This window comes from Pipistrellus hanaki (assembly GCF_964339955.1).
Source record: "Pipistrellus hanaki genome assembly, chromosome: 7".
Taxonomy (NCBI): domain Eukaryota; kingdom Metazoa; phylum Chordata; class Mammalia; order Chiroptera; family Vespertilionidae; genus Pipistrellus; species Pipistrellus hanaki.
Window position 1 is genome coordinate 70,297,592 of NC_140509.1, and position 128,619 is coordinate 70,426,210.

Below are 128,619 nucleotides of genomic sequence, written 5' to 3' on the forward strand. Positions count from 1 at the left end.
ACCTTTTTGGATTTTAATTGAGAGATAAGGAAGCCCTCCAGCTGAAACTCATTCCTGAGGAGGGACTAGGAATGATTTTCCTTCTCTTCAACAAGTGGCCCATTAGAAACTGGATGTAGGGAAATCCCTGAGGGAACCCCCCCTGTTTCTGAAGCCATCCTTTTAAACAGCTCTCACAGCACTTCCTAAAACTTGTTTACACATTGGCACACGTTACCAATAATAATAGTCTTGCCCTGGCTGGGAAGCTCAGTGGGTTAGGGCGACATCCCGATGCACCAATGTTGTGGGTTCCGTCCCCACTCAGGGCACAGGTAAGTGTCAACCAATGAATGTATATATAAGCGGAACAACAAATCAGTGTGTCTCCCTCTCTCCCTTCCTTTCCCTTTCTCAAATCGATTTTTAAAAAGTAGTCTTTGCACAGCACACGGGAATAAATAGATGGTGTACTTTTTTAAGGGTAACTAAGTAAAAAGAAAAACAGACTCTGATTATCATGGTAGCTGGGTTGATCATTAGCTGAAAGCAGCAAAGAATGAAGCAAATATGCACTTGCCAGAGGTTAGGACTCCAGCCTGTTTCCCATCGACTTCTTCACAGGCATCTACACCCACGACCACCCATTAGTTAAGCTCCCCTGAATTACCAGCTGAATGTGCACCAGGGCTGAGGCTGGGCCAAGGTGGGCTGGGGCTGGGCCCCCCACAGAGATGAGACCCGATGAGCTGGATGTAATCAAGAGTGCCTAGGTGTGGCCATGCAGTGATTCTGAACTGAAAGTGATTTTGTCCCCAACTCCCCTAGTCAGGGGACATTTGCTGATGTCTGGGGAGATCCTAGCTGCTGCCAGTAGGCGTTTAGTGAATAAAGCTCAGAGTTGCTTCAAATGTCCTACCATGTACAGCCTCCCACCAGGAAGAATCATTCAGTCCAAATGGCCGTCGTAAAAGGTTGAGCAACGCTGCCTTCCTTGAGCATGTAGTGAGACCAAAGAGTAGACCCTAAAGGGGAATTTTTTTATTTCTTCGAATAAGAGTATCTAGCCAAAGAGACTGTTCTGGAAACAAATACTGATTTAACATGTTATCTGTGATCCCACGTTTACGTAGTATATCAAGTTAATGGTGCTGCTAATCAAACCTTTGAATCGATGACTCTGACAGTCCAATGCTGATCCCACAAGGCCCTGGGCACGCCAGCCCTTAGAGCACAATGCAGAGCCGTAGGAGCATGCAATGGTATTGTAACGACTTTCACAGGAAATAAGCACTAAAGCTGGTCGTAAAAAGCATATATTCTCCCCCCTCCCCAGTTTTATTGAGATACACTTGACATATAACATTGTATTAGTTTATGGTATAGAACATTGCATTAGTTTATGGTGTAGTTCATGATTCCTATGTCCTGGTTGCTCCCTGAATTTGTCTCATCCTCACACATGAATTGTAAGCTCTTTATGTGAAGAAATAACACTTTGAACTTATCTCAGAGAAAAGAGGGTTGAGGAACTCAGAAACCTACATAATCATTTGATATATATGTCTATATATCAAAATGATCATCACAATATATTTAGCTAGCGCTAATCACCACACATAGTTACACATTTTTTTCTTGTGATGAGAATTGTTAAGATCTATTCTCTAACAACCTCTCAAATATACAATACGGTATTGTCAGTCACCATGCTGTATATTACATTCCCAGGGCTGGCTTATCTTATTATTGGAAGTTCGTACCTTTTAAAACTTTTACCTATTTCTCCCACTCCTCCCCACCTCTGGAAACTACCATTCTGTTCTATGTGATTTGATTTTTTATATTCCACATATAAGTGCAATCATAAAGTATATATCTTAAGAATGTACATTCTTTATCCTGGCTTACAACTTAGTATTTGTTCCACGCTAGTTAATACTTCTGAAGGACATTTATGGAATTCCTCACTGTCAGAGTAAAAGGAGTGGTTACAAAATGAATTTGTCAAAGAAAAATATAAAATATATTTTTTTAAAAAAATCTTGGTACACTTGTGATCTAGGCAGAGGGAGATACCCAATTTAGCAACAGTGAATGCGTTGAGGAAGGGAGAGGGAGAGAGAGATAGACACATCAATGATGAGAGAGAATCATCGATTGGCTGCTTCCTGCATGCTCCCTACTGGGGATTGAGCCTGAAATCTAGGCATGTGCCCTTGACTGGATTTGAACCCAAGACCCTTCAGTTACTGGCTAGCACTCTATCCACTGAGCCAACCCAGCCAGGGCTATCAAGCTTTTTTGATAGAACTGCTCAAGACTGGGCTGGCCAGCCTCTGGGGATAAGGAGGAAGGTTCTTTCAGTCTGAACACAAATTGAAGCAGAAGGCCTTCTACTATTGGGTTGACCTAGATTCCTTCCCTTGAATTGATGCCTGAGAAAGTGGAAGGAAAAAACTAAAACGTTGCTTCTTCTGCCCTTTTCCTCCACTTCCACTTCCTGTTTTTACCCCTCAAGCCTGAAGGGGGGCCAGGCTTTTACTCCCCTCTCCTATCAGTAGATTCTTCCTCTCCTAAGCTCACACCAGAAAAACAGGATGTGGCCCTTTCTGCTTCCCCACTCCACCCTCAAGACAAAGTTTAACAGCATGGAATTCAGGAGAGAGAATCCATAAGGAGACCCAAAATGAGAGACATTTTTAGTGTTACACACATTACATGAGGTATATGATTATCTCTTTTTGATATCTGAGAAAAGGAGGATCAAAAGGCATAGTTACATAGTTCGTAGGTGGTGAAGACAGAATTCAAACTCAGTTCTTTCTCACCAAAAATGTATTCTTCCTGTTACATATTTGGAAAACCATCAATGGGAGAATTCGAGTCAACTCTTGAATCCTTACATTAGCTGTGTGGCCTCTCTGTGCCTCAGTATTCTTATCTATAAAATGTAGATTACAATAATGTGTTTCCTGGGAATGTTATAAAGATTAACTGAGTTAATATATGACCGGGTAAAGCATGATACAAATGTCAGGAGGAATTACTGTTGTGATAAATCTGCACTCTACCACATTGGTGATAAGAGAAGTCACTCTTACACGCAAATGATGCTGGGGTTCTTTTTCTCCACTGTTTTCAGAAATTATGCTGCTTAATTCAAATCTCCATAACAGTATGGGTGATTAGTCTCTGAAGTCATCATCTAAAGAGATATTTCTGGGACAACTCTGCCTTTTAGACTCCAGTCTAAGTGCTTGCTCAAAAAAAAGATTATCTCATTCCGAATAGCTGCAAGTTGGACTGGTCTAGTCACTGCAATTATCCCTGAAAGCACATGTCATAAAAATTGTTTATCACTGTGAGTATAGTGTGAATTTTCTTATAAAGAGATTTACTTTCCAATTAGGCTTTATTTTCTGTTATTAACAGAATTTTATATAACCCTAGAGTGTATCATCACCTATCTTCTCTGAGAAAACTGTGCTAGGAGTCTTATTATTTATTATTCCTTTCTCTGCTTTTGTATGTATCTCTGTAGTATACCATTAATGCTAATACTTAGGTCACTGATACTACTTCTCATAGTGGAGACATGATGAGCATCCCTTCCCCTTCTGCCAGCTCTTCTTCAGTTAATAGGACAGCTCTTCACCAAGAAAACTTTACAGGTGGGCTGAACCTCTTAAGATTCAGTGATTGGCACATGGTAGAATCTGGGGAATAAGGGTCTTCCCAGGGACTTTTCTGCTAGAGCTTTCTAGAGGAACATCTCCAGGGGGGTTCGTAAACAGCAGGGTGTAAGCCTTGACTTCTGGCAGCCATATTGCCAAGTACCTGGTAAACACCAGTCCGAAGAATGAAGCCTAGCAGAGACACGGTGAAATAGAAGGATGGAGCCAAAGTACCGACAACAACCAGACTTTAAGACTGGCAGGTTCTAGGAGCCCTGGCTCTTGCCAGGGTCTGGCTCCATCTTTCTATTTCACCGTGACTCTGCTCTGCTGAATGAATGAGTGTGGGGACAGGACCTCAGGCCCCCAGTGTTCACTGTTGTAGTATAGGGATCCAGCGGAAGCTCCCAAAGCGCTGCAACGATAAACATGTTTGGAGAAGAGTGGTGATGTACAAATACAAACATCCGAGTTCTGTTTGTGTGTTCCTGCCCTGCACCAAACGTTTTAGTGTGTGAAGCAAATCTACATTTTGATAAAATTATTTCTTAAAGAAGTAAAGAAAAAGGCTAAAAATATTGAAGAATAATTTCAGATGGAATGTGGTAGAAAGAGTCCTGGGCTGAAAGCCATGGTGGTTGGTTTTTGAATTTGTTTGGCAATCATTGAATTAACTGGCAAATTAACGTCTAGCAGTTAATGAATTAACTGGCAAACACAGCATCTTTCTAGGCTTGGCTTCATTATCTAAGGACAAAGGCTCTGGAGTAGGTGACTCTAACCCCTTCCAACTTTATTAATTAACTATGAAAACACTCAGTTATGTTATATTATTTTTTATTTGGTTTTCTTATAATATTTTATCACTATAAATTTTCACTAAAATTACCCAATTCATATTTATTAAATTCTCCCCCCCCCCCATATCTGAGAGGGAAAAATAAAGTATTGTTTCTCAGTGTCTCCTTCTGAATTGTCTAAAGCATTTCCTTCTGCCAAGACCAGGAGTCTAAGGCTCTGTCTGTCCAGGCTAGCAGCCTAAGGTTTTCAGCTTAGATGTGTGTGAATTGGCTCAGTATGGCTCAGGTAAAGAGGTGCTTCTCCTAAGGCAAACGACAAATAAACCCTTAAGCAGCAGTTACCTTTCCCTGTGTTTTAGGCAGGTTTGCAAAAACGGTGCATTGAACCAAGAGAACCAGTTACAGGCCAAGGTAGCCTGGGGAGCTTCCCAGGATGCTAATCCATAAATGACATCACTAAATAAATTGAAATATGCAGCTTATCTGAAGAACTGAAATTGAACTCCATTGGAACGGAAGTAGACAAAGCATTTATGTGAGAAAAAAGATAATCTGCCAGCAAGTGTTTTTGCAATGCATCCAAGAGGCTGCACTGTAGACCTCACCATCTTCAGGATTCACCACATACTAAGTCAGCCAGTAGACCTGACCTGAGGTCAGCAGAGTCAGACAACTGACATTTCTAAAGATATTACACTGTTTACAGAAATGAATCCCTTATATTAACACGAGAGGCCCAAAGTATGAAAGTAGGCCTTCCTTCCCCCAGCTGCCAGCACCAGCTTCTCTCTGGCATCTGGGACACGAGCTTCCCTCAAAGCCCAGGCTTTATCCAGAAGGACTTCCAGTTTAATAAGCATATTAAGTTTTTATTATTATAGATTCTAATTTTGGACTATTTATTATGTCCCCTCAAATAGTTGCCTAGTTTGAAAGAACTGCAGGAAATAAATTTGCCTTGAACATACAAAAAAAGACATATAACTTTAATAAGTGTAAAATTAGTTTCTATATATGTGATAGTTACTTTTTTGTGTCATTTGGCTCAAGTGCCCAGTTGTTTGGCCTGTGAAGGCATCTTTCAGATGTGATTAACATTTAAATTGGTAGACTCTGAGTAAATCAGATTACTCTCCATAATTTGGGTGGGCCTCATCCAGTTAGTTGAAGGACTTTAGAGCTACGACTAATATTTCATAAAAGAAGGAATTTAGCCTCCATACTGCAACAGAGAGTAACATTTACTGAGTACCTGCTATAATTACATGGTTACTGCTCTACATTGGGTTCCAGTGACACCACAGGGAAAGGGTGGCCTTGTTACCACTGGGCAGTGGTAAAAGGCCTGCCTCTCCACTAAGTCTCCTCTGTTATTACTCTACCCAGGAGGGGATAGAGCATCTCTTCAGTCCTGGGTTGAGTAGAAGTCTAGACTCTCCACACAGTCTACACTGATACTATGGGGGTTGGCAGAGTTTGTTACTAAGAAGAGCTGAAAGTCCTGCTTCCCTAACCAGCATTCTCTGACATCTTGTCAGGGGCATCTGCACATCATGCACAAGCAGGGATGAGTCTGGACTCCCCATTTAACCTGCTTGTTGGGTGGAGCTGAAGCTACAGTAGTGATTATGGTCTAAAAGTTTCCTGTTTTGCTACGCTACTTCTTTCCTGGTCCTTCAGCAGGCTTTTGTCATGGCTGTTTTTATTTTGGGTCTACACTGATGGGTGTTTCTGGGAAGATGGCTTCTTCAGCTCCTAATTTGGGATGTTAAAAAATATATATATACCCAAAAAAACCTCAAAGGACTAACCAATGTACCCATCATTCCTTGTGTCTTAAGGTGCCTAGGCAGTCTGCCTTCTTTTCACCACTTTTCGGAGTCTGCTTGGTTTTATATACCAATGTCCAAGGCTTTTAGTTGTACTTACCAGGAGAAATTGAGAAGATATGTTTGCTCCATCTTCCTGGAAGCAAAAAGCTTGATCTATTTTTGAGCTCCCAAAAAGCCAATTAGTCAAATCATTTTATAAATAACTTTAAGTGGAAGAGTAGTCATCACAAGCCTTAAAAATGTTTTCAACCCACCCTGGCTTATGTGGCTCAGTTGGTTGGGCATTGCCCCATGCACCAAAAGGTTGTTGGTTTGATACCTGGTCAGGGCACATGCTGGGTTGTTTTGCTCTCTCATAGATGTTTCCTCTCTCTCTCTCTCTCTCTCTCTCTCTCTCTCTCTCTCTCTCTCTCTCTCTCTCTCTCTCTCCCTTTTTCTCTCTCCAAAAATCAGGAAAAAAAATCTTTTTTTGAAGTTTTTCAACCCTATGGTAGGTATTTTCACCTAATCTACTACCATCTTTTTGAATGTCTCTTCCTTCCCTGTTTTCCCCTCACCAGTCTTTCCCAATTAGAGCAAACCCAACAAATTGTCCTGCCCACCCTTCTCTAGAATCCTAGAGGAGTTTGTTGAGCATGTGCCATGTGTCGAGCTCTGCAGAATGTGTCCAGCTAAAAATCTCCCTTCACCAGGAGCAGAGAGAAATCTGCTGAAACATTTTTTATCCCGCTGTTTATTAAGTGACCCTGACTAATTTCCAAACTGTCACAGTTACTTCACATTCATTTCACATTATCTTCTAAAATATTTCCATTTCAGAAGCCCCTGAGTGTTCTAAAAGATCAGCCAGTAAAAGTCATCTTTAGAGAAATAGCAACAGAATGAGATAAAGGGCTTCAGATTTGTGCTCAGTGCCTTCTTTGCTTAAGTGACATAATTGAACTAATGGGGTAAAATGAAAATAATGGCCATTAGTACTTTTTTATTTCTTTGGAACACATTTAATATAAGTAGAAAACCTAGCATATAAGGGAGTACATCTATCACCTAGTCATCTAAACACTATATAAATTATATAATTCTTAATTACATAATAATTCTGAGTCATTTCCTATGTACCATGAAGGTTATATTATTTTTAATAGTAGCAAGTCTAGAAAAATGTGCTTGCTGAAATTAAAAAAAAATCTATACTCAAGTCTTCACATGTAGGGCATTTTAGTAAAGAAAACATTTCAGAATGATTCCAGGAAGAAATATATGAGGATTGTAAAAAAAAAAAAAAAAAAAAAAAAAAAAAAAAAAAAAAAAAGGTTATGAAATATTCTTTTAAACAAAAGAGGTCACCTGACTAGCATGGCTCAGTGGTTGAGCCTCCAACTATGAACCAGGAGGTCACAGTTCAATTTCCAGTCAAGAAACATGCCCAGGTTGCAGGCTCAATTCTCAGTGTGGGGCATGCAAGAGGCAGCTGATCAATGATTCTCTCTCTCATTGATGTTTCTCTCCCTCTCCCTTCTTCTCTAAAATCAGTAAAAATATATTTAAAAATAAATATATAATTAACAATAAAATAAAACCGTAGAGGTCAAAACATAAAAAATTTCAATGAAACTTTCCATAAAGTTAGGTCAGTTTTGAAAGAGAGGGACATGTAATAGTAATTGGAATATACTTTCAGAAATTGCGAATGCTATATAATATGTTTAAAAGTCACAAGCATTCCTGGAGAGTTGACTCAGTGCCAGCCCCACCTTGCTGCTGGGAGTGACTGATAACAAGACAGACAACTTCCGCTTTGTGTTATAGTGGGAAGACTGAAAATAATTATGTAAACAAATAGGCAAGGTCATTTCAGGGGGTGCTAAGTGCTAGAAAGAAAACAAATATTAGATGATGGTTTGGAGCATGACTACACGAAGGGTCTCCCTTCTGAGAGGATGGCCAAGAAAGTCTCTTGGAGGAGGTCGCTTCTAAGGTGAGGCTGGAAGGATGTGACAGCAATAAGTGCAGGGTTTTTGAAGGGAACAAGCATGACATCGTTAGGAATCTGAAAGATGCCCAGAGCCCTAAAGTCCAGGGGGCAAGGTGGGCATGAAAGGAGATGGTCCAGAGAGGCGAGCAAGTGAGATCACTGTGACTCTTCAAACCGCAGTGAGGACTTCAGATTTCCTACTCCACATCATGGGAATTCACTGGGAAGAACATGGAGAGAAACAGGGGAAAGGATTGCAAGTATTCTATTATCCCTTGATAAGTTGGAATTGTTTGTAAACATTTGAATGGAAATTAGATGTGTGAATTAGGAGCTCAGGGAGACATTGATTAGTGACCTGGAGGTAGAGTTGCTGTTTATCTTAGTGTAAGTTCTCCCAGAGACAAGCATTTGGACACAGGTTATTTGGGAAGTGCAGAAAGCACTAGAGGGAAAGTGGAAAGTGGTTCGGGAAAGGGAAGGTAGCCACTTAGAGGCACCATTAAGCCAATTACCAAAATGGGTGGTGACAAAGTACTTTTCCCCAGAGTTCCCTTGTCACCACTTGAAGGATATTGAAGGCTAACTTGCAAAAGTCATTGGTCAAGGATGTCTCCCAGGCCTGCTGCAGGCATGAGCAGGGCAGACTCCATGATATATGGCCCAGAGTTGCAGATACCTGCAGATGGAAGTTTCCAGCTTCACTGAAAGGAAAGGTCCAAGGTTTGGGAGATAGATTATGATTTCCTAGACCACTCATTTGACCAGTCAACATTTAAAACTATAACTGTAGCTCTAGCATCTGCACTTCTACCCATCATTCTACACTACCTCACCATACAACGTGCTTATTTCAAAATATTTAGAAAAATTTGAAAGCACATACAGAAAATAAAAATGCCAACAGTCTCCAAGTTTGTTTGTGTGTGATATACTGGGAAATGAACCTCCTACCTTTCACCATTTGAATCCTTGGCTAATCAGAGGTAACTATTCCTGACACCCTCTTGCCCTAATAAATATCAATGTGAAATTTTTTAACCAAAAAGAGGTTAATGTTATTGTTCCTGTAAGAATAGTCAATAGGAAAAAAAATTAATTGCTGGAATTTAATAATCCTTTCCACGTAACCCAGTTCCATTGTCATTTGTTCCTCAATATTAAAATCTTCATTCTTAATTTGAATATAATTAGCATTCCAATAATTTATTTGCATTAAGACCCTATTTTTACCCAGTCCTCAGTTTCCAATATTTGGCTGTCTTGGAGCTGAGGGTCAGGGTTTGAAAGCTGCTGTGGGCCCCCCACCAGCTTTATTTACAACCTCATAGGGTTCTCACATAGCTACAGATGGGTCCTGAGGCCTTGGTCTGTCACAGATTTCTTTCTGTAATGCATGAGGAGTGACCCAGATTTTTTTTAAATGCCTAGGATCTCCTCTGAAATAACAGGCTGCTTAAAAAGAAGTGTTTATACAGAGAAATCAAACAACTTCAGCTAGGAGCTCCCCAGAAATTTTATAATTTGCCATTAAATAGAATTCTTTGCATTGGCAACGAGAAGGCATTCTGCCACACTGATCCATTTCAATTGATCAGAGTCCACCATCACAAGGGTAAGAAGGCAAAAATAATCTAACTACCCATCTAGCTAAGAAGATCAGGCAGAATATTATAAATATAGTGCAAGAGAGCTAAGCAGACTGTGGTAAAAGATAAGACGTGTATCGAATTAAAACACTGTTAATTTTTCTGAGCCCTTAATCAAATACTTTTTCTAGGTACTTAGGCAAAAGCTCTACTTCTAAATTTCTTCTGGAAGTATGAAATAAAAAATACCCAACTTATTTACTGGAAATGTTGTTAGTCTCTTTCTAGGACACTATCTGGCTGCATAATATGCCCTTAAGACATATCAAATAAACAGACTATAACTTTTTTTTATTTTCATCTATACAACTGTCTTGGGAATGGTACCTAGAATTCATTATGGTTTCAAATTAGTTTAAATCCACGAATTTTTCATGTATGCTATTCAAAGGAATCTACTCTATAATATTTATTAAATCTTTGCACTGTTTGCTGGAAATCACAAAAGGCAAAACTATTGTTCTTGACTAGTACACATACATTTTTAAAGTGAAAAAATTAAGATTTAGAGATACCAAATGGGAAAAATAGGATTATTCCCCATTTGGAACTTAAACCCATTGTTTGTATAGAGACTATCTTAATTTACACTGAGTGGCCAGATTATTATGATCTCTGAAGGCATAATAATCTGGCCACCTGTGTGTGTGTGTGTGTGTGTGTGTGTGTGTGTGTTAAGGCCCAGTGCATGAATTCATGCATGGGTGGGGTCTGGCCAGCCTGGACAGGGGAAGAGGATATGGGCGGTTGGCTGGCCTCCTGGTTGAACTCCTGGTTCAGGGGACAATTTGTATATTAGCCTTTTATTATATAGGATATACACTGAATGGTCAGATTATTATGTGTTCAGAGATCATAATAATCTGACCACTCAGTGTATAAAAAGCCATGTGCCTGTCACAACCTAAATGATCAGATGGATGACCAAACAGCAGACTAGGGAGCTGAGGGAGCTGAGGGAGAAGGAGCTGTGGAACCCCTGCCACCTACAGCATGGCAGCGGGAGGAGGGAGCTGTGGGCCCAAACGACCAAAGGACCAGTCCGGCTCTCACAGCATGGTGGGACAGGGCCACAGAGGCTGAGGAGCCTCACGGGATGGGGCTATTAGCGTGGAGCTTTGCTGGGTGTTGAGGCAAAGGAGAGTCACAAGGCAGGGGCGACGAGCGTGAAGCGTCACAGGGCGGTGGAGGCGAGGCAGAGGAGTGGAGAGGGGGCTGTTAGCGTGGAGCTTTGCAGGGTGGCTGAGGCGGAGGAGCATCAAGGGGCGGGAGCCGCAAGTGTGGAGCATCATGGGACGGTGGAGGTGGGGTGGGGACTGTGAGTGTGGAGCTTCTTGGGGCTGCTGAGGTGGAAGAGTGTTGCAGGGCACGGGGAGCAGAGGCCGAGGAGCCTTGCATGGAGGCTGGGGGGCTGTTAGTGAGGAACTTTGTGGGGTGACTGAGGCAGAGGAGCCTCTCGGGTGGGGGCTGTGAGAGTGGAGGTTCACAGGGGGTGGGGGTGGGGGAACAGGGGCCACAGAGGTGGAGGTGCCACGTTGAGCTGTGGACATGGTCCTGATTGCAGCTAGGCCCAGAGACCCTAACCACATATGATTTAATCACGCACTAGGCCTCTAGTGTTAAGATAAAATTCGGAACCATATTTAACATAAGTACTTTCACATTGCATTTAGCATTTCATATAAATTTTAAGGCTTCTAACAGTTGTATTAGGAGGAAAACTTTCCCCCCATTCTCTCCCAGGGACAGATAAAAGTGTGTCAAGTTGCATTTGAGGTACCAGCCACCTGCCTACCTCAGAACTCCACTACATCAGCAGGAAACCACATCTTGCCATCTGACAGGGCCTGGCAGGTCCTGCTTCTCCTTCCTGGCTCTCTCCTGGGCTTGGCATTCCCCTCTGGCTGGTTTTAGGCTTAGCCTGGATCCCTCTCTAGCCCTCAGGTAGGGATGTCTAGACAACCACTCCCCCCTAACTTGACCTCAGTCCCTGTGAGAATCCCCTCCCTCCCTTTCCCACAGAGCTGGCCTCTGCTGCTCTCTCTTGCAATCACCTTCCTCATACGCTGACTTACCGCTGAGAACACAGACGTCTGGGAAGCAAACAGTGCTTTGGGTTAGAGAAACATGATCAGAAATTACTGTTGTACTCTTGGGACGTCATGTCACGGGCAGGTTGTTGAATTATTCTTTCTTGGTTCATAGCACATTATCATCAACCATCTTGTTGTGTGTGCGTGTTAACAAATTAATTAGAACATTTATTCATTTCTTTGTTTATTACAGGCCTTCTCCTACACTTGACGGTACCTTTTAATCTCCATATTCCCACTCTCTGCCTACAGTCCATCTTGCTGTACCCAGAACAAGAATAATAAACAGAGAGACCATTTATTATAATAAACACTTGGGTACTTTCCAAATTTAAAGTGCTTTCATCAACTAAAGAATAGCATGGTGTAGTGGATTTTAATCTTGACTGCTATTTCCTGGCTATTTCATCTTGGAAAACTTCCACATCCTAGATGCAAAATGAGTTTAGTGCCTTCAGCCGCTGTTAGAATGACGACCAATGTAATTGTAGTACCTAGTGGTGCATAACACATGAGGGGCACTCCACAAATGTGCTGCTATTATCACATATTGTTGTAAGAAAGTAAGCAGTGTGAAATGATCAAAACACATTAAGTTGTAGAAACTGTTTTGTTTTTAACATGGACATCTTCCTCACTCAAAAAGAATCTTGTTATTCTCCATTTCTTTCCGTTCTCTTTACCCCCATCTCACCCCCAAAGTGCTTCCCATAATCACTTAAACATAGGTGTTCTGTGCACAGACTGTTGACATTAACCAAGAGTAAGGGGTAGCATGTAATTGCTGTGCTAACCTGAAGTATACATGGATCTTTTCTCACGCCAAGCAGGAGAACTGTCAGTAAACACATGGATTGTTATGAGATGGGTTAAAAAGAAAAATGGATATTGATTCTATTATTACTTAACTTGAGGCTCTGTGCACGAAATTCGTGCATGGGAGGGGTGTGTGTCCCTCAGCCCAGTCTGCACCCTCTCCAATCTGGAACCCCTTGGGGGATGTCCAACTGCCAATGGAATCAGGCCTAAACTGGCAGTCAGACATCCCTCTCACAATACAGGACTGCTGGCACCTGCCTGCCAGACTGATTGCCCCCTAACCGTTCCCCTACTGGCCTGATTAATGCCTAACTGTTCCCCTGCCAGCCTGATTGCCCCCAACCTGCCCTAGGCTAGTACTTACCTATGTTGTTAACTCAAGTGGCTAAAATAATGAAGTGAGAGCTGACTGGACACCTGCCACCCTATTGATAACCAAGGTTGATCTGGCTGGTCTGGCTGGCTAGACCAGTGTCCGTCCCCAGGCTCAGCACTCGTTCCAAGAGGATGACCTTCCCCAATAGAGAAGAGGACCGTTCTTCGGTCAAGGGTATACAAGTATCTGCACTCCCCTGCTAGGACCCCCTAACAAGCTCTCATCACTCAGAGAACAGACTCCTGTGCACATTCAGATCACCACTGTGTCTTGAAGGCTGACCCCTTTTTTCTACAGTGCATTTGTCTGACTTTCACTATTTCCGTAGCCTCTTATTACTCTGCAGCGTACCCTTTTCTGCCTATTTTAACGTTTACTTTCATTGATTTTCTTAGTTTGGTGGAGAAGCTGAACTTGGGGTATTATTTTTAACCTGCATGAAAAAAAGTCCCCCTGTTCCCCTTTCCATATTTAGAGCAGTCTGATCTGACATCTCCAAGGAGGAAATCTCTGCCAGGTGTGGAAAACGCTTACGGCAGCCGAAGAGTGACAGGCCTCCCGGGCCAGAGAAGCTGCTTATTGACAACACCTGCGTCTCAGCTCATTTCTACACACAGACCAGAAAAATTTGCCTGAAATTTCAATGGCTTAGTCTCCAATAAATATGCAAATTCTTTAGCTGAGGGGTTAAAGTTTCCTTAAAGCAGTGTTCTCCAAATTGTGGGCCATCCTGAAGTTTTTACACTAAAGACCAGTATCTGGGTCCTGATGCAGACCTACCAATGAGTCAGGATCCATAATTAACTTTCAAAACTTTGCTTTAGAGGACATATCAATGTCCTCATCCTCAATTGTCCGTTAGTATGGTCTAGCAGCTAGACTCTAGCTGACACCAGTGACTTCACCACTTTCCAACCTTCTCTGGCTGTGAATGGCCGAGGGAGCCACGTAATGACCACATCTGAGAGGATCAAGGGTCAGTGCTGAGGGCCATCCTGGATGAGGCCAGCATCCTGTCACACCACCATGTGCATAACTCTGTGGTTTTTCTCTCCTGGAGTCTGTACCTGCTGGATCCTCGCAACTGAGACGTCCTCCATTCGATCTACACCTGAAGAGGGAGACACGAATGCATCATTCCACACACAAAAATGAGAATTACAAAGTAACTGGAGCATGAATACATTTGCTAATATAGTGAAACTACAAATTAAATATCCCGTGGTTTTTCTATTAACTTCCAATCCCTCCTCACTAGGGATGAGCCAAGTCATTAGTCAGATATGGGTAATTATCTTTTACCTCATCAGGCCTGTTTTGGTTTTTCCCCTGGTCTGGCACCTGTATTGGGCCCTGCTCCTCTTCTATTTTAGGCAGGTCTCCTTGGAATGGTCACTTCCTCATTACAGGACACTGAATGCCAGGATCCCAGCACTTCCAGGCTTCCTGTAATTGTTCAAAGTCTGGGTCTTCTACACAAAAACTGCATCAGTTGCATCTCTGCGGTCACGCTCACTCCCTGATGACCCAGAATTGAAGTAGTTCCCTCTGAGTCCCAATGTCTCCAAAAAATGTGTCCCCAGAGAAAAGCGTGACTTTGCTGTCTGTCCCTCCCTCGGCTCTGAACCTGCTTGTCACTGTCACGGGAGGGCTGCATGTGTTCTTGTCCTGACAGGTGACAAGACTTTCTAAATTGCACCCCCACCCCCTGGGAAATTTTCCTATCTACACAACAGCCTCTCATGTTATCATATTTCCTGTTGCCGAACACCCTCAAAGCCATCTGACATGTTCCTGCTCCTACAGTGCAGGCATCACTCGCCTGCAGCGGGGAGAATAGACTGAATGCTCCCCTGTTGAAGGGGCCTGGCTTCCTGCATCGCAGGCAGACCAGGCCAGGTGCACAGCAGTTGGGAAGGCACAAGTTCAGGGGGTGTTTCTTGCTCTCATGAAGCAGGGAAGTGAGGCCCAGGTTTACTTGTTGTCTGCAGAGATCCTGCTCCTATTTTGTTTTTGTTAATCTTCACCCAAGGATATTTTTCCCATTGATTTTTTTTTTTTTGAAAGAATGGAAGAAAGGAGCAGAGACAGGATGGGGGGGGTGAGAGGAGGAGGAGAAGGAGAGAGAGAGGAGGAAGAGGAAGAGGAAGAGGAGGAGGAGGAGGAGGAGGGGGGGGAGGGGAGGGAAGGGAAGGGGGGGAGGAGGGGAGGGAAGGGAAGGGGGGGAGGGGGGGAGGGGAGGGGAGGGGAGGGGAGGGGAGGGGAGGGGAGGAGAGGGGAGGGGAGGGGAGGGGAGGGGAGGGGAGGGGAGGGGAGGAGAAAGACACATTGATTGGTTGCTGACCAGGGGAGAGGATGGAGTCTGAAACCAAGGTACGTGCCCTTGACCAGAATTTAACCGGGACTCTTCAGGCCTCGGGCCAATGCTCTATCCACTGAGCCAAATAAACCAGGGCTATCCTGCTCCTGCTTGCTGTGTGAGTGATAATCGGGACATATTAGTGATAAGGAGCTTTGGACACAGAGGGGAGATACAGAGAGGCTATAGTGTTGAAGAGGACACTGCCCTCCTTCTCATTGAGATATATGTACTCAATGACCACCCAGTTTCAAATAGAGATAATCTTGTCAATTTTACTTCATCAAAAATTAGGCTATTGTTGTACCAAATAATAAAAATAATATAGAATCTTACTCAGTGCATTGTAGATATTGGTGGACCTATAATTTTAAGCAGGAAATTAAATCTTAAAATGCTTGGATTTTGTTCAAATTCAATCTTCAAAAGGATGAGATGCTGTAATGATTTTAATCACTCCAGAAAATTAGTCTTTCTTACAAAGTTCTATTCCTTAAGGAAAACATTCTATAATGAAAAGCAATAAAGATCTCTAATTGTATGAAATGAGAATTTTCTAGTTAATTTGAGCAGAGAATTGAATAAGTGAGAAAATCTGTGCTGCAAATCTTTGATGCTCTCAGTAAAGATAGTTATATTTGTTGGTTTTCCTTTACTAGAATTATTTTGATGATACTATGCAGGCCTGAATTATCAAAATATAAACTTGATTTGCTGGAATAACCTTTCTTGTGGTAAGAATGGAAAGTACTATCCCTGTGATTAAAAATAAAAAAAAAGGGGGATTTAAATGTAGAAATTCTAGGACCCCTCTAGGCAGAAAACAGACATGCAGAAGTGTGAGGAGAGATCCAAGACATTTGTTTATTCATTCAACAGATATTTATTTATACCAGGAGCTCGGCTAGACAATACCTCTAATGGCCTTTCCTTTTTCTTTAGTTTTTTTTAATCAAACAGCAAAACATGCTTGCAAATACATTTCCAAAGATAAAGATATTTACAAAGTAAAATTGTTTTGCTTCCCATCATGCTTCAAATGGGCATTAATGACCCTTTGTTAATTTTACTAATTTTAAATTAGTCCCACTGTACTTCCTTTATTTAAAAATTATATGTGCATATATTTATCATTTTCTTTATACTTTATATTATCAGCTACTAATAAGCACATTAACATATTATATATATACATATATATACATATTATTCTTTATTATGTGTTAGTATATGTCAAAGACCATCTATAGAATTTCATCTCATTATTTTACTTGACTACATAGTATTCTATATACTAAAATTCTATAACTTAAAAAATTCAATCACTACCTTAGACCTTTTTCCCTCTAGTTTTGGCATATAAAAAATTGCCATAATAAATATTCTTTAATATGTACATTTATATGCAAATATATACATTTAATATTTATTCATATGCAAACTTACTCTGTTGAATATATATTCAAAGGTGTGCATTGTTGTGTTAAAGATATATGCATTTTCAATTTTAATAAAAATGCCAGATTACTTTTGTATAAATTATGGCCATTTACAGTCACATCAACAATGCATGTGAGTTCCTCATATCCTAGCCAGCACTTGACATTATCATTAGTTTTAATTTTGGGATCTAATGGTTAAAAATGGTATCTCTCTTTTGTTTTCATTTCTATTTCCCAGATGATGAAGGTTCATATTTCTTGAACAATTTCCTTTCTTTTCTGTAGACTTCCCGTTGATATCCTTGGGCCATTTTCTACTGGGCTATTTAAAAATTCAACAGCACAGTGCTAGAAGCCCTTTGAAATACAATCCTTTGTTATGTGTATTGCAAACATTTTTCCCCCAGCTTATTTGGTCATTTGTCTTTTGTTTGTTTAAAACTTTAAAAAATGTTTTCTTTTGTCAGACTGAAGCTTTTAAGTTCTGTGTAAAAACATTTGTCATATCTATATATCTATATCATATAGATATACATATATACTCTATCTATATCATACCTATATATGACATATAGATATGATATAGATATGTGCATATATATATATATATATATATATATATATAGAGAGAGAGAGAGAGAGAGAGAGAGAGAGAGAGAGAGAGAGATGCCCTATCTGTCCCCTGCTTCTCCAGACTCCACTGCCCCAATCGCTGCGTGACTATTCCACATGAGAGACCCTGAGCCTGAATCACCAAGCAGAGTCTTTCCTGAATTTCTGACTTACAGAAACCAAGAGTCATAGCAAAACGTTCAGTGTTGTTTTAAGCCCCTAAGTTCTGTGATGGTTTGATTGACAGCAGTACATCATTGGCACACTGGATAGTGACAACCAATAGAAAGGAGCTGTCCATGAAACCTATATATCGTCCCTTGCCTAACTCTAGGTGACATTTTAGCCATCTATAAGGAAGGTACTTAAACAGAGTGCTTTTACAGGTTCCTGAAATTGCTCACTTCTTTTTTTTACCCTTAGGTATAGTGCTGCCTCTGCTACCTTTCCAGAAAACTATTCCCCACTATACCCCTCCCCTCAAAAGCATAAGAAAACTGTGGGTGAAGTATCTAGAACTGAGTATTGGGGTCACATGAAACAGTGCTTAATGTCTTCTGGTTCATATCAGCCCCTCACTTGATGGATCCACACAAAACCCTTTCAGCAAGTGGCAAGGGATTGCTTGTGCCAAGTAAGACCCTTTCACATACTTGTTTTTCTTTTAAAATTAGATCCCATTTGCCTTCTGTCTCCTCCTTGCCTCATGTCCAAGGTAATCCATGTGAGCCACATACATGCACCCATGTTTTCCTGCATATTAGTATCTGTGCTGTACAGCCAGGAGCCTGCATACATGACCATAAAAACAAAACAAACAAACAAACAAAAACTAGTGCTTTTAAATATATTCTTTTGATTTCAAAAAGGAAGGGAGAAGGAGAGAGAGACACACACAAACATCAATGATGAGAGTGAATCATTGATTGGCTCCCTCCTGCATGCGATCTACTAGAGCCTACAACCAACCAGAATCAAACCCGGGACACTTCAGTCCACAGGCTGACGTTCTCTCCACTGAGCCAAACCGGCTAGGGCAAAAGCTAGTACTTTTAAACTTGTTTATCATACAGGCTGTGTTAACTACGCAGCTGATAGCAAGCCATACTTTCTTCTCTTTCCCCCCATCTACACCTTGATGCAATCCCCACTTCATTTCTCTCCCCCTCCTCACAGGGCTTACCTCAGTTCAGATCATTGGAAGCCATAACATTGCTACTCATGTTTCATCTCTCTCTCTTTTTTCTCTTTCATCATGTTATTCCTAGCAGTTTTTATTATTATTTGGATTTCTTCTCAAGGAATTCAGGCAGTGAAAACAAGTGAAAAGCCCGACCCTTGAGCAGGTACTAGACAGGGATGGTTGGCCCAGGCCAGACTCCTCTGGATTTGGCTAAGAGACAAAGCCTTGCCCGATGACTCGCTGACCTCTCCCTTCTGCAATCGCTTCCCATCTGCTCCCCATTCCAGAAGGCAAGTTAGGAAAACACTATTAGCTTTTCCAGCTATCATTGTCCTGTTGTCACCATAGCGACAGATGTTATGTGAAATCAGCTACTTTATTGTGAAAACAATATAAGTTGAAATCTGGCCTTGGGGAAGTTGCAAAGAACAGGAGATTCAATTCTGATATACTCCCCATGGGCTTTCTTTCCTATATTAGCTTTTCTTCAAAATATACTTATTGAAAGACAATAATATGAAACAAAAAGTCAAAGGTCATCTTTTGAATTTCTTCAATGGCTACTTAATTCAATATTATGAGACCAGGTCTTGCCGGGAGACTTGAAAACAAGCTCAGAACTTCAAAGCAGCCAGAGAAACCCTAATGGTGGCTGTGTTGTGCCCTGAACACTGGCTGAGCTAACTTTATTTTCTGGACATTAAATTCTATTTCTGGCCCAGAATTAGGAATAAAAACACGTACATTTGGAACAGGATGCCATCCCGTTAACTAATTAGAGTCCTGGTTCATCACAAATGAGACTATTCAGAACCCAAATGGCTTCTGAGAAACTAAATAATGGTGCAAATCAACCTTTTCACCACAAAGACATATGGATATCCAGGACGAAATAATAGAATGGGGTGAAAAAAGGAGTAAATTATCATCACCTGTTGTGCTGACAGTGAATTCACCAGACCTGTTACGGAGAGAGCATGTTCCTGCAAGTGTTTGGGATGTGGCATTCATGGAATAAGCTAAGCCAGAGGGACTTTGATTTTGATTTTATTTCAAAGACATATAAAAATTCCTGATCATTTGCATGAAATTATCCAGGAAGGATTCAGGCATAAGACAAAGATGTTTACACCATCTGGAACCCCTAGAAATTAAATGAAAAGAATTAGGTGCTCAGTAGATAGAAGTGTAGTTTCAGTTTCTAATTATGTTGGTACAGTCACAAATTAGAATTTAGGTACATTGCAAAGACAAGTTTATAAACTCCTTTAAAAAAGTTATGGGCATCATAGAAAAAAAAGTTAATAATATCAAGTTGAGTATTTGCACCATTTACCAGTCTACCTTCCTGATCATCATATATGATAAATCAAAATTTTAATTAGATATCATAAAATTTTTAAAGTCTAATAATGAAATCTAATGCATCTTAAACAAAGGTATGGCTACATTTGTATGTTTATTATTCCAAATCTGGCTAAAGAGACTTTCTGGGACTATAAGGCATTGGTTGATATCAGAAACCTAGTTTTAAACTTTGAATCTGTTCCTTACTAACTGTATAATTTAGATAAATCCTTTACCCTCTAAACTTCAGTTTCCTCATCTGTAATCTCTGACTCACAATGTGAGAATGAGAACATGCACGCAGAGTTTGTTTCAACTCCTGGGGCACAGGTTATTACTGCTATTGTTGGCGTTCAGCTGTGCAACCCACCTACCAATTTTAATAGCTTCAATCAGACCTTAGGAGTTTATAGCTAATAATGTACAATATATTTTAAAGCTATCTTTATTAGTGTTTGTTTTGAACTGGTATGAAATATATATCTGCTGTTCTTCACATTCACCTTGACATAAAGCTTGAAATCTATATATTTTATCATCTGGTATTTCTAACCAGGATTAGGAATTATCATTAAAAATATGTAAATCTAAACAGAGCTTCCTTAGAGAGTCTAAAATAACCTGAGAGCTATCCAAGCAAATATCTGAAGAAGAAGTAATGAGAACAAAGAAAGTTGGAAATAATCCCATGTGCTTAAAATACTTATTTTCTGTGATAGGTATCAGTCTTGGATCTGCAGGATCACATTTAAAGAATATAATGTCAATTTATTTGGAAGTGATTTGCCTAGGATTTAGATAAGTTAATGTCGTGGGTAAATGTGTTCCTTCAGCAATCTGAGGCATCAGAAGAGTAATTGGGAAATAGTGAAGAATTATACAATTATATTTGTTTCATCCAGTGCAGTTGACAGATAACTGTTTGTCTCTGAAATTGGTTTCTAAGAAATGAAAAAAACAACACAAGGAACATGTAGAAAAACCAAATTAGATTTGATGAAGGGCTTTCCAAAAGGCAGGGCACATCTATTCAGAAAGCCACTCGTAGGAGTTATTTTTTTGGAACCACAACTTGAAGCATCAAAGCAAACTGATTTGCAAGCAATGGGTCTCAGACCTTTTTAATATTATAGTTTTCTGAAGAGCCCCCTGAATGTCCTCTGGATCAAACTCTCCTCTCACAAGAAAACATCTTTGGCATTTTCTGCTGATTGTCACTTCAGATCTTAAAAGGTTGAAGAGAAAACATTTGGAGAAGGGCCTAGAAATGATGGTCTGCTTCCAGTCATTTACCCAAGATGTCTTGCTGCCTCTGCAGGTCTTCATCTCGGGACACTCCCTCCCCTGCTGTCACTGACCTGGAGCACTTCTCTGAGACTCCCAATGATTTAACTACACACTCTCAGTTAGAGTCCTTTTCTCCACCACTCCAATCTGAAAAGTACCATTAACTTCCATTGTGCATCCTTCCCATTTGTTTATTACCACAAAGGCAGTAGAGTGTAAGGCAATCATAAAATTAAGTAATTGTCCAACTCTCTAGGTGTCTAGTTGAATCTGATGTCTGACCTAGGAGAAAACATACTCAGAAACTTGTTTTGAGGCAGGCTGTCTCAATTTTTACCACCTCTCTCACAGAGGAAAATTTTGCTCTGACCTAATTCTAAGATGAATAACTACAATATATTTCTAATATCCCGTGGGTACACACATGTATAATCCCATTCAGAGGAAGCCTTCAGAAGTTTGCATGGACTCAGTGTCTCCTTTAAAGTCTCTCCTCTTGTGACTCTCCTACAATTCTGCTGGAGACCTCAAATTGTACAGCTCCACGACTTCTCTGGGTCTCCCAGGGCCTGTCCTTCCTGATATATTATACTATCATTACCCAAGTGCTGGAACACCAGGCTGGTCTTCAGGTGTAGAGAAGCGAGGTAGCCACATCAGGCAGATTCCTGAGTACATTGAATTTCAAGAAAAACTAATTTCCTGGGCTGAAATTAGACAGAGAAACTTGGGAAATCATTGTACTGTGCCCCCCTTTCTTCAATTAAAATGTTTTGCCATGGGATTTTAGGTATGCAGTGTACTTGTAATTTTAGTTGTTGGGAAAGTATAAATTCTAAATCTCAATACATATCTACTCACTTAATTTGTTAATTGCATTCAAGCTATGCTCACGTGTTCTAAAACTCTATAGTAGGTGAAATTCTCAACCCTTCAAACTCTTTGCCATTTAAGCCTTGTTCTGCACTCAATTACTTTGTTACTAGACTTGTCTTTTTGTCTTGAAAATGTCTCAATTAGAAATAAATATTTAATATCTTGGACCTGAAGTCTGGTCATTTGACCAAGAAGGATATTCTTTCCCTTCTCCCCCCCCCCCCACTTTTTTTTTTAAAGAAGGATATTCTTGAACTAATTTCCAAGAAAGCCTTTCTAATACCCATGACCTGTGCCAAAGCGGTGTGGCTCGTTAGGGAAAATTTCTGGTAAACATCCCCAACATCTGTATATTTGGGCACTGAGGTCAACGACTTTGTTGTTCACCTTAATGGCTATGAAAACACTTTTAAGGACTAGAAAGGGCTAAGTGCTTTAAACGGAAACTCAGTAAACACACAAAAGAAGAATAACATGCAGTTCCTGGAATAGCATAACAGTGTTTTGTTTTTTCCCCCCTCAAAACCAAGTCTGATTATCAGGTTGGAGACTTGGTGAGATGAAAAATTGTTCCCAGGATTCTGGGATTCTTTATTATTAGTAGTAATAATAATAATATACTTTTATTGATTTCAAAGAGGAAGGGAGAGGGAGAGAGAGATAGAAACCACATGATCAGAGAAAATCATTGATTGACTGCCTCCTGCACGCCCCTTACTGGGAGAGAGCAACCCCAGGCAAGTGCTCTTGACTGGAATCAAAGCCTGGACCCTTCAATCCACAGTCCAACGATCTATCTGCTGCACCAGACTGTAGCAGTTCTGGGATTCTTCAGCTCTGGATTACCTGCTTCTCTCTCTGCCTGCTTCTCACCTCTGTGGGGAATCCCGAGACTGGGCAAAAGCTAATTTACCAGCAGACTCTTGGGTTTGTCCATGTTTAAGATTAAGTATATTAATGAGTTTACTCTAGTTTATACACTGAGTGGCAAGATTATTATGATCTCTGAACACGTAATAATCTGGCCACTCAGTGTATATCCTATATAATAAAAGGCTAATATACAAATTGTCCCCTCGACCAGGAGTTCAATCAGCAGGCAGGCTGGCCAACCGCCCATATCCCTTCCCTTTGGCCAAGCTGGCCGGACTCCACCCATGCATGAATTCATGCACCTGGCCTCTAATACTCTAATACACACACACACACACACACACACACACACACACACACACACTGAGTAGCCAGATTATTATGCCTTTAGAGATCATAATAATCTGGCCACTCTGTATATACATAAATATTTTCCCCCTTTCTAGCTTGAGATCACCCCATACCTAAATGGCAAACTGTGATGTTTTCAGGACAAATTGTAAATGTTTTCACTTTATTAGAAATGCTTTGGTGGCAAGAAGAAAACACAGAACTGAGAAACCCATTAGTTCTTTAAGTCCTAAATAGATTTCCAGCAATCCATTCTTTGTCTGGACTTAGTAGCATCTCTTTAAATATTAAAATAAACATTTATATAGAACTGAAAGTTTGTAAAACTATTAGTAGTAACAGCAATGCCATGGACCTTATTTTCATAATTAACTTTAAGAAATCACAAGTTCTAAATAATTTACATTTTTGATGCCTTGAAAGGTTCTCTATGGACAAGATAAAGAAATTGCCATATATATACTTCAAAACATGAATGTATTAAAATATTTTGACATTTATTTCGCTTTGGCCCTGACCAGGTAGCTTAGTTGGTTAGAGTGTCATCCCAATAAACCAAAGGTGGAGTTCAATCCCTGGTCAGGGCACATACAAGAAGCAACCAATGAATGCATAAACAAGTGGAACAACAAATTGATCTCTCTCTCTCAAATCAATCAATAAATAAAATTCATTTAGCTTTTCAAATTTTTATTTAACTTCAGGAAATAAGTTTTAACTTTCATTATAAAAATAGATTATGGTTATATGAGAGAAACAACATTGCTTAAAATTAGGTGTTCTCTGGGTTTCTTATTTGGGCAAGGCCATGGTTAGGTGTTTGTAATAAATATTATAAATATTTTCCATACTGAAACTAGTATTGTTAAACTTTATGATATAGAAATGTTTGGCTTTAATCAGCCATTTATGTTTTATAGAGCATTCAGGTATGTTTTCTGGAAAAATAGGAAGAAAGGGAGGGAAAGAATTTTGGTTTTGTCTGCAAATAATCCATTGTCCTATATTTATAGAAAGCAGAATTAGGCAGCAACCCAGGCATGTTATTTAGTTAGGAAATCACTTACATATTGTCAACCCTACTCAACTGATCTCGAATCATATAATCTGCTCTTAATATGTAAATGCAGCAATTTATCTCCAACTCTAAGTTCTCTTTTCTCAAAAAGTTTTGTTCTACATTTTTATCAATTCCTGCCTTTTTGTTACATGTATGAGTAACTCCCACTTGGAATCATTTGGGGGGGAAATGGATTCGAGGAATGAAAGTATGTATTTTTATATTCTGTTGAAGTATAAACTAGATTAACTTCCTGAAGGGCAACTGAGCAATGTCCACCCAAATCTTTAAAATGTAAGTAGTTTTGGTTCAGAAATTTTATTTGTACTGTTATACCTGAACACAATGCAAATGTTTAACCACAAAATATTTAATATAGAATTTATTCCTAAAAGGAAAAATTTGGGGAGTAACCTCAGTATCCTACAACAGGAGAATCAGTTGAGTAAATTGATTTTAGTTACAAAATAGAATTATACACAACCATTAAAAGTTATAATGCAATACACCTAGTGTTAGAGTATGATTTTTAAAAAAGTTAAAAAAAATGTATGTATCAACGCTTTTGTTTAACTCATTAGTTAATGAGGAAACCTTAAGATGTTAAAACAGGTCCAAAGGGCATTTGAGAAGGTAGGGCTTTATGGTCACCTTAATAAATGAATGTTTAGATAAGATTGCTGGGTTAGAAATAAAATTGGCTAATGTCCAAGAAGACAATGAATGATAATCTTTGGGATTATCACTACCCCCAGCCCACCAGCCAAATAGAATTTATTTGTATCTCAACACAAATCTGCAAGTTAGCCTCAGTCGCTCTGGAGTTGTAGTCTGACAGGTAATAGAAAATCAATCAAAGTTGCAAGCCCAGGAATGCCCTTGAAAGACACCCACTGATTTCTTTGACCTATTTCTAAGTTTCAGATAATTTTTTTCGTACCACCTCCTAGGGTTGGTGTGCGAATTATGTGATAATACACATAAAGCACAGAGATAAGTGTGTGGCACAGAATAATCATTAGCAACCATCATCATTCTTATCATCATCATCACAACTGTACTTTCAGACTTTTCTTTATTAAGTTAAAATCATTTGCTTATGAAAAGAAAGGAGACAAAGTGGAAATAGAAGTTTTCTAATGAAACTATTATATGTGCAAAATTGCATATTTCAGGTTGAGAAAAAAATTATCTCAAGACTGAGTCTTTTCAAAGAGAGGGTATTAAAACATTCTTAAGAAGTGCTATTTCACTCCCTTTGTCTCCAGAATATTGTGGGCTTGGGAAGTGGGAATCAACAACTTCTAGTGACAAAATTTAAAAGGTCTCAAACATTTGGACAAAGAATACGACAAACAAATGAGGCAGTGGGAGGCAGAGAGGGGGAGAGCTTTTTAGAATACAGATTACCGTATTTTCCGGCGTATAAGACAACCCCCTAATTTTACAGTTAAAACATAGGTTTAGGCCTATATTCGCTGTATAAGGCTACCCCCCACTTCCGAGGCAACACCAGTTCTTTTTTTATTATAATAGACCGCCTCTCTGACTCTGGCCAATCTGAGCAGGCTTTTGACTAGAACACAATGTACATGTTCTGTACCCGAAGCTACACTGTGTTCTAGTCAAAAGCCTGCTCAGATTGGCCAGAGTCAGAGAGGCGGTCTATTAAAAAAAGAACTGGTGTTGCCTCGGAAGTGGGGGGTAGTCTTATACAGCGAACATAGGCCTAAACCTATGTTTTAACTGTAAAATTAGGGGTCGTCTTATACGCCGGAAAATACAATATCAGTAGCAAAATAAATGGATTTGAAAGCACCTCAATGGGGAATGATGACTAAGTTTTTCCAGTTAGAAATGGTAAATGGAAATAAATTTTATAATGCCATACTTGCTCTTTTAAGATTCATAAAGTGTCACTTTCGCTTGCTTTATTGAATGTTTTGCCCCTGTTAGGTTGTTTTCATCAGCGTACAGCATATTATGAGAGCTTTCAATGTTTAATTTGTATCTTCAATTTCCCCAACACTATTTTCCCATCATAAGACTTAGGTTCCTCAATCACAAATTCTTCTATCACAATGGTTTCAAGAGCCCTTGTGGTTTGGCAAGTCTCATTTGTACTTCAGGGTCTGTGCAACCGATCATAGTCTTAAAATCTCTATTTCCCAATTTCTATTATAAACATCAGTTGCAAGAAATAATTCTCATGAAAAGTTAGCCACACGTTAGGAAAGCTATTTACTCTAATTGCTCTGACATTAGTAAAATTGACTCCCAAGCATTGGATCAGAGTTTTGGATCTCCTCCACAGGGAAAAAACAAGCAAACATATGCTCATGTATATGGCACTCTGTACATAATTTCAGGAGGGCTATTGATCTCTATAGGTCAGTTGAGTCTATATATTAAGAACTGCTGTTTCAGGCTTGTTATTTTGTTTAATATTTTATCATAGAGAATTTCAAACACACCCAAGAATAGACAGAGTACTATAACCAACCTCCTTGGACACATCTCCCAATCCCAACAGCCATTCTTCCCAGGCTAATTCTGTGTTGCTTCTATCTTAGTCTGTCCTTATATCAAGCTAGAGTCTCTAGACCATCAGGTAAACATACATCTACGATATATTACTGGCTCCTGGACTGCTTTCCACAAATTACCCTTAGACATGATTATGACTTTGGAATGCCATGATCAATACTTGAAGTGACCCCTAGAAAAAAATTGCCTTCGTATTCCTTATAAATTCTTGTTGAGGAAGTTTTCCATGTCATACCATTCCACACCCTCCAGAGCTCATTACTGAGACCTCTGCACTTTTAAACTACTTCTTTGGGATTATTTTATGAATACTATAAATCCTGTAACTGATCATGTTTTCATTAAAGTGTTTTATTAGTAGTTTGAATATTGCCTGAAATTATGAGTTCCACTTTTTTATTATATTAAAACTAATTTCTGGCATAAACATTAATTTTTGGTGTGATTTTCATATATTTTGCCATTTTATTGAATTTTTAAATTAAATCCTAGAATTTTTCTGTGACATCTTGAGTTGTCTGTGTGTGATAATGTATGATATGTATGTAATGTCATCCAAATCTAGCATTGAGACTTCCTTTCTAAGATATCTATTAATCCAATTTCATATCTCATAGCTGACCTAAAATTTCAGTGTTATTAAATAATAATATTGATAAAGGATCATCTATATGTTTCTGATTTTAAAGGGAATGCTTTTGCGTTTCACCATTAAATAGGTTCTTAGTTTTTTTGTATTGTTTTTTAATACAGTATATCTTATTGATTTCAGAGAGGAAAAAAGAGGGAGAGAGAGATAGAAACATCAATGATGAGAATCATTGATCAGCCACCTCCTGCATGACTCCAACTGGGGATCAAGCCCACAATGTGGGCATGTGCCCAAACCAGGAATTGAAATCCTGAATCATAGGTTGACACTCAACCATGGAGCCACTCAGCCGGGAAACTCAGTTTTGATTTCAAATTGATATGTTTTGTCACATTAAGAAATGTTTCTTCCATTTTATCTCACAAAGAGATTTGTTTCATTTTATTTAAATAAAAAATGAGGGCATTCTCTCAAATACTTATGTGACCTACTTAGAGATGAATGTAGTCCACTCTTAAATTATTCATTAATGTTATGTTATTTCAGTAAGTTTCCTAATATTATATTTAACTACTGTTATATTCCTAGAATAAACCCCATTGCACATGGTAGATTATTGTTGTGCATACCACTAAATTCTATTTGAACTTTTATTTATAAGTTTTCACATATATATCAATAACTGAGATTGAGCCACAGCACCTTATGTGTATCTATTTGACATCGGGGCTTATTTTATAAAATGAAGTGAGCAATATTTAATCATTTTCTCTATTCCAAATTCTTTCTATAGCCTGGGAATTATCTGATCCTTAAAAGCAGAAAGCAATACATTAAAAAAATTAATACAAGTTTAGAGTTTTTGGGGGAACATGGATAGATTTCTCAATTTATTCCATATTTGTGTTTTGTACAATTTAAAAAAAAATCTTAATAAATGGTTTACTTTCTAACTTATTTTTATTTTTGTTTAAGTTGGAAGATCTTAACCATGTCCTTAAAATGGATGAATTTTATAGCATCTAAATGTACAAGGTGAAATGCAAAGAAGGAGGAGTCTAGAAGGAAAACTCCCAATTCTCGGATTTCCTAATGTTTAAAATAATCTTAAGCTTTTACATTTAGATGTAGGTTAATGTGTTCACAGATATTTTCATTTTCTCCTATGATTATAAAAAGAAACAACTGGGAAGGATGACTGTTATTTAAAGTAGTTATAATTAATTCTGAGATAAAAATCCAATACATGCCATGACCGGTTTGGCTCAGTGGATCATCGGCCCGTGGACTCATGGGTCCCAGGTTCGATTCCGGTCAGGGGCATGTGCCTTGGTTGCAGCACATCCCCAGTGTGGGGGTGTGCAGGAGGCAGATAATTGATGTTTCTCTCTCATCGATGTTTCTAGCTCTCCCTCCCTCTCCCTTCCTCTTGGTAAAAAAAATCAATAAAATTATATATATATATATTAAATCCAATGCTGTCTTGTGCTATGAGAATGGAAGCAGCATAGAAATTGGGATATATGGGTGGGCAAACCTTGTTAATTACTGTAGCATGGAAGAAATGCTCAATTTGGTGCTACATCCTAGTGCTAATGCTTTTGACTCTGTGCTAACATATATTACATCAAAATCTATGGTACATGGTATGTACTCAGTGATGGTGCATTCTATTCATTTATTCACATAATTTTGATGTCTCAAAATTATGAGAAACCTATTGTCAAAATAATTAGAAGTCAAAGAAAAATAAAAAAATTAGTTGCTCTCCTTGGTAAGCACATTATGAATGACTCAGAGAAGAGGGACATCCTAACTTATTCTTTCCAATGTCCATGCCAAACCTTGAAAAAGAAAACTGATAACCAGATTGGACAGGTAGCAGAATTCTAAATGAAAAAAATTATGTTAACCGTGTGCCTGGTGCAGGATTTTCTATCCAGTTCCTGCTTAATATCACAGAACCCAGGCCTCGAACATGATTTAAGGCAGTGTTTTTCAACCTTTTTTGGGCAAAGGCACACTTGTTTCATGAAAAAAATCACGAGGCACACCACCATTAGAAAATGTTAGAAAATTTAACTCTGTGCCTATATTGACTATATATAAAGTAATTCTCTTGAATAGGAATCAAATAAACACAAAGAAAGTATTTTATAATTACTTTATTATGAAATATTAAGTAAACAAAATAGTGAAAAATTATAAAATTCTTGTCTTGTCTGCACCTACGGCACACCAGGCAACATCTCAGTGTGCCGCGGAACAGCGGTTGAAAAACGCTGATTTAAGGAGCCAGGGGAGAGTCTTAAGAAAACATTTAGAAGAGCTTTGAAGCCATTTGAGAACTGGTCAGAGATCATTTTGAGCCTCACCCCGTCACTGAGGAAATCCTACAGCCAAGTCAGTCTTGGTAACCAAATCACATTAGAAAACATATACTTTATAACAGACGTAGAGGTTATCAAAGCCTCTTGATAACTTTTGAAAGGTTCTCTGTTAACAAAGAAAATTCGTCCTCCCTAAGACTTTATAACTAACAGTAATAGAAAACAATTCAGTTCAATGAAGGGTCCTTTTATGCCCAGCACAGACTTGGCTAGGTCTGAGAAAAAGATGAATTAAGATCAAACTTACTGGCCCAAGGATGTATGCGAGTAGAGCCCATCAGAGATTCGTATTTAAGGTAGCAGGAAAGAACAGCTCCAGAAAAGGAAAATTAGGGAGTGGGTAGAAAGGGAGCATCTGGTAGAAATGGGAAAAATTGTCCAGCTTCTTCAACTCATCACAAGTTACAAACTTGTAATCCTTGGGCTGCAGGTCTTTAAAATTACCTGAGTTTTGACAGGCCTATCAGCTTGAGACTATATCTGCATCTTATTATATAGAGCCTACTGCAAATTCTGCCAACAGTGTATTAGTCTCCAAACTAGTGAAGACTAGTAACCAAAAATTATATGTTCTTCAGAAGACAAACCATGTTAATAAAGATTCCAGTTTCTCAGAGTATCACATGGGTATTTCCCTACATTCTTTGCAGTACTACAGACTCAGAGGGTCTCACATAATCTCACAGTCCTCGGTTTTTTGTTGCGTCGTATAGTCCATCACTTAGGGAAACCATTTCTTCAGGGGTCCACAAGGGAAACCCCAGATTCCCACTCCCCATAGTCTGGCCAGGGTTTGCAATAGAAGAGCTTGCTCCCTCACCTAAGGCCAATTCTTCCACGTGTGCTTCATTCATATCCCACACCTCAACTATGCCTCAATCAGAGAGGACCCCATCCCTTCTGATGTCTTCCACTGCTCCCTCTCCATTCTGTCTTTTCTCATGAAAAACAAAAAGAAAATCAATTTCTTCACTATCTATTTCCCTCTTTCCTTCCTTTCATAACCAAATTTCTCAAAATGGTGCCTCGTTCACCACCTCTGTGGCCACATCCCCTGGATGACCCTCCACCCCACCACTCCTTCAAAAAGGCCTCGCTGAAGCTCAGCAACATTGCTGATCCCAAAGGACAGCTCCAGACTGAACCTTACTCGTCCGGGGGTGACCAGTCTCTTGGCCACATGCTACATGACTGCCTGCACATCCCAACACACTGGCTACTTTCAGTTTCTAGATATCTAGATCTCATACTTACTGTCCTTCTTTGAATTAAGCCCCTATAGAGGGTACTTATACTAATTTATGTTAAGTTTTTTCATGCATAAGTGTTGTTCATCCCAAAATCTTAGAGCCTACCACACAGAGGTATTCAACAATCTATCTTTTGAACAAAGATTTTAAGTTCTAGCACTTTTAATAGGAGTCATTATTCTAGCAGTATTTCTTTAAACACACCTTTTGTTCACAACTCTTCAATTTCTGCAAACCCACCACGTTAATTGCCCATCAATTCTGAAGAAAAAAATGGCCTCTGAGCAATTGAAGAAAAGAATGGTTATTATACATGGCGAAATAAGGTAAAAAAAAAATCTAGAGCTGAAAAATCTCTGGAGGTCATCTAATACCACCCACACTCCACACAAACATTGCTGGTCTGCTGTAGAGAACACTGAAGTCTGAAAATGATTGCTTAAGGCTTAATAGATATTGGGTGGCAGAGTTGAAGCTAGAATCCAGATGCTCATCCAGGGTTGGTTCCAATGTAATGATGATATTTTGATAACTGGCCACTGGGGCTGGATACTGGCACAAACACTGCACTTGCAGTCACTGTGCCTTTTCCCCTTCACTGCTTTGATTTAAAACTTGATCACATTTCAATTCTACATGGAAATGGAGTTCCAAAACTGGAATCAGCCCTCTTTCAAGCACTTTGTTTTTGCAGGACATTGTGTTGTTTCTTATGGAGGATACAATGATGTGTGAGATGCTGTCTAGTCCTCAACAAATTCGAAAAGCAAACAAGAGAGGAAAAGGCAATTGCATACTTCCATCATGCCTCTAGAGGACATATATTTGAATATTCCCCAAATTCCGGATGTAAATAAGCATGAAACCCAAAGATCTGCAGGGAAAGAGTGAGTCCTAGAAGAAAGAAAATCCTAAGGAAAAAGGAAAAACTACTCACTGAAATTTATTCATCCTGGATGACTACCTATTCCCAAGGTCTGGGTCATGTTGGTGCTGTGGCCTGAAAGTGGTCAATGGGGGTATTTTTAAGTGTGGTGTAACAGAAAGAGCAGGAAAAGACTAACACTGAGTCTCAGTAAAACCATAATTCTCAATAGGTAAACATTTATTCAGAAATACTTATTGGGTCCTGGCTGATGTGGCTCAGTTGGTTGGGCATTTTCCCAGTCACAGAATGTTGCTGGTTTGATTCCCAGTGAGGGCACATGCCCAGGTTGTGGGCTCAATGCCTGGTAGGGGGTGTGCAGGAGGCAGCCCATCGATGTTTTTTCCCCCCTTTCTCTCCCTGAAAATCAATAAGAAATATTTAACAACAAAACAAAATTTATTGGTATCCTATGTAGTAAAAGAAAAATTTTCTGTTATTGAAGGCCTCCAAGACACCTGAAGGAGAGACAACTGCATGAAGCCAATGATCCTAAGAGTGCCTCTCAAGATGTAATGACAGCACAAAGGGGAAGCATTCACTGCTGCTTGGATGACAGCCAATCCTACACAATTCTAAGCAGATCTGCCTTATAAAATTTGTGAATTCAAAAGAGGGTAGCCCAGCCAGAAGATAGACACTCAATTTGATTTGCCCAATGATTTTTAGTCTTTAGCCCAGTACTTGATCTTTCTCCAATGTGACAGACAAACAAGTGAAGGGTTTCCCAGTCTGCTCAGCACAATGATGGTGAGAGAAATGGGAATCATATTCTATGCTCTGCTTGGTTATTGAATTAGTCTGCTTCTTGAACACAAACTATTCATAATTGCAAACACGGAGTTTTTAATAAACAAAGAAAATGGTCAGCCTCAAAGGAAATGCAACAGAAAATTAAAACTGAAGCAAATTCATTTGTAATTGTAAGATTTTAAAGAAAACCTTAGGATGTACAGCATTGAGCCCATTGGCAAAGTTGATTCATTCAAATGGCCTGGCCTTAACAATTTGAATAAACCAAGCAAGTTATCATATAGCCCTTCTCTAGGATCTAATCCCTCTTACAACATATTCCACAGCAGATCTGCTTCTTTACGGGAGCATACCATTAGAAATGCAACAGCAAACCAGTTTGCAATGTAGACTGTTCCCTGAAAGCCACTTCTCCCCGCCTCCACAACTTACAATGTGAAGGTGTGTGTGTGTGTGTGTGTGTGTGTGTGTGTGTGTGTGTGTGTGTGAAGCATAGCTAGACCTAGAGTTTGCTGCTTTTATTTACTCAGCAGGTATTGAACTCTCTATCTGCTAAATATGTTCATCTCAGTGGGAACTCCGAAGCACAGTATTAATTCCCTCCCTGAATAATTGTTTCCATCTTCGGAAAGAGCAGAACTCAGCAGCAAAGAGGAACACTGCTTATAATGGAAACACTGATGGAAGCTGGAGAGTCCCCTCAGGCAGTAAAATACAAGCCATGGCTCATCTCACTTCTTACAGCTCCAACTCAATTTTGTGTTGCACATAATTGTGCCGTGTGCACAGCCTGTGCTGAATAAACCTGTGATTGTTTGAAAGGTCAGCAGTTTTCCAGGGAACAAGGAAATATGCTGCTAAGGCATTTGATGATCTCACCAGCACTAGAATACACTCAAGTGCCCAACTAACAAAAAAAATTTTAATTAAAAACAGAATCATTATGTTTCCCTCTGCAGAGACTAAGGGAAGTCAGGAGTGAGATGAGTTTTCTTCCATCATGCCTCTAGAGGACATATATTTGAATATTCCCAAAATAGAAATGGCAAACCAGAATCCAAAAGCTTTAAATAGACGCAGCTCTTGTTGTATAGAAAGGAAAACAGCGTTTCAGCCGTGTGGCGTTACTTCTCCACTTCTTTCAGCACCACAATATGCTATCAACGTTAAGTTCTGCGGTAGCTGAGTCTCTCTTGTCTTCTTTCTTCGTCTGGGATTTAACAAAGACAAACATTCTTTTAAAAATAAAAAAAAATTGTATATTACAAGTGAAAGAACTCAGCCTTGAATGGGTACACACTGTAAGATTCCTTTTTTGTGCATTTTGGAAAAGGTAAGAATATAGGAGCAGAGAACAGATAAGTGGTTGCCTGGGGCTCAGGGCGGAGGGAAGGTCTGAATAGAAAGGCAAGTACAGAGAGGATATTAAAATTATTCTGCATCTTGTCTATGGTGATTACGAGAATCCAAGCACAGTAAAAATTTATAAAACCATGCACGAGAAAAGTAAGTTTTGTTGTATAGAAATGTTTCAATCGGTTTAGAAATCGAATGCCTATTTTGTACCAATATGACAATGAGATTCTCCCTGCTGGATTGTCAGCCTCTCACCTATAGTCTTAATCAGCATCAGATAGCAGTATTACTCCAGCATTTTTAGCACTTGTGATGGCATTATTCTTTCCAGCATCATTACAACATTCATCGAAGTCTTCTACTTCATCCATGTTGAAGTCCATTACTTCAATGTTATCTTAGTCTCTTAAGTAACATGACACAAACTAAAGTAATTGATGGTTGGCGTGAACCATCCACTTTTCCCATTTTCCTGAGTTTCAATTTGTTTCCCTCGCTTTTGGGCAACTATTTTTAAAAATATAACTAGCAAGATACATAACTAGCAAAACACATAAGTAACAGAATTTTCTTATTATCGTATACCAAAAAGGTATATGATACCACAAGTTCTCTTCATTGTTCCTCTACTCTTCCTTCCTTAAAACAATAACCAGGAAGTTAGTATATTACCAAACTTCCTAAACCAATATTCTCTGATAGGTAAGAAAGAAAAAAAAGTATCTCATTATTGTTTTAACTTGTTTAACTATAAGTGAGGTTTATATCTGTGTATGATATATAATTTGGGCCAATCTGGGATGAAGATCTTTTCTCATGGAGCTCGGAGTGTTCAGAAAACTCCTCAGTGGGGTACGGGCTCTCTGCTCCCCTCAAGCCCAAACTAGGCCCCACCACCATCACCACCACCATGTCCACTCTTGCAGATGGCCTCCAGGACAGCAGTAAAGGGTCACTTCTAACCTAGGCTGGCCATCTCTTTGGCACTTCCTCCTCCAGAAACGGGGCAAAGAATTGCCTTACTCTCAGATTCCCCAAACTTAAAGGGGGGAGGATTCCTAGCATTACTCCAACCAGAGGGAGGCAGGGACGATATGGGGGACACGGTCTTGCCCACACCCCTCCTGGGTATCCAGTTCTCCTTTCCCTCCCCTCGCTCCAGTTTGGGGCTATCTGGCCTGGGCAGAGGTGATGGGAGCCTAATTCAGTGTCACCTTCCTGCAACCAGTTCGTTGGACAAACAGGACAAACGGGACTGGTGGCATTACCCAAATACAGCTTTGTTTCTGTTTCCCCATCTCTGTAAACACTATTCTGTGAGGGTGATCTTCTCCTCCACCCAGATAACTGTAGGGTCTCTCTAGGATTACAGACACTTTCCATAACCGGCTCTTAGTGTTTAATATTGACATCTCTGCCCTTGAGAAGAGAAAATATTTCTACCTCTCCCCGGTTTGACCTCCATCCCCTGCTGTGATTCCACTTATCCCCCACATCAGATTCTAAATTATTCTTGTGCAAATCCTCCACAACCTATAATTAATGTGATGTACTCATTTTCTCGTCGATTTATTACATTTCTCTGAATTTTCATGAGTCACTTAACTCAGGCAGCCTCCTTTCTCCAGGTTCCAGTTGAACCCGTAGGGAACAGCTCTTTGCCATTCTGTAGCTGAGATCTTTCTACCATGCCTCTTTAGGAAAATTAATATTGCTTGTATATTAACACATTTCTGTATTTCTAACATATCTCTAATATTTCTTATATTAAAATATAAAATCCCTACATCTGTTTATTATAAACTTTTTCTCTTAACATATGATGTAAAATATTTAACTTTTTATGAAATGAACAAAAAATAGCCCTGTTATTATATTACCTAATAATCATGTTACTATGTCATATTATTTTAGAATTTGGAGGACATTTTTTTTCCCCAATCTCTAAATCTGCCCCAAAAATCCTATAAACAAAGAAAAACTTTTCAACAATGACATCACTACCAACACAACTGACCCTTTCAGCCATTTTTAATGTGCACTAACTAGGTGTTTTGACCCAAATCACATAAATATGCAGGTGGCTCCATTTTCCTGATTCTATACACCCATCTGATAGAGTATGTCAAGAGCCTCGGTGAGCATGTCCTCTTTAAAAAATATTTTTTTATTGATATCAGAGAGGGAGAGAGAGAGAGAGATAGAGACATCAATGATGAGAAAGAGTCATTGATCAATTGCCTCATGCACACCCCCTTACTGGGCAGAGTGAGCCCGCAACCTGAGTATGTGTGCTGACTGGGAATAGAGCCGTGACTTCCTGGTTCATAGGTTGACATTCAACACTGAGCCACTCTGGCTGGGTAACATGTCCTCTTTAAGATCTCAATTATTTCTTGATACAATGGGCAGGAGAAGGAGCCTTTTTTTAACTCTTTTGTGTGCTATGAAAGCACTGTTTAATAGTGTGCTCCCCACCCTGGGTTTATGTTGCCCCCATCTGAAGGAGATTTGTAAATGGGGGTGGGGGACATATTTAGTTGCCACAGTAACTGGAATCTGCCACTGGAATTTAGTGCTTGGCAATCAGGGATGGTTATATCCCATGATGTGCAGAACTGTCCGACACTACAGAGAAGTGTCCTATTCAAAATGCCAATTGTTAAATAGTGCTTCAGAGAAGTGTAGCCTGTATTATTCAGGGTTTTTAGTTGCAAACAGAACCAACTTTGGCTAGTTTAAGTGAAAAGGGAACTTCAGAGTCAAAAATAGTCAGTAGCTCACAGAATCCTCAGAAGATCCTGAGAATCAGCCTGGGTGGCTAGGCAGCAAGATGAATGCCCCATTACCTTGCCAGCTGTTCCAGGAAACCTTGTTGGCACTACCTTCTGCCAGTGCGCATGACCTACAGAAGGTATGGGATCCCCAGAGAGCACCTTTGCCAGATTTATTCCATGCAGGGTCTCTTGTTTGGTAGAGCCCAGATCACATCACTAAACTTGTGACACAGAAGGTTGAAAAGGTGAATTCCTATCTCCACCTCGGGACCCTTCCCTGGGGAAGCTGGGCTCCCAACGTAGGAAGGGTGTTCAAAAGATGCTTGGCAGTCACTGAGTGCGACAAATGTTCAGGAAATCTGTAAAAGCCCTCATCCCATCTCCCTCCATAAAGACACTTGGAAAGTCGACCTGACAAAATTAGCTTCCTAATTTGTCTTCCAGAATCTTAAAAAAAATATATAGTCTCTCCCCACTTTGCATATCCAAGCTATTTTCTTTACCACAATTACCATAGCAGATATGTTTTGCATTGATGCATACATAGAACTTCTGTTTCTTTCCTCAGGATTGTAAAGCCTGTCCAGCTATGAGACTCATTTCTTCATTCTCTCACCTCCTACAACTTTTAATATCCTACATGAGCATTTACAAAAAAAAAAAAAAAAAAAAAAGCCTTAAAAATACGGGTAAGATATGTTATCTTATGGGTAACATATATCTTAACCATAATTTTTTATAAATATGCAAAGAAGCTACGGAGCACTTTAAAGACATAATCATGATGATATTGTGCCATGTGGTTTTGGGCAGGAAGTGTAATCTGAAGTGTAGTACCAATTTGCTCTGCCTTCACCTACTAAGAACAAGAGCTCCATATACCATATAGCTGCTTAAACTGACAGGACTACAAGCAACGTCACAGAAGTATACGGGGACGGTGGCAATAGGATAGTGGCTTTTCAAACATAATTTGAACCACTAATGGGAGAGGAACATTAGTGTACTGAAGACAGTGAATCGATTTTTCAGTGTTATTATTCCTGTCTTTGATGCTATAACAAATCCCATGACCTTCCAACAAGTGCCTAAGGATGGGATATGCAGGAGAATAAATGTTGCAGTTCACACCTTAAAATGACCCTAAGTTGCCTGAACTTATTAGTTACATTTAATGGGCCAGCACAGTCAAGGGTTTGGTGAGCCTGATGTGGAGAGGTGGAGGGGGAGCGGGGGCGGCTAAGGACTAAAGAAAAGACAGACAAAGAGAATAAGCTGGGTCTCGGTGGATCTCCTGTGCTTGGCTGAGGCCACAGAGAGATTCAGCCAGCAAGCTGAGTCTTTATTTTATAGTTGTTGGAGAAAAACAAGGTAGTCGTCAAAATAGTTACAATTTTTATTGTGAGTTTCACTTGTTTTGGCAGCACTTCCTGCACCTCCCACAGCCCATTAGCTACCCAGGAAGGATCTAAGGAGTGTCATAAGGTCAAGCTTAATTATGCTAAGCGGGCTGTGCCCTCTAAGCTGGGACTTGTTTGTGGCTTTGCCAACAGGTCACACCTAGGCTTAACCCTATAGCCGCTCCTTCCTACAAAGTAGTTTTGAGCATATTACACTAGAAATTATATTAGCACCTTCTTTCAGCTCTCAGAGTACCTTATTATCCCTGGGACAGTGATCCAGGAAGGAAGTGCTATAGGTAGTGTCAGAATTTTAAATCACTGACTTAGAGTGAACTGCTCTAATATTCATTTTTACTATGGGTGAAATAATTCAAGGGTTTCTCTTGTTAGCAATGTGCACTGCTATCAAATTCACATAGGGACTTAGAAACTTTTTAAGTACACTGGATTTATTTTTTATATGAATTCTCTCTACCTGCAAAAAAAGAAATTAGAATTCAGGAATGCATCTACAATTTGTTCAAGATAAAATTATTAGAGATGAGATCTGAAAGGGATGAAAACCATGGATGCTGATATCAACTTATCCATTCATCAACTTATGTTTGTAGATACTGTAAGTTGTCTTTAATTATAAAATGAAATAAGTTCTTCATTTGTTACATAATGCCATAGCTGGTTTATGCATCTGGGATAGAGTGCAGAGTAGCAAATATATCTTGTTGGTCATATGTCTGAAATGACATTTAGAATATGAAGTCAAACTGCTTTAATTACCTCCTTATGGGAACATCTTGCTGCTGGGATGACTGGCACATTTGTGTTTTGGAGTGAATAGTTTGAATCTTAAGAATGCTCTAGAAATAAATCTAATATATCTCAAAGGCCTATCATTGTTTAGACTGAGAAATAGATTCATACAATAACCTAAAACTAACAGAGTAGGACCAAGTTAAAAGCTGGCAAACTCTTATTCTGTTGAAAATATTTTTTGATGTCTCTTAAAATATTCATCTAAGAACTACTATTTTTCTAGTGAATAAAAATGTTGGGATCTGGTTATAAATGTGAATACATGCCACATGAAGGTGACAACCAACACAAGTGAAACAATGTGAAATCTTCTAGAATTTCTACCCTGTCACTGACAACAGATGCCTTGGAGTGGCCCAGACAAGAAGGTCTCACACTTGGGTAGCTAGCTGAGACGGTGGCATCAGCACAAGTAGCACCCTAGCATAGTCACAAAGAGTCCAGGATCCTTAGATATCACCTGGCCCTACTGTTTCAAATAATAGACTGGGGACTGAAGCTCACAAAAGTAAATTGGGCCCAATCAACCTGGATCAGTGGTTGAACATCAACCAGGAGGTCATGGTTCAATTCCCAGGATGTGGGCTCCATCCCCAGTGGGGGCATGCAGGAGGCAGTTGAACAATGTTTCTCTCTCATCATTGATGTTTCTATCTCTCTCTCCCTCACCCTCTCCCTTCCTCTCTGAAATCAATTTTAAAATATATATATATATATATATATATTTTAAATTAATTGGTTTGTTCAATATCACTTGTCAGAGCTAGACCTGGGCCTAGAAGTCAGTCTGCCTCCTGGACTATGCCAATGCTCTTTCCTCAACCATGAAGCCTCCCTGGCAGAAAACAAGGCTTTAGCGTGCAGTGCCAATTCAGGGCAATATATTCTGACTATGTGATTCTACAAGCAATTACTCTGATTAATGGAGAAAGGCCATTTTGACTATTTCAGATCCCAAACTTAGGATTTGGGGAAGTTAATGTCTTATTAGTTTTTTTAAATGGAACCACGAACAAAATTTGTTTTATTGTATATTTTCCATTATCTTTGTAAGCCTGCTTAAATGAGTATTTGATTGATAAGGATTAGAATATTTAATCCCTAAATTAGCTATCTGGGTTTTTGGTTTTTCACTTCTATCTTATCAACTGACTGCTCTCAAATATGTTCACAGAGCTGCAGGGTTACAGGGAGCTGGCTTAGTCCAAAGAAAGTGACTTTCCCCTTGTTACACATCCTCAAGTTGTGAGATGCATTGTACCTGGTAGAGAAAGGAAGTGCATTGTGGAAAGAGTATGACTTTGAAGTAGAACAGATCCAAGTTTAAATTTAGACCTACCTTTTATTAGCTTTATAAATAGCCATTTATCCTTATGGCCACTTAACTATTTAGAGTCTAAGTTTTTAGTCTATCTGGAAAGTAGTACGGTAACTTGCTAACATGGTCATTAAAGGGAAAGACGGTAGTAATATGCATAAATCACCTGGTACACCTGGAAGCTATGATTCCTAACTAAGGTAACAGTAAGACATGAAACCCTCGTTTGGAAAAAAACACTGCCTTGGCTTTTCAATGTGTTTGAAAGGTTGGAACAGCTCCTTGAAGATAAATATACTTATAGGCATATGCTGAGAAGTACTCTCTCTGAAATGCTGTTAAATTTGATTATGGGAGTGACATAGCTCTGGGAACTCTGGAGTCCTGGGTTGTATTCAAGTCTAGTTCCTCCATAGCAGGTGGCTTGGATAAGGCACTCAATCTCTTTGAGTTTGTTTCCTCATTTGAAAGTCAAGGCAACTCCCCAAATATCTCTGCTTACAAACAATAAAGCCCTCTTCCGCTGAAAGAGAGGCCATGATAAGCAGCACCCAGGTCCTTGTATCTGGATGGACCTGCTTTCATCTTTGCTACTGATGTCACTCCAGTGACATGTTATTAGCAGTTTATGAGATGCTATTTAGATTTTCTTTGCACTTAATGTCATGCTGTTAATTCTCTGTGAAGCTGACTGATTCGAAGTGATCAATAGTCTAAAGTTGAAGGAGCTCTGACAACTGTGTGGCCTTGGCATGAAGGATAGGAACATCCAGGTGAAGACACACTGAGACTCTCAGGGCTCCTGTCTATGACTTCATTACACCGACCCCGATCCAAAAGTGAGAGAAAATGAGGAAAGGCAACAAGGGAAAACAATACATTTATTAAGAAGCATGAAAATGCAAAAACTCATTTATAAATAAATGTAGTATAATTTACCCAGTGAAAAAATAGCTAAAATCCAGGAGTCAACTGGATTTTATATTTGAAATGATTACATATTTGATCTCCAATGATTTCCCCCTCCATAATGCTCTCTTAGTAGCAGCAGTTTTACAAGGACAATTGAAAAAGCTGTTACCAATGATTATCATACAAGGGGAAATTTTTTCAAAAATTTTCTTTAAAAATAAATCAGTGCAAACAAATTCAAATTCTAACCGATACATAAAACCTGGGCTTATCTTCAGAAAAGTAGAAAATAAAAATCCCAAACATTTATTCATTAAGAAATGAAAAGGCATACTACATTTTGATCATTGAAAAATAATGCATATGGATATTATAACACGTTCTTAACCAGTGATTGCAATAATTACATTTATAAATGTTCATTCAAGTACTAGTGGCAATATTCAATAAACATCCAAATTCCCACTAAAAATAACACTAGATATAGTCACATGTGGATAGTACTTCTTTTGATTTATGGCTACGACAAAATTCATGTCAACAGGAAGCAAGTGAACTTTCAAATACTGTCTTTTTTCGCTATAAACTGTTTTTCACAGTCCGCATATTTTATCTGTGAAGACCCCAAGAACATTTTACAACAGCTAATAAAGAAAGTCCTTTTAATAAAATAACTTATAGAAACAAACATTCCCAAACGCAAGTATAGCTTTAAAAATAAAAATAACAGGGCAGAGTCGTTTTTCTTTGGCAAGAAGTTGTTAATTCCTTACCAAATGTTGGTGTGCATAGTAGAAACACTACCAGAACACTTCTTTGGTATTTACCAAAGAGCCACTTAGTCAGCTGAAAGGGCTTCACAAACTATGGTACCATGACAGTAATGTAGTGCTCATGTCAAAGTTGCACTGAAATCAACATCGTTTTCTTGATTACTGTTGTTAATGGATCTTCCTTCAAAGAGCTCCCTTCTAATTTTGGCCTGAGTCTCAGGCTCGAGTAAAAGTTCTTTTATCTGTTTCACTTTGGACTTCAGAACCATCCTTTCTCGCTGCAAAGCTTCATTAATTAAGTATTGGATTCCAATAGGTCTCTGGCCTACAGAAAAAAAAAATTTACAATACATTTTACACACAAATGCCAGTGGAAAACATTCAATATGGCACACCGACTTATCAAAAGAGGGCTCAAAAGAAACGTTTAAAATGTGGCCCGTATCTTATAGAAAAGGTTGCATTTTGCCAAAAAATATATTATTTACCTGAAACAAATAGACTGTAAATCAAGTTCACTGCATAGCGACAGCATACATAGGACAAACATAAAACATTATGGACCATGTGGGTAATCATTTCAACAGTGATTATTTGAAACTTAGCACTTGTTAGCTGCGTGTATATGTTGGCCGCAGATAAAGTAGTCAGATGCCCTGCTAAGCGATATCAATGGCAGTATTCCAGTTATGGCAAGGCCTTCCATGGCCTTTGAGTCCATGAGGCATAGCCCAAAGTCCCCTCTCCCTTGGGCATGGCCCACGGGAAGTGAAACTTTGGCCATTCTTCGTTCATAAATTAATTTCCTCTGCTAGTTCCAGCACTCCATTTTTCTTCCGTTGTGTTTCAGAAATGCAAACACACTGATCATGAAAGTATTAGGCAACCTCCACAGACTGGACAAGAGACGCTTCAACAGCACATTGCAAATCAGTCCACTGACTCAGCAGAGGGGAGCAGGGATGCTTCTCACAGAGCAGTGGGGCCTGCCTGCGTCTGGGTCTCATTTCCTGTTGTCATTGTCAGTGCCATTCCTATCAGCCTCTTCCGTTTTCACAGTGCTCCCATCCCCTGGCTTGTTTTTGTTCTGTGTTTCTTCCAGATACTGCTGGACAGCCTTGAGCACTGCATTCTCCACCAGCCTCTTACTGAGCTTTACCAGTTCAGCATCATCAGGCTCACCTCCATTCTTATCACCTACATTCCACAACAGAGAAGAGAGGTCACTGAGATCACATTGCCATAGACACTCAGCATGCAGGGGCCGGCTCGTGCAGTTAGTTAAAAAGAGCAAGTGTCCTTCCATCTGGTAAACTAAAATCTATAAATCTAAGAATATTGACTGGGCTTTTCATTTGGTATTGGCAGAAACAGGAGATTGCCTATTCCTAAAGCCTTCAGGTCATAAAGTAGTTCATAAGCCCCAATAAAAAAAATACTCTACCTATAATGCCGGAATGTTCTCATTTCTGCATGGAATTTTTGTTTTTCTCTTATTCAAGGCCAGTTGTTATTACTGAAGTCCGTGTGCCCACCGGGAGCCTCAGACATGAATTCACCAACTAAACCTATGTCTCTTTCTCCTTCTCTACTGCTAAATGCCAAGTAATCAAAATTTGCCTAGTAGCTAACTACCGTACTTAAGAACACTAATTTTAAAATGTTTGTCCTACAGGTTGATTGTTAAATAGCGCTCCCAGGAAGACAAAGGTGGTTACTACTGCTAGAAACTGGTATAGAATAAGTTTGTAAGGCTAATATTCTTTTTAATTTCATTGCTATAACTGGAATTTAAAAAGTAGAAAACTCTTGCCCTAGCCAGTTTGGCTCAGTAGATAGAGTGTCAGCCTGTGGACCGAAGGGTCCCGAGTTCAATTTTGGTCAAGGGCACATACCTTGGTTGCAGGCTCCTCCCTGGCCCAGGGCCCTGGTAGGGCTCATGCAGGAGGCAACCAATCGATGTGTTTCTCTAACATTGATATTTCTCTCTGTCTTTCCCTCTCTCTTCTACTCTCTAAAAATCAATGGAAAATATTCTCGAGTGAAGATTAAAAAAAATAAAGGCGAAAACTCTTCAAGGAAGAGTTAGACTTATGATGGTGAACTACTAGATATTGATCTTTTATGGCCATTTTCCTTCCCTGCTCATGATGATCAAGGTTTAATTATTCTTTCTTTCATTTTATGGTAAAGCACAAGGGAGCTGTAACTCATGTCCCTTCAGTAAGTACCTCATCGCGTTCCATTGAGCTGTGGACTCAGGAAGGCAGATGACTGAAGGCAAAGATATCTGTGCTCCTAAATACATTAAGCAAATACTAACAGATCTTAGGGAAGTTATAGAAAGCAACCCAATAATAGCAGGGAACTTCGATACTCCACTTTCAACAATGGTTAGATCATCTAGACAGAAAACCAACACTGGACTTGAACAATACTTTAGACCAAATGGGCCTAACAGACATATATGAACATTCCATCCAGCTGAACCAGAATACAGATTCTTTTCAAGTGCAGATGGAATATTGGCAAAAGACATATGTGATAAAGAACTATTATTCAAAACATGCAGAGAACCCTTAAAATTCAATAATGAGAAGAAGAAAAAAACATGATTAAAAAATAGGCCAAGATCTTCAATGGACCAGAATAAAGAACGCAGAAATAAACCCATATCTATAGAGTCAATTAATTTATGACAAAAGAGGCAAGGACATATAATGGGATAAAGACAGTCTATTCAATAAATGATGTTGAGAAAATTGGACAGATAGATGCAAATAAATAAAACTAAACCATCTTCTTATACCACATATAAAAATGAACTAAAAATAGATTAGACTTAAATGTAAGACCTGAGATCATAAGCTCTTAGAAGAAAACATAGACAGTAGAATTTCAGACATTTCTCTTAGCAATGTTTTTTCTCAAATATCTCCTTGGGCAAGGGAAGCAACAACAAAAAATAAACAAATATGCTTACATCAAACTAAAAAGTTTTTGCACACCAAGGGAAACCATCAACAAAACAAAAAGCCTATTAAAGGGAGAAGAAGATATACATCTTGAAAGGGGTTAATATCCAATGTTTATTAAAAAACTCAAACAACTCAACACCAGAAAAATCAAACAACCCAATTAAAAGGTGGGCAGAAGACCTGAATAGATACTTCTCCAAAGAGGATATGCAGATGGCCAATAGACATATGAAAAGTGGTTCAACATCATTAATTACAAACAAAAAAAAGAAATCAAAACAACTATGAGATACTACCTCACACCTGTCATAATGACTATAATAAATAAATCAACAAACAAGAAGCATTGGTGAGGATGTGGAGGAAAAGGAATCCTAGTGGACTATTGGTAGAATTACAAATTGGTACAGCCATTATGGAAAACAGTATGAAGGTTCCTCAGTAAATTAAAAATAAAACTGCCTATGTCCCAGCAATTCCACTCTGGGTATGTATCTAAAGAAACAACAACAACAAAAAAAGACCAAACACTAATTTGAAAGAATATATGCACCCACATGTTCATTATTTACAATAGCCAAGACATGTAAGCAACCCAAGTGCTGAATGAGTAGATAAAAAAGCTGTGGTATATTTACACAGTGGAATACTGCTCAGCCGTAAAAAAAAAAAAAAAAAAAAAAAAAAAAAAGTGAAATATTAACTTTTGCATGGATAGACGTAGAGGGTGTCATGCCAAGTGAAAGAAACCAATCTGAAAAGGCTACATACTGTATGATTCCAACTGTATGACATTTTAGAAAGGCAAAATTATAGAGACAGTAAAAAGATAAGTTGTTGGCACGGGTTGAGGGGCAGTGGTAGAGAATGAATAAGCAGAGTACAGAGAATTTTTAAGACAGTGAAAAGATTCTGTATGGTCCCATAATGATAGATACATGGCATTATAGTTCATTTGTTCAAACCCACAGAAGCTACAATACCAAGAGTGAATAATAATGTATTATAAACTATGGACTTTGAGTCATTACAAAGTGTAGATGTAGGCTTATCAATTATCGTTAGGATTTTTTTTTCCCGTATGTAATATTTCTCTTAGTCCAATTAATAATCCACATTGTTCCCTATACAATTTCTACCATAATGCTATCATTTCTTATTGGAAACCTTGGTTATGTAATAGAATTACCAATGGTGATATGTCAGAACTAATATGTGTGTAAGGAAAGAAACGTATGATATACATATGAGCTTAAAATCCAATTCTGCTATTTTCTTTCTTTCTTTTTTTTTTTTTAATCCTCACCTGAGGATAATTTTCCATTGATTTTTAGAGAGAGTGGAAAAGGGAGGGAAAGACAGAACTATCAATGCGAGAGAAATACATCAATCGGTTGTCTCCTGCACGAGCCCTGACCAGAGCCCAAGCCTGGGAGAAGCCTGCAATCAGATACATTCTCTTGACTGGAATCGAACTCAGAACCCTTTGTTCCACAGGCCGACGCTCTATCCACTGAGCCAAACCGGCTAGGGCTATTTTCTATCTGTACAACCTTGTTCACAATCTCTCCACAACTAAATATTCCTTCAATGGCTACAAAAGATGATAATATACCCTGCACTAGTGTTGTAAGCATTAGAGATAAGTTATAAAAAGTGCCTCACATTGTGTCTGGAACATGGTAAGCTTTGGTAGTTATTTTATTAGATTTTATACGTGTTATGATTAAGAAGACTGCGCTCAACACCTACTAAATGCCAAACATTCATTTACTCACTTTATTAAGTGTCACTCTGTTGTTGTAATCTATTTCCTTGACTATTTGCTCAGGACCACTATAAGTCATTTTGTGCAAAATGGATTCCGAGGTGCAATTTGAACAGTGATAAAAGAAGCAACCATTCCAAACACAAGTCTGGTACAAAGGAGTATCAACAGAAGTACAGCTATCATTGGCCAAGTATTCTGATGACAAAGATGTCAAAAGTGTAAGTTTTTGAACTATTGTGTTCTTTGGCAGAAAAGCAAGACTGAAAAATGAGCATTGCTTTGACATTTAAAATTATTTGTTCATGTAATTTATTATAATATATTAAGATAATTTTACATAAAACTTTATTTTTAAAAGTATTACTAGCTTGAATTAGTATTCACTTGTTTGGCCAACACTCTTACTCATGATTACATATACTTTTCTTTCTAGGCTGATATTCCATGGTAGGAGCTGATTCGAGCAGAAATAAAGGTCACTTTCCTGTTCTGAAGGCAATGTTCACCAAGATAGAGCAGCAGCATGAATGCTGTCAGCAATCTAATCTGGTTAAATAAATCATAATTGTAGATATCACTCCACCTCTTCCATAGCATAAGGACACACACACACCCGGGTCAGAAGGTTCCTCAGGCTCAGGAAATCCCCATGGTTCTAGGCCACTAAAAGCAGTAACAAAAATACTTCCTTCCATTCATTTAAATAACACTTCACACTTTGCAAAGGGCTTTCAGAAACATTCTTTCAGATCCTCAAAGAAACCTTATGAGGCAAAATAAGTGTTATTCTTCCTATGTAACACGTTAGAACAATGAAACACAAGAGGTTACATAAATTGTCTAAGATCACATAGTAAAGTGATGGGAATTGGTAGTTCTCACTCAAAATCAGGGAATCAGTTCATCCAGGACACCCAGCCCCAAGATACTCCACCGCTCTCTGCTGCATCCTCACCCCGGGGAAATGAGGAGTACATGTGAGAAACACCGCATAATTTAATGATCGGCTAATTAGAAAATAGAAAAATTCAGAAGGTTTTGTTCTCAGGGTGAAATGTTTCTACTAGATGGATATTGATTAATGTAGTACAATCCTTTTCTTCCATCTTCCGCCCATCCCTCCTTCTATTTGTGGTATTCTTCCACATGAGTACTCTCTATTTGTGGTATTCTTCCAATGAATACAGAAATGAGCCCCATATGGGCCCAGTCTTCAGGAAACCTGCAATTTAGTAGCAGCTTGTCTGGGTAACTGAAGAATTCAGGGTAGTACAGTGACTGATGTGGTGAGAGGGAAGGAAAATGATGAGGCTGGAACTGTACGCAGGGGAGACAGTATGAAGGTTCCACTGAGGAACATACTGAGGAGTCTGTACATCATTTATTTATTTACTTGGCGCACCTACTATGATCAAAGTGCACTTCCAGATCCTGAGAGATACACAAATGATTAAGGCTTGTCTTCAAGGAACAACTTAGTTCAACCCATTTCATATAATGTTAAAGAAAACTGTATTTCCAGAACACAGCGAATGTTTTAAAATGTAAGCTTGGGCCTCAGAACACTGCTCTTATTTTTTAGGAAAACATCAGACAGGCCACTAACTAGTGACTTTGCTTCATTTTAGGTTCGATACAAATAAACAGTCATGTCTCTTAGTGAGAGACACTAAAATACAAGTATAACTACAGTGTAATCACGAGCGTCATAAATATTTTAAATATCACGATGGAAGAAAGTTTATTTTCAAAAATTATTCAAAATGTAGCTCGCTTTAACTCAGCTGCCTAATCCTAAACCAAACCTTTTTGGATAAGCATGTAGAGTGTATTCTATAACACATACATTTCACTCTAATTTATTCAACTAACCAATACATAAAATGGGTTAAACTGCCACAGTTCATTTTCTTTGATGGCTTCCAAAACCTAGTTTTTAAAGTCTGACCATGAAAATCCAGGTGCACAGAACTATTTGGTCAGTGTACTTTCCTTATGAATACTGAGCAATCTGTGCACCAATCTACAGGGTGTTATAAAAGCCATGCTAATGGCTCAAACAAAAAATGTGTAATGCTAAAGAAAACTTGAAGATAACTAATCATTAAAATGAAATCAAGAGAGAACTAAAAATGTAAAGTCATCCATGGCCATGAATTGAAAAATAAAATTTAAAAACTGCAATTGAAAAATAAAATTTAAAAAATAAAGCCATCCATGGTCATTCTTCCAAGCATCTAATAAAAGTGAATAAAGAAACCAAGCACACTTTTAAAAAACTGGAGCATGGTGAACTCATAAATGTATTGCTTTAACTTCAGGGGAAATAATAAAGAAAATAATTTAGCAAATACTTTTATTTTAATAAGTAAAGAAAATAAAATTGTAGTACTAAATTATTTTCTTTAGTTATTTCCCCCTGAAGTTAAAACAATACATTTATGAGTTCACCATGCTCCAGTTTTTTAACCAATGGACTTACATGCATGCATATAAGCCTAATAGATGGATACAAACAACAGAGGGGTGAGGGCATGAATGGGAGGTGGGGGGTTATGGGAGAATAAAGACACATACCTTAATCAATAAAGAAATTAAAAAAAGAAAAAGAGAAAATAATTTAGCAAATACTTTCGTTTCTCAATGATCTAATGTTACTGGTGACAACAAGTTCTTCTGTGTTGTCGAAAGAAAAGAATTTCAAATGACACATGGATTAAGTTTAAACACGATGGCGAGATTTTATTTGGGGTTAAGGGAATTAATACACCCTTTGGACATAGAGGGCAGGCAGGCTCTAGAAGCAACTGCCACGAGGCTCCTGTTTATCCTCCATATATTTTCTTGGTTCACAATAAAGAACAAGGTGCCATTCAAACCATCTAACCCAACTTTCTGACTTTTCCAGGGCACTTAGCACAGTGCTCTGCTTGCGGTAAATATTCAATAAAATCAGCTATTGCTGTTTTGATTTAAATGACAGGGATACTGTGACTCTTTTCAGTGTATAAGGTTACAAGGCTATTTGTTTATGATTTTCCTGCTGTAAGTCACGGTAAACAAATAAGATAGGGGCAACCTATTCACTTGAAAATATGTTCCTTGAAACAATGTTGGCGTAACGGCAAACAAGAATTTTATAATGTTCCTTCATAGGTAGAGAAAAGCTACCACTAATTAATCTTGCAAAAGGCTTTTCAGCAGACATATGAATAGACTGCAGCTGAAACAGTGAGATACAGATGGCTTTAAGTTTCTAGATGCACCAAACTAAAATGTGAGGCATTGAAAAATACTGATTTCCTGGATTCATCCACATTATGTCAATAATATCTCAATAAAACTGGGGGGGGGAAATAGAAATAATTACTAAAAAAATTCATAAAATTGTAGAACATAAGCTTAACAAACTTGAAAAGACACATACTTTTTAAAGAATTTTCATAAACTATGAATTCGTTTTAAAATAATTTGTTCTTTTATGTTTGTTAAACTGATCAGGGCAAGTTTGCTGTGCTGATCTTGAAGTGAGTAATTTAAAAGAGTCATTTAATAGCTATTATGGAATAAATAAATATATTTATTTATATATCTAAATCTATAGCTGTCAGTCTTATTTAGAATTCTGACAAGAGTGAGTGTCTTGAGGAGGGAGGTCAGGATGGCGAGGCTTTCAGGTGTCTCTAACAGTCAGATACAAGACATGAAATTGAAATTTGAGCCCTCGCTGGTTTGCCTCAGTGGATAGAGCGTCAGCCTGTGGACTGAAGGGTCCTGGGTTCCATTCCAGGCAAGGGCAAATGCCCAGGTTTCAGGCTCCTTAGTGAGGCTTTCAGGTGTCTAGATATTTTTATTTTTATTTTTATTGTTAACATTCAATGCAAAATTACTAGATGCATTCCTTAATATGTAACTATTTTTTTATCAAAAGAAATAAATAAACTATGATTTTGAAAGTGAAAAAAAAGTATATATTTTTTTTTTTATAAAAATTTTGGTCATCTAAAATTTAATTTCTTTCTTTCTTTCTTTTTTTTAAATACATTTCTTATTGATTTTGTACAGAGAGGAAGGGAGAGAGATAGAGAGCTAGAAACGTCGGTGAGAGAGAAACATCGACCAACTGCCTCTTGCACACCCCACACACACCACGGATGTGCCCGCAACCAATGTACATGCCCTTGACCGGAATCGAACCCGGACCTTTCAGTCTGCAGACTGACGCTCTACCGCTGAGCCAAACCAGTTTCGGCTAAAATTTAGTTTCTTAAAGAAAGCGTTTGGTAACTTAAAAACAACTTGAAAACTCTGTCTTAAAATATCTTTTTTTAGGCAATGCATTGAGAATTTTTAATACAAAATCTGACTATGAAAACTTCTCTGTTTCAGGGCTCCATTTCAGGATTTTTGTTATTTAAAACAAGAGTTATTGCACACATAATTAGAATACTACTGGTTTTAACTTATCTTTACCACTTGGCTTCTAAAATCCCCAAAAGAAAATGTGTTAAAATGAACACCACTGTCCTAATTCTGCACATTGGAGCCATACAGAGTCGCTCTTTTTTCCCTTCCACGTTAAAGAATCCTCCAAATTTTTTAAGACAAGTAACCCATCTGTCTCCTCTCCCAGCTAAGCAGCCAGAGTACTCCAGCCTTCCTCCTATCACATGGTTTCCAGGCTCCTCGCCATCCTGACCTCCCTCCTCAAGACACTCACTCTTGTCAGAATTCTAAATAAGACTGACAGCTATAGATTTAGATAGAAAGTCTTAAATTAACCGATCATCTGCTTGCCAGTTTATTAGCTATCAATACATCAATCCAAACTCTGAAAAAGCTGAGCTTCACAGCTAACTTTAGCTGAATATTTTTCATGCTTAGAAAGTGTGAATTTTATTTTTGCTCTAACAGTCAGATACAAGACATGAAATTGAAATTTGAGCCCTCGCTGGTTTGCCTCAGTGGATAGAGCGTCAGCCTGTGGACTGAAGGGTCCTGGGTTCCATTCCAGGCAAGGGCAAATGCCCAGGTTTCGGGCTCGTCCCCCAGTCGGGGGCATGCGGGAGGCAGCTGATCAATGATTCTCTCTCATCATTGATGTTTCTGTCTCTCTCTCTCCCTCTCCCTTCCTTTCTGAAATCAATAAAAAATATATATATTAGAAAAAAAACACACTACATACTTAGAAAAATAATTAATTTGATGTGATTTTCATGGCAAATACCAACACCAACTATCTAACCACAAACTTGGAGGAGAGGTGAGGGGGGAGGGGCTACTGAGACATGTAAAAAATAAAATAAAAATGAACCACCCTTTTCAATTAGATTCCTTCTTTCAAATGTCCTTGACTATGTAAGTTTTGGGAGCATTTTGTAGAAATAGAAAATTGTATTTTTGACTTAGCCTTCAGTAAAATCATCATTTATATCCTAGTTAGGATAGATGTTGAGTTAATACTTATTCTTGTCCTAGCCAGTGTGGCTAGCTGGTTGGAGCATCATCCTGTGCATTGAAAGTTTGTGGGTTTAACTCCTGGTCAGGGCATATCCAGGTTGCAGGGTTTGATTCCCAGTCAGGACATGTATGGAAGGCAACTGATCCATGTTTCTCTCTCTCTCTCCTTCCCTTTCTCTCTGAAAATCAATGGAAACATATCCTTGGGTGAGGATTTAAAAAAAATTAAAAAAGCTATACTTATTCTTTATATTTTCATCCCATTGCTCCATTCCTGTCTATGACTATTTGCTAAGGGTAAAGAACTGTACTATACAATGGAAAGGCTGGTTTTAATAGTTCCAAGGTCTGTTAACTTGCACTTTGACATTATACATGTTTGATATAGGAAACTTTATTTGCTAAGATGGTAGAAACTGTGTTTGCCCACATCAACTGTAACTGCTGCCTGTGCTGGGAGTTTGACGTAAGTTCTACTCTTGGTTGTAATAACTCCCTCTCACTGGACTTGGTTGACTCAGCTAAGTCACTTGCCTGGAATGGACGAGGTGTGGCTTCACTTCTTAGACTAAGAGCATCAAGATCCTTTTTATCATGGCTTTTCCATTTGGGGCAGAATAAACATGGGATCCAATTCATCTCGTTTTTAAAAGTCATATAAGTTGAAAAGGAATCTTCCAACAACAGGGACCATGTGTCATTGTTGTGTCTTCTATAGCACCTGGCTCAGACTTTTCAACATGTGACATGATCAACAATAACAGCACTCACTTAGGGCTAAATTTCATTGATACCAAAATGGCACAGAGAGTTTTCACTTCTTCACTAGGTTTGGAAATATTTGTTCCAGATGGATCTACTCTTAGGTACACTGAGTGTCCTTTGAAACGATATCTGGTCTTTTGGTTGCAGGTGACCAAAAAAATAAAATAAAATAAAATAACTCAAGCAAGTTTAAGCACAAAAAGTGCTTCAGGTAATGGAGAAGGTCTTAGTCATAGCTGAAATCAGAGGCTCAAAAATATCATCAGGACTGTCTCCCCCCACTCCCCAGCCTTTTTTTTCTGAGCTGGCTTCAGACTCGCTCCCTATCAACTAGCAATTGTATGCTTTCATCCATTCCACTCACAACCCAAAAGAAAGACAGACCCTTTATCAAATCTTAAAGAAGACTCTGGCTGACTCTGCTGGGCCACATGTCCCTTCCAGGGCAGGGAAGCAAGGCATCATGATGGACAGAAACCCAAGGAGAAGGGGAGGGAATCCCCCAAAGGAAAGGATGTTATACAAATAAATGTTGAAGTCTACTCAACAATTCAAGGTCTGAAATTCTAAGACCCCTTTTCCCATTCCTGTGCATGATGGAAAGCAAACTATAGTTTAGCTGACTTCCAAGGTGACTACAGCTATACAATACACCCTCATTTGTTACAGAGAAATTATATTTCCTGGACCTATCATATGACTACCACAGTGTCAGGCATTTCCTATTCATTAGCTTATTTCATTTTCACAGTAAATAGATATTTAAGATGAAGGCACAGAAGCTTCGAGAAGTTACAAAGTAAATATTAGAACCAAAGAAAACCCCAGAATCCCTTGCTTTTAGCACTGAGAATGTGGGACTCTTTTTAGTTTCTTTACTAAAAGTATCTGAAGTTTATGGATAAAAGCTCAAAAACCTACATATTAGACAGGACCAACCTAATTAAGCAGAAAGCAATTATCTACAGGAAGTGATTTATCAGATGCCCTGAAAGACTTTTACTCTTTGCCTGAAATTCCTCCCTCAGAGATTATTTTGGGCTAAGTCATTATCATTGATTAATTTATTTTGCTATTTTACTGCAAATACTTCCTAAGAGCACATGGGCTAATTCAGTCTTATTAAAAGCCAAATGCCTGAGAAAGGGGTAACATATGAATTTTTAAATATTAACCCAAACCTTTATAACATATTATTTCCCGCTCCTTTTTTTTACTTGGTCCCCAGAGATAAGACAAGGCCAGGTCACATCACTTTGCTTGGGAAGGTGTCAGGGTAGAGTTTACAGCAGCCAGTGACTACACTAAGGGCTGGGGAAAAGTCTATGACCTTCATGCTCTGGATGAGAATTACTCGGCATTGGATCACAGAATCCAGGCAAACTCTAAGAAGCTCTGAGAACAACAAAAGGAAAGGCAGTTACCATGAAGCCTATGAAGAAATAAAAGGAACCAGAGAGGTAAGATAGAATAGTAACATGAGCGCTTGCTCTAATGTCCCTACACTTAATTTTAGCATTATAAACCTCTTGGGTGTGCATTAGTTAATAAAGGAAAAGCCTAATTTTCAGTGGCAATGGTTAAAAGTTCCATCGCACAACATTACTGCTGCTGCCACAAGGTTACCCACAGAATTCGGATGCACATGCAGCCTCAAGTTAAACAGTGCCAAGGCTCTGAGCCTTCAGAGAGGGGCGGCACATAGTGAGTGGCCTGCTCCAGCCTCCTGCCAGCTCAGGGCCGCCCTGCACTCCTGGAGGACTGTAACTGACAACTGCCCCAAACTACTAGCTTTCAGCCACTTCCCCTCTTAAATGGACATTGGGAGCAACATTTTCCCCAAGGATCCTGGCATTGTACCTGGCTCACAGTAAGCATTCAGAACATTTAAAATAAGAGGAGGAGGTCTTCAGGCCATCCTAGAGGAGGAAGAAGAGAAGGAAGAGCAATAGAAAGAAGCCCGGTCACTGTGGGTCAGTGGTTGAGTGTCGATGTATGAACCAGGATGTCACAGTTCAATTCCCAGTCAGGGCACATGCCTGAGTTATGGGCTCAGTCCCCAGTGTGGGGCATCCAACAGGCAGCAGATCAGTGATTTCTCTCTCATCATTGATGTTTCTATCTTTCTCTCTTCCCTTCTTCTCTGAAATTAATAAAATATTTTTTAAAAGAGCAATAGAAAGAAGAAAAACTTGCATCATGTCTATATTTATGTGCTAGACTCTTAACTCTAAGGGCAAATGGGGGGAAATGAATAAACTTTTAAGATCATGGTGATTTGACCACCACTTCTTAAATATGAGGAACTGAGCTGAGAGGTGTTAGCCACATGCCCAGTGTCAGATAGGACATGAGAGCTGACTGGGTTTGTCATCCAGGTCTCGGAACTCCCAGTCCGTCTGCCCCCAGTAAAAACTGCATGCCGAGGGATGCGCCATATGGTTTTGACAGGCAGCTGCAGAGCGGGAGTCATGCTGCATCCCCTGTGTACAAACACATTTCTGCAGACAAGGAAGAAATGGTGTCCCTGATGGGAGGTTCCCTAGCACACGTTTTCCTGGGGCCTGAGCAGTAGTGTCTAAGTGAGAACATGTTAAAATGTTTCCCTGGTACATTCAGTACCAGAAGTTCTTTATAGGTTACCACAGTCACCAGAGCCATTCCAAAAATTCTGGCCTCTAATAGGCTGATTTATACTGAAAGTTCTCTCATACCATGACAGGAAATGGGTATCGTTCTCTTCATTAACGGACATATAGAACATGCCTCCTCTGGGTAAGACACTATGTTAGGATCTGAAAGAGATGTAGACAATATGGGGTATTGCCTATGTGGGACTTGGAATCCATGTCATGCGACAGAGCACACATGTGAAAGATAACCTCAAAATCAGTGTTTTTAATTTTTTGTTTATTGATTTTAGAGAGAGAGGAAAAGGGGGGGAGAGAGAGAGAAACAGAGAGAGAGAGAGAGAGAGAGAGAGAGAGAGAGAGAGAGAGAGAGACATCAATTTGTTGTCCCACTTAATTTTGCATTCATTGGTTGCTTCTTATATATGTCCTGACCAGAGATCGAACCTGCAGCCTTAGCACACTGGGAGGGTGCTCTAACCAACTGAGCTACCCAGCCAGGCTGCACAGTCAGTGTTCATAAGTGCAAATCAGAAGAGCAAAGTATAAGGCTATGGACCTACAGGAAGCCTTCTAGAGAACTGGAAAACCTAAACACAGAGTTCCTTCAGTGCAGCTGAACATGGTAATTAAGGTTCAAAAATTAAAGTATTCTCAGACACGAAATTAGCACTGCTTATCTCAGTTTAAATGTTTGTGTTATACCATCAGATTTCAAATCATCAGAAACAAACCGTCTTGAGATTCGATTCATTTATGAAATGGATGCTATTAACGGTCCTGGTAGCATGGCACGTAAAAAGACTGTATTTGAATGTATTTCATATGTAAAAGTAAAGTATGTATGTATTGTTAAAACACATACTTTATCCAATTAAAATGTGTCATTAAAATACATACTGTTTCCATTTTATTTTCAGCATCACAGAACAGCATTAACTGAGCTGTCACTGGTTGTTACCTTCTTCCTGACAACCCTAGGAGTGGCTTCTCTCCCTATGCTTGGATACGTCCAGTGGCCGGACACTGACTGCCTCACCTATCAGACATTCACCTATTTCACCTGACATAAAAGCAAGGTGCTTCAAAATGAGAACATTTGCAGCAGGTAAAGAGCAAGCAAAATGTTTGCTAATTCGTTATAGAGATGTCTCCTCAGTGATTAAGTTCTCTTGGGAGGTGTACTTAGTAAGATTGATAAGCTGCAGTGGTCAGGAAGCCTGCGCAACAACATTCCTGCTCAGGGTCAGTTCCTTCAGGAAGTACACTGTGGGAAATCAGGTAATTTAGAGAAACAAGGGCTATAAAAGAACTCAGCAAAAACTCACACTGCAGATCATCTATTGTAAAACATTTGTGAATCCTACAATATGTGCAGGATTAAAAAAAAAAATTTGATGCTAAGTATGTTCCTATATAGCAATGAAGAGCTTAATCTTCCAAGAAACATATATTTATTGTCAGGGTAGTCAGCACATTGTGGCCAAGAAGCGTACAGTTTGAGAAAAATATCCAATGGATTTACACAAAAGGGTCTAGCTGTTTTGTGCTGCATGAACTGAAAAGTAAGCCATGTTGACTTCTGCTGTATTTGACTACTCACCCCATTAGGAAGATTTCTGACTAGGCATACCGTTAACTTTCCACATGAATTTAGGCCCCTAGTTGATTAAAAATCATTTTGTATATTATCAATAGATTAAAACAGTAGCACCAATGAATCAAATGACTGATTTGACGGATGAACCAATCAAATGATTTCTATCTACCACCACCACCAAGGGCCATAGCAGAATAAAGCAGCAGCGGGGAGGGAGTGGGGTCACGTGATCCTTACCACTTGGCCAGCTGGACACATCCCTTTTGTAGCTCTGCAGGACTGTGGAGGACTCGCCTGTGTTTTGAGAATGACATCCACAAATTTAAACTTTTACCACAAACTCATTTTTTAATTCTCTATAATTTGAAGGCCCATGACTCTTTCCGGCAGAATCGGAAGGGTGTAGCCCTTGGCATTTTTGTGTTCTGTCCCTAGTAGGTCCTGACTGAGCATGTGGCTCAGAGCAGGCTAATGAGGCTACTGGGTGGGGACTCAAAGGTGAATGAGGCCCAAGAGGTTACTGTACATCCAGTAGCAAGATCAGAAACCTGCTGGGCCCTCCCAAATGTCTACGGACTCTTGAACATGTCATCAACACAACTGACAAACTGGATATCTGCCATTATGCTAATTTACATGTTTCTTGAGACATGCTGGCTAATGAATCCTCTACCACTTTTTTCAAGTCCCCTTCATGAGTACTTTGAGACCAGCATGACCAGCAACATGGCAGTGCCGGGCAGAGAAGCCTCTCTTGAGACCATCCCATAGCAGAGAAATGAAAGATGGCATCAGAAAACAGCTGACGGGGTGTGTGAATGGGGTGTGGAGCAGGTTAGGAGGAGGAAGATGGTGAAGCAATGACAGATGACGGGGAGAGAATAGAGAGGATCGGGGGCCAATGGGTGGGGGGTGACAGGAAAGGGGGTCAACATGCATTGATTTCTAACCATAATTTGCACTTCTGGGCTAGAACTTCACTTCAGACAGTGTCCTGTCTTCATTTTCTTTTTAAAATTTTGGACCTTGAGAAAGCAAACCCAAAGAGCAGTAGACACCACTTCCTGTCGACCAGGAATAAGAAGCACTGTGTGTAAAACTGAAGGCTGCACTCCTGTGATCCCAAAGAAGACAGAGGAGAGCACACGCCTCATTGAGGTGGAACCTGATTGCAGTGAGAGCCAAGAAGGCTGCTGACAGCGGAGAAGAGGAACAATAGGGGGAAAGCAGAAGTTCCCAGTGGAAGGCTGGAGCAGTGAACAGGAAGTGGAGAAGGGTGAGAAGGAACTCCCAGTCCTCCATCTGCCCATCCCCAGGCTTTCAGGTAGACATATTCCCTAGGGGAGGACTCTGTCAGCCTGAACCCTCAGGAACCGTAAGTCAATCATTCTGACAGATCTCCGAGAAGTTTCACTGTTAGGAAATGAGCCACCCTCTTGTAAAGTCATCTCGGGTTTTAAGATCAGGGTCATCACGTACTGAACAGTATCCTTTTCACAGGCAAGATTCAGAGCACAGCTATTAGCTCTTGCTAATAATCAGACGCTCCAAAGTCTGCAAAATATATTCTGAGCACTCCCAGAAGATTTCAGGCAAAAACTGGTTTGCCGGTATTTCCCAAGTGACTCGGTATAGCTCATGGATTAAGTGTTGTTAAAGCTATCCCTGGTTTGCTTCCTGAAGAACAAGCAGCAGGAAATCTAAGCCAGATGTGGACTCGGAGCACCTGAACCAGATGTCTCGAGTTTCTGTATGTAGACCTATTTAATGTATTCAAATAAAGCCGTGACAGAGATGTGGCTGCAGATTTAATAAGTACTGTAAACATTTTATGGAAAAAGAAGTAAGAATTCAATATTTTGGGGCAACTCGTGCAAGGCAAATTCTACACACCAATTAAAATGCCAGTACTGTATTTAACAAAGCTAACATGTAAGGGAGTAACATAAGCCAGTGAGGAGAAAAATGTCAGTGCAAATGTTACCACTTTAAGTTCTGCTTCTGGGCCATCAGCAAATGAGGAAATCCTCCTGGCATTCCTTTAAAAATACTCAGTGAGGTTTTTGCTGGAAGCAAATGGCATTGTTGTTTGGAGGGTCCCACAGTTACACGTGAAAAAGCAGGGGCTGCATGAAAACGTCTGCAAGTGGGTAATAGATGTCACTTTAGAGCCAGTTTACTTCTCTGCATGTTATCATTGATCATTGCTCTCAAAAAATCCCAATTTCAGGCAGCACAAGGAAGTCTGGTTGTACAATACATCCGATGGTAGACAGTGATGGAAAGAATCTGAAAACTAAACTCTGACTCCAGACAGTGTGATAAAAACGAGCTCTAAGATTACTAACACATAAATATCAAAAATGAGTTTTCAGTATTTTACATCTCACCGAGCCTAGCTATTGAGTCGGTGTACTTCTACAGTTAATTATTAACTCCACACCCTCCAATCCTTTTAAGAAAAGCACAGGAACGATCACAGCTGATTATTCTATCTTTCACACAAAAAACAACCAAAACTCCCCCTAGAAGACAGCCACGCAAAATAGCCAAGCACTTAGGATTCTGCACCGCACACACCACACTTACTGATTTTTTCCTCATCCCTGGAGAAAGGGAAGCAGCAGAGCTGGCCCATGGCACTGGTGCCGTCTCTCCTTCCTGGTGCTCTTCTCCCCGGGCACCCCAAATAGAAAATGCAGTTTGCACCGGGGCTGTGAGCACACCCTGCCTATTCCACTCGGAGGAGCAGTGCACGGAGCAGGCGTGCAGAGCCAATGCACAGCCGGGAGGGAGAGGGGAACTCGCTGCAGTGAGCAAAAAGGCTCCACCTCCCCGTCCTCAGCCCAACGCGCTGCTCTGCCGCTCCAGGACTGGCACTGGGGGAAGAAGTGACCTCCTGCTTGACTAAGCCTCACAGAGCTGTGAGCTCTGGCCTCAGGCAAGCACCACGCGTGCCCTGCGGACCTCCAGAGGGGTCTGTAAGCCAGGTAAGCAAGAACAGACCACCAGGAGTCCTGCTGCCACAGACAAATATAGTAACCACACAGGGAAAGTCAAAGAAAAATCGTTTTTTGTCTGCCGCTTAATTAAGAGGAAGAGCTTTCTTCCCCCCCCCCCCGAGATTTGAGTTAGTTTGTTTTATGAATAAGGAACTTGACATTGCAGAACACTAACAACACGGCTTGTATGAAGTACCATTAACTACTTAACAAACGGCACAAACAGTAGACAGGACAGGGAAAGTGGGAGGAAGGGGAGTGTGGACTGTTATCTGCGCTTTACAGCACACCTTTTAAAGTTAAATGCCTGCTTTCTGAATCACTGCTTTGTTCCCTGTTGCAGTATTAATCAATATTATGAATTCTGAAATGATATCACCAACTATGTCAATAGCCAGGAAAATTCCTCAAATGGAGACCTTGAGAAGAAGATCAGGAGTAAGAGCATATTTCTGTTTTATGTGGCAAGTTGGTTAAGCAAATTCAGGGGCAGCAAAACAACTTCAAGGCAGGACATATTTTGGGCTTCATGACATGAGATCATTATCTCATGCAATTGTTCAAAATTTGTTTATCAGTATAGAGAACAGCCTTACTCTGTGACTGTAAGAGTAAAGACTGCTCTGAGTGTGAGAGGTGCCATCCAAACTCTTCCTTTTCTCCTCTCCTTCCCAGCGAGGCAAATGCACACTATTTACCAGGAAAGAGTTGGAAGGAGGGGACATGGATGATAATGAAAACTTCCAAGTTCTGAATGCAGTATGTCTACTTTCATACCCACCTGAACAAAAAGAGTGCACAGCCTAAAAGAATAAAAAATGTCATTTTTAAAAATCCTAAACATGACTTTTCGTGTCAAAGGAAGAAAAATATCTGCAGGAAATACTCTTCATTGAAGAAAATGAGTCACGCCTGGCATTCCCCAGTCACCAATATTGGTGCAGTATACAGTCGTTAGAATTAGAAAGCCAGAGGTTTAATTCCCAAATCTGTCAGTTGGGAAACTGTGACCTCTTTGCCAAAGTTTTGATATCTTCATCTGTAAATCAGATAAATTCATTATAAGGTTTCAGTGTGTTGTTGCAAAGTAGGAAGTGCTTGGGAGGAGGGGGAGAGACTGGGACAGATGGTCTGAATACTGTGTCTCCATGCACCTCCGTGTTTTCAGTCCCCGCTAGCAATCACGTCTTCTCCTCTTCTAATTCCCTGCCCATTTCCAGCTAAGTTACTGCTTCTGCTGCATAAGTGGCCCACCTCCAAGCAAGAAGGGCTCTCACCCAAATGCAGTGCTCAGGAATTAATGATATTAATTAATGGTATTAAGGAGACACCATTCGGTGACAAACCCTACCAACTTTATTAATTAGCCCTGGTTAGCACTACTTCTGAAAATGTGCAATTAAGAACAAAATATATAAAATCAGTCATTAGGTAATGGTATCTCCCTCAGGATATTGTGCAATCTAAGGGGGATGAGGGCTATCTAATGTTAAAGAGTTTTTTCATAACTATTAAACATGAATTAACAATAACAAAAGATTAGAAAATAATTGAGAAATTTAAGACAGAATTTTTAAAACTGGCTTTTAGGATATATGTTCATAGCACCCCAATGTTCATAGCAGCACAATTTAACATAGCTAAGATTTGGAAACAGCCTAAGTTCCCATCAGCAGATAAAAAAAGAAAAGAAAAAAGAACTCTTACCATTTGCAACAGAATGGATGGATCTGGAGGGTATTATGCTAAGTGAAATAAGCCAGCCAGAGAAAGATATGTATCACATGATCTCACATATATGTGGAATCTTATGAATCAATAAACTAGACCCAGAGACACAGAAGCAAGGACAGATTGTTGAATCTCAGAGGGAAGGCAAGGGAGGATAGGTGGGAAGTTCATTGGTTGATCTCTTCCCACCTATATGTATGCATACCCATGGATACAGATAATGGGGTGGTAAAGGCCTGGGATGGGGGAATGGAGCAGGCTGGAAGAGATTAATGGGGAGGGGGGTGAAGACTTATGTAACACCATCAACAATAAAGATTTAAAAATAACACCTGGATTTTAATTGTGCAAATAATTAGCATCATTTAAATAAATAAATAAACTTTAAACTAAAAATAACTGTAGAATTACTAGTATGTGCCTGTATTTTTCAGTTTAGAAATAGTACATATTAGAAAGGGGGATGAAACAAGCAAATAACCCAAGCTCCAAAAGAAGTCCTTTACCCACCCACAGTGGCCACTTCTAAATCTGATGCATCCCTGCTTGACGCCAATTCGCAAATGCCTCCTCCATGCTTATGATTCAGTCAGTTCTTTCCTATGTGTGAATCAACCTTAACCAATGTTGGGGTTGAAGGCATTTTCAGAATTGGTGAGAGATAAATTAGGGAGAAGAATTTATGCCCCCGTTTGGAGAAACGAAAGCAGTCAGGCTCTGGAGAGAGAAGGCTGGAAGAAGAAGGACTGACAAGTTACACTGCGAGTTTGGACAGCTCGAATTTATGTTATGCCATGTTGTCATCCAATTTGACTCAAAGAACAATCTAGTAAACACTTATATGTGCCCATGTGATAATTAAATCAGCTCCTGGGGTGAAGTTAATTCTCCAGCAGAAATGTCCAGCCAGAGGAAGTGAGAAAGACAGGGCGGAAGGAGGGAGGAGGCAGGTACACGGAGGCACGCCCCTGGAGATGCAAGCGTACTCGCCCGGCATTCGCACTGTGGTAAATCCTACGGGACAGTTTTATGAAGGCAATGCAGGAACACGAGAACAAAGGCCGGTAACAGTCATCTTCCATGTGCTGCTCAGCCCTGCTTTTTACAATCTGTCCTTCTTTTAAGCACTAACAATAAAGTCACAGCAACTGACATGAGTTACTTACTGAAGGACAAATTAAACATTTGGATGTTAAAACCTATTTTTTAAAAACAGTGCACACACTACAAAGAATACACTAATCTGCTGGCAGGCCAGTGTTTGTATTACCTGACATGGCTGCTTTCTTATTCAAGTGTCTTAATCGCTTAATCCTTCGCAGAAAGAAAAAAATATACTTCAGAAAAGCCAAGGGGACCCAACGGTCAGATATTTTTAGTTTCACAATATAAACAACATAGAATTTGGGTCCGAAGTCCCTAAATTTATTAGGGGTTTTCACGTGTCCTAATTATTCTTTAGGTAAATAATATCCTCAATATATAAATTTAGCTCTGAAAGTGGTCCACTACTTGACCTTGGAGAAGAACAAGTTACATTTCCTGCTATGGAAAGGATCTGAAGACTTCAAATAAGAAGTACCTTAATAATTCAATGCATTATTATTAAAGCTCCCCCCCCCATCCCCCGCTATAATAATACTTAAAGGGATAATGAAGTGAAAGTAAATCCCCAAGGCAATAAAAAGAAAATTCACTATACTAAATGAAATGCAGTTACATCAAGATTGGCTTTGGCAGGTCTTAGATTGTGTCATGATCTGCCATGACCCAGGCTGACATTCTTCTGATACACTACGTCAGTATTCATTCTGTTGTGGATACTTCTAACATCAGCAGGTAACTGTCAGACTGTTGTTTAAATACCCATAAAACCAATGCACTGAGTCTATTTTCTGTTAACAGGTCTCTTATTTCACATCTGAAAAGCATTTCTGACATTAAAAAATAATGCCATCTCTGTAACCTGAGGGCAGAGTGGCTCCACGGTAGGTTAATTCAGGAGTTTAACAAGATCATCCAGATTCACCATTTTAGTTTCCCAGGCTCAGCACATGTGCTCACCTGGTGTCCCCCGTGGTGGTTGCTAAATCCAGGCACACATGTGTACTCAACGATTTCCAAGTAAAAAATGACATTCTCTTCTTTATAATTTTTATGCATCAGCCAGAACACTGTTCTCTGAGGCCCAAGCAGACTTCTCCTCACAGATCGGAATGGAGTCACATGCCACTGGCAAGAAGGATGGACCCACTACCCTGCTGGCTAAAGTGACAGCTCACATGCCCTGAAGCCCAGCATCTTACAGAGAAGACAGGGCAGGGGGCGAGGAAGGAAAGAGAGAACCTCTGCCAAAAGGGAAGAAAGGAAAGAAAATGGACTCAGAACAGGCAAAACTGGAGTCCACTGGAGTTCTGTATTTACCTTTCTTTCAATAAAAATGTGAATCCCCTGTTTGGTCAATTAAAATTAGGCAAATGATTTAAAGGGTCTATAAATAATTTTGTATGACAACAAAAGAAAAAGCCCTAAACAGCAAACCATTGAAAAAGAGTATCATGCTAATAAAAAAAATACAAAACTATTATATGTGATTAAATGTATGCCATACTTATAAACATCTTTCTTGCTAAATGCATAGCTGGAGAACAAGCAGCAAAACTGTGAACTTACACTCCATGTTTCCTTAACCCTCATTAACCCTGGTTTTATCAGAACAAGTTTCTCTGTAGAATAGATGAAGTAAATTTGAATAGTAAAAGGAATTTTTATGTCATTGCTGTCCAGATTGCATAGACCAACAAGAAACAATAAATGGATGTCATGTTGACTTAAATAAGTTCCACAACCTTTTATCTCTTCCTAGTCCCTTCGTTTAAGGTCTCCTTCCTTCCTCTACAATAGTTATCTCAGGTAACTAGCTGCAAAACTAGTCTGAAGTCCTAGGTTGCCCAGTACCCCTCAGCTACTTCATTCATAACCAAAGCTTTAACTACCAACCTAATGCCACTGAATCCCATATCCATCTCTCAGATATATCTCCTGTGTCCCAGACCTCTCTCTGGAACCTGTCCCTTAATTTGTCCACAGGTGCTTTATTATGTCTAAAGTCAAACTCATCATCTTCTTGTCACCAAAATCTGTTTTTTCTTTTATCCTCTACACTAGTATAGGACACTACCATGTACTAGCACATCCAGCAGCTATCCTAGAATTCTGCCATCTTTCACCATCCACCCTGTACTGAAAACACTGATTCTCCTGCCGACCTAGATCTGCAATGCATTGCTCCTTCTCACCTCTTCTGCAAATGCTACCAGCAGGCTATTATCAGACCTGCCTAGACTAGCATGCAGCCTTCTTACTCATCTTGCTGATTCAGTGTCCTGATCCCTCTCAATCACCATGGTTTATACTACTGGTGGAGTGACCTTTCTAAAGCATAAATCAGATCGTGACATTTTATTTATTTATTTATTTTAAAATATATTTTATTGAATTTTTACAGAGAGGAAGAGTGAAGGATAGAGAATTAGAAACATCGATCAGCTGCCTCTTGCACACCCCCTACTGGTGATGTGCCCACAACCAAGGTACATGTCCTTGACCAGATTTGAACCCAGGACCTTTCAGTCTGCTGACCTACGCTCTATCCATTGAGCCAAACCGGTTTCAGCCAGACTGTGATATTTTAAACTCCAAAATTTTGATGGCCCCCATCCCCTACAAAATAAGATGTGAATTAAGATAAGACCTAAATGACAAGTAATTCATATGCAGAATGAATTTCTTATACTCTTGTGAGTAGCTATTCAACTGGAAAGCACCTCCCTTTCCCCAGTCTCCCTTCCCACATTCTCATTTTCAGCTCAAACCCAGCCAAATTAAAAGTACCCATTAAGTTCACTACATCTTCGATCTTCGATATACAGACAGCATAATGCCTGGTACCTGGTGAGTTCAATAAATATCTGTTCAATAAATTATAACAACATAAAGAGACCAAAGAAGTTTAACAGTGAAGAGGAGTCTCTATGTGAGCAGCCAGCAGCTCTTCAAATGCCCCTAGGGAGCTAGGAATGAACTGATAGATCAGGCAGATCAATGAATCCCAAGCTCACTCTGCCAGGGTGCTATCTCCAAGAGCCATTTACTCACTACAGTCACACTGTCCCTTCCAATTCCTATTTTTAAGAGTAAATACATAACAAAAGGAGAATACAGTGGATTGGAATTTCAGCCAGGGCTGGACAGTGAGAGAGTATTACCTCTCTTCCAGTTAATCAGAAAGTCTAGCTTTGGCAAAAACTAAAACACAATTTAACACTTTTTAGAGAACTTATGAATTAAAATGTTGGAATAAATTTCATGAGGTCACTCAGGCCTCCAGGTTAGATGACCTCATAAATGGTACTATCTCTTCCCCCTTAAAAAAATAACAACAACAACAACAAAAATTTCACAAACCCCTTAACACATTGTTCCAGTGTTTAACAATCTTTCAGAGTCTAAAGTTTTTCCTAATTCCTAGAACAGTGTACTACTTATAAAGAAGAAAAAAATTTTTGACTTTTTAGAAATTCTAAGCCTTCCTTAAGTCAATCTTTGGCCTTTTCTGTACTGGTTTGAAGAATTCTACATACAAATTGAAAAAATAACAGCAATAATAATGGGCACTAGTATGTGAATACTGCATATGTGTTAGGCATGGTGCTAAATGCTGTTCAGGCATTATCTTATTCCTTTCTCCCGTTTTTATGAGGTAACTGCCATTATTACCTCTATCTTATGGGCTTGGGGTCATAAGGCTGCCTAGTTAAGAAGTGGCAGTGGCCATTAGACCAGGTCTGTCTCTCTCTAGGGACTTCTGGGTCACTGTTTTTCTCTCTCTATTACACTCTATTCTGCATCCTTTCCAACTCCTCCACTAAAATGAAGAAGAAAATCTATTTCATATGTTTGTCCCTTGTGATTTCACCACATTAGCAAATTAATTCTTTAGTTTAAACACTACGTTAAATAAATTTGCCAAATTTATTGTTTTCCTCCCAAAAGTCAAGTTTTTATCTTCAACACTGTATTTACATATTATACATAAATCATATACATGGTGGAGCAAAAGTAAGTTTACAGTTGTTTGTATGGAAAATAATACAATAACTAATAATACAAGAATAAAGTATATCATGTACTCATAATTATAAATCTCCTTTTGCCCATGTGTACTAGTGTATACACACAGAGAGATTTTTTTTATTTTGAAAATGCACCAATGTTAATCACATGCCAATTTAAGGAAAATATTAAGAATAATGTAAATCTATATAACCTGAAATGGGCATTTTGGTGTTAGAAAAGAATACTGCTGTGATAAGTATTCTGATACAACTTGTATTAATATTAATAACTAACATTTTATAACATTATTTGTCAGGCACTGTGCTTGGAACTTTAAAAAATAATAAGCATTTTCAGTGTGGTGAAAATGTATACAGAGACAATTAAGCAATAGGACTAGTCAGCCATAACTTGGGCAACTGGAAGGGTCTCCTAACACTAATTAGCTGTATCCTGGTGACTTTGTTTAACCACAGACTCTGCACTCCAATCATTTCATTCATGTAGTTCATTTTTTTAAGTCTGGAATTCAATATTCACTATATAGTCAATAATATTGTAATAACTTGATGGTGTTAGATGGGTACTAGACTTATTGGAATAATCACTTTGTAGGGTAGATAAATGTCTAATCACTATGCTGTTCACCTACAACTCATACAATATTATATGTCAGCTGCAATTGAAAAATAAATTTTAAAAAATAAGCATACACATGGGAAAATGTTTTCATGCTTTCCAAAATACACTTAAAATTGAAGGCTCGCCGAGACCGGTTTGGCTCAATGAATAGAGCATCGGCTTGGGGACTGAAGGGTCCCAGGTTCGATTCCGGTAAAGGGCATGTACCTTGGTTGCGGGCATATCCCCAGTAGGGGGTGTGCAAGATGCAGCTGATCGATGACTCTCTCTCATCGATGTTTCTAACTCTCAATCATTCTCCCTTCTCTGTACAAAATCAATACAATATTTTTTTTAAATTGAAAAAATAATAAAATAAAATTGAAGGCTCTACAAATAAATCATAAAATAACAAATTATTACTGCATCATTCTAATTTGCCTGACAGTTAAATTTATCACATAGCACTGCCCCTTTAATATGTAGGGTTCCTAAAGCAGCTAATATAAATCATAAGGTTTGAAACCAGGCCAACAGATGGTTGAATTTTCAAAATAGCTTGAGCCACAGCTGCCACTTTGTGTTAGCATCCAGATTAATAGCTGATACACCAGTTAAAACACAGTGAGCCATCACTAAGATTAATTTTCTCAGTTACTTCCTCTAACTCAGACAGATATAAGAAATAAGATGAGGGTTCTGATTATGAATTGCCTTCCATTTTTATAGGGGCATATAACAGTGAAACTCCAAACACTTTCTTCTTACAAGACATGTTTCATCAAAAGCAAACAGTTCAGAAGAGGATAAGTCGATTACAAAAAGGAGCCAGATTGGCATCTGAAATACTGCATTTGAACATGTGAAAAGCTCTGCTTTTTAAAGAACACTATGCTTTCCAGGAAGGATGACATCAGTCCCAGTTAAACAAGGGTAGTTTTAGTTTGCTTCTTTTACCCCAGCATAGCATACTTACACCAAGTGAATGATAAATTATATGGTCACTCAATTTCTGTGTCATAAAGTAAATAATAAAACACTGTCTATGGAGTTCTTCTTAAATTACTTGATAATTTTGAACAGAGAAAATTTTCAACTGCTAAAGTTTTCAAGTAAAAAGAAATGTCTACTTTCCTCAGATGATAAACTAGTTCCCTCTTCTAACATGCCTGAAATAGATTCATCTTAATTGGTCTAAGTCAGAGATTTTCAACCGGTGTGCCACAAGAATTTTTAAAACATGCAATACCGAACTATTTAGTCAGAAGAACTGACCTCTTTTCCCTTATATTGTCAAATAAAAATAAAAAATAATAACAGCCAACACAACAATAGCCATCTAGTATGAATGAATCAAAGTTACATCTATTTTGCGGGGATCAGATCAGCCCAAAACATATTTTTTGGTGTGCCCCCGAATTTTAGTAATTAGTTTACGTGTGCCATGAGAAGAAAAAGGTTGGAAATCATTGGTCTAAATAGAGATAAAATTTTATTAATCATCTCCCTGACAGCTTATGCAAAAAAAAAAAAAGACAAAATGTTGGTACTGCCCACCACAAAGAGCTATTTGTATAAAATATCAATTTCACGTAATAATGCTTTTTAAATAAGACATTTCATACATACAATATATGCACTGTCAGTTTGGGGTATTTTTGCACTTGTTACATTTTTACCACAGAATGAATATTTGAATGGAAATTATCAAACCAGTTTATATTTTATAGAGAGATAGCTGAGTAGCCATCAAAATTAATTTGTTGAAAGGAATGACTAGAAACATTGATAAAAATTAATTTTGGAGAGTTGTCTAAGGACTAAATTATCTCATGGTTTATTGAACCATGAACTAAAGCAGCAACTCTTCAATGTTTTGGTCTTAGGACTTCTTTATACTCTTAAAAATTACTGACCATTTGCCTCCCCATTAAGAACTGATATTTGTGCCCTAGCCCCTAAGGGTAAAGAACCACTGAAGGTTAGGACACCAAAGTCAGGGTTGAGGATCTCCCAGATGCAATCCCAAAAGTCCTTTTCTTTAGGCTGAACCACCACCTGGATGTCGCTACTGATAGTCACTGGATTGGTCTAAGCTGTTCAGGTCTCTTAACGGTGATTCTCAAAAAGCATGGACATCTGGATAGAATAAATTCATTGACTCAACTCAGAATTCTCCATAGAGTTTCAGCCCATAAGGTCTGATTATCTTGGTCTGATCTGTTTGGACTTTGATACAGAAGGAATGGACTATAGCTGTGATGATTCTAACTTATCTGAATATGGCTGACATTTTTCTTCTACTATCACCATACCTGTGCAGACCTGTTTGCTTCTATTTGAGCCTACAGTTGGCACAACCCCACCCCCTTCACTGCATCATGCTATAGTCTTGAAGCTCCAATCCTGGGTCATTACGGTGAGCAGTAAACTTCACCATCTTTTTATCCACATCTGTCTACTCAGTCTCCTTTATTGCATAGTCACTGCCTCTGTGGGTGTGACTGTGCCCATCTCCTTTCCTACCTCCCTCACCAACTCCTCAAACACACAAACCAAGCAACCTCCTCCTTTGTGGCTTCCTCCACTAACTAGACAGTAGACTCCATCACTACAGTCTTTGTAGTGTCCTCCCTACCACTAATACTGTCCCTACCCTGCATCCCAGTCCATTGTTCTCCACCCCTGTAAACCACACCTAATGCTCCTAGAATAAAACCCTTTCTCTACATTCCATCTGTTACTCCTCGATCTCCTAATTTATCCAAACTCTGGCATTCACCAACCTCACATTCTCCCAGAAGGTAAAATTATAAGCATCTTCCAGTGTGTCCTTTACTAAAGCCCATTATTGACAAGCCCTATCCATCTACTCTTCCTACTCCATTTCTCAAGTGTAATCTCAGCTGCCCATTGACTCATATCACTCTTAAGGAGAATGTCTTACAGTCCTCTGTATTTCGTGATATCCAAGAGAGGGGTATACACATTGTATATGTTCAATAATATTAAATTAATGATGAATTATTATTAAACAAAAAATGGTTGGCATTCCCAGAAAATCATTGTTCCACCTCTGCTTGCAGAAATTATCAAGAAACACACTAGCTTGCAAAAGAAATACCTTCTAGACCTTTCCAAATTCCCTACTGCTCTCTATATGTCTGATAGCTGAAAGTAAACTAGTCTTTGCAAGCACAATAAATTGCTCATCAGTCTTGCAAAGGATGTCATTTAGTCAATGACCTTCCCTAAGGAAATATAAGTGGAACATAGCTGCCTGAGAAAAATTAATTCACCCAGCTCCAGTAAGTAGCTCACAGAGAACAGCTTTCATCATCCTAGGAGATCTGAACTGTATTTCATTCTTGGTTTTCTTCCCTTTTAGGGAAGTGGGTGGATGGAGGATTTGAATTATAACTGGCTAGTGCAGTTGGGTTTGTAAAGAGTTCTAGCCCGATGCTAAGTAAGCCTAATGTCACCTAAAGTTTTGATTATGAGAGAACAAAAATGTAGTACTATTCCTTATATCTGAAAATATGAATATTACTTTCACATCCTAGCAATCTCCCCTAACACTCCACATACAGGTACAGAAGGCAGAAGATGGAGATAATGCCCAGCTTGGAAATGTAAAGTAGACACAGGGATCAGCAACAGCTGGCAGGGGGTCCAAACTCTAGTGCCTTCAGGAGCCAAGCAGATAGTGAACAGTTAAGCAAACTTTATAAGAAAATCAGTAGAGTTAGGGGGAATGATAAAAGGCAGCTACTTTCAAGGTCAATGCGTCCACTACTGCATCCAGGAAATCCCTGCCATGCAAGAATGTGGGACCAAATTATTCAGAACATGGCAGAGACCCAGATTTTTTACGTGAAGTCACCAATTATTGGCATGTTATTCAAATTAAAGAGAAGAAAACAAACAGGCCAACAAGAACAACAATCCTGTTCCAAAAAGTACAACATGAAAGGCTGCTAATTTGTCATCTTTGGAAGACAGACTAAGGTTGGAGTGGTATAAAAAAATTATAAAAATGTATTCCTAAAACTAAATCCCTATTTCACACCCACTTTTAATACTTGGTTTTCTGTGTTAATCATCTGTACTGAGCATGTGGAGTGCTAGGGGAGTTTGCTAGGCACTTACATTAATAATCATAATGTAGATTAAAAGCACAAATGAAAAAATAATAATCATCATTTTAGGTACAGATATTAATTTTATTTATTTTTTTAAAATATATTTTTATTGATTTCAGAGAGGAAGGGAGAGAGAGAGAGAGACATCAATGATGAGAATCACTGATCGGCTGCCTCCTGCACACCCCCTACTGGGGATCTAGGCCACAACCTGGGCATATGCCCTTGAATGGAATCAAACCGGGACCCTTCAGTTCACAGGTCAACGCTCTATCACCTGAGCCAAATCAGCTAGGGCGATGTAGATATTATTGTTAAATGTGACTGAAAAAAGAATCTTTGCAATGGGAAAAAACATTTAAAAAATAATCTTAAATAATCAGTATTGGGATGCAAAATTGGTAGAGTTTGAAGTAAGCTAAATTGCTTTGAATTAGAAAAGGGTGAGATATAAAGAAGCCTAAGGGAAAAATAATCTACAGAAATTGTCTATAATAGGGGGGGGATTTTAGAAACTGTGCTGGATAAGAGCAAGCAAAGGAAAATTCCGTGGCTAAACAAAGTGATTTGGGGTAAACTGAGCAGAGCTGTCTAATTGGCAACACAGGTGAAGCATGCAATAAACTGTGTAATGCAGTCCCACGATATCTTCTGTAAAATCCACATATTGCGTGGTTTTTTTATTTGTTTTTTAAATGAAAGTGGGAACAGAAGGGGCCATGAAGTGCATAGTTCTCTTTAAAGGCTGGCCTAAAGTAATTACAGAGAAGACGTGGAAAACTAGCCAAAATCTGTATTCCATAAGAAGGACTTGAATTTGCCTTTTACAGTGAACCTAAACAGAAAGGTTTGGTCCTAATCAGAACTTCAGGAAGACAACTCTGAAAACATGAAAGAGATTCTGGGGGAAAAAATCCTTACAGTCGATGTGAAATATTTTAGAGCATAAAATTCAAATGGCATGCTGGGTATCTAAAATCTTTAGAAGTAAAATGATGACTTCTTTGAAGATTTGTAGTGAGAATTCGGAAATACAATTGTGTCGCTTGAACATTTTTTTAAAGTGCTTTAATAAGCTGCAGTATTAAGATCCTTTCAGGGCATATCTTTCCATAGTTTTTGGGTTTTTTTTTGTGTGTGCGTGTGTGTGTGTGTGTGTGTTTCTCAAGCTGAAGTGTAGAGAAATTATCTTGGTTGAAGACCTTGAAATATTTAGAATCATGTATCTTCTTTAAGTATTCTCATGTGAGGTGTCTTGACATCCACGATTTTATAAGAATAGTGCCTGGTTTGAAGCAGTAAATTTGAATCACAACAGATCAGTCTCCTTTGAAATACACTCACGTTGCAGACAGTGGGGGAAGACTTATTCCAGTTCTCTCAGAATCTCGCTTTGTTGTGCACACTTTCCACTCGAAAACATGAGTATGTATGAGCCTATCTCATCACATGCCTTCTTCCTGAGAGATGCTAGAGCATTTATGTATGAGTATTTGTTTTCCCTCAAAACATGTTCCTTTAGGGAAGAAATCAAAGGATGAATTTTCAGTCTTTGCAGGCCACCTACAAAGGCTTTCCAGAGTGAACCTTTATGTGCTGGAACATTCTATTCCTAATTAAAAGCAGCAAACATGAAAATGCTTGGTGTAGAATGGTGTGGTCATGTAGGCCTTCACTGGAGAAAATGCTTTCTTCATATTCATGAAATAAGATTAAACTGAAGTGTATTTTAAATCAATATTTTAAGAATGCATTATAATTATATTTAAGCCACAAAAGGAGAAAAACTATATGTACTAAAATCTTGACTGATACATATGAATACCAAATTTGTTCTACACAATTTTCAATGTAGTATTCCCCAACCACATATTTAGAAAAATGTTTCCTTGAGAAAAACATATACAATAGTCCTAAATATTTGACAAAATAAGTCTAAAGAAATCAAAAGTAAAAATATTAAAGAAATGAAAATTAAATAAAAACTTTTCAAAAGGCACTCACCAATCACAATTGAAGACTCACAGTGATAATAACCATTACTTTGCTTTTTCTTCAGCATGGAGCAAAGATCAATGCGGTGTAGCATTTCATCTCCAAATCTGTGACTGATGAATTTTTCATAGAATTTAGGGTCTATTTTTTTCACTCCCTAGAAATGACAAAACAAAATCATGTCAATCAATCATTTCATTTAGGTAGCCAGTGCAAATATATTTATATCACCATTTTAGAATCTGACATTACATTTTGGTACACAGTACTAGCTTTAAGAATTTGAAAATGGATATCACAAAATTGTTGGAAAGCTGTTTTTAAAGTCTCCTTGCCTAGGATGAGCTGTATTAAAAAAACATTAAATAATATTATGTCTAAATCTGGCAACATTCAAAACTTCACATATTTTAAGTTTCAGAAATAATAAAGTATATCAGGTTGAAATTTGAGATATAAAGAAGAGTAATTATCCACAACAACAATGAAGAAATGAATTTTGAAAAGTGATATGGTTCATAACATTTCATAGTGTATAACAGTGTTAATAAGATGGATGCACTTTTTCAATTCCTTATATAAGAACTAGAGGCCCTGGTGCATGGATTTGTGCACTGGTGAGTGTGGCCTGTGGGGATCAGCCCACTGTGGGAGCAGTCACTCATCCAAGTCAGCCAATCGCCTGCTCCTACTACGGGAGCAGCCACTCATCCTGGTCAGCAAAGCAGTGCTACCTGCATTGAGCTCCTGCATTGAGCGTCTGCCCCTGGTGGTCAGTGCACGTCATAGTGACTGGTCGACTGGTTGATTGGAAGTTCTGGTTGTTCCACCATTCTGTCACTGGGCTTTTATATATATATATATAAATCATATCAAAGACGGTTTAAGGCACTTCCAAGTTCTTCTCTACTTGCCACTCCTTATTCTCAGTGGCTTTCATAGCAGAAAGAGAGCTGGTGAAAAATTACAGTGTGGTGCCCTTGATACCTCTGTAGTTTTCCCTTACTATACAAATGGTCCTGCACCCAATCTCAGTCCAAAACACCCAATCTCAGAAGGTACAACACTATACAGGGCACATTTACTGGCTGATAATGTATGAACTTTTCCTTTTCACTTATAATTTTAGAAATATTACCTTGGCAGTATTTGTGAAGGGTTAAAAAATAGAAAATATGAAGAAACTAGAAATAAAGAAAGAAAAATCATTCACAAGCATATTTATATAAAACTAGAGACCCGGTGCACAGATTCATGCACATTGAAAGGAAATTAATTAGAAGGTGGCTGGTAGGGCGGGACTGGGTGAGATGGGCTGGACACGCCCTGGAGTCAACCTCCCAAAGTCCCTCCCCAGCAGGCTGCACAGAAGGGTCTCTGCGGAGTGAACAGGGTCCCTCGGACAGGTGGGGTCCGATGGCCTGGCCTATGGGGATAGGGCCAAAATTGGCAGTCCGTCACCCCCTGAGGGGTCCTGAAGTGTGAGAGGGCACTCTGCAAAGTTTCTGTCACTCAACAGCTCCAGCATTGAGCTGGTGGTCATTGCGCGTCATAGCTATTGGCCAGTCGGCCTATCAGCTGGTTGCTTTAGGCTTTTATATATACAGTTATGTTATTAACACTGGTGTGTATATCCTTCAAGCCTTTCTATACATATAGATTGTTTTCAGAATATATTTATACAAATCTTACTACAAAACATACTTAGAATACATATTTACTCTTTTTAGTCACAAAAATTAATTTAAAAATTTTAAATAGATATAAAAAACACACAAAAATTTTATGATTAAATCACCCAAAATGGTTACTATAATTATATCATGTATTTTATTTTTCTCTGCAAAACAAAGTATTTATTATTTTAATAGGGTTGTGATTGTACCATGAGAAGTATTTAATAACCAGCTATTTTGATAATTCTCCAAAGAGTCCCTTGTTCTCTCAAAGAGTCAAATTCCCAGGACAGCCCACGAGGTTCTGCTGTGCCGACTCTGAACCTCTCAGGCCTGGTCTCCGGCTGCTCTCCTTGTGCCTCCCCAGCCTCCCTGGCCTCCTCACTCTTCCATGAACATGCCTATTCTTCCTGTTCGCTCTTCCTGGAATGTTCTTCTCCCAGATATCCTCGTGGCCCCTCTCCCACTCCTTTCATTCCTTGCTTAGAAGAGCCTCACCTGACCATCCATTTAATTCGTACTCCCGCCCCAAGAGGTACTTCCAAATCCTCTCTACCCGTCTCTCTTTCTATAGATTCATGTATATTTTCCCACAACATTTACCATCTGCGTTACCATTACATACCATACTATGCAATTGACTTTATTATGCTTACTTTTCCATTGTCTGTCATTATGTATCCCTCCCCATGAGAATGCAAGCTCCACAAAGAAAAAGGATTTTTGTCTGATTTTTTTGTCACTGAAATATTTCTAGTGCCTAGAACAGTGCTTAACCTGGAGAAGTGCTCCATAAATAACTGTCACAAATGCAAAGGAGGATTGTTGACAATATCAAATTCTATGCATTTAAGGTACAATAAGAATGAAGGTGAGTGGGTTCCTTTTGTTTTGGTGAACAGAATGCCACAGCAGACCATTATGCTGAGGAGCAGTGAGAATACATGAGTTGAACTCCAGGCTCTGCCATTTTTCAGCCATGTGGCTTCCCTTCATGTTCCTCAACTGTAAAATGAGGATAACAGTACCTACCTCCAAGTGTTATATGGACTAAATAAGTGACTTTGTGAAAGTGCTTATACAAGTGAAATATAGTAAATGGCAGTGTGGGGTGTGTGTGTGTGTGTGTGTGTGTGTGTGTGTGCGAGCGCGCTGCGGGATGGTAGGAAATGTGGGAGGCAGAGGGTTCAGAGCTTTAGGCCAGACAGAAGACAAGTGGTAACTTAGCAGAAAATGAAGAACCTTCAGATACCAATGCCAGCAGCACCGACTAGCCACTATAATCTCCATTTGAATTTTGTATCATTTTTTTTAAAGTAAGAAATAAGGGAAACATTCACCTCCTACCTAACCTATAGGCTGAATTAATTTAATTTTAGCAAAAAGGTACCAACTGTTTTGCAAGAATTGTTCACTGATACTCCCAACATGAACCTTAAGATGTTCATTTTTGCTAGAGAGTACAATGGAATTATTTAACTCAATTTACAGAGAGAGCTGTTCAACGAGGCATGAGTCCTAGGAGGCACTGAAATTATAAGCACTTATCAGAAAACATCTTCAATAATAAAGTATACAGAAACAGATAATCTGCTTTATCTCGTGTATAATATTAATATGCTCTTTATTCTCCAGAGAGTTTTTTGTTTGGCAATATATTACGTTTTATTTTCAGGCTCATTGTCCCATGTCAATATATTTCTTTTCTAGTAAAATCTATCTGAATTAGTCTTACCATTCAGCTGTAGCAGGTGGTATTTCTCTTTCATAATAAAAGAAAAGATTGGCATTCTAAGAATATAAATGCGTACATCAAAATTGGATGTAATTTAGAATAAGGGTAAGAAGTCTTCTATTTTCTGAATAGATCATTGGGTTGCAAAAATAGCCCCAAAGACATCACCCTGCAAGGTTATGTCAAAAGCTGAGTGATGGCAGGTTTTGAGCCCCAAAATTATTTCCTGCTTCTCTTCTTCATTGGCCAGACCCTTTTCAAGGTAACTTGTCATTTAAAGATTGATTGAGGTACATGTTAGAAGAACTCAGAGAAAATCACACAAAAAAATGGTTAATGTAGGTAAATTTGACTTATATGCAAAGGCTAAGAGAGTCAGGGTTATTTCAAATGTAGAAAAACAATATGTAGGGTATTTGCAATGAAACCATGCTAAGGGTGCTTCCATCCTGGAATTCCGAAGATGCTTGATTGAATGAATGACTGGTATTCGATTTGAAAATTATTTTGCCTTGGAGCTAACATGGACAAAATATGTTTTTCCCACTTATAATTGTACTCAGTATAACTGACATATCAATTATACAACATACCATTAAAAGAGAAAATTGGAAGTTAAATACAGGATATCAGACTTTGAAACAATAAACTAGTGGTAAGAAATGTTAAAAAAATGCTTTTCGAGACTTTCTTAATCATTAGAAATTACTGAAGTTTTATTTCTCTTTAGCCTAGTTTCAGTCACAGTTTAGGGAAAATCACCAGTGATATTCAAAGCATTTGATACAATGTACCATGATGCCCCAAGGAGCGTCACTGTTGATGATAACTTGGTACCCAAACAGCCAATACAGGAAAAACGCCACTGAGAGCATGATGAGTATTTTTAGAATCATCTAATGGCTGCTTCTGACAAGTAATGGAAATCATTCACTCAGAAAGCACTCACCATATCATTTACGCTTAGCTAAATGATGTGTATAATTTAATATGTACAAAAGAGGGCTCAGACTTATATTACTCTGCAACCAACTCTATTTTCAATGTAGGAAGTAAAGCACTACGAAATATGAAAATTCACATTAGTTAACAATCTGAATGTAAAAATAATTCATTTAAGGTTCTAAAGATAAACTACTTATTATTCATCCTTAATTTTGATGAAAAAGTTATTGTGATCAAAGGAATGATGAAATGTCAGTGTTATTAAGAAGGTTAAGACTTTTTATACAATAGGTAACTTCCTTATAGTGACTTTATAATAATCACAGCTTCCATGATGAACATACAAACAGGCTGCATAACAGACAAAGAAATTATGAGTCCTACTGATGGTAAGCTGGGCATGCCTAAAGCTCTACTGTGTTTTCCAGGAGGTTATCCTGGTCATGCAGAGACTATAAAAGAAATGTGTGCATTTCCTATGATGATATCTTGAAACCAAAATTCAGAAGAGCCAAACCAAACTGGCTTGTCATTTTGGGCATCAACTGGTTAAAGAGGTATGGTAATTTTTTTACACTTGTTTTTTCATGAGTGGAAAAAAGTTACATATATTGGTTAAAAACTAAAATCATTTTTAAAAAATATATTTTTATTAATTTCAGAGAGGGAGAGGGGGAGATAAAAACATCAATGATGAGAGAGAATCATGGATCAGCTGCCTCCTGCACGCCCCCAACTGAGGATCAAGCCTGCAACCCGGGCATGCACCCCTGATGGGAATCAAACCTGGGGCCCTTCAGTCTGCAGCCCGACGCTCTATCCACTAAGCAAAAGCAGCCAGGTCAAGGAGACATTAAAATAATTTTAAATGACCACTGCTCCTAATGAAAATGTATGTGTCAGTTATTCAGTTATGTCAAGATTATATTGTATATTGGCATGGTGCTTCTCTGAAGCAAATCTTACTTTCCAATTTTTTTTTTTTAAATAACTGAAATTTATTTTCTCACAGTTCTAGAGGCTGCATGTCCAAGACCAAGGTGCCAGCCGGTTTGCTTTATCCAGAGGCCTCTCTCTTTGCTGAGTGCTCACATGGCCTCTCCATGTGTCTCTTCCACTTTTCATTGATACCAGACATGTTGGATTAGGGCATTGCCCTTATGACTTCATTTAACTGTAATTACCACTGTAAAGACCCTGTCTCCAAAAAAGTAACATTGGAGATTTTAACCTATGAATTTGGTTGGGGGGCTGCAGCCCCAGCTTCTGGGACCCAGGACAGTGGGGCGAGTGGCTTGTCCCTCTCTCAGGCTGCAACCTGACTGGTCCCCATTCCTCTCTCACAAGCTCATTTGTGCCTGGCTGGTCCCCATGCCTCTCTCCCCAGTGTTGAGTGTCTGAGAGGTTGCAGCATGAGGGTTTGATGACCATTTGCATATTAGCTCTTCATTATATAGGATACTGTAATCAGCTGGATAGTAGGGGAGGTTAAAGCAGAATTTACAGGATGACCTGCTGCTCTCCCATACTGCCAGCATTATTGGAATAAACACTCATATATGATGTAGCCTTGTCTCTGCTTCATTTGGCTCAAGTGGTGACAGGTGGCCTGGACCTGTTTTATGTCCAGTTTCAGAAGTATGTTTTAAATCTACTGCTAACATCTCCTTCTACCTATACTCACAGGCTGAGAGGAGCCTGTGCGCCTTGGTGGCATCAAGTGGAAAGGAAAGCCGTCCCAAGATTTGCAACTTCTAAAAGCCAGACAGACCACTTCACAAAAGCCACCAACAAAAGGCATTATATTGCTTCCTGGACCTGGAGCTTTTTTCCACCAAACAGAACAGAGGAAGAACATGGCTTCGGTTCAAAAACATTTAGCTCATTTATACTGACTAACAACATGTGAGCCAGAGAGATAAGAGGTCAATGGCACCCAAGTGTCCTCAAGGCTGCAGGCACGCTGAACACTACGCCTTTATTTACAGCACAGTCTGTTCCCATATACGCTCATTGTCTACCTAGCAAAACTCTTCTCAGTCCCCCCTCAAGCCTTCTCAGGTGCAGCATGGCAGATCTCACGCTGTTTGGCCATGTAAGTTATTATGTTTGCACGTGGCTTTTCTCATCACGATGAGATGAAAGAGGAGTCTCCTAAAAAGGCATCCAAGAATGCTTTCATATAGCTCATCTCAGCTGGGCTCTCAACTCCCCTTGATCAAACTCCAGCTGGGTTCTTGGCTCACCACCGTCTTGAGGTCACTCACGCATAAACAAGCTACAGCCTACTCCTCCCTATCACATCTGTTTTCCTAATATTTTATTCTTTGGAACAAATAATGACATATTCTCCTAAACTCACCAACTTAACGTTTAATTGTGTAAACTAAAGAATATGTGTTCTATAAACAAAAAGTGTCCCCCACCTCAAAATTCCTCACCAAATATGATCTATATATATGAGAGGAAAAGAGAGATAGAAATGTCAATGATGAATGAGACACACACCTCCTGCATGAACCCCCACCAGGGCCAGGAATGGAGCCTGCAACCTAAGTATGTGCCCTTCGCCGAAATCGAACCTGGGACCCTTCAGTCCTGAGCAAAACCGGCTAGGGTTACATTTACAACATTTTTAAGTATAAAAAATAGCTACTTTTTAGAAATTTATCTTTATTGTTGAAAGTATTACAGATGTCCTATTTTTCCCCCATTGACCCTCCTCCATCCCACACTCACCCCCCACCAGGCCTTCACCACACTATTGTCTGTGTCCATTAGTTATGCAAATATGCATATAAATTATTTGGTTAATCTCTTCCCATCTTACACGGCCCCGCCTTCCCTCTGAGATTTGTCAGTCTATTCCATTCTTCTATGTCTCTGCATCTTATACATTTACAACTTAATCTAACATGTTTTCCTCCTTTAGTGCAGTAGCTTTCCTCTTAAATCAGTATTTCCCAACATTATGAAATGCCAGAAAACCATTGGTGTAAAAAATTCTTGGGCTCTCAACAATGAAATAGGACAATGAAGCTGTTCTGCAGAGATTATTCAGAATTAAGTTCATAGAAAATTTTAAAAATTTAAACTTGTTCTACAACACTAACCTCTATACCGCAATATATTTATATTGCAGGCGAACACATTTTGCTTTTATAGCCTTAAAGTAAAAAATGTGGAACCATGTACCTAAATTGGTCAGATTATCTAGAGACAAAACTACAGTTTCCGATATAATCCAAAAAAGAGTTAAACACCTAGACAGTATGGAAGGGATTGAGCGTAAACTGGCAGTCTGGGACTGCTGGCTCCTAACCATTCACCTGCCTGCCTGTCTGACCGCCCCTAACCTCTCTGCCTGTCTGCCTGATTGCCCCTAACCACCTCTGCCTGCCGGCCTGATTGCCCCTAACTGCCCTCCCTTGCTGGCCTGATTGCCCCCAACTGCCTCTGTCTCGATCCCCACCACCATGGCTTTGTCTGGAAGTCGGACATCCGGAAGATGGCTGGTCAACCCAGTCTAATTAGCATATTACCCTTTTATTAATATATATTTAATAAATTTATATATGTGTGTGTGTATATATATATATGTTTTTATTGGTTTAGAGAGGGAGAGGGGAGGGGGAGGGAGAAACATCAATGTGAGAGAGAAACATGGATTCATTGCCTCCTGTGTGCACTCCGACCAGGCACCTAATCCAAAACCAGGGAGGAAACCAGTGACCTTTTGGTGCACAGGATGACACTAAACCAACTGAGCCTCACCAGTCAGGGCTAGACTGACACTTCTTAACAATATGGGCCCCTGTGAAAGCCTGCCTGCTCTGCCTCTCCACCAGCAGCCTGAGCTCCTTCACTGCACCTGAGGTATTCCTGCCCCTTCTGAAGGTGGTCCTTCCTGAGATTCTCCTCCTCTGGGCCTCTTTCCACACTTTCTGTGCCTTCTTACAGAGGAGCCCTCGCCCTCGGGGAGTGAAACAAATGTGCATGCAAGTTTTGCTGGTTGTGGTTTTGCTTCTAGAAACGCTTACTGACCATTTGCTATTTACAGATTTCTCTTATGTCCTAGTTTTGCTAAAGTTTTGTGATGTTTTCCCTAATGTCTGTATTGCTCTGTAGGATTTCCAGAAGAAGTAGAAAGATTCAAATAGCCACCATTTTCTTACCAGTACTCAAAGACCTTTCTCCTTTCTGTCATTCTCTTTCCATAATTTGCAAATAAGAAAGCCAGTCTGCAGTCTAAAAAAATTCTCGGTGGGAAGCCAAATTAGCCTATTTAGTTAAAATGCTTGCCTTACAGACATTTCAGAATAGCACAGGAGTCAAGAGTCATTAAGACCAAGTGCACTATGAGTAAACATGGGTTAAGACAGGTTATGAGATTTTCCCAGGGCTAAACAATGGAGCTAAAACAGGAAGATTCATGCTTCTTCAAATGTATTACAGATTCCTTCAAGAAAGAACAGTCTAGCACTCCTGCATTTTGAAATGGCTTAGAAAGGCCCATTGTCCATGCAGCCCCAGAAAAGTGAGGGGCAGCCAAACTATTCCAGGGCAGTTAACAAGTCTCTGAGAAAATGTACTATCTGATAGAGATATGGAGTAAATAATGGTGGTAGGAGAGAGAAGAGATAGTATAGAGTCCTGGCTGGTGAAGGATGTAAAAAGCTGTGATTTGGCCAAACCTATTGTAGAATTTCATTACTATGTTGGTCCTGAATACTCAGTCACCAAACTATTCAGGGACTGAGTTTTCCCCTTAATTGTACATTCAGAACAAAATTTTCATCTGGATTCATCCAGACACTCTCCTTTCCCACTCCCTATTGTTAATTCTACTGATAACTACCCTATAATCTCTTCCCTACTTCATCTCAACCTCATTATCAGATGGTCCAATAACCACGCTTCTGCCCTTGGTTGGTGTGCATCAAATTGTATACTCAAAACAAACCACTCTAAGTGACAATAGTAGCTAACAGTAGTAATAAAGAGAAAAAGCATTTCTTTCATTCTAAAGTTCTCTAATTGTCTGACTCTGTGAAAAGCTGCTACAAGGAAGTGTCAATTCATAAACTACAACTCTGATCATTTAAGTGCTAGGTTAGTAACTTGAAAGAATCATAAATCAGAAAAGACATCTAAGAGGCACAGAAAATAATTTATGCTTTAAAAAAAATATCCTAATCTCTCCTTGAAAAGATCCCATTTATTTCTTGAGGAATCTAGATCTGCATTAAGACACGTGTTTCATTTGAAACTGGTCTTCTTCTGCCACCAAGTGTTAGCAATCAGTTTCTGCAACGTTTAAATCACAGAAAGACAAGGTCACTCAATGAGAAAAATAAGCCTCAAAGAATGCACTACAAAAAGGATGGGGCTGAACAAGGAGTAGACTACCCATGTGAAATATATATATATATTCTAAGGACACTAGACAAATTACTGTTACTATGTCAGAGACAATGTAATTTAATGATTGTTGAGACTTCATTAATTTGATGGGAGAAAAAACAAACCTGTAACTTTGAAAGCATAGTGATGGTCAAAATAGCTTTAAAATACACAACTTTCAATACTCTCTTATGTGATATACCCAATAACATTTTATGAAACTAAGAATAAGCAAAACCAACACATTAAGTAAATGCCTCCTGGTGTTAGAAAAATACATAATGCCAAGCAAAGTCTTATGTTTCCCAGAATCCAGGTTAGAACTCAATGCTCTAGCTTGGGAACCAGAATACCATATCTAACAGTGGGAGCTCCTTATCAGGAGACCTAAAGTAGAGTGTCTATATTTTCATAGTTCTGAACACAATCTATAGAACTTTTGATTAGCCCGCTGGGCTTTTGATTACTTTTACTGAATGGTCTGATGACAGGTGCCTACAAGTGGACGGTACCCCAGAAGCCCAGGGACTTCTGCAGCCAACACTGCCCACCACCGGGAGATTCTCACACTAACCTTTAGGGCCATCCTAGGGGTGGTGAACACTCATTCCCTGCACCAGACACCGTGCACATCTTTTAAGTCAATGAGATGTTTGACCTTCAGGAACAAACCAATTATGGCTCCAACTTGGACTCCTCTTTTGTTATACCAGCATGGATACCGGCTTTTTAGGTCATTAAAACATGACACATTAAATGGCGAAAAATCAAATGTACTACTACAGAATAATGATACCTCCTGTAGATAATAATGAATGGATCATATATCTTACTATCCCCTCACCTCGAACAGTCAAAATCCACATATAACTTTGAAATCCCCAAAACTTTAACTCTATTAGCCTATTTTTTATCAGAAGTTTTATCAATAACGTAAACACTTAACACATATTTTGCATGTTATATGTATAATATACAGTATTTTGACAATAAAGATAAAAAACAATTATTAAGAATATCATAAGAAAGAGAAATAATACACTTACAGTATTTACTGGAAAAAAATCTGTGTATAAATGGATTCGCATATTACAAAACTGTTTTGCTCAGGGGTCAATGGTATATTTATTTATGTTTTAAAGGAACTATGTATATGCACCTGTATATATTTGCAGAGTATAGGAAAAGGTCAGGAGGATAGACTAGTAATGGTAACTTACAGAGAAAAATTATATTGGGAGAAAGGTGATGATAGGACAGTGATGAGGAAAAAATTGTATCTTCCACTCTATCGGTTTGTTGCATTTGATTGTTTACAGTGAACATATATTCACTTTTAAAAATTGAATATTTTTAAAAGTAAAATAATTCATAATGTGAAAAGAGTACTTGAAATGAGACAAACTTCCTAATATTTGAGTGAAAATCAATGTATTTTTTCACACACTTTCTCCTTTTATTTTATTCTAAATCTAAACAACATTGAATACTAGCGATAGATTCTATTGCTGACTTTATCAGTGGCCACTCCCTTATAAATGAGAAGACCAGGATAAAATCCCAGAACACCATTAGTGCTGAGAGATGGAAACAGACAGTGGGAAGTGCACAAAAGTTAAGAAGAAAGACCGAACAGTCACATTTTCCAAAAATCTGCATTCCAAATGACAGAACATAATAAAAATCCTCCTTTATATATGCCACCTTTTCATATTGCTTTTCACTTTTACAGTGGAACCAATGATATACTACATAGAGAAAATGCTTGACATTTATTTAAGACCGCAAGTCCCAGAGTATACAGGAGGTCCTCAAATAATATCACTTTGTAATAATGTCCATGAGATGCCACAGGAACTTAACTCTTTTTTTTTTTAATTTTATTGATATTTTACAGAGAGGAAGAGAGAAGGATAGAGAGTTAGAAACATTGATGTGAGAGAAACATCGATCAGCTGCCTCTTGCACACCGCCAAGGTACATGCCCTTGACTGGAATCGAACCTGGGACCTTTCAGTCCGCAGGCCGACGCTCTACCCACTGAGCCAAACCGGTTTCGGCTTAACTCTTGTTTATATATATATATCAGTTAGGGCAAAATTGATTTCATTACACCTCGTTTCACCATCTTCCAAGAATCTATTGTCGACGTTCAGTGGGGACTTACTGTATTACACTGCAGATCCTCTGGATTAGAATCACCCATGGCACTTACTAAACATCAAAAGATAAATTTTATTTATCTTTATTGTTGAAAGCATTGCAGATGTCCCCTTTCCATCACCATTGACCCCTTCTAGCCTGCACACACACACAGACACCCTGCCCCAGGCCTTCACCATACTATGACCTATGTCCATGGGTTATGCATATATTCAAACAACTTCTTTGACTGACCGCTTCCCACCCAGTCCATCTAACTCCACATCTGAAATAAGAGGGTGGAAATCTGCAGCTTCACCAGGCACCCCAGTGACTCATGAATCCCAACGTTTAAGACAGCACTTTCTTAAGCATTCAGACACACTGACCATCACCAGAAACAGAATCATTTCATAGATTAGAAGAAAAAATTCTTATTTGGCTTTCTGAAAAAAAAACAAAACAGTAAGGTCATACATACTTTATTTTCTAAAGATTAAGCATTCCAACCTAAACATAACCTAACCTGATTTAGAGTTTATATACCACACAAGCAAGGACTGCTTCTGTTTTGATCACAGCTCAGCCCAGCACCCGGCACATAGTAAGCCCTCAATAAAGATCTGTTAAATAAATATGATTTGGACCAGATTGCTCCTCACATATATAAATTAATTGGATAAAATGGGTGAGGCCAGCGGAAGGTAAGAAAATGAGACTGAGAATGAGATAAGATGGATGTTCTACACTGGGCTCTGCAACTAAGGAGAATGTGATCTCATTTCTGCCACGTAACTTGTCTAAGTCCTACATCTCTTTCTGTAAAGGAAAGGAGCAGATCCCGTGAAATTAACTGCCGAAGAATCATTTCAGTCTGAAATACTGAAATTGAGATTCTAGAGGAGTCTTAATATTCCTCTGATTAATGTACCTGGGTGCTATCATTTCAAAGTTAATATTGTAAAGACAGAAACACTTTGAAATGTGTATTATTACCTTCACCACTGATTTGTCATTCTGTGATTAAGTTTGAAACCACTGGGAAGAGGGTAATCCATTTGAAAGCAAAAAAAAAAAAAAAAAAAAAAAAAAGGAAAGATAAGTGAAAAAGTAAACTGTCAGTCTACAAGTTGTGTCAGTTGTTATCATTCCAAATTTCAAAATCTATTATTTACACAATTATTTTTACCAAAATATTCTAGAATGGCACCAAATATAGTTAATATTAAATGTGGGGCATAGTTAGCAAAAAAAAAAAAATGCAAGATTTCTTTTTGAGAAGAATTTTACAATAGTTTATAGAATACTCAGAACCGACAGGATGGTCAACCACTTAAACACATGTTTTAAAGGACCAAAAAGACTTTCTGAGCACAAAGACAACAAATGCAAAATGTGCCAAATTTAGAAAAAAGATCTACTTACTAATAAACATGCCCTTCATTTATAGAGCTGCAAATCAGTCTTAACTGCAGCAAGGGCCATGGAAAGCAGGAATGAATGCTAATCTGCATGGCCACCTCCACAACTCGAGTCTATCAGAGCAGGTCAGCAGATGTATTTAGGTGCAAGAGCAACTCCCTAGGCTGCAATGGGGAAAACAATGAAGGGTGCCCTTCAGATTCCAGGAGAAATGCTCATGAATCCAGAAGAAAGTCAACAATTACCCCAACCTCTGAAGGAGAGGGAGTGGCCTGGGAAGGCAGAAAGTCACCTGGAGACAGGAGAAGTGAAGACACATGTCCCTCGGCTTGTGTCACTGTTGACCATCTTCAGAGAGAAGTACTTTTAAGTACAAGGTTTCCCACAGTTACCCTCTTGTCCCGTCCCAGGGACACTTGTTCTAAGCCCTCAACGGAGAACACTACTGGAAGAACAAGGTGGGCTTTTGGAAACCTTGAAAGAGCTCTGTAGAGGGTTCAAAAGCTTGTCCCACTTTGAAAAACCCAGTTGCAGAGAGCAGCACCAGTGTATGCAGGTCAGTGGAGGAAGCTTTGATAGCAGCAGACTGAAAACAACCATTAGCAAAGAAAACAGAGAATAAAACCTGGGCACTACCTCAAGGCCTTTGGAGGAATGTAACAGGTGTGGCACTATACAACGAAGCAATGAGTGTTGGTCACAGTATACAGCCAATAGCCACATGTCAAAGGAGGGAACACGTAGAACAGCCTCTAAAGAGGCTCATGAGCCAACTTAGCATCCTGGGAAGTAGGCCCAGGAGCAATAATAGTAAGTAGGATGTCAAAACCCACCACAAATGTCATTCATGCTGCTGACCATGCTTAATGCTGGTGTAGCCAGTAGAACAAGGTTTGCGATAAAAATGTCCACTCACCATCTTCCGGAGCCATGGTACTTTGTACAATTTCATGAAGGTCAAATGAGGCTTAAAACTTCTGCTTTCTCCTGCCAAGATGCCTTTTTCTTGAAATGTCCTTTTTGCAACCTCTGTAGTAAATAAAAAGATACACAAACGTGTTACTACATCACATGGCTTTCTTTATAAAAATAGCAAGTCAAAAAGTAACAAAATGTTTTTTATAATAAAGATTATTTTATATATCTATGATTTTTTAAAATATATTTTTATTGATTTCAGAAAGGAAGAGAGAGGGAGAGAGGGAGAGAGGGAGAGAGGGAGAGAGGGAGAGAGGGAGAGAGGGAGAGAGAGAAAGAGAGAAACATCAATGATGAGAATCATGGATCGGCTGCATGCTTCCTACTGGGGATTGAGCCTGCAACCCAGGCATATGCGCTTGGCCAAAATTAAACCTGGGACCCTTCAGTCCGTAGGGCTGACACTCTTTCCACTGAGGTAAACCACCGAGGGCTATGATATTTTTTTTTAAAGAGAGAGCAGAAATCAGTTTGGCTTAGTAGATAGAGTGTCAGCCTGCAGACTAAAGGGTCCCAGGTTCGATTCTGGTCAGGTCATTTACCTAGGTTGTGGGCATGTCCCCAGTGGAGTGTGTGCAGGAGGCAGCTGATCGATGTTTCTCTCTCATAGATGTTTCTGACTCTCTATCCCTCTCCCTTTCTCTCTGTAAAAAATTAATAAAATATAGTAAAAAACAGAGAGAGAGAAACAATGAACATGATAAACATATTTATGACAGTTAAATCTGTAATGATTTCAAACATTGGGTAAAGCACACAAAAGCAACAATTTGAAAGAGAAATGTTTAATAAAATAACTGTTTGACTGATGAGATGCTGACTCACTGATTATACCAGTAGTGACCATAGGTATTCTAACCAAGATGGAATAACAGGAATTAGATTTGTCCTCCCATCTGAACCAAAAAAAGGACAAAGTATACAAAGCAAAGGTTTACAAGACACTATACCCATCAAGAAATGAAGGCCAGTGGTCCTTGAGAGATGAGAAGCAAACCAGATGAGCCCGACCGCCCAATTTACATCCTTGAGTGGCTGGGTCTTTGTGCAAGGAGGAGAATAGAGCCCAGTCACCTCACTGGTTCAGGAAAAAGAGCTGAGAATAAGCTCACAGGGCAGAGAACTGGGGAAGTGAGACTGACACAGAGTGAAAACTCCAGAGATCTGCAAAGGGTCCGCCTTGAGTATTTAGCTGAGCATAGATACCAACACATACATGTGAGCAAACTATGTGGAGCATGTCCTAAAACACTCTTCTTTACTAATCACTGCTACCAAATGATTTTTCTTCTCTCTTCTGCAATTAAGAAAGTTAAGCAAGAGACCATTAAAATGCCAAGAAAAAACTGGTTCTCAGTTGTAGACCATTTTGCCTGAGTTAAGCAACAACAGACTTCATGGGAAATGGAGGGATACAGTAACAGGCTGGAAGACTATGGCACCAAGAAGCCCGAAGTACAAAGGAGGACAGGTCCGGCGACACCACATGGTCTTCCAGCTGGCACCACTGAAACCAGGCACAGCAAAGGGCTAGAAATGCTGCCGTGGGCCTCAGACTGATGGTAGCTACGGCTGATGACACAGCCCATCTCGAGAATGGACTCTGCATGGATCTGTTTTGTTCAAGTTACTAGTCTGAGCCAAAGCAAGATTATGGTCCTGAATCCAAAGGAATCTATGAAAAAAATGCACCTGACACAGAGATGCTGGAAAAGAGGTTAGATATTAAACAGCCAAAAAAAGTCAACAGTCCAGGCAAACATGTGTTTTAAAACAATCAGAGTGTACTGATTCATATGCCTTTCAGCATAACGATTATTGCTTGTCTCATTTTTTATTCCTATAAGTATATTTTCAGTAGGACATGATCCCACTCATCTAGGGGAAATAGTGAACAACATAGACTGATGAACAAGAACAGACCCAGAGATAAGGAGCCATGGGTCAGACTGTTGGACCTCAAAGGGAGGGTGGGGATAAAAGGGAGAGATCAACCAAGGACTTATGTGCATACATATGAGCCTAACCAGTGGTTGAGGACAATAGGGGGTTGGGGGCGTGAGTGGGAGGGGATTGGAATGGGGGGTTGAGGACAAATATGTGACACCTTAATCAATAAAGAAATTTTAAAAAAAGAAGACATATGTAATAATTTAAACAATAAAGAATAAAAAAATAAAAAAGAGTGTATTAGTATTCAGAACAAGTACTATTATAATTAACTTATCAACTTTCAGCTCATATAAATTACAAGCAGGCATATCTTTCCTCAATAATTTTGGCATATTCTCAACTGTTTTAAATAGAACTGGAGTCAAAATATTAGGGTGATTCATACAAAACTGTCATTTTTATGAATCAAAAGCAGTCAAACAGCCGGGACCCGTTTGGCTCAATGGATAGAGCGTTGGCTTGGGGACTGAAAGGTCCCGGGTTCGATTCTGGTCAAGGGCATGTACCTTGGTTGCGGGCATATCCCCAGTAGGGGGTGTGCAAGAGGCAGCTGATCGATGACTCTCTCTCATCGATGTTTCTAACTCTCTATCTCTCTCCCTTCCTCTCTGTACAAAATCAATAAAAAAATATATTAAAAACAAACAAACAAAAAAAACCAAAAAACAGTCAAACATTGGCAATGTCTGATGGCTTAACATATACCATAGTAAGCCAACTTATTAAGTTCCTAACATCTAAGTGAAGGAATTGGGGCACATTTTCCAAGCCTCATGTATTTGAGGAATTATCACATAGATGAACTTCTGATAGAAATTTACCAATATGTTCATAGCAACCCAGAAAATAGAAATAGCATGAAGATATAAAAGCCAAAATTCTTTTATTCAGTTATGTTCTGAGCACTTCCTATATATGCCAGGCACATTATCTGTTAAAGTCAGCAAGCACCTCCCTGCTTTCAGGGAGCTTGTAGTCTCACCGGACAGATTTCAGCCCAATGAAGAGGAGGACTTAGCAACATTCAGAATTGTCAAAACATGCAAGAGCTCTGGCTGATGTTGCTCAGTGATTAGAGGATTCGACCAGAGTCGAAGGTTAGATTCCTCGTTAAGGGCATATACCTGGGTTGCAGGTTTGATGCCTGGCCCCAGCTGGGGCACATTTGGGAGGCAGCCAATTGATGTGTATTATATCGATGTTTCTCTCTTTCTCCCTCAACCTGCCCTCCCATCCATTCCCTAATAAAATCAGTGGAAAAAATATACTCCGGTGAGGATTAACAACAACAAAAACAAACAAGAGATATAATGAAAGTAGTTTTTTTTAATAGAAAGTAAAATAGTAGGCATCTGTATCATTTATTACTATCTACATTAGATTTACATATTATTTGATTCTAAAGATACAGCATTTTTCAATTTACTGATCAAATGTTGACTCGCGTTATAATTATTGACTGAAATCACAGTTGATGGATATCTATTCACAATACTGGGTTAAATAGTATTATCACAAAGCACATTTAATTTGTATTAATATGTTGTTTTTTTCAGTACAGCATATGCTCTAGGTACATAGAAATAGGGAAAGAGAAAAAAATACTGTTTTTGGCAAAGTACATCTTAGTAGCGATTTTATATTCCTAATAAGAGTATAATCTATTGCTTAGCCAGAGTACTGGGTAATAGTTATGGAAATACTATTCTTGAGATAAGAAGAGTTTTTGCTAATGTGAAAAACCACATGTCATTCTTCATCTATGTTAACATATTCTGTAAGAGAAGTTTATGAATAATTTAAGAGATTATTCAATTCCTTCTAGTACCACAGATATTCCTTTAAGCATTAAATAGAAAATCACAGTGCAAACACATCAGATAGCCTTCACAAGTCAGCTAAGAATACTTCCTAAGTAATACAATTTACCTAAAAATAAAGGTAAAAATTACCTGAAGAAAATTTCTTAAAATATATTTTTAATAGTAATAGACGTCACTATATAAATGAACACTTCAATGAATAATTTATAAAGAAACAATACTCTTGTTATCCTAAGAAACAGTTTCGTTTTATCAGGGTGGGGTTTTTTTGTGTGTGTGTGTGTGTGGTTTGTGGGTTTTTTCCCATCTATTCAACAAGTATTTATTGAGCATGCCATATACTGGGAAGTTTTATCTGTTTTTTAAGATAGATAGATAGATAGATAGATAGATAGGAAATTTATTCAGGTAAACTTTTAAATATGTAGCAAGTATAAATTTTTACCTAACATGCAAATACATTGCTAGATTTGTCTCAAAGTAAACTATATCAATTTTTAATACAATAATGTATTTTTAATTCTATACACTTTCTTGCAAAGCAAATATTTTTTCTCCTTTTTTCTCTTTTGTAATTATCTCCCCTTTATAAAAATTTTGAGCGTGTTTATATGATAGCATGATGAATAATTTGAGAATAATCACAAAGAGCTTTATTTTTATTGAGGTATACAAAGAGATTTATTAATAAGAATAGTCTATAATACTATGCAAATCGGGTGGCCCTAATTCTTTTTTTCTTTAGTTTTTAATTTTCTTAGAGAGGAAGGAAGAGAAAGAGGGAGAGAGGAAGAGAAGAGGGAGAGAGGCAGAGAAAGGGAGAGGGAGAGAGTGAGAGAGAGAGAGAAACATCGATGTGAGAGAAATACATTGATTGGTTGCATCCTGCACATACCCCAATAGGGCTGGAACCCATGACCTTCCCATGCACGGGATGCTGCTCCAACCAACTGAGCCACACTGGCCAGGAGGGTCCTAATATATTCTTAACTATCTATACTGTGTGTCAGTACGTGGATGCAACAGAAGTAATATGTTCAGGGGTCCTCAAACTTTTTAAAGTGGGGGCCAGATCACGGTCCCTCAGAGAGCTGGAGGGCCGGACTATATGAACTACTAATTCCTACTGTAACACCTTGGCTGCGCTCACTGCCCAAAAAACCTGGCGGGCAGGATCAGACTCCCCTGGGGGCTGCATGTGGCCCGCGGGCCGTAGTTTGAAGACCCCTGTTTAGATTTTAGTTTTAAAAAGACTGATTTGGGATTAAACAATACACCATACTTTCTAATATCATTGTAAGATACAGTAAAATTATGTCACATATAGTATTTAAAATCTTAATAAAATGTTAGAATCATTTTTCAGCCATCTAAAATTTTAAAGAAATAAAAACCATACAACTGTTCTTTTATTACTATATTATTACTATTTAATGGAGTCCTATTTCCATATGCTGCTTAAACTGTTTCATTTTAGATCGTTTTAGTGACTCATTTGAAGTACATGCTTCAACATAAAGGCTGACATAATGTTGAAACCAACTTCCATTTAAATATTTTATATTCACCATTTTAAATAGATATATCCAATTGATTGCTGTGTGAAAATGTCAAAGAGAACTTTAAAACATTACAATGGAATAAAGGGGTGCCAGACTACCAAATGGGGAAAGTTCGTCTTTTTTAAAAAATGTGTTGGGAAAACTGGATATTTACATGCAAAATAATGAAGTTAGACCCTTACCTTATACCACATACAAAAATTAACTCAAAATTGATCAAAGAAGAAAACTTCATTATACTGGATTTAATAACAATTGTTTATATATAACACTAAAACCACAGGCAAAAAAAAGTTAAAACAGATAAATTGGACTAAATTTTAAAACTTCTGGAAAATTAAAAAGTTTTAAAAAATTAAAAAGTAAAAAGTTAAAGATAGAAAGAAAGAAAGAAAGAAATATGTTACATTTAAATAAGTGGCATTATAAGTTCTGAATGTTTTCAAATGCACAATTTACCATAATATTTATAAATATTAAGCTAATAAACTACACTAAAATATTTTTAAATATAATTTAGTTGGTAAGCAGCGTAGAAATGCCCAAAGATACCAATAACTGAACAAATTCCTCACAAAAGACAGGAACACAGGGCATATTCTCTCCATCTTTTGGAGGAAAATGACAGTCAAAATAAGTGGAAGTATAATGTTCAAACGAATATCCTAAAACCTTTCATTTTTCCTTTTAGGAGATAGGTGCACTTGGAATCTTTTAACATGCTAAACCAAGCACACATTTCTCATTTTTTAAAAATGCATTGACTATTATAATTATAGTAGGGTAAATTTTTAGCAATTTCTCAATTTAATATACTTCTTAAAATTACGGTTCACTAAAAATAATGAATGAAATCACATATTAATTTCTATGCAAAAAGCTTTTCAGAGCAACTTCATCATTGTAAAATGTGGAGAAATGCCATATAAATGCCTAATTTAAACTCTATGAGCTACTGTGTAATGAGCTATGAGCTACTGTGTAATGCTAGGAAAAGAGATGATGTTTTGTTGCTTTTAACTTTATTTTTATTGTTGACACTATTATAGATATCTCCATTCCCCCACCCCCCACTTTGCCCACCTTCCCCCCTTCCATGGGAAAACAGGATCAAAGATGAGCTTTGTCTCCTCCCACCAGCATCTACCAAAAATAAGTTATTAGCAGCATATCTGGATGCATAATTCAAGTATTGATGTAAAAGTTCATCAATTCAGATTCTATTAGTTCAAAACGTATGATAATTTTCTTCAATTTCATACCTTAAATTTTCTAAGTTACTCATTATCCTGAAAATTTTTAGTAATGAGTTCAAATACTAGTGTCTGAAATTCAGTCCTATTTTCAAAACAACGAGGTCATATTTTAAGAATTTGTTTCTTCTAACTTGTAAATTTTATAACTCTACAAAAATCAGACAAATGAGACTACTCATGAATTATAATTTTCAACTATTCAAGTTAGTTTTACTTCTTAATATGTATTTAAACTTAAGTTATCAATACTTAAATAATTAAATTTGTTTTCTTTAGAAATTATATTGCTTTTTCATTAAGTCAAACTAGTTCTGCCACCATTATTTTGATCAAATAAGATTCTAGAAAATTAAATATAATTTTAATTCCAAAAGAGAATCAATATTTCAGTAACATACTAAGTGATTAATATTCCTATATAGGCACATACATATACAGAGTTTATTACAAAGTTTTGTACTGTGGTCAAAATCTGGACTATATCATTCAAATAGTTTATAAAGTATGACACAAAAAAACAAAATGACATTTTACTGATACTGTTGAACTACAGCAATACTAAACCTGAGGTAGTCTTTAAAAAATAAATCTAATGAAGTAAAATACTAACAAAAAGTCTGGACGAAACATTCTGACTACCTGGATACTGTACAAATGGAGGCTCCAAATAGACTTCAATGCAAAATTTACATATACATACTCAAATACTTTTATTTCTTATAAAAGTCCATAAAAGCATCAGTACAAAGCAATAATCAAAAGCAACAGTACAATATATACATAGAAGATTAAAAACAAATATAACAAAGAGTGATTATATTGAGTGTTGTCCTCCCTCTAGTTCCCAATTTGGGGTAATATTTTGTTTAAATTTATGGAAAAAAAAATATATTTTTTTAAAATACATTTTATTGATTTTTTACAGAGAGGAAGAGAGAGGTATAGAGAGTTAGAAACATCGATGAGAGAGAGACATCGACCAGCTGCCTCCTGCACACTCCCCACTGGGATGTGCCCGCAGCCAAGGTACATGCCCTTGACCGAAATCGAACCTGGGACCTTTCAGTCCACAGGCTGACGCTCTATCCACTGAGCCAAACCGGTTTCAGATATATATATATATATTTATTTATTTATTTTATTTTTTATTTTTTTAAGCAGCCGTTTCTGGCATCAAAAAAGGAATTACAGGGGCAGTGGCTTGTCCTAAAATGATAAACCAAAACTGTTGGTTTCATAGTCATACTAAGCCGAAGATATTTCACATTCCTTAGCACACAATGGATCTTTTATCAATAATGGAAACTGCCTTTGCGAGAATATTTGTTAAGAATGGATGGCATTCTCAATGTTGCAAGCACCCATTAAATTACTTAAAAGGTCAATAAATAAATGACCAATTTAAAATGTTTCTTGAATTCAGAGATATTTAAATTATAAAAGAAAAGACCTACATCTGCTATTTTCTCCAGAGCAGTCAGGAAGAACAGATTGAGTTTGTTAACTGTGGGTATGAGTGTCCAAATACATTACCATCAAAACTGTTAGCGTCAGGGTGATGAACACACAATACAGTGTACAGATGATGTGTTGTAGAACTGTGCATCTGAAGCCTGTATAATTTTGCTAACAGTGTCACCCCAGTAAAAGAGGGAGGGGAGAATTGTTGGAATTGCTTTCTCCTTGGCCAACTAATGATGTTAAGTCCTAATTGACTAATAAATATTATTTAATTGTTTGTATATCTATAATAATAAAAGCATAATATGCAAATCAACCAAACAGCCTAACAGCAGAATGACCTTCCAGACGAAGCTGGGGCCGCAGCTGCCTCAGCTGTGCAAGATCCAGGCAGCCAGCAGGTGTCAGGGCTGGGAAGGCCTACTCTTGCATGAATTTTGTGCATTGGGCCTCTAATAGGTAGCTAGGTAGGTAGCTAGGTAGGTAGGTAGGTAGGTAGGTAGATAGATAGGGAGGGAGGGAGATAGATAGATTGATAGATAGATGATAGATAGATAGATAGATAGATAGATAGATAGATAGATGATAGATAGATATTGCACCACAAAAGAAGAACTTAACCAACAATGAAATGAAACTTACCTTCATATTCACCTCACCCCAAAAAGAGATGCACTTTTGAATAGATAACTATAAAACTGCTTAAAGATAATATAATATTAAGTAAAAAAAAAAAGAGTATGTCTCAAAAGATCACATACAACATGACACCTTTTTTATAAGATTAAGGCCAACTAAAAATATATATACTTTGGAAGAATATAAGGAAATAAACACCGACTTTAGCATAACAGTGCTCTTAAATGAGAGAAGGCTAAGAGATGGATTAATGAAAAAAATAATAAGGTTAGATTTCTAGCAATGATAACATCATAGATTACTACATAACTTTCATTTTGGGTTGGGGATTCCTAGATGATTATAATATTAATTTAAGATATATAGATGATAGATAGATGAAAGTAGACTAAACATAGACCAATGGTGAGAATGTGTTGTGAGCTAAGGATTATTGAACCTGAAATGAGATGATGTAAAATGGCTTGACATGATATGAAAATGAAAATAAGAATGGTTTACAGTTTGTATGTTAGTGTACAAACTGTAAACCATTCTTATTTTCAACCTACAACCTCTGAATCAACACAAAAGTTACTCATCTATTATAGGTTGTGTAATTTTCTGCTCCTATTCCCTAACAATTTCCAATTGTGATGCACAAAGTAACACGTTCTCCAATGGATGTGAGACTTTGTACCATCACCAATAGACCTTCTGCTCAAAGAGTGGTATCTACACAGGAGAGAAAAAAGTAGCACAGAGAAAAATTCTGTTGAGTCATCTACTGTCTTTGGATTAGGTCTGGCAGTCACCAAAAGCCTCTGAATGGGCAACTGATGGTTCTTATTCATTCATTCATTCATTCATTCATTCATTCATTCAATACTAATTAAATGCCGGCTGCATGTCAAATGTCATGCTGAGATCCTTTGGATTTAAGATTAGGACACACTTAACAAATACTTTAATCCAGCTCCAGAGTCAACATATTCCTCAGGTCAAAGAATCAAGATGACTCTTCAGGTCTTTTAGTTAGCTTCTTACCCACACAAGAAAATGGAGAAGAAGCTCACTTATCAAGTAAGGTTAAACTGGCCTCCCAAAGCTAAAAGATGTCAAAGCTCTATTATTAGAATTGAGGTGGGGGGAAATTGCTTCTTCAACAGATGACATTTCATATGAGTTTGTTGCTGTTTGTTTTACCTGCAATTTCCAAAAGTGGATTCATGTGCTCTCCTTCTGCCAGCTTCACAAATCCAACCTGATTTCCAAAAGTATCAACCCCTTGAAAGGGCAAAGTCAAGTGTTTTCCTTGAAGGATTTCTTCTATGAATGGTTTTAATTCCAAAAGAGCATCAATACCACTGGCAAGAGATAATAATATATCTTTCAGTAACATACTAAGTGATAAAATATACAAAACTAAACAGGAAACAAAGTAACCAGATATAGAAATATAAATTAATTTTGATGCTTGTTCTAGTTGTTTTAAAGCACAAAATACCTTTAAAATCTATTTGATTAAAATAAAACTAAGGTTAATTTTTAAACAAAAACTATGGAAGAAATGAATTAAGTCTTTACCTCATTATAATTTGTATTATATTAAAGACATAAAAGGAAATATTATTTTATTGTTCACCAAAAATTTTTTAACAAAGTAATACTGCATGCATATTTTGGAAAAGAATTACAGGTAATATATTGCAAGAAACTTAATATCAATGAGAGCTTTTATTAGATTGTGTGGAAAGTTCTATTTAAAAGTACTAATACTTTTTGAAAGGCACTCTACTAAAACTTAATATACATTATTTCTTAAAATATAAGTCTCCATAATGAAATAATTTACTGTACTTGAACTTAACAAAAATATGTTTATATTCACAAATGCAACTATACAAGTTTGTTATATCTGTTTCGCCTATGTCATTATAGGGCTATTTTATTTCAAGTACTTGAATTTTCCTTAAAAAAATAAGTATTTACCATATTAATTAATTAGACATTATTATGCTTAGAATTTATAAAATTCTGATTTTATAAATCAGAATCAATTATTTCCACCTTGAAGAGGATTTTGGTGTAGGTACTTTATTGTGAGAAAAAATTTAAAATCTCACTAGAGGGCAGCAATTACTCAAAAAAGAAATAAGTACATTCTTACATTGTGAAGAGGACTTTAAAACACCCTTTGGTGAATACCATTAATTTAAATTATCTTCATAAGTGATTTGCTCACCAATAACTATATGTTAAATGTATGCAACAAAATTTAGGCAGGTATTTTTCTAGATCTTTCATATCTCTAAAGTAGCTTTCATATAAAATTTTTAACTGTCATTTATAGCTTCCATACTGAGACTCATTTCTGTCGTAACATAATGTACATTACTTAAAATAGCTCTGGAAATGTCAACATTTTCTCATTATACCTCCAAATCTACACCCTAAATCCAATCTTTACAAACTGTATTTATGTTCATCCAAAAAGACACAGTGTGCTATGAGTTAAAGCATTCAAAAACAGAACAGCCACTTCTGGCTCATCTATCATAAATGGAGGGAATTCAAGATACACATTTTAAATATAACTATATATGAAAGCAAAGCATGCTGAAGGTTGGGGGTGTTCAGAGATATTGAATTCCATGTCCCATTTTCCTTTAAATAAATACAGATGATTTAAACTCAGTCCAATTTTTCAGTCCCTAGTTGCATAAATCAAGAAATGTGCTCTAATGAGATGTCATCAATCACAGAGTGAGGAGTCATAGTGTCTATAGAAGTATCACTAACTTTCAAATTCCTTTAAATACAACATTTCTTCAAGAGCAGTTTGTAAAAAGACTTCTATATGGTAAAATTAATAAAAGTGTACACATAGCCATAACCAGTTTGGCTCAGTGGATAGAGCATTGGCCTACAGACTAAAAGGTCCCAGGTTCGATTCTGATCAAGGGCATGTACCTTGGTTGTGGGCACATCCCCAGTAGGAGGTGTGCAGGAGGCAGCTGATTGATGTTTCTCTCTCATTGATGTTTTTAACTCTCTATCCCACTCCCTTCCTCTCTGTAAAAAAAAAAAAAAAATCAATAAAATATATTAACAAAAAAGATAAATAAAAATTAAATTATAAAAAAAAGTATACACATATAGGAAACAGAATTCTGGACCTGGAGTTCAGACCCAAATATTGTATTTGAAGTTAAAACAGGGCAGCTATTGTCCAAGGAAAAAGGAATCCTGCCATTGAACCTGAGACTGCAACATCAACTCTTCCCTTAGTCTCCAGCCTGCCAGTCTTCCCTGCAGATTTTGGACTTGCCAGGGAGCTAATTATGTGAGCTAAATTTTAAAAATTAATCTAGATATAGGTATACAGATTAGAGATAGAGATATATAAATATATCTAGATATCCATATGGATATACATCCTATTGATTCTGTTTCTCAGAATGCTGACTTATACACCACTCTAACACACACAGGACTTTTGTCTTGTTGTGCCACATCTTTTACTTCTTTTCTTATAGAGAATCAGAATTATTTTTTTCCTTCTGTCTGGCAAAATGAATGGCTAAACTGAGTAAAGTAAAATCTTCAAGTCCTCTCTGTCATTGCAGGGTGCTCAATATTTGCTCTTGAATAGATCAGGTTGGAGTAAATAGGAAGACTGATCTCTAAAGACATGAGGTTCTACTGTCTAAAAGATATAACTCCAAGAATCATAATGTAGCTGTATATTTTCAGTTACTAATTTATTGTTTTATCTCTTTACTTTCCCTTTACCACACTCCCTTCCAATTCAAGTTTTGTTCTTCATTCCCTCAGGAAACTTTATATCAGAGTAGAAAAACGACGTAACCCTTCATCCATCCTGGCTTTGGTTTTCCACAGAGCTTAAGCCTGAGCTTATTCCAGAGGGCACACAGGAGGTAACAGGAAAGGGAAAAGCAAGCTTCTCCACTCCAGAGTGGAAAGCACCCATCAGTGACCTGAACTCAGCCTTCATGGCACAACTCTGGAATTGGGGGTGGGGGAAGTACTTGTACATTGACCGAGCAAATGACAGCTCTAACAGATAATAATATTGAGTGCCTACTATGTGTCAGGCCCTATACTAAGAACTCTTACATGTATTGGAACTATTATTTTCTCCATTTACTTAAAAAGTAAATTTCTTTTTCCAAAATCAGACATCTTTTAAGAGGTGGTTGTGCCATAGAGTGTTCCAGAGTCTTTATCTAGAATCTTAACCTAAGTGGTCAGACTCCAGAGGGCTTATATAATTAACATGGACAAAAAAAAAAAAATACTGCATTGTCAAGGGCTACTATTGAATAACAAAAACAGAGCTTTAAAGTCTAGCTTTAAAGAATATTTACACAGCTAATTCAGAACATGGACTTCTGACTGGAATAAATTAAAAAATATATTTCTTTAGAATTTCAATGCCTTTTGGGTTCTGCTATGATTATTCATATAAAAGTAATAATTTGAAAAACAATCTTCAAGAAAGACATATTACTCACATGTTTACTTCATCGTCATTTAACTGCATCACCAACAGGGTAACATGGAAGGAACCATCACCCGTCATTGCCTTGGCCAGGCGCTTATCCTGTTGTATTACTGCATTCTGCAGGATCTTAATTCCTTTTGTAATCTAATCCACACACAGACACATAAAATAGAGATTAGGTAAGCAAAATTTCCTATGGCCAAGGGTAAATCAAGAAGAAACATAAGCATCCACCAAAATTAGAAATGTCAAGATTCTTCAACCCAACAAAACTGAATTGTCTCACTTGTTCTCAAATGTCCTAACAGGTGACTGGAAAGCTTAATAGGATGCATAAGTTTTTCAAATTATGCAATGCTTATCCACCTTAAGAGCATTGAGCCTAACACCATTATTTTACAGATCGGGTCACTAGTTGAGCAGAAAATCTTTCAATGGCCATGCTATCTCTTCAGAAACTTGTCCTTGAATATATAGTGTGATTTACTATAATTAGGATCTTTCCTCTAAAAAGTTTTATTTTTGCACAGAAAGATCAAGCCATCATACTACAGCCCATTGCTGTTGGGAGTCATATTTATTAATCGCCTAGTGAATGTGTCTAAGAACCCATTCTTCGTGGCTTTAAGATTTTTAAAACAGCAACGATTTCATAGGGATGACTACTGTCATCTTTCCAGGCATATGAGGAGGGAGAGTGGCAAAGAAGGCCAAACGTGTACATGAGAAAAGCCCTTACCATTTGCATCCAGACAAAGCCCCAGGTCCTTTACCAGCCTTCCCCTCTCACTGCCTACCCTCCTCCTTTCCAGTTAAATCCAACTCTAGTCAACTTCTTAGTGTGAGTGTACTGGAAAATACATAGAAAACAGCAAACTGAGCCTGACCCTGAGAAAAGAGAGCACACAGGAGCCCTGAGGCGGCAGCATTAGTCACAGAGAGAAGGTGAAGGGGAGAGAGAGGAGGACTGGCAACAGAAGCAGAGTCAGGAAAACAGAGATAAGAAAACACTGAATCAGGAGCACAGCAGACTGTTCCTGATACCAGAGCAGCTGCTTCATCCTGAACAACGCTCCCATTATCTGAGGAATGTGGCTGGGCAGATCCCGGGATGTGTCCTGGGATGTGACTGTTCCGGTAGCTTTACAATAAATGCACACCACCCAAAAGAACCTCAGCGTTTCTCTATTCCTTGCAATCTGGAGGACCGAAACACAGGAAACAGCACTTCCCTGGTTGGAATTTGCACAGTAACAGCTAACATGATCTTTTCCTACGCAAGATGTACTTGTGTGACACCCAATAAAGGAATGTTGATGGCCTGTTAATAAACGTAATATAACCGTACACACAGATCTTAGAGACCCACAGTTTCCTCAACACGACACTGACAAAACTGAACTATGAACTCCTCCAGGGCAATACCTATTTCTTCTACCCACCACCTTACCACAGTGCCTGGTCATAATAACAAAAACAACATTTAACCAATGACATGAGGAACTAACCTTCATTGTGTGGCCACTAGGTTCTAGGCACTACGGTGAGCTCTTTACACGTATTAGTTCACTGAAGCCCCTCTACAATCCTAGGAGGCACGCGTCGGTATCATTTCTACTAAACGAAGTTGAACAAGTTTTTAAAAAAATCCCTTCCCAAAGCAGCACAGGAACTTGGGAAAAGGGTAAATTGCAGTGCATGGTAAAAGATGAGGGAGGCACCTGCAGGAAAGACCAGGAACAGTGTGGAGGAGGAGATGTAGCTGAGAGCAATGGAGGAAGAGTTACACTGAATTTGTTTTCAAGAAGGCAAGGAGAGGGTCAAAGATGTGGGTACTGACTTAAGAAATGAAACATCGAGGAGAAAAAGACATTTAAAGGAAGGTTTGGGGGAATCTTACTGGACACTGTGTAATGGAACAACACATTATCTCTCTCAAAACAAAGCCTTTACTGTAAGTTTCTATTAAATTTGAAATTTGGATTTTGAGCGTTTTCCCCAGTGCAATGAAGTGCTGAAATCGGCTTTTGGGAATAATAAAGCAGCTCAAGAATGTCTGGGTTCATATGGAAGGGGCCTAAATAGGTGCTCAACAATGTCAGATCTCAAAACAATATAATTACATCTTCTAATCTTAGCCGGTACAACTGGTAATTCTGGTTTAACTGATAATGAGAAGGTGATTTAGGATGAGAATTTTGCTATATATTAATAATACAGAGATATGTGAGGGGTGCTGGACGTGGCACAAAAATCCTGGATTTTAACCCCAGGCCTGGGGTGTAACCCCATACAAGTCACCTGGTTTCACTAAGTCTTGGTTTCTCCCCTTACAAAATAGGAATAATAAAATGTGTATTGCCAAACTTATAAAGTTACGTTAAAGGTCACAGAAGAGCCCTGGCTGGTTTGGCTCACTGGATAGAGCATCAGCCTGCGGACTGAGGGGTCCCAGGTTCGATTCCAGTCAAGGGCAAGTGCCGGGGCATGCAGGCAGCAGCCGATAGATGATTCTCATCATTGATGTTTCTCTCTGTCTCCCTCTCTCTTCCTCTCTGAAATCAATAAAAATGTTTTTTGTGTTTGTTGTTTTTTTTTTTTAAAAAAAGATCACAGTAGATAATTTACATAGTCTATGAATTACTTTGTGAACTCTATACCACTTGCCTAACATAAGGTTTGCAACACTGCAATGTTATTAAAATCAGTGGTTCTATTCCTTGGGCAATTTTGCCTCCTAAGGGACATTGGGCAATGCCTGGCCACATTTTGATTGTCACAACTGAAGATTTGCTACTTGCAACCAGTGAGTCCAGTATTTGCATTTTCTTGGTCTTAAAAACTTAGTTTTCATTCTAAGCTCAAATACTAATTGTATATAAATTCAGGACAATACTCAAATTCCATTCATTTGTATATTCTACATTTTAGTGCAATGCCATACATGGTAAAATAGTTTTAGACCATTCATATCTTTGAGTCCAGTAGCTTGTAAAGTTGCTAATTAAAAACTGTAAAACACTTTGAAGACCATTTCTCTGAAGTCACACAGTACTTAAAATGCAAGATCAAACCTATGAAAATTCTGAAGTTAATCTAATCAAGTAACATATGTCTGATTATTCTTTGATGGGACAGATTAATTTATATATTCCTTGATATCATCTTAACAGTTTTTAAAATACATTCTATTCCTAATTACATTCTTAAAAGATAAAAAGGAAAATTACTTCAAGACTCTGAAGTCTTATCTATATGCTATTAGAACAAATACCCATGTCATTAAAGGCCAAAGGAAACTAATTTTTACAGGCATTATTTAAAATTCATAAATTCATTAAAACCTATTTTTTACCATAACCTGCAGCAATTAGCAATACTGCACAATGCACATATTAATGATCTATTACTATAGAGTCATATTTAAATATGACATTGAAAGAAACCTTTAAAAACAAACAGCTTTATTCTTAAATATTTCACTCACTGATAAGTAATTTCTGGTTGTTTAGAGAATAAATCAGACACCCATTTACTAAACCACACCACTAAGCCATATTCCATTGAAAACAACACAATGAGCAAGTTAATTGTTATATCTTTTAAGCTTTCTAATTGAGTCAAAGCATATTATGAGTTCAAAGAAAAGGCCTTAAAGTTAGTGTGCAAGAGGGCATGTGAGCATATTACATTGTTACCTAACTTTTCTTTAAAGCTAAATACTCTCATCTTTTCTTGCTTGTCTACAATCATGAAAAACAACTCAAAAAAGGTAATGATTTAGAATAACTGAAGTAAAACTAAGAAATTATCCTCAAATAGGGAGTTTTTTATATCTACCAAGAGCTTCACATACATGATCATATCAAATACTTTCACAAATACATTTCCCAGAAACTGAATGCACAAATCTACTTGCATATTTTCCTGACTAAAATGATGAAATAATAGAATTAAATGTAATAAATGCCTTTTTAAGCCTCTAAAAACGCATACTTTTCTACTAATATAGAAAAACTGTCTTACAAAGAAATTAATACACTCCTAATTCAATCATCTGATTGTTCCCTTACATTTCCAATCCTGATTTGCCTTAAATTATTACTTCTCATAAGAGAGCATATAAAATCTAGTCAGTTAAGAAAGACTGAAGATTTATTATAGCTCCATTAAATTTTTTCTTCTTTATTTTCATATTTGAGCTAAGTAATTGCCAATAATGAAGAAATACATACTTTCATATTCTTAAAATTGGGATATTTTTATGCAGTCATTCTAATTCACTTTACAATTCCATTATTTAAAAATATGAAATTATTTTCCACTAATAAAGAACTCAAAACATCTAAGAACATGTTTAAAAACCAAAGGTCCATGTAAGTCTGAAAACTTTTTTCTTTAAAACTAGATGCCAACAAGTAGAGACCAAAAGTAGAGCAACTCATTGTCAGAGTGCTAGCTTCCCAAAGCTTGTTTGCAGGTCACTTAATTGAAATTTGGAGTACAGTCTCCCATTGAAACAATGTTATAAATGCTGCTCCCTTTCCCAGGCCTTCCCACAAAAGCTCATAAGTAGTTTAAAAAGAAAATGAACATTAGATACTTGAAAACAAACAAAAAAGTTGCTTCTACAAAAAATAGAAAATGTACCTCCTGAAGTCCCATTCTTGCCTCTAAAACCCATATTTAATATGAAGCTTTTGGTTGCCTACAAATAAGTCTCTTGAGAGACTTATTACATTATTAAAATAATTTGGTTTTGAGGTCACTTGAAATCTGTATTCCCCACTATTACAAGTTACCCTAAGCCCCTCAAAGACAAATCACTACTGTTGAGCCTATATTATAAAATTGACATTTATAATACTTTATTTATTATTTTTAATGCTCTGGTTGTAACTTAGTATGCCAGAAACACATCTTTTGCCCCTGAAATGACGTTATTTTGTGTTTACTCTTGGCCAAGCACTGTTGTAGGTACCGGGAATGGGCTGAAAAATGCTGTAAGAAGACTAACAAGTGTCAAATTGCAAGGATGACAAATGACAAAAGGAAAGACTTTCAAGTCTTTTTGGGGAAAGGGGAAGATTGACCTAGTCAAGGTGGTCACAGCCAAGAGGCATGAGCTGAGATTCTGGCTGTAACAAACCCAGAGAGAAAGAAAACTCCTACCAGAGAAGGCTATTCCTGGACAGAGGGAAGCCAGCGAGCTCACTGAAGGCCAGAGGGGTTCCAGCAGAAGGAAGGAGGGCTGAAGCGGAGGTCAGACCATGCAGAATCTTATGGAATATGGTAAAGGCTTTGTCTTTATCCTAAATACTGAAATGTACAGGCAGGGAGGTAACATGCCCAGATTTGGGTTTCGAAAACAGTCATTATCACCTCCGTTTTACACCAGAAGAAATGGAAATTCAGTAACCCATCTACATCCACTGTAGAGTTTGTGACCCAGCTGCTATTTGAACAATGTCTGTCAGACCCCAAAGCTTGTACTCTTGTCACTTTCTATACAACATCCCAGAAGTTGTGAGGCAGAAACAAAAGCTGCTCAGTGAAAACTAAGGTTTGCAGACAGTTCTCCCATTCCCTTTCCTCCCATCACCTTGGTGATCCAAATCCTGAACTAAGAGAGAGATACCAAAACATCAGTGATGAGAGAGAACCATGGATAGGCTCCTCCTGCATGCCCCCACTAAGTATCAAACCCACAACATAGGCTGTGCCCTGACTGTGAATCGAACCTGCACCTCCTGGTTCATAGGTCAATGCTCAACCACTCAACAACACAAGACCTACTCTTGAACAAATTTTGTGCATCGGGCCTCTAGTTATATATAATTGTTGGTTACATTAAACTAAACACTTTTAAGAACTACTATTTAATCCCCCAAGGTGTGCCAGTGAAATCAGAATGTGATTCTAAGATCTTGTATTGTTAGGAATAAAATTTATCTTTTTACTTGTCTTCTTTCCCTGGCTAAAGCTTACCTCAAAGACTAGATATTTCCTGGAATGTCCCAAGAGAATTTTCTTATGATATTTATTTCTTGGATTTCAATTTGTTTTATTTTTAAAGGTTCATTAGCATTCCCCAGAACATTTTAGTTAAATAAGGGGAGAAGCAACCTGAAAGTGCCCAGTAGGAAGAGATTAAACCCACAACCAAAGAGAAATTCAGCTCTGGCTCTTAAATTGGGTCAAGACGTAAACGCAGTCAGTCTTCCAAGTCAAGCGTTGTTTTGTAAGGCATTTCAGTTCCTACCTCACTGCTCTAGCAGTTGTATTTTTTTTTTAATTTAAAATATTTATTGCTGAAAGTATTACATAGGTCCTCTTTTCCTCCCTATAACCTCTTCCAGACCACTACTCTAGCAATTTTAATTAGAGATTGTGGTTTGCTTTCTCAGCCACATATATGAGGGTTTCTTAAAGTGGGCTAATTAGCTGATCTGATTTCCTATTATTCATACCACATTAATTTTTCAGATTTTTAATAGATTTCTACCAAGTCTGTCATGTACTATTAAGTTGATGTGACAATGAGTAATTTTTAAAGAAATTATGTTGCAATCATTACCATAAAGAGGACTAAGCAGCAAGAAATCCCAGTTTACTTTCCCAGCAAAGATTTCAGAATTCCTCTCTTTCTACCTGGTCACTGCTCTCAGCTCCTGAAAGTTTCCTCTGTTGTGGTGACCAAATGCTTAGAAAGGACCATGACATGCCATCTGGCAATACTTTTTCAAGTGGCTTTTGCAAAATTGTTTAAATATGATGGTTGAAATAATTATTTTTCAAAATTATGTTTTAAATATAGTATCCATTTAAATAAAAATATTCCCAGCTAACATGCCACCAAAGACTCCTATAAGCTGAGAGCAAATGGACTTACAAGTAAGTATTTAGTGTACTTTAAATATATTTTAGAACTATTTATAGTAAAAATAGTTTGTAAAAATATAGTACCTCTTTGTTGGTGATTGGAATGGAGAGGAAATAGTTTGGTTGATAGTCTTTGTACTTTTTTTTCTTCTTCTTCATTTGATCTTTATATTCATTTCCTTCACTTCTTTCCAAATTTACTTGAGGTACATCAGTGACTAGAAGATAAAAATCAAATAATAATATACCCAGTGTATTAAAACAAAGTTAACATAGGAAACAAACACTATATAAGTAGCAATCATTCACAACTGTTATTTTCAAATTGAAAGCAGGAGCTGGCAAACTCTCCCACAAAGGAGCTAAGAGTAATTATTTTACACTTCGCATATCATATGGTCTCAGTCAAAACTACCCAAATCTGTTGTAGACAAAACACAGATGAGTAGGTTAGGTGTGTTCCAGTAAAACTTTCACATAGCATCCAGCCAGTGGGCCAGTGTACTAACCTCTGATCTAATGCATGACCAACCACCATTCTCCCCTCTGTGCCACAATATTCATGACACTAGGAAACATTATTTTTTTCATCCATCCTGCATGACTCAATATGCGTGACTACTTGTAGCAGTGCCACTCAAAGTTTGGTTTACGGCCAATGTCACATTACAAGCTATTTGTTGTAAAAAATTAAGAGACTACTTTAGAAACACTCATAGCACTTAGGCAAAGGAATTTTGTCTATTGGATTTTGGTTTCTATTCTGTTCGTCATTTTTAAAACATTTTTCTAATAATTCATTTTTATTTCCTTTTACAAAAGTATCAGTGGGCAACAAGTAGGAATTAAAAACAAAGCAAAACTGGTCCTTGACTGTAGATAATTTCAGAAGCACTAACGCACTTCTTTTTAAAGTCACATTTGAAAGACTCATTTATAATAACACTCAACAATTCTAATTATGAAGCTATGCCCCAGAAATAACCCACCAAATCAGTCTGAAATTGTCTCCTTTTTTTTTTTTTTTTTTTTTTTTAACAGATTCTACCTGGTGCTTCTATCTGCATGCAAAACTACCATTAAGTTAGTTTTCAGGTTGTGTCTTCCTGAACAGTAGCTTACTGTTCAAATTGGAGTGTCTCAGACAGACTTTGTAAAAATACTAATATATTTTCTAAGGTATGCTTCTGGAAAGGAGTGGAAGAGAAGAACCACCTTACTTACATTTAATCCCATTTGTTGGTTTCATCTTTGGATCAATTCTAATCGACCACAGTGACCACCTGCACCCAATGCCTTGAGAAAAACTGGCAAGTCCGAGCTGAACCAACAGCATAATTCCCATGTGTCAACACAACCCTGATCTTACTAAGCTTCTCATTTTACATATGATGCAACAAGAGCAGAAAACCCTTTAAAAACTGCTCAGCATCACAGAGTTGAGTCTGGTATTTAGACCTCAACTCTCCTAGAATACTTTCTACTAGATCAAACTACTTCTCTATTTCAGTTCTGCTAAGTAGTTACTATTACACACCAAACTAGTCTCCCAACAAGCATCTTCCCATCAAGCCACTTCATTTCTTTATCTGAGAACCTGAAATCTGGCCAGCCCTTGGAGATATAGCTGATTCTAGGTCTGGGGCACAAAATGTATCAGAGGAGCTTGAAAATCAAAGACTCCTGGACCATGTCAGAAGTCTCTGGAACATATCTGAAAGTTCCCGACTTTGGCCAAAGATTAAACAATTTGAGCATCAAATAGAATAATAACTTCAATGATGTTATTTAAACATCAAATAAGCTTAAAACCATCAGCTCAAGATAATAAACAAAAGAAAAATTAAAACCAAAAACTTACAGGTCACCTTTAGAGGAGTCTAAAGAACTGTTATTCTAAAAATCTGATGATAAAAGGGAAAATAAATCACACATTTATCCAGTCTTCCTTTGTGACCAAATAGTCATAAAAGAAATAAGTTAATTAAGGTAAAGTCCTTCTTTATAGAAATTTTCAGCTCATAAATGCAGAAGAATAGTTAAAATATCACCATTTAAAAATGTCTCCTGATGTCACACAATAGTAAATTCAAAATGTTTTTGCAGCACTTTTATTCCAAAACTTGAAAAAGCATCCTAATATAACTACTAGTTAACTGTAAATATAAAGGACAGAGAAAGATGTTAAATGACTATAATAGGATACTTCTATACAACCTGACTTCTTCAACAATACACACACACACACACACACACACACACACACCAGAAGCAGGGGAGAGACCAATAATATCTATCTAGGGTTAGTTATAGTTTCCTATGATCTGTAATAAAGGTACTGTTAACAGCTATACCAATTAGGCCATTTAGTGGTAAAGTTAAATAAAGAATGGTGTTCAAAGTAAAATTAACATACAGTGGTGCCTCACACAACGAACTTAATTCGTTCCAGGAGCAAGCTTGTTATGCGAAAAGTTCGTTATGTGAAACGCGTTTTCCCATAACAATACATGTTAAAAAAAATAATTCGTTCTGTAGCATAAAATATGCTAAGATGACATAAAAAAATATGCTAAGATGACATATTTTTATTTAGATACATCTAAAAACATAATTTTTTTTAAAAAAAACACACATTTTTTTAATTTTAAGACAGACTAAGTAGAGTCTACCAAATCTTGCACATCTTCATCCATTTTCTGCTTTTTGGCCGATGGTTTCATGAAAAACCTGTCCAAAGTTCGCTGTGCGAGGCGTTCGTTATGCGAGGCACCACTGTAGTAGAAAGAGAATCCTAAACCTACAGTCTAGTTTTTATTTTTTCAAACTGCTAGTATCAGCCCATTCATGGATTATTAAATAATCTTAAAAAATAATAAAAAGGTACTTTTTAAAAACTGGAATGGAATGAAAAGGAATGGAATCGAATTAGTATAGACAGTACATTGCTTATGGTAAGTTTAAGTATTGCTTCATGAAATTTGAGCTTTTGCATACACATGTATTGGGTAGAAATGTAAAATATATTTTTTACTGGAACATAAGACACAGAAACATTTTTGCTATATTTTACAAAATATGAACAATACTAAGAGGGGAAACAGACAAGGTATTTGAAAGGCCACTGAAGCTTCCAGCATTTTAAGTTGTTTTATAACTTATCTGTTTAAAACTAAACTGTCCTCTGTCTGCAGCAACTTCCTTTGCATTTCAAACATTCCAAAAGACCATTTTGCAGACATATTGAGAAGAAAAACCATAATCTTTGAATGTAATACTCTTTTTTTTATCTGAAGATAATACTCTAAGTTGTAATATATCACAACTCTAACAATTCTGGCATCATGAGAATGATATAGAGGGGAAAAAAAACAATTTTTGGTAAAAATAACTACAACATTTCTCTCAATTCCCTTAGCTTTCTATAATCTTACCAATAATTATCTCTCTTTCATTTGAACTGGATTAGCTAAAATTTTATTTTGGTAGGCATCACAGTCAGGGCAAAATTTTAGAATATCTGATGACAGCTGGGTAAAAAAAAAGGAGATTCATCTATGAGTATTTTTTGCTATAGTGATTTTATTTACCCTTGTAATATATGTTTTATTTTTAATTCAGAGAGTCCTGCTGATTTACAGTCAACTTGTTACCCACTGAACCCAGGATCTATTTTTTCCTCTTTACCCATCTTTGTTTTTTTTGCTGTAAAGTTTATTTGCCTGGCCAGAATATAAAATCCCTTTTTTCCTTACTGAACTTCATTTTATTTCTAACTTTGAAATCATAATCTAATTTCCAAAATGTAATTTGCTACTACTCTTTTCATTTAGTCCATAGGAAAATACAATGAACAAAGTACTCATATAATATCTAGCAATGTTCAAGCATAGGATAGGAACACTCAGAAAACAACCATAACAGTACATTGTCAGAAGCAATGCAGACACAACACTAAAATCACTGAGTACTATTTTTAAAAGAAATTGCCAATCTGATAGGTTATAATCGTATGTTAATGTGCACCCTTTGATACTTATGAAGTTGAATAACTCCCCATACATTTCTCTACTAACTGAATTTTATCTTCTACCACCTTTGCCCAGCACCAATAATAGTACCTGGTACATAGCAGGCATTCAATAATTATGTGTTCAGTGAAGTAATGTGTTCATTAGGCTTTTCTAATTTTTGTTTTCTTGTGTGTGTGTGTGTGTGTGTGTGTGTGTGTGTGTGTGTGTGTTTAAGGGGAGGAGAGGAAGATATCAACCCTTTGTATCATTTGGACCAAATATTTAAGCCTTTCAAAATAAAATTTGAACTATGCTTCCCCCATCAGTTACAGAAAGGAAACAGAACATAACTTATCTTTTTAAAAACCTGATTCAGGATAATCACTTACTATAATAGGGATAGCAATTCAACCTTATTTGATTCATCATTTTTCTATAAAAAAATTGTCAGGTACTGTAAGTTTCAATTGATATAGTAAAATACTTAGGAGTTGAAGTATTTTTTAAAATACAGCTTAACAGTATTAGATAATACGTAATAAAATGATAACTTCCCACATCTCTGAAATCTCCAATAACTACAAGGTGAGAATTCTGTGCGTGGCAAAATAAGGACTGTAATCACTTCAATATAAAGAGAACTGAATTCCACAGTGAGGAAAGACATGTTGCTAAAAAACAAAACAAAAAAAAAACCTCACTCAAATATTTCATCTTGAATCTTGATTAAATATGGCTTGATAGTTAAAGGCTGTGATTCTCTTAAGGGAATAGAGTCCAATAAACTAAAGGCCTTCACAAATCTATACTTTATGGAAAGCACACAAAGCCATTCTGTCCACAACAGGATGGCTCTCCCTTGCATCCTCCCATTCAGCTTTCAGAGGCAGAACAAGCAGAAATCCCATTTTCTGGGTGGTTTACTGTCATTGATAAAGCCTATTGATCAATGACACTTGTCCCAGTAAGCAACAGACCCATCCAGGCTCAGGCCAACACGATGCTGCATTTTCTCCCAGAACATGTCCACCCTGCAAAGCCAGAGGTGTGGCTCAGGTTGTAAGGCTTCCTACATATTTCTACAATTCTCTTTTCTATATACATTGGAATATTTTATTTGTAATATATATTTTTAGCCTAATAAATATAACAAATATATCTTACATTTAATTCTAATGTAATATTCTAATAAGTTTCATAGTCTATCATTTAATCCTAGTAGTCTCTTCTCCAAAACAAAAAAAAAAACAAAAAAAGACTCATTTCAGCCAATGAAGCTGCATGACACCTAGTGTCACTGCACCCACACTGAAGGTAACACAGTTGGCAACTGAGACACTCGGATCAAACATTTGGGGAGGAGTTTTCTTACTGGCAAGGATTCTCCTTCCCACGGTGTTCTTGTAGCACTATTTTCCCCACCGCTCTGCCAGGGCTTCAACCAGCAAGAATTTCTTGGCAGTTAACACACAATTTCCATCCCCAAAGGAAACTGAGAGAACCAAAGGCAACAACCAGCTACTTGAGCATTTGAAGGTTGTTGTCTACCACAGAGCCATTCAACTGACTCAGTTTCCATGTTACTAAATGTAAGAGAAAGCCCCAAATCATTTCAAGCTACCAACTAATGATTCTGTGTTCTGGTCACAAACCCTATAACTATATCTTTCTTCAGGTTTAAGGGTTGGCAATAAAAATCCCAATTTCTACACAAATCTCTCTTCACAAAAAGGAGATCGTTTCTGGTTTGCAAAGAATTTTACTATTTGTTCCTTAGTGTTTTGGTGAGTGCTATTATAAAAATGAGCGAACAAAGAATGAAATGATATGTCTCAAAGGTTTAATACATAGATTTATAAATATTGTACATTTTTAATTGCCTTCTTCCACACATTACCTCTTTTGATCTGTACAGCAACACCATGTGAGGTAAACAGGAGAAAGTTGTATCTCACAGTTGAAGAAGTCCAGCTCACAAACTGGACGTTGTACCCAATGTCATACAAGTAGAAAATAACCAAAACCTAAAACACAAGTTTTCTGTCTCTCTCATTACACCACACTGACTCTAAGTTGCAAGTTTGAACTCAATCTTTCCACAAAAGTAATATTATACATGGTGGTCTGGAGTCTAGACTAACCCACGGAGACTTTTAACTCATTAAGTCTGAGTTATCAAAAAGTGGCCCTAATACTCTGTGCCTAAAAATGGACTTCTATGGGGCGACCCTAACTTACTTGGATGAGACCATTTCCTTAGTAATAAATACACCATGTACTAGAGAGAAAAGATCCCTATTCGGATGGGCATTGGCCAGTCTTCCCAATTCTGAGGAAGCCGCTGTACCTCAGAGCAGGAATGCATTGCAGAATCACTGACACATCTCTTTCCTTCTTTCTGGCTCCAGTGGCCAGTTTCTCCTCACCGGTGAAGACATAAGAACACAGTGGAGTTATAGAAATACTAGATGCGTTCTGGGATTCTGGGGGTATCACTCTCAATCTCTAGGAGAAGCAATTTGTTTTATATAGATTAGATCTCTATAAAAAGTACCGATAGGTGAAAGGTGTACGAGTTTCACTTCTTGTCCCAGTCTAACCTATGCACACTTGGATGGGAGTGATTCAGAGACTGCAACAGGGAGCAGAGGGGAGAAGAGTGGATGGGCACTGCACTTAGGCATGATTATTCAGGAGCTGTCTTCCTTATTGTGTATCTAATTTGAATAATGAAATCAAAAAGAAGTGACTGTAATTTTTAGATGTATTCATTTTATTGTTCAAAAAGTAGGGAATGAAGAGGAAAACAGGACTACATCATTGCAATTTTTGCCTCTCACTTCCAAAAGGTATCTTTTCCTACTTACCAGGCACACACTCTAATTCTTCAAATAAAGGTTTCTTTGACAGCCATGAAAACCACAAAAGCTGCCATAACTGGTTTGGCTCAGTGGATAGAGCATCGGCCTGCAGACTGAAAGGTCCCAGATTTGATTCCCGTCAAGAGCATATACCTTTGTTGTGGACTCATCCCCAGTAGCAGGTATGCAGGAGGCAGCTGATCAATGATTCTCTCTCATCGATGTTTCTAACTCTCTATCCCTCTCTCTGTAAAAAATCAATAAAAATAAAAAATAAAAACACCACAAAAGCTGTTCCCTACAGACCAGCTGTAAAGGAAAAGATGGGAATCCCATGTCCTGACCAAGCAAACACCTCTTCCTCCTTCCTTTTCTCTGGATTATGGAATAGGAAACACTGACTAATAAGGTACCAGGGATTTCATACATTCTAAGCATTCCTCACTCCTTATATCTCCCCAAAATATAAACCAGGTGTCCTGTATGCGAAGACAGTGTGACAGTGTGGCTTCTGAGCCTGGCTGAGCATCAGAATCACATGGGATGTTTAAAAATAAAACAAAGAGGTTCCACCTGACACAGAGGTGGGAGAGAGGAATCCGTAATTTCATATCACTCCACAGAAAATTCTGATGACCAGTTAAGGTCAAGACAGCACAGAGGAAAGGACCCTGGATAGTCCGTACTTAGCGGCAGGCCTCCCGCACGGTTCCCAAACCTCTGGGAAGCCTTCCAGAACACCCTTTACGCCCACAGCCAGGTTACACACCTCCCTACACACATCCTCACCCATGCATTCCCACAGCATCCTGGATGGCATCCACCTTAGGCAATTGGAGCTCTTAACGATTGGCTCTCCATTGAATCTTTTAAGTCTAGAAAACCATTACTTAACAATCCAAACTAAAAACCATGACAGGTGCGTAAGGTGAATTTATTAAGAAAAACATATATATCATTAAGTTGAATATATATTTAATAAAGTACTTACTTCCACTACTATAGATATCATCTTTAATATCTATAGTAGCAAGTGGCATATCTACCAGAGAATCCATAGCATTGGCTTCAAAGTCTTCTGCCGTCTTCTTTTTCCCTGGCATATTTTCACACTCACTGGAATTTGCTTCTTCTTTAGCATATCACAAAAGAGAAAAACATGTCGATTAATTTAACTATCTTATATGCTAAGGTAAAACAACTCAACTAACTAAATCAATAAGAATTAACATGTTATACAGTAAATTCCCAAAGAAAGTCTACTGCTGATCTAAAAACTTATCTTCGGGGTAAAGAACTAAGGGTCCAAGGGCTATCACAGTTCATGAGGTCAGCGGGAGCCAGCTGGCACTGGACTCTGCCCCTCCACAGCTGACAGATTCCAACAGGAAGTGTATTTAAATTCTATGTAAATGCTGGGCAGGGAAGGGGAGGGTTGGCGTTATGAAGATACAGGCTACTGTGTTATAACCAATGGCAGAGGGGTGCCTGGAGGAATCAAAGTCACTGTTTCTTTAGTTTTTTTAAATAAAACTAAAACTTGAAAATTTTTGTTCAGTAAAAATGGGGTATAATTTCAACGTCCCTAGCCACAAGGGACCAGTTCTACTGAGAAATGAACAGTGGGGATTCAAGATTTTGCAAACATGTGGAGGAAGGGGCAACTTGCTTTCTGTTAATTGGCAAATGTTCCCGGGGGGCCTCGTTTATGTTTGGGGGTATTATGTTGTAGGTGACCATATGGACCAGAGTCTCTGCTGAGGTTATAAAGTTCAGAAAAGAGGGTTGATAAAGTCTTGACTTTTGATTTGCATCTCTCGGGTAATTATCTCAATAAAGCCCACTGGAACTAAAAAAAGAAATTTTAACATGTTAAGAAATAATACCACTTGTATCCAAATATATTGTAAAACTACTTATACTAATATTATGTGTCCAGAGTCTACATTTTTATAAATGCATTTTTGTTAAACAACTTTAATAAATTTCTGAAGAACTGTATTCAAATAAGGGTAAGATAAAGACTTAGTTAATCACTAATCCTCAAGATCATTTATAGCTATATTTTCTTAATTCTAAACCTATACTTTTCACATACTTTTAGAAAACAAACCAACAAGGTTTTATCAGTCTTTTCCATGTTTACTTTTTAACAACTATAACTATGTATTCTCATTTGTATAAGTTCTGACCTTTATTTTTGCTTCAATAAAGACTTTTAAATCTTCCCCCTCCATTATTATATTAGCATTGGAAATTCAGTAAAAAAATATGTGACTCTCAATATGCTTTCCTGGAAATTCAATGATTAAAAAGCAAAAGATCTTGCTCTGTCCCAGTAGCTCAGTTAGAGCATCATCCAAATACCCCAGGATTGCAGGTTCCATCTCCTTTCAAAGAACATACAAAAATCAGCCAATTACTGCATAAATAAGTGGAATAACAAATCAATATTTCTCTCTTACACACACACTCTCTCCCTCTCTCTAAATTCAATAAATAAATAAAACATTTTAACATGTTTATTGATTTCAGAGAGGAAGAGAGGAAAGATAGAAATATCAATGATGAGAGGTAATCATTGGTCAGCTACTCCTGCACACCTCCACTGGGGATTTAGTCCTCAACCCAGGCATACCCAGTAGGGGGTGTGCAAGAGGCAGCTGATCGATGATTCTCTCTCATCGATGTTTCTAACTCTCTATCCCTCTCTCTTCCTCTCTGTAAAAAATTAATAAAAATATATTTTAAAACACTGAAGCATAATATGACTTGCTCAACATCATTCTCCATCCTTTTCCCACTGATTTTTAGAGAGAGTAGAAGGGAGAAGGAGAGACAGAGAAACATCGAAGTGTGAGAGTCACAATGACTGGCTGCCTCCTGCAGGAGCCCGACCAGGGCCAGGGCCGGGGATCAAGCCTGCAATCAAGATATGTGCCCTTGACCAGAACTGAACATGGGAACCTTCAGTCCACAGGCCATGCTCTATCCACTGAGTCAAATCAGCTAGGGTCATTCTCCATCTTTTTAAATAAAGCATATATATAGATATATATATGTGTGTATATGTGTGTGTATGCAATCTTATGTCAAAATAAACAAGCCTAGAATGTGAAAAATAAACTTTGTTTTATTAAATTACAGAATACTTGAAACCATTTTGTAGATATGAATTATTAACTCAGGAAAAAGACCATACCACTTCCAAGTAACTCTGGTCATTTATAGAGCAATTTTTCTCAACCTAGAAGCCTTCCTCCAATTCTCTAAGCTTTAGTGTTAGGCAAAGGCTGGCAGATGTGACTTAAACACATCCATCATAACTGCATTTTCTTTTACAGAAGGTGTAAATATTTTGCTTTTGGAAAACTGTCTTAAAATAGCTGACCCTTAAGTAAAGCACTTAAACCATAAATTGATTGTTCTGAGTACTTAAAATGTGTCCTAGCCATATTTAAAATAAAATTGCATCTTTTGTACAAGTCCAAATAAAAGCAATGTTTCTAAGTGCACTAATAACACAAAGATGGGGTCAAACGGGCAAACTACTACTACTACCCTGTTTCCCCGAAAATAAGACAGTGTCTTATATTAATTTTTTCTCCCAAAGTTGCACTAGGTCTTATTTTCAGGGGATGTCTTATCTTTCCATGCGCTAGGTCTTGTTTTCGGAGGATGTCTTATTTTCGGGGAAACACGGTACTAAGAGCAGCGAATATGGAGCCTGCACTATATGCCAAGCACAGCCAGAAGCACTTGACAGACAGTAACTCCTTTCACCCACACAGCCATGCTATCAGGGAGGCACTATTATTTCACCGATTTTTACAGACTAGCCAATTAAGTAACTTGCCCAAGGTTACAGCCAGGTCTGGGGCTGGAATTTAAGTCTAGTCATTCTGCTGCCAAACCTGCTCCTTCCAGCAACATGTACCGCTGCCTCTTAATAGACACAGTTTATAGCGCTGTAAATGGAAATGATCCTTTCAGAAAGCAGTCTGGCAACAGGTCAGGAGCCATGAAAATGTTCTTCTTGCTGCTATATCTGGGTATCTATCATGTACAGTATGCTCCCATAGATTCCCCACAGCTTTGTTTAAACAAAAAAGAAAAAGTGGAACTGCTGAAGTGCCTAATAGGGATATGGTTACACCAAGCATACTCACGCTAATGACAACAAGAGTAATGGCTATGAAGACTGCAACAACCAAAAATAAAAAAATAAAAAATAAAAAAGTTGATACCAAATACTTGCTTTTTAAAAAGCAAATATAATCCTATGATTACAATTATGTAAGAAAAGGCTAAAGGATATAAATATCTAAATGATGGCATAGTTGCCTTCAATGTATTTGTATTTTCCCACTTTCTGCTATTCAAATGTTTTTAAATAGAATTAATATTAATTTTGTAAGAGAGCAATGTATACACTTAAAATGCATTATAAAACCATACACTAATATTCAAGTACATGTGCACTTCAGAAAATGAGTTCATCATAGACAGGCCAATTGGGAGTGGGCGGAGGACAGAGAGTTTGCTCTTTGTCACACAAATGCAAGCTTCTTATTTGGGTAATAGAGCATGACTTTATTAAGCAAGACTTCTATTCATTCTACTAGACAGACATATTTGGTATATCCCCCAAGAACCAAAGGAAGGGGTCCAAGCCATCCATGCTAGTCCTGGCTTAGCTAGTAAAAATATGACATCTTTCATCTGGATCAAGGCTGAGAACTGTGTGACAATCAAGAAGTCACTTGACCTCCACGCTTCTGTTTCTTCATCCTAAAAGTAAAAGTACAATCCAACATCTAGAGAGAAATGGACGAAAAAAGACCATACTATCTGGAGAGAAATGGAAGTTAACAGTGACCTCCAAAAAACATCTTACACTTTAATATGAGTATGGAAAAGCCCAGATAAGCCCATCTCAAAAAACTCAAACTCTCTGCACACACCCACAAGGCCTTAATCCTTTCATGCCCACTGACAACTGTAAACATAAGCACTACTCACACCATTCACAGCTATTATAGAATACAATTAACATTGCAATGCTTTTTATCTCTCTGCACGCCTTTGCAAAGAGCTCACAGAAACAGCACCTTTTCTCTCTAATTGGGAGCTCTGGGCACCAAGTCCAATTCACAGAGCATGCACTGCTGGACATCGATTCTGGGTCCCACCCCAGATCTGGCGCCTGCTTAAAAAGGCCCTTTTCAAACCCTTAGGGCACAATCCGCCTCCACACTCTGCGGTCAGGGCTTTCACGTTAGTGATAAGGGATAAAAGGGAGCTTCTCAGAGTGTTGTGTTTGTTGCTCAGACACCGGAGGGTGTGTTGCCATGAAGTCGGTAGGTATACTAGGGTCGCAAGGTCAGACGGGAAACGCCACGGAAACTTGGGGTGGTCCCAGCGCCCCCGCCGCACCCACAGGGCATGCACTGAGGCGCTTGGCCACGAACAGCACCCATCATGCCGCCGGCCGGCGGCTCCGGGCTGAGCGGGAGGGAGCGGAGAGTGCGCGCGGGGCGGGCGCGGGGCTGAGCGCGCGCTCCGAGCTCCGTGTTTGGGGCGCGGGGCGACGCGGGCCCTCCCCGAGGCCGAGCGCTGCGCGGGGCCCGCGCCCGCAGGCTCCGATCGGCCCCCCTCGGCCGCGGGGCAGCCCGGCTCACCCGCTCCGGGGCGCTCCATGGTGCCGGCGCTCCCGGGCCGAGTGTCCCTGCAGGCGGCGGCCGGGCGCAGCGGCCCGGGGCTGGGCGCGCGGCGGGGGCGGAGGCGGAGGCCGGGGCCGGACCGGGGCGGGGCTCCGGGGGGCGGGGCGCGGGGCCGGGGGCCGCCGGGGGCGGCCTGAGCTCTGGCCGCAGCGAGCCGGCCTGCGTGGGCCCCGAGCCCCGCGAGCCGCAGGCCCCGCAGGAGATGCATGCCCGCGCCGGCGCCCGGAAGGAGCGGAAGGGGCCCCCCCGACGCACCCGCGGTATCCGGGTTCGGGTGCGCGGGTTAGGAGAGGCTGGGCCTCGGCTCGGCCCCCCCTCTCTCCCCCCCCCCCCTCCCGGAGCAGCCCGGCCGGCCCCCTGCAGCCCTGCGCTGTCCTCAGCCCTTTCCCGCAGCCCGGCCTTTCCCGTCCCACGCCTGGAGGGTGACATTGGGAGACCCGGCTGAAAGCATTTCCTGGCCTAGGGGTCTCCTGAGGATCCCTGTGTTTAGTTTTGCAAAGAGCTTCCAAAACACAGATCTCTGATCACAAACTATTGGGAAAGAGCAAGCTGTATAGGAACCCATGCCTTGACCCTCTGTCGTGTCCGATATTTTATTTTGCTTTTTTTTTTTTTAAAGCCAAGTTGTGCAAAGTATCTAATTTTTTTTAACAGTGGTTTATGCCTACAGATTAAATGGGAACTGGCCACACGGGTCATTGCAGGTGAAAGCACTGGTGTGAGTAAAATGGAAGATAATTGTTTGAAAATTATTTTGACCTTCGTACAGAATTTTGAGTTTTTCTTTTAAGTGCAATGAAACCATGCACTGAGAAAATTAAGAACATCTCTCAACAAATTCACCTAGCGTTTTTTTTCAAATAACGTTTGGCTTATTTTGAATGTATCCTAAAATGGAAGCAACGACCTCAGTTCAACAGATCATACAAATTAAGTCATAAAGCTTGTTATTCTCATATTAAAAATAATTCTAGCAAGTTGAGTATTGGGTTTGCACACCTAAAGCAATTATGGGCTGATTAGAAAGATACATACCATAGGTTCCTGTCCCAATTATGCCCCAGCTGTCTAGACTTAGTGGGACAAACGCAGATGACTAGGAGTCAGCAATAAGGGCCTATCCCCTGGTACTTCAATGTCTAGACAGCTGAGCCGAACCAGAACACATGACACACAGACAGAATTAGTATGCAATCACACAGGGTTTAGTTACCTATTCCTAGTGGGTCCTAGGCTCCAGCAAAGGCCACCCGGAGATGCACACTGAAGGACAGATGACAAAAACAGAGACAGGCAGGCGGACGGAGCTGGTTCAGGCTCACACAGCAGAGCACTCAGGGGCTTGTCTCTCGGAGCAATTGGAGTCCTCCTCTTATCGGGCAGGAGTCCACAACTGAAGATGGTCCTGGGGTTATATAGAGCGCCTTAAACAAGTTGTGTCCTTATCAGTGTGGGCCAGACAGTGTGCCTTATGCTGGCAGCAGGGCGTTTACACTTTAAGGGCTCAGAACTTTTACATCAAGATAATGGGGTGTTCATTAATTTTGGAACTTACAGAATACTGGGGGTTTCCATACAGCAAACATTTCACACAATCATTATTTCATACATTAGAGGGGTTACATTATTATAACATTTCCCCTGATATTTAATGCCTGAGCTCCCTCCTGAGGTTGAGCAGGTGAATAAGACAGGTCCTTTTCTTAAGTTGGTCACCTACCCAATAGAGAAAGAAACGTAAGTAACTGCAATAAGTAATAAACTAAAAAGTAATCCATGCTAATATTGAAGGGGATCAGAATAAGCTATCCCAAAATATGCTACTTCTGGGCTTCCCAACGGTGCCTGACATCACTACTTAATCATCCCAGGCTGCCCTTGGCCCCAGTCCTGGCCTCACTGAGCTCTCCTGGTCCAGTCTCCTTTCCAGGAACTCCTCTGTCCTCTTCAGACATCAGCTGACTGGTGGTTTACCCAGCCATGGCGGGTCCTCTTAGTCCTCAGTGACAGTCTCTTGCAGATTAGAAGACCAATTCCTCCTCCGTGAATTACATTGTGCTTTAAGGGATAGAGCAAGGGTGGGTGATGTCACAGATTATCCGGACTTCTGAGAGCAATAAAATTCATCGGGATAGCATGTTCCTTTACACACAACAGCACTTTTTCTCCCCAAAAGACAATATACACTGCCAAGGTAACTGGATTGAAAGTTTTAAAAAAGGAAACTCAACTGAGGACATTTTAAGGATTTTATTGAAAGGAGCTCCAAGGAACTGAACAAAATGAAAGACTTTCCTAGGCAGTAGGAAGCAGGAGCAAAGAAGTTATGCTAGGCAAAAAAGCAGATTGGTTACGGCAAGGTCGTTTTTCTCTAGGAGATGGTGGGGGTCTACCAGGTAGATTGACTGGCTTAAGAGTCCATGTCTGGGAGCAACTTCATTGTGGACCTGTTGTCTTGTTTGTAGCAGAAGGGCTTGGGTTCATACTACCACAGTGCTTCAAATCCAATATCCCTAACCTTGACCTTCAGGGCCTGTTGCTAACTTGGCTCATTCATTCTGCCACACTTCATTTTCTATGGAGAGTTTTCTCAAGTCCCACATTTCTCGCTTGTGATGGGTTCTGTCCTCATGCATTTCTACCAAAGAGCTGATGCTTGTTCTAGGAAGTGCCAGTGACAAAGCTAAAACATTTTAATAAGGAGTTTATTGAACTGCATCCAGCACAGTCATTGGTAAACTTAAGGAGGGGTGGTGAAGGATTAAAGAAAACAGACAAGGGAATATAGCTGGGGCTAGGAGGGACACTGTTGTTAGATGGAGAGACAGTGCCACAGCCCGTAAGCTGTGTTTTATAGTCAGAGCCCATGGGGCAAAGCAAGGGTGTGGCCAAGATGTTTATAATGTCCTCCTGAGTTTTTGAATCTACTTAATTACATGTACCTGAAAACTCTATCAAGCTTTGTTTTGGCAGCACTTGCTGCAACTCCCACAGCCCACATCACTCAGCCACCTGGGACCACAGGTTCAAGTGTACAACCATAGCCTTTGGCTGAAATTGTGCTGGGAGGGCTTTGCCCTCCAAGCGGGACCTGCATGTGGCTTTGCCAGGAGAGGACCGTGCCTTCTCATTAGTCAGAGGCTTGAAACTGCCCAAATGCTGTAGTCGATCTTCACAGTTTGTGTTCTTTGTTCAAGGAAAAACAGTCCATGGATTGGGTAAGTACAGAGTTTCAGAAGCAGTGGAGAATGCTTCCTGATGAATTTTGGGCAAGAGGGAGTTTTATAGAACTTTAGAAGAGACAACAGTAACAGGACATGATTTGCTGGAGGTCAAGTATTTCCATATAAGGTCCTATTTTCTAGGATAAGATAAATTCTCTAAAACTGAGTTGGAGGATTGTGATTGGTGTTAGGTTTCCTTGAGGCATTTCCCATAAATGCAAGCTGACTTAGCTTTAGTTTTGTGACTTGGGCTGGGCCACTAGAGTGTCCGCCACTTTGATAAATGAATTAACTTTATCAAAGGTTCTTTGGTCCTCCCATTGAACTACAGCTGTAACTGGTTATTAAGGAAGATGAAGTCATACAGTTCTATTTGACAAGGTCAAATATCGGTAGAAAGCCAAGCCGGACCCTTGATGACTCAAGGTGACTCAGAATGTTATAAATTTCTAATACAATTCTCAGACTGGTTTGTCTGCTGCCATTTTACCAAACCTTTATAATTCACCTTGGATTTCAACTTGGCATTAGAAAACCTCCAGAGATGCCAAAACCAGTTTGGCTCAATGGAAAGAGCGTCGGCCTGCGGACTGAAAGGTCCCAGGTTCGATTCCGGTCAAGGGCATGTACCTTGGTTGCGGGCACATACCCAGTAGGGGGTGTGCAAGAGGCAGCTGATAGATGATTCTCTCTCATCGATGTTTCTAACTCTCTATCCCTCTCTCTTCCTCTCTGTAAAAAATCAATAAAATACCTATATTTAAAAAAAAAAGAAAGAAAGAAAGAAAAGAAAAAAAGAAAACCTCCAGAGAGTTTGACCTTAACTTGTGGGTTTCACTTAATGCTCCTAGTGGCAAATAGCTTTGATTCTGATTGTTTCCAATGTAACAATAAAAGGAAACGGTTGTTTACTTGTCTAGATTTTCCTCTTGGTTTTAAGATTTGTGCTTTACGTACCCACTTAGCTCCTTATTAAAAAAGTCCTTTACTTGATTTTCAATAGCATGGATGGACCTGCAAAGCATTATACTAAGCGAAATAAGTCAGAGAAAGATAAATATCACATGATCTCACCCATTTGTGGAATATAATGAACAACATAAACTGATGAACAAAAACAGATCCAGAGACAGAGAAGCATTGATCAGACCGTCAAAACTCAGAAGAAAGGCAGGGGAGGGGAGGAGGGAAGAGGGAGAGATCAACCAAAGGATTTGTATTCATGCAGATGAGCATAATCAATGGACACAAACACTAGGGGGATGAGAGCACAAGCGGGAGGTCATGGGGGGATAAGGACACATATGTAATACTTTAGTCAATAAAGAAAAGAAAAGGATAGATATAGAGACAGTAAAGCAACAAGCAGACTGTCAAATTACAGCGGGGAGGCTGGGGAGATCTGGGGGAGATAAGAGATCAACTGAAGGACTTGTATACATGCATATAAGTACAACCAATGGACACAAAACTCTGGGGAGGGAGGGAATGTACGGGAGAGGGGGGCATTGGTATATGTACAAAAATAATAACTTAATAAAAAATATATATATTAAAAAAAAGAAAAGTACTTTAGTTGAAATGTATGTTGTTTTTTATTGCCCTTGCTTTTCTTAATTCCTCGGTGTTGGCAGTGGGAGAAAAATGCAGGGAAGTGCAGAAGTGGGCTCCCTTTATCTGTGTGTTTATGTTCATCTGAAGGTCTCAGCCCCAGGTTTATCCTTAGGTACAACATGTGTCCTCACTCACCTTTCTTTCCCCTCCATGGAGTTTTCTGTGGCCATCTGAATTCCCACAGTAGGCATCCACAAAAAGTATTGCCTTCTTTTCTTTCCCTAAGGACTTGAGAGACTTTCACCACATATATTACAGATAAGGTGACCAACTGGCCTAGTTTGCCTGGAACCGTTAAGTTTTAGCACTGAAAGTCCCATGACCCGAGAAACCCCCTCAGTCCCTGGCAAGCAGAGATGATTATTATCCTAATATGGATCGAGAGAAATAAGATTGTATCCAAAGGGTAAAGAGTTCTATGGACTTAGAGATCCAGGAAAGGCAGGTTAGATAATATCTGAGACTAGCTGTGAAAACGAGTGGATTAAGAGAGCTGGAGCATAGGGGTAACACATTCCAGGTTTGGGGAGGCAGGACCATGCAAGTAGATGCAAAAAACAGTCTGACTGGTTCAGGTGGCAAAGGACTGAAAGATAAGGCTGGAAAATTAGCTTGGGACCAGGTTATAGAGTCTCGACTCACAGGTTGAGAACAGGTAACAGGGTCTCCTAAGACCATCAGAAAACACAGATATTTACATTACAATTCATAACAGTAGCAAAATTACAGTTATGAAGTAGCAATGAAAATAATTTTGTGGTTGGGGGTCACCACAACATGAGGAACTGTATTAAAGGGCCGCGGCATTAGAAAGGTTGAGAACCACCACTGTTATAGACAGTCGTAAATGCCAGGCAAAGCAATTGGACTTTATCACAGGAGAACTGGGATTTGTTAAGGAATTCTGACCTTGGAACTAACATGGTGCAGGATGGCTTTAGAAAGACACATCTTTCAGGTCTATACAGGATTCGTTGAAGAGGGCAGAGTCAAAGGTCCGAGTGTCATTAGTTCACTACACTGTAGTAATCCAAGTGTGAGGGGCAGAAAGCTGAACTAATTATGTTGGCCTAGCAATAAAAGTGATAGATTTAAGTGATTTCAAGACAGCTTTTGGTGGAACTTAGCAATTGATAATGTGTAGAAAAAGAAAATGGGTTGGCTACACCAAGACATAAGAAGTGACATCAGAAGTGAAGTGAATTGGGTGTTCCTAGAGCAATTCAGAATGAAGAGAATTCGAAGTAAGAGGATAGAGAAGCAGACACGGGTTGAGAGAGGAAGAAGCAGAAATTGAGTGCTGGGTAATAGGACCCTTCCCTGATCTCTCAGACAAATCAATAATTAAATTCAACAATCTTAAGTGTGAGTGATTTTATTAACAGAAAGGACAGGGGAGGAGGTGCGGGGGGAGGGGGGCGCTATGATTGTAAGCACCTAAGGATTGCAGAAATCTTAGAGAAAAGGCATCAGAATTTGAGCCAGTTTTGCTAGGTATTGAGGGGCAGGAGCAGCATTTAACTGGATTCAATTTAAATTCCCAGGGGAAAGAATTAGTAAAGAGAGAGGCACTGTGAGAGTGAAAAACGGATTGAGTAATACCGGGGGTCAGAACAAGAAGAAGGCATTGATCTCTTTGGAGAGACAGAAAGGAAGCAAGTTAGAATAGATGGATCCCGATAAGCAGTCCCAAGGGTTCTTTTTTAAGGGAGCTACTTCCTAAAGGTGGCAGTTTTCTTGATAAAAATAGGTAGTGAAGTCATAGTCTTGGTAATTTCAAAGTTTAATAGATGAACAAGCAGTCATTGAAATGAAACATTTGGATGAGGTCACCTAAGGAGCGTGTAATGAGATAAAAAATAGGGCAACTGTGAATGGAACACTTTTACCACTTTTGTGATAGCAATCTGAATTTTATTTTTATGCATTTCATAGCTGCCTGAACTAATACATACTTACTATATTTCTTCCATTCTGGGTAAGCCTGAAAAATAATTACTATAACAACATTTTCATCAGAAATGTGATTCTTTTTCTTCAAACAAAAAGGGATCATTAACTTTTTATGAGGTATATGCTAGTTTGTGTCATTACTCAAAAGATAATGATGTTCATATATTGTTTTTGGATAATCTCTGTTTTTATAAACTAAAGTAGTTAAGTGCTCCTGACCACATTTTGGGCGAATGCCAAATTGGAAGATTAGGCTAAGAGCTCTAATTAAGCTTCCTGAATTTGATTAGTACTGGGGATTAGTTTTGCATTTGAGAGTTTATCTGACGAGATTTGTAAGCTTGAAACCATATGTTTTCTTGGTTATTTTCTGTATCCTATACATCATGTAAACCACCATTATGCTTTCAAATAGACCATTATACATTATTGACTTATTGTTACTCTCTAGTTAAGATTTTCTGAATACTGAAAGTTTTAAGAGCTATGTCAAATTCCATTTACTATGTCATCAGGACTGTATATTATTTGTTGGTTTCATTGTCCTTTAAAAAATTTTTTTAAATTGATTTCGGAGAGGAATGAAGAGAGCGATAAAAACATCAATAATGAAAGAGAATCATCTGATCAGCTGC

At 38.6% G+C, this 128,619-nt stretch overlaps 1 protein-coding gene across 9 annotated transcripts; it reads right to left on the reverse strand.

Annotated features, from left to right (window-relative positions):
- Positions 1–41,575: 41,575 nt before the first annotated feature.
- Positions 41,576–121,422, reverse strand: AKAP7 (A-kinase anchoring protein 7). 9 transcript variants are annotated; one of them, XR_014795621.1, is made up of 10 exons: positions 121,152–121,422; positions 116,462–116,602; positions 108,681–108,814; positions 101,725–101,858; positions 98,393–98,553; positions 88,452–88,564; positions 74,222–74,369; positions 57,841–57,897; positions 42,888–43,596; positions 41,576–42,724 (listed from the first exon to the last, which is right to left on the reverse strand). XR_014795621.1 is itself a non-coding variant. In XM_084890883.1 (9 exons), exons 1-9 carry the CDS (start codon positions 121,399–121,401, stop codon positions 42,519–42,521), a joined length of 1,335 nt encoding a protein of 444 aa, XP_084747009.1. In that variant the 5' UTR covers positions 121,402–121,422; the 3' UTR covers positions 41,576–42,518. The 9 variants fall into 9 exon arrangements, 8 of the variants coding, with proteins under 8 accessions (XP_084747009.1, XP_084747010.1, XP_084747012.1 ...); XM_084890883.1 differs by lacking the exon at positions 42,888–43,596 and having other exon boundaries at positions 116,471–116,602; XM_084890884.1 differs by having other exon boundaries at positions 41,576–43,596.
- Between the last annotated feature and the right edge of the window lie 7,197 nt (positions 121,423–128,619).

Coding starts and splice junctions, on each gene's coding strand:
- AKAP7 (XM_084890883.1), bottom strand. CDS start 121,401: ATGCATCTCCTGCGGGGCCTGCGGCTCGCGGGGCTCGGGGCCCACGCA. Junction 108,815..116,470: donor TATTAAAGATGATATCTATA/GTAGTGGAAGTA, acceptor TTTATCTTCTAG/TCACTGATGTACCTCAAGTA. Junction 74,370..88,451: donor TACCATGGCTCCGGAAGATG/GTGAGTGGACAT, acceptor TGTCATTTCTAG/GGAGTGAAAAAAATAGACCC.